The 122,427-nt window shown below is 57.0% G+C and overlaps 9 protein-coding genes across 20 annotated transcripts; 6 read left to right on the forward strand and 3 right to left on the reverse strand.

Moving 5' to 3' along the window:
• Positions 1-380: 380 nt before the first annotated feature.
• LSM7 (LSM7 homolog, U6 small nuclear RNA and mRNA degradation associated) lies at positions 381-2,445 on the reverse strand. 2 transcript variants are annotated; one of them, XM_020794167.3, is made up of 4 exons: positions 2,284-2,445; positions 1,687-1,777; positions 1,392-1,463; positions 381-1,123 (listed from the first exon to the last, which is right to left on the reverse strand). In XM_020794167.3, the coding sequence occupies exons 1-4, from the start codon at positions 2,305-2,307 to the stop codon at positions 981-983; spliced, it is 330 nt and encodes a 109-aa protein (XP_020649826.1). In that variant the 5' UTR covers positions 2,308-2,445; the 3' UTR covers positions 381-980. The 2 variants fall into 2 exon arrangements, with proteins under 2 accessions (XP_020649826.1, XP_072834318.1); XM_072978217.2 differs by lacking the exon at positions 1,392-1,463.
• Positions 2,446-2,519: 74 nt separating this feature from the next.
• On the forward strand, positions 2,520-11,308 carry SPPL2B (signal peptide peptidase like 2B). Of its 2 annotated transcripts, none has more exons than XM_020794163.3 (15): positions 2,520-2,745; positions 3,421-3,540; positions 3,668-3,850; positions 4,230-4,319; positions 4,907-5,046; positions 5,316-5,458; positions 5,595-5,691; positions 6,157-6,273; positions 6,434-6,515; positions 7,090-7,164; positions 7,544-7,606; positions 7,892-7,991; positions 8,128-8,205; positions 8,513-8,673; positions 9,114-11,308. In XM_020794163.3, the coding sequence occupies exons 1-15, from the start codon at positions 2,653-2,655 to the stop codon at positions 9,468-9,470; spliced, it is 1,899 nt and encodes a 632-aa protein (XP_020649822.3). In that variant the 5' UTR covers positions 2,520-2,652; the 3' UTR covers positions 9,471-11,308. The 2 variants fall into 2 exon arrangements, with proteins under 2 accessions (XP_020649822.3, XP_020649823.2); XM_020794164.3 differs by having other exon boundaries at positions 8,513-8,716; positions 9,114-9,250.
• An 898-nt stretch (positions 11,309-12,206) lies between these two features.
• TMPRSS9 (transmembrane serine protease 9) lies at positions 12,207-21,103 on the forward strand. Of its 4 annotated transcripts, none has more exons than XM_078378893.1 (20): positions 12,207-12,456; positions 12,563-12,692; positions 13,915-14,082; positions 14,322-14,449; positions 14,593-14,660; positions 14,768-14,934; positions 15,240-15,275; positions 15,525-15,638; positions 15,837-16,008; positions 16,168-16,347; positions 16,864-17,000; positions 17,128-17,416; positions 17,525-18,132; positions 18,231-18,367; positions 18,531-18,891; positions 19,262-19,378; positions 19,581-19,752; positions 19,952-20,217; positions 20,474-20,610; positions 20,767-21,103. In XM_078378893.1, the coding sequence occupies exons 3-20, from the start codon at positions 13,932-13,934 to the stop codon at positions 20,926-20,928; spliced, it is 3,402 nt and encodes a 1,133-aa protein (XP_078235019.1). In that variant the 5' UTR covers positions 12,207-12,456; positions 12,563-12,692; positions 13,915-13,931; the 3' UTR covers positions 20,929-21,103. The 4 variants fall into 4 exon arrangements, with proteins under 4 accessions (XP_078235019.1, XP_078235020.1, XP_072834312.2 ...); XM_078378894.1 differs by having other exon boundaries at positions 12,209-12,692; positions 16,168-16,445; positions 17,525-17,696; positions 17,858-18,132; XM_072978211.2 differs by having other exon boundaries at positions 12,209-12,692; positions 16,168-16,445; positions 17,525-17,696; positions 17,861-18,132.
• A 223-nt stretch (positions 21,104-21,326) lies between these two features.
• On the reverse strand, positions 21,327-22,859 carry TIMM13 (translocase of inner mitochondrial membrane 13). The gene is made up of 3 exons (XM_020794211.3): positions 22,688-22,859; positions 21,750-21,818; positions 21,327-21,575 (listed from the first exon to the last, which is right to left on the reverse strand). Exons 1-3 carry the CDS (start codon positions 22,799-22,801, stop codon positions 21,477-21,479), a joined length of 282 nt encoding a protein of 93 aa, XP_020649870.1. The 5' UTR covers positions 22,802-22,859; the 3' UTR covers positions 21,327-21,476.
• A 2,284-nt stretch (positions 22,860-25,143) lies between these two features.
• Positions 25,144-42,041, forward strand: LINGO3 (leucine rich repeat and Ig domain containing 3). 3 transcript variants are annotated; one of them, XM_072978219.2, is made up of 2 exons: positions 25,144-25,216; positions 40,124-42,041. In XM_072978219.2, exon 2 carries the CDS (start codon positions 40,158-40,160, stop codon positions 41,988-41,990), a length of 1,833 nt encoding a protein of 610 aa, XP_072834320.2. In that variant the 5' UTR covers positions 25,144-25,216; positions 40,124-40,157; the 3' UTR covers positions 41,991-42,041. The 3 variants fall into 3 exon arrangements, with proteins under 3 accessions (XP_072834320.2, XP_020649888.3, XP_078235022.1); XM_020794229.3 differs by lacking the exon at positions 25,144-25,216 and adding an exon at positions 32,864-33,443; XM_078378896.1 differs by lacking the exon at positions 25,144-25,216 and adding an exon at positions 33,527-38,720.
• Positions 42,042-46,652: 4,611 nt separating this feature from the next.
• On the forward strand, positions 46,653-56,160 carry LMNB2 (lamin B2). The gene is made up of 12 exons (XM_020794188.3): positions 46,653-47,022; positions 48,504-48,640; positions 49,164-49,320; positions 49,946-50,071; positions 50,393-50,563; positions 50,750-50,875; positions 51,082-51,302; positions 51,459-51,756; positions 51,925-52,032; positions 52,454-52,573; positions 53,041-53,163; positions 53,407-56,160. Exons 1-12 carry the CDS (start codon positions 46,792-46,794, stop codon positions 53,446-53,448), a joined length of 1,860 nt encoding a protein of 619 aa, XP_020649847.3. The 5' UTR covers positions 46,653-46,791; the 3' UTR covers positions 53,449-56,160.
• Positions 56,161-56,610: 450 nt separating this feature from the next.
• Positions 56,611-64,316, forward strand: LOC110079224 (inactive serine/threonine-protein kinase PLK5). Of its 3 annotated transcripts, none has more exons than XR_012080633.2 (15): positions 56,611-56,898; positions 58,054-58,161; positions 58,531-58,647; positions 59,049-59,178; positions 60,109-60,196; positions 60,336-60,431; positions 60,583-60,781; positions 60,904-61,042; positions 61,307-61,386; positions 61,666-61,786; positions 62,182-62,262; positions 62,499-62,661; positions 62,952-63,050; positions 63,296-63,406; positions 63,624-63,760. XR_012080633.2 is itself a non-coding variant. In XM_072978218.2 (15 exons), exons 1-15 carry the CDS (start codon positions 56,782-56,784, stop codon positions 63,807-63,809), a joined length of 1,866 nt encoding a protein of 621 aa, XP_072834319.2. In that variant the 5' UTR covers positions 56,612-56,781; the 3' UTR covers positions 63,810-64,316. The 3 variants fall into 3 exon arrangements, 2 of the variants coding, with proteins under 2 accessions (XP_072834319.2, XP_078235021.1); XM_072978218.2 differs by having other exon boundaries at positions 56,612-56,898; positions 62,921-63,050; positions 63,624-64,316; XM_078378895.1 differs by lacking the exon at positions 63,624-63,760 and having other exon boundaries at positions 56,612-56,898; positions 62,941-63,050; positions 63,296-63,404.
• Positions 64,317-67,458: 3,142 nt separating this feature from the next.
• THOP1 (thimet oligopeptidase 1) lies at positions 67,459-74,572 on the reverse strand. Of its 2 annotated transcripts, none has more exons than XM_078378897.1 (13): positions 74,335-74,572; positions 73,278-73,481; positions 72,574-72,722; positions 72,249-72,356; positions 71,699-71,801; positions 71,205-71,365; positions 70,943-71,078; positions 70,300-70,666; positions 69,855-70,056; positions 69,419-69,605; positions 69,093-69,221; positions 68,568-68,704; positions 67,459-68,263 (listed from the first exon to the last, which is right to left on the reverse strand). In XM_078378897.1, exons 1-13 carry the CDS (start codon positions 74,555-74,557, stop codon positions 68,105-68,107), a joined length of 2,265 nt encoding a protein of 754 aa, XP_078235023.1. In that variant the 5' UTR covers positions 74,558-74,572; the 3' UTR covers positions 67,459-68,104. The 2 variants fall into 2 exon arrangements, with proteins under 2 accessions (XP_078235023.1, XP_078235024.1); XM_078378898.1 differs by lacking the exon at positions 74,335-74,572 and adding an exon at positions 73,992-74,257.
• Positions 74,573-74,818: 246 nt separating this feature from the next.
• SGTA (small glutamine rich tetratricopeptide repeat co-chaperone alpha) lies at positions 74,819-82,997 on the forward strand. Of its 2 annotated transcripts, none has more exons than XM_078378899.1 (12): positions 74,819-74,969; positions 75,909-76,098; positions 76,624-76,727; positions 78,203-78,287; positions 78,508-78,607; positions 78,892-78,996; positions 79,288-79,426; positions 79,757-79,819; positions 80,433-80,470; positions 80,577-80,684; positions 81,457-81,583; positions 82,006-82,997. In XM_078378899.1, the coding sequence occupies exons 2-11, from the start codon at positions 75,999-76,001 to the stop codon at positions 81,569-81,571; spliced, it is 957 nt and encodes a 318-aa protein (XP_078235025.1). In that variant the 5' UTR covers positions 74,819-74,969; positions 75,909-75,998; the 3' UTR covers positions 81,572-81,583; positions 82,006-82,997. The 2 variants fall into 2 exon arrangements, with proteins under 2 accessions (XP_078235025.1, XP_072841178.2); XM_072985077.2 differs by having other exon boundaries at positions 74,820-74,969; positions 80,577-80,666.
• The last annotated feature ends 39,430 nt before the right edge of the window (positions 82,998-122,427 follow it).

A 122,427-nucleotide genomic window follows, 5' to 3' on the forward strand; every position in this document is an offset into this window, starting at 1 on the left:
GTGACATTCTTCCAGTTTTGGGCACTGGGTGGTGACGCTGGCCAGGGGTCTGGGAACAGGAGGATAAAATGGCAGGAGGACCAAACTTGGAGAGCCACCTGGTCGAGGGCACAGACAGCGGTAAATCATGTACGATTTTACAAGACAAGCAAAGAGGTCGGCCTCTTGAATGAAGAGGCTTTGAAGCAAAATAGCAGCAGGTGGAGGTGACCTTCGCCTGTGCTACTGGATGCCAGACTTTTCCTCTGAATGAACAAAGGATTTTTAAAAATCAGGACTCACAATATATATGGGGTGCTTATAACTAGCACTATGTTGATGCAAATCCAAAGTGCCAACTGACCAGTTCATTTTACAGCTCAAATTATGACAGCCAGTGCTTGTTTTGGACAACTTTTATTATGCAGTGGGCTCTCTGGGTGAGAGAATGTTACCACTTTGAGCTAAGAATTCTGTATAACCCTCATCAACACGCCCAGCGCTTTGAGCAGTGGTGTAAAAAATAAAAATAAAAAATAAAGAGGCTGCAGGTCCAGCTTCTGCCCACCCCGGCTTCGAAGACAGAATATGTACTGGGCAAAAACAGAAAAGAAAACTGAAACCTTGGAGAGATAACAGAACTGTATAAAAAACCACACATTTTTTATCCAGTAGGGGAAAAAAAGACCAATAATCGTCACAAGTCTCTTACTTTGGTGCATCTCATCATAATGCTTCCCATTATTTCACTGGCTCCAAACTCTGATCAGAAGCGAGAGGGATTAATAACAGCGAGAGGTAACTTTCAGAAAAAAAGGTTCAGGACCCCTCTCAATTGCAAACTGCCCTCTTTCAATGGCTGCCAGACTACAAAGGAAATAACCTAAATTGAACGCAGCCTTTCCTTGTTATGAAACAAACATTAAAAAAAATCCCCTGCAGAATGGGGGTTCCTTTCCAGTCCTCTGTAGTTTTCAACAGTAGCCCATTAAAAAATAATGCTAGCCATCTTGCTGCTGTACAAAAGGGTTTGGTATCGCTTCCATTCCATCCTGGGGGCAGATCAGAACTACGGAGGTGCCTCTGCAGACCACTAGTCCCAGCTGGCGGGTATCTTCTGTGAGCTTGTACTGGTCATCTGGATCTAAAGCAAACAAACAAAAAAGCACACACATACAGAGATTAGTCTGCTGACTTGCGGTGTAATTCAGGCCAGCTTCTGGTGACAGAAAGAAACCAAAGGCCAACCGATACACACACACACACCCCATCCTCCTGTCAGCCTCTGATTGTTTTAAACCATCAACATCTGAAAGAGATGCAAGAGACATTCCTGAACAAGGCAAATGCCTGCCATGGTGGCCGGAGCAAGCGGGCCAACGGGGAATCTCTGCTCTGTACCTCAGACTCACCTCTCATGTACTCAATGGTGCCGTCCAGTACCAGATTCAGAAGAGGGTCAAATCCTTTCAAAACACCGCTGGCTGTTTTTTTTTGGGGGGGGAAAAAACACCAGGAAATATATTAAGAAGTTTCCGGGAGCAGGTCGAGGCCAAATAACAATAATAACAATAATAATAAGGGGGCAAGGAGGAGATGGAGAGGGGAAGGGAGACCCAAATCCAAGGGAAGGGAAAGGGGGAGGAGAGAGATGGAGCAGAAGCCAAGGGAAGGCAGGAGGGAAAAAAGAGGGGGGGGGGCTCTTGCCTTCGCGTCCACCCTGGAACTTGACGCGGATGGTCTTGTCGATATACTTGGAGAGATCCAAGATGCTCTCCTTCTTCTTCTTCTCTTTCTCCTGCAAGGCAAGCAGGGAAAGGCTTGAAAACCGGGCGGGGAAAGGGAGGGAAGGAGGGCCCTGTTGTGAAGGCAGCGGCTCAGGCTCCGGGGCGGAGACCTCTCCCCCCCCACGCCGGCCCCCCTCCCTCTGCGGCCCTTCGGCTCCGACCCCCACCAACACATCCCCAGCCCTCTCCACCATCTGGGCATTCTCCCTACTCACCCTTCTGGCTTTTTTGGGGGGGGGCTTCGCTCCTCTGGAGCCCTGGACGGTTTCCCGCCCTCCCCCCAATACACTCTCGAGATCAAGGCGGGGGCGCCCTGCCCTGCTCCTCCCCCGCAGCCACCACCACCTTCCCCCAGGCAGCCCCCCCTTCCTTTCTCTTCCCCAGGAAACCCCTCGAGGCGGAGGCCAGCAGGGGAAACCACCGGCCTCCTGGCCAGATATCTGCCGGGCCGGGCCTCCGCCTCCTCTTCCCCCCCTCCCGTCGTCCCCACCCTTCGGCGGCCCCTCGTTTGACTCACCGCCATCTTGCTCTCCACAGGCATCCTGCCCTCGGCCCCCTCGCCCTCTCACTGTCACTCGCCCGCGATTTCCGCGGTGCCCTTCCGGCCGCTTCTCCCAATCAGGACAGAATGTTTGCCCTCCGGCCCCGCCCCTTCCTCGGAGACGCCGTCGCAGCCCCTGTGGCTCTCTAGGCTCTTTGCTCTCTGTGTCCTGGCCGAGAAAGAGGAGGAAAGGCCTGGCGGGAACGGAGGCTTCCGGGTCGTGTTGCCTGGTAACCAACCTTCACTTCCGTTCTGGACCGGAAGTAGGCCTGCTCTTCCCCCCTCTTTCTTTCCCCGCCTGTCCCTGTTCCCGGCTTCCCCTCCGGAGGAGGACAATAGGCGGCGATGGCGGGCGCTCCGGCTCCTTCCTCCGGGCGGCGGGTCTTGCCGGGTTTGCGGGCGCTCGTCCTCCTCCTCCTCCTGCCATGGGTCTCTCAGGTGAGGAAGACCCGGGGGTGGCGATGGGCTACTGTCCTCCTTCGGGTCCGCAGTGGGGGGGGCGAGGAGGAGGGGCTTTCTCGCTTTCTTCGCTCCCCCCCCCGCTGACCCTCAGACGTCCCGGGAGGGAAGGAAGGGCGGCCTCGCCTTGAGCCCCCCCGTCCTCCCCCCACTCTTCTTCCCCCTCGAGTGGGTCCAGCCAGTCCCGGGGGGGAGGCCTGTGTTCGCGGGGGGCCCCCGAGGGAGACACGCCGTCCCCCCAGCCCCCCTCTTCCTCCTGCTTGCCCCCCTCCCCGAGTCCTTTGGGGGGGCCGGCGACGAAGACCCTTCCAGGCCCCTCTACAAAGCAGGGTGGATGGGTTAATTTATTTTTTGCTGGGTGTGTGGCTTCGGGGGGGCATCCCCAGCAGCCCCCCCTCTGCCCCTCCTTCCAGGCGTGTCGCTGTCCTGAGGGCTTTGGGAGAAGAGGGGGAGGAGGGCGACCTGACCTGGAGGCTGCAGGGGGGGGGAGAGAGAAAGGAGGAGGAAGCAATCTCTCACCCCCCCAACTGTGTTCCTCTGTGCTGCCTCCTCTGTGTGTGTGTGTGTGTGTGTGTGTGTGTGTGTGTGTGTGTGTGTGTGTGTGTGTGTGTGTGTGTGTGTGTGTGTGTGCGTGCGCATGTGCAACGTGTCCAGGTGTCCGGCGAGTACGGGATAGCTCGCGTGTTCTCCGAGAAAGGGAGGGCCCCAGGGAAGGACTACTGCATCCTTTTCAACTCCCAGTGGGCTCACCTGCCCCACGACCTGGGCAAAGCGGTGAGTGGTGGGTGCCAAGGAGGCTCCCTGGGGGGGCACAATCTCCCTCCGCTCCTCCCTCCCTCCCTCTGGCTGCTGGGCTTCCTCTGTCTTTAATCTCCTACCTCCCTCCCCCCTCCTCCTCCAGTCTCTCTTGCAGCTGCAGGACCAAACCGTGTCCGTCTTGTGCACGCCCTCTGACGTGCCGGACGGGGGCTTCGGCAACAGCATCCCCATGGTCATGCGAGGGAACTGCACGTTCTACGAGAAAGTCCGCCTGGCCCAGATCAATGGCGCTCGGGGGCTGCTGATTGTCAGCCGGGAGAAGCTGGTGAGTCTCTAGCAGGGCCGTGGGTGCCTGTGTGGATGGGTCTCGATCTCTAAACTAAGGGGTGGGGGTGGGTGGGAGGCTCTCCCATGCAGCCCTTTCTGCCTGTTCTTTCCTTTCCGCAGGAAAAAAAAGATTTTCCTTTTGGCAGTATGATAGTGACAAAGTGACCCTTGGGACGGACTTGCATGTTCTCTGACCAGCTCCCCCTCAAAGGGGGAAGGCTGTCTGTCTCTGGCGTTCTTGCTAGAGGTGCCTCTAAAGCAGCGGGAAAGAGAGGGGAGCTTGTCACTTAGACTGCCAGGTTTTGGGTTTGGGCAGGTGATCACGCCACGTGTGCCTGGAAAATGGGATCATCCTCCTCTGTTTGTTTCCTGGGCAGGTTCCCCCAGCTGGTAACCGGAGCCAGTATGAGGAGATCGACATTCCCGTGGCTCTCCTGAGCTACTCGGACATGCTGGACATTGGCAGGGTGAGCCCCATGGCTTATGCCTGGTTTGTGTGCTGGAGGGTCCCGGGTTCCATCAGAACGCAGAAGGCGGCCGGCTTTTGCGGCCATGGAGCGTCAGGGTGGCCGCTCAGATGCCATGTACGGTCCGGCGAGCCGGTCCGGGCTACGCCAGGCAGCGATCGGTCTTTGTTCAAAGCGGTTTCGACTCTCTCTGTTATTCAGAGCCCTGCTTTTTAAGAAAATAAAAACTGCCTGGTTCAGCAGCAAATCTTCCTTTAGATAAGAAACAATCAATGTTTTATAGCACAAGCGATTAACTCTTTGTTCCTTGGTGGGTTGGAATGGGGTGTGCTTGTGATTCAGAAACACCAATGGTGGTTTGTGCCCTGGGATTGTCTTTTTTTTTTTTGCGAAGGGATGGCATCCATTCTGAGGGCCGGGTGCAGGTGCTTCCCGTGGTGGAGTGAGCCTCTGGATCAGCACTGGAGCCATTCTCGTTGCCCAGAAGTTCTGTAGTGTTGTGGCATTTTGGGGAGATGCGCTTAACCCTTTCTTTTCCGTCCTTCCTTCCCCGCCATTGCTTTTCTGCACTCCCACTGTCTCTCCAGAGCTTTGGCCCATCTGTCAAAGTGGCGCTGTACGCCCCTAATGAGCCGGTCTTGGACTACAACATGGTGATCATCTTTCTGATGGCCGTGGGCACGGTGGCCCTGGGGGGCTACTGGGCTGGTAGCAGAGATGTGAAAAAGTAAGCGGGGTCCCCAGGGTGGCTGGCAACTGGGGTGGGGTGGGCGTCGGGGGCCGGAGGCTGAGTGACTAGAGAAGGAGACGGTCTCTTTACACAGCCGCTTCTCAGAGTCCAGCCGTCTGCCTGGCTCTGCTCCGGATGGGTTTCTAGCTGCGTCCTCCCTGGAGCAAGAGTGCAGGACCGGCGGGGGGGGGCAGTTCCTTGGTGTGCTAGAGGTCCTGGCTTCAGTCAGAGTGCCGGAGAATGCCAGAGGCCTTTCTCCCTTTCAGGCGATACATGAAGCACAAGCGGGATGACGGAGGGGAGAAGCATGAGGACGAGACGGTCGACGTCACCCCCATCATGATCTGCGTCTTCGTGGTCATGTGTTGTTCGATGCTCGTCCTCCTCTATTACTTCTACGATCAGCTTGGTATGGGTCGCCGGGTGGCCTCCTGCAAAAAAGGGACCCCCTTTCATTCTTTTGGGGTCCAGAGGGCTCAAGAATTCATCTTTCACCTCCTACTGACCTGTTCTGTTCTTTTCTCCTTTCTCTCCCCCCCCCCAAGTGTACGCCATCATTGGTATCTTTTGCTTGGCGGCCTCCATCGGCCTCTACAGCTGCCTCTCCCCCTTTGTCCGGAGGCTCCCCATTGGCAAATGCAGGTAGGGAGGCGCATGGAGGGTGGCCCTTGTTTATTCAGCATGTGCCTCAAAAGGGCTGGAGGGCACAGGACTTGCAAAATGGGCAAGAACCAGAAGGAAAAGGTTGACCGAGTGAGCTCAGGTGGCTGGCAGGTGGCTGTAGGGGTCCCAGTCCCCCACCCTCTGTCCTCAGCCAGGCTTGGGAGGGTCCCAGCCGGGCCAAATCTTGGGCTCTCCAATCCCCACCGGTTCTGCCTCTAGTGGGTAGGGCTCAGTTCTCCTGTGGCCGCCGAGCTTTCCCACCTTTTGTACCAGAGAAGCTTCTGCCTGCAGAACAGAGGCTGCACCTGCTGAATGCCAGCCCTCCTGCTCGGGTAGCTTGGGCTGGCAGGGAAGGGGGTGGTGCTGATCAAGGCTGCCCCCCCCACTAATTACCTCTCCCCCCCCTTCCGTGTTCCTGGTTCCCTTGTCTTTGTTGCCTTTCAGGGTCCCAGATAACAACCTGCCCTACTTCCATAAGCGCCCCCAGGTCCGGATGCTGCTCCTGGCAGTCTTCTGCGTGGCTGTCAGCCTGGTCTGGGGGGTTTTCCGGAATGAGGACCAGTAAGTCAGGTGTTCTGTCTTCCCTTCCTCTCTCCAGTCCTGTGTTGCAGGGCGAAGCCGGTGGAGCTGACTGGGAGAGAAGGTGTGGGTGGATGGGTCGAGGGGGTCTGGCATTGCCCTGCTCTCCCCTTTACACCCGCTTGCTCTTCCCCCCCCCCAGGTGGGCTTGGATCCTCCAGGATGCCCTGGGCATCGCCTTCTGCCTTTACATGCTGAAAACCATCCGCCTGCCCACTTTCAAGGTAGGAGCCATATTGGTGGAGGGGCAGGTGGAGGCTGGCGCTGGCCAGGCCAGCTGAGCTCTTCGGTGGGGGCCGCAAAGAGGGAGGGGCTCCACCCAAAGGGCTGCTGAGAAAGGGGATTGTGTGTGTGTGTGTGTGTGTGTGTCTGGCCTCTTGGAAGACACCCTCGCAGAGCCTTGGCGCCTGCTTTGTCGCTCTCCTCTCTCCCTCTCCGCAGCCCTGTGAGGTGGGGCTGAGGGGGAAGTCCGTGACAGGTCAGCAGGAGAGCTCTTGGGGGCACAAGGACTCCCGAGGATGGGCGGGCGGCCATCCTGGCTTGGAGGCAGAAGAGCCTGCTGGTCCTTCTCTGGGCCTCGGCTTCCCACCGGTCATCTGTCAGAAGCCGGTCCTTTCTCTCCTGGAGGGAGAGTCTCGGCGGGGGAAGGGGGGAGGGAGGCCAAGGCAGGCCGAGGGCCTCCCTCGGTTGAGGAGAGAGGCAGCGCCAAGGTTCCCTGGACCGCCGCATAGCGGGGTGCCCCAATGGTCTCCTCTCCTCGCGTGCCCCAGTCCCTCCCTTCTGTCTCCCCTCCTGTAGGGCTGCACGTTGCTCCTCCTCGTCCTCTTCGTCTACGACGTCTTCTTCGTTTTCGTGACCCCGTACCTGACCAAGGTGGGTGTGGAAGGCCGCCTGGGCCCCTGTGCGGAGCAGGGGTGCCGTTGGAGTGGGGTGGGCTTCTGTCCCTTTCTCACAGAGTTGTGGGAGTGTGTGGGGGTCAACCAGGAGGCACGGCGCGCTCCCTGACACGCCCCCGGGAGATGGGCCAGGGCAGGGCGGACCTTTCCGGGCCAGCAGCCCCCCCAGCAAGTGAACCGCCCAACGTCTCCTGTCAGAGGGAGGGAGATGTGGGCACACCTGCTCCCTGGCTCCAGGAGATGGAGGGGGCCAGGGCATCGGAAGAGAAGTGGCTGGAAGGGAATCGGCGGAATAAACGAGCCTTACCGCCCCTCCTCGTGCCCTCATCCTTTGGCTCGTCTGTCTTTTCTCTTAGACGGGGGAGAGTATCATGGTGGAGGTGGCAGCTGGGCCCACCGACTCCGCCACGCATGAAAAGGTGGGTAGGAGCCCTTGGGGAGACCCGCCGGGGCCAGATCTTGCCAGCGGAGAGCAGCTCTGGGGCCAGGCTGGAAGCTGGGGGAAGAGGAGGAGGAGGGCAGGCGGGTGGGTGGGCAGGAAAGGATCAGGGGCCCTGGTCCGAGAGGGGCGGGAATCCAGACCAGGAAGTTTTCCTCTTGTGAGCGGAACTAGTGGCCACCCTCCTCCATCCGAGCCGCTCCAGGGTCCTACCCTCCTCCTTTTCCCCCGGTGAGGACATGAGCTTCCTTGTTCCTTTCCCCAGCTGCCGATGGTGCTGAAGGTCCCCCGGCTGAACTTCTCGCCCCTGGCGCTCTGCGACCGGCCGTTCTCGCTCTTGGGCTTCGGGGACATCCTGGTGCCAGGTGGGGCGCCTCCTGCTTTCCTCCCTTTCTCTGGCGGTGGCGGCAGCAGCCCCAGACTGACTTCAGGCTGGAGGGACCACCCTGGGGCCGATGTCTTCTTCCGCTGCCCTCAGCTGACCTCTCCCTCTCCCCACAGGCCTCCTGGTTGCTTATTGCCACCGGTTCGACATCCAGGTCCAGTCTTCCCGGGTGTACTTTGTCACCTGCACGATCGGTACGTTCTCTCAGTCTGTGGGGGGAGCCGGATCCTGCCCACATAGAGCCCCCCCACCCTCAGCCGTCTGTGGCCCTTTTGCTTCCCCCCAGTGGAGGTCCCTGGGCCGCTCTGGCCTCTTCTCCCCCGCCACGGCTGCTTCCCAGGCCAGCATCTGCTCCAGACCTGGGAGGAAGGTCGGTGCCTTGTCTGCAGAGTGGGAGGGAGGCCTGACCCCCTCCGAGACCTCCTGCCAAGCCCCACACTGCTGGCCCTCCTGCTCTCCCCTCACTGGCTCTTGTGCTCTCCCTTCTGCTCCCCCCTGCAGCTTACGGCCTCGGCCTCCTGGTGACCTTTGTGGCCCTGGCCCTGATGCAGAAGGGCCAGCCGGCCCTGCTCTACCTCGTCCCCTGCACGCTGCTGGCCAGCTTCGTGGTGGCCCTCTGGCGCAAGGAGCTGGCCATGTTCTGGACCGGCAGTGGCTTTGCGGTGAATACCAGTTTGCTCTGAGTCTCCTCCAGAAAGGTCTCAGGTTAGACAAGGCCCCTAACTGGACTCCCAGTTGAGATTTCCGCTCGTGACGGCCTTCTCCCAAAGAGCCGAGGGAGCCTTGGCACCCTTCTTTCCTCCTCTTTTTCTCGAGGGCTTCCTCTTTGGTCGTAGGAAACACTGTGCTTCTCTCTTTCTCCGAACAGCGGCTTTGGGCTTGTGGGACAGCAAAGGAAAGGAGTCTCTTGTAGGCGGGGGGGGGGCTGCCTCAAGGGCAGAAGCCCCAGAGGGTGGCCCTGGGGAGGAGGAGGGGGGTGAGCCTGGAGGGGGCTGCCAGGTGGAGGCCGGGGGGGGAGGTGGGGGATGTGAGTGAGTGGCTGCTGCTCTCCCCCTCTTCCTGCTCCTTTTCTTCCTGACTGGGCTTTTTCTCCTCTGTGCAGAAAGACCTGCCTCACCCTCCTCTCGTCATTTCCCCTGTCAGCTGCCCGGCCCCTCCAAAAGAAGCCGATTCCTTGGCTTCCCGGGCAGGCGCCAAGAACCCTGCTGTGGCCCCACCGTCCCCCACCGAGGAGCCGCCTGAGGCCCTGCTCGATGCTGGGGAGCGTCCGGTCCCCTTCTCGGAGACGCTGGAGGAGGAAGAGGAGGACCCAGAGGAGGACGTGGCTGACCCCCACGAGCCGCCCTCGGGCCCCGAGGGTCCCTCCAGGCCGCCTACGGAAGAGCCGGCCCCTCCGGAGGACGTGGAGGCAGCCGGAAGGAAGAGCCCTCCGGCCGTGGCCCCCAGCCTGACGGACTAAGAGCCCCCCCGCCCCCTCCGACCCTTCTTCGCCTCCATCCCTTCCCCACCTCAGCTCCCTTCCTGCCCCTTTCTCTCCCCATCAGAGGAATGAAGGACTCATTGGCTCGCCACTGCGTTCCACCCCCCCCCGAGGGCCGTGCCCGCCATGTCCCCCTTTGCCGCATTCTGGACCCTCCGAGATCTTGGCATTTCACATCGCCCCCCCCCCCGTCTCCGACTATGGTGCTTTCATTAGGGTCCCGGTAGGAATGAAGGCCGGCTGTTGCTCGCCGGCCCCCTAAAGGGACGCTTCGGACTTCCTGCTTGCGCCCCCCCCTGTCCGATGCTGGGGGATGTTGTTTTATTTTGAAACAGCAAAATTTTGTTTTGGACGGTGGGGGTCCCGCATTTTCCACTTGTGTGGGCTGCAATCTTGCTTTAGACTGGCCTAGCCTAGGGCTGTGCTGCTCTGGGAGGGGCCTCCCACTGCCTGCAGGGGACCCCGCGTTTCAGGAACCAGGACTGGCCCCCGCCTGCCTGCCTTCCGACGGTCCGGTCGCTTTCCCCTTCGGTCTCCTGTCTGGGGAGGAGCCCACCTTGAGGAGGGAGCCGGCCCTCCCTTCGCCAACAGTTTCCCCTGGGCTTTGCATCTTGAAGGGGGTCTGGTTGCGTAGGATGCCGGGTCTGTGCAGAGCAACCCCAGGACTGGCCGGTGGGTTGTCACCGCAAACGGCCTCCTTGTGCCCCGGTTCTGCGGGCGGAGGGATGGCAGGAGTTCCGTGCCTCCTCGGCCTGCCGGAGTGCTCACCCTGGCAGAGATGGCGGAGGGAGAAGGGAGGTCCCCTCTGACTGTGGGGTCTCTCCCCCCCTCCTACCGCCTGCTGGTCCCTAGGACTCCCTCCTAACCAGCTTCTCTCCTTCCCTCCTGCTGTGAGGGTCTCCCTTGGAAATAGCTCCCACCCGTTCCCTTGGGGGTGTCAGCTGCTCGCCCAGCTGACTAGGGACCCTTCCTGACGTGTGGGGCCCAGGCCCTACACTTTGTGGGTCAGGCTGAGCCCTTTGGCTGGGATGTGGAGCAGGAGGGGGAGCTCGGACTCCCCCCAGAGGCAGCGGGCCGGGGGGGACCCTCTTCCAGATGCCGCCCGTCCCCTCCATGCCCTCTGTCGCTGAGGCTGGGGCCCTGCCAGTTATGGAGCACAACCTTCCCCATTGCAGCCCTAGGAAGTGTATGAACCCCCTGGGTGCCAGAGAGGGACTGGCCAAAAGCTGAGGTCTTCTTAAAAGGGGAGGGGGGGAGGGCTCCCCTCAGGGGGTGGGGCTGGACAGGGGGTTCTAAATCTCATTTGGGTCTCCCAAGCCTGCTACGGCGCAGTAGACCTTTTGCGGATTTCTGCGTTGTCTCTTCCATGACCATGTTGTTGCGTGTCTGCATTTTTTCCCCGGACTGTCAGATCTTGTTCTGCCATTTTTCTGTTGTTCAAACGTTGACCAGCTTCTGCCGAGTCGCCGGTGATCCACCCGAGGGTCTGTGACCCACCGAAGGCCCCCACCCGGCCCCCTTGGTTTTGTCCCCAGGACCGTCAACCCCTGAGGCCAGCCAGGTTTTGTGTGTCTGTCTGTGTGCAAGAGAGACAGAGAGAGAGAGAAAAGAAAAAAGACTCTTCTCGGTTTGGCCCAGCTTCTTGGCGGAAGGTAGGGGGAGCCAGTGCTCGCTCAGGCAGAAGGACGGATGCTTGTTTTAGATACTGCAGGAGTATGCCTTAATTTAAGCCATTTTATAAATAATGTACATGGAACATTTATTTTACAAAAGCAAATGAATCAATAAAACTTGACAAAACGCAAAAGTCGTTCAGACGCCAGGCTCCTGAGTGGTGTTTGAGTCTCCTCTGTTCTGGCTTTTGAGTCTCTGGTTTGGGCGAGGCTCTCCTGGGGAGGGGTCCCCTGCTTCAACAGGAGGGGCGCTGCTGGAGGTTAGCGGCGGTTCGGCGGTGAAGGAGAGAACCGGAACGCCCACGCGGTGCCCGCCAGGGTGGGCAGGAGGGGGTGCGATTGGGGTTGCCCCCAAATCTTTTGTCAGGAGACCCGCTACAGGGTCTCATCCCCTCCTGCGCTCTCCGTCCTTATGGCTGCAACCATGCCGCGGTGTGCCTGGGACCGGGCACTGGGGGGGGGCTTTCCATGGTCGAGCGTCTGTGGGGAGTCTCCCCAGGGATGCTGAGTGCCCCCACCTGAACTGGGCGGTGGTGGTGGGGGAACCTACGTGCCCGGCTTGGCCTGGGCATCCTCAGTACAGGCTGTGCTACTTGGCCGCAGTGGGAGAGTCAAGCCTTGGCACGGAGGCGCACCCCCCCCTTTTGTCCGAAGGGGTTCTTGGGTTACCTGCTTGCTTTTGAAAAGGATGTGAAAAGGGGTGGGTGATTAGCGGGCAAGGTGCGGGGGGGGGGACCTGGTACAGAAGTGGCAGAAAAGGAGAGCAGAGGGGGAACCAGAAAGACCAGTTTAGCCAAAGAGTTTTTTTGTAAAAGGCAACCAGGGGTGGGGGTGGCAGTGGGAGGGTGGGTGGAGTGCATACAAAATTGTGAGCCTGGTGGGTCAGGCCGGTCACCCCACCCCACCCACCCTGTTTGGGCCAGCGTTGCTGGCTACTGGAGGCACACACTCAGAGGGGGAGCTTTGGACCCTCAGGGCCAGTGGGGGGGGTATCGATCCAGACCCCCTTCTGCACTTCTTTGCTTTCCACCAACCCAGGGGGAGGTGGGTGGGGTGCCTGGGCAGGGAGTCCCTCCCTCCCTCTCCATCCATCTCAGCCTCTTGGGATGAGGGCTCAGCAACACGAAGGCATTGCCCGCGCCCCCCAAGGTGGGGCGGCTGACGGGTGGGCCGGGCATGGGGTTGGGTGGAAAGCGGTGGCCATTTCTGCCGCTTTGGCTTCCTGCAGGAGGCGAAGGCGAAGGAGGTTCCCCGGCGGGGCCAGCGGCTTCCCTGTCCCAACCGAGGAGGAGGTGGGGGGCCCTGCCGCGGCCCCTGGACTTTGCTTCAGCTTTCTTTCAGCGGTGCGGGATTCCCTCCGCTGGTCTTGAGGTTGACAGGGCTTTTCTCTCTTTGCAGAGCTCCTGAGGCTAACCCTGGGGTTCTCCGGCTTGGGAGGCAAAGGGCCACACGCCGGCTGGCCGGTCCAGGGGCCCACCACTCCCCGATCCACCTCGGGCTGGCGTTGCTGCACGGGAGCCTCAGAAAGGTCAGGCGAGAGTCGAGGGGCAACTGAGCTTCCTTGGGGGCCGAGGACTGGGCACCCGGGCTTCTACGGGTCCCCCTCCGGGGGGCGGCTGAGGCCTGTGGGAGATGGTCTCTGGGGTGCCCTCTGAGTGGCTTGTGGCCCATCTCACCGTTCGCCCCCGTGGCTCACCAGGGGCCTCCGGGGTTTCTACGCTTTCTCCGGCGACCTCTTTCGGGGGCCTCGGCTGCGTGAGAAAGGGAGCTTGCCCGACAGGGAATGGTGGCGGGCCTGGCGGCTGGGGTGTCGGGGAAGCCTGTGCCCGGCGGGGGCTTCGTCCCCTCTTCCTCCTGTCCCGGCCAGTTCAAAGGCTCTGGGTGGGAACCTCCCTCTGAGCTGGGACTGGCAGGAATCGGAGGCCCAGCGGACGACAATGGGCGCCTGTGTTCGGCCCGCCTGAGGGGTGGCGCTGGGCGAGACAGGGCTGCTCTGTCTTCCAGCTTGGCCGCTGTGGGCGCCGGGCCCCTCTCCGCCCCTCCTCTGCATATGTGCTCGCTCACACCCACCCACACACCCCTTGCTCAGGCCCAGTGAGAACTGGCAGGCTTTCCCCCTTGAAGTCGTTGGGGCTCCTTTTCCTTTTCACCCCCAAAGCCCACTTTTTCAGCCTCTCCCCAAGAGTTCTCCCTCCCCCCTCTCTCTGGGGTGCCTTCTACCTGCACGGCCTGCCGGATGTTTGGGGGTGCAGCTCCTGGGCTCTGGGGCCAAGAGCCACAGCAGCTCAAGGGGGGGCGTTTGGGGGGCCTTGTGAGTCCCTATCTCTCTCTTCCCTTCACCAGCCCTTCAGCTCCCTTTGCCGTGACCCCTAGGCCCCACACAACGCACCCCCTCCAGAGAAAGGCACTGCCCAGGTGGCTCCTGTGCGGGCAGGGGCATCTCAGGGAAGGTGGAGGCATTGGGGGGGGGATCTGTGGAAGGAGCAGCCCGGGGGAGCCCGGCAGGGAAGGAGGGGGGTCCTGGACCAGCAACGGGGCCCCATGGAACCTGCCCCCCCGAGCCCAGGAAGGAATGCTGGGGAGGGGGACAAAGGTGTATGTAGGTGTCGGGGAGGGGAGAGGGGCCACTGCAGGGCTCCCTCGGGGGTGGCCCCGAGACCGGTCTCAGGGCCACCCCAGGAAATGGGTGCCCCAAACAGGGACTCGCGCCTCCCTCTCTCACCAGAGATGCCGCCTTCTCCCCCTTCTAGATTGCTGTGGGGCTGCCATGGGGCCCTCGGCCATCTCGGCCAAGCCGGCGCTGGAGCGCGAAGCACCAGCGCTACCCCCTGCGAAAGGCCGCCCCCTGTGCGTTCGGAAGACCGTGGCCGCCCTCCTGGCGAGCGCTCTCCTGGCGGGAGGTGGCGGGGTCCTTGTGGGTGAGTCCCTCGCCTGCTTGGAGCGTGGATCTGGGCCGGGAGCCCTTTCGGGGCTGCTTCCTCCACATGGGGCTGGAAGGGCCAAATCCCCAGGGGCAAGAGCGGAAGGCGGCCTGTCAGAGGCCCAGTCTCGCCCGCCACGGGACCCCCCGCCCGTCCTCGGGTGTCCCCTTGGGGGTGTCCTTCCGCCGCCCCCCCGGAGTTCGGAACTCGTTCCCTCTCCTCCTCCTCTTCCCCAGCCTTCCTGGCGCAGCGTGAATTTGTCGTGGAGCACGTGGCCGAGTTGTGGGGGATTCCTTACGAGAGCAGCCTGGAGCACCCGGGCTCGGACTACTCCCGCATGCTCACCCCGGTTCTGGAGGGACTGGTGAGTCCGGAGCTGGCGGGCAGGGAGGCCACGGGAGGCTCTTCCTTGTGGCCCTCTGGCAGGAGGTTGGGCAGGAGGGGGCACCCTTTGCCCCATGGCAGGCAGGATGCCCCCCCATGCACTGGCTCTCCTCCGCCTTGCAGTTCCGAAGCAGCTTCCAGAATTCCTCCCTGGAGGGCCGCTGCGCCCGCTGCTCCGTCCTGCAGTACAGGTGAGGCTCCCCCCGCCTTCCCTGATCCTCCGAGGTTGCGCATGGGGGGGGTGACAGTTGGCCGCCAAAGGGCCCGACAGAGACCCCTTTGCCCCCCTTGTTGGCAGGAGGGGCAACGCCAGCGTCCTCGTCCGCCTCCGCCTCTGGTTCTCCACGGAGCCGCCCAGCCCTGCCCAGGAGGAAGAGGCGCTGAGCCGGGGGCTGGCGGCCGCCCTCGGAGGGCAGGGGATTGCCTTGGCCACCTACGGCACCCTCTCGTCGGTATCCCTCGCAGGTAGGGCCCCGGGGGGGGGGCTCTCTTTCGGCCCTGCCTCCAGGTTGGCCAGGGCCGTGTGCGCCCCACGGGAGGGTGTGGGCTAAGATGTCCCTCCCCCCCAAGAGCATCTCATGGTGGCCGAGAGTGGGCTTGAATCAAGACCCCTTTCCATGTCTCAGTCCAGCAAGGGAGCTCCACGCCCCACCCAGAGGCTGGTGCCCATGCAGGCAGGCCCTCGGGCCGTGGGAGAGCGTGGCCCGGTCAGGGTCTTCCCTGGGGGGCAGCTCAGCCTTTCCCTGCCTCACCTTCTCTCCCGCTTGCAGGCAGCTTCTCTCCCTCTGGGATGGCTCGGAAATCAGGTAAGCGGCGCACCTTGGCTGGCTGGTGAATCCGTCTCCGCCCAGGGACCCCAAGGGCGACAGTGGCCTCTTCATGTGGGCCTGCTGGGCAGGGGTTCCGGCCCCTCCGCTGGTTGCCCAGAGCAAAAAAGCCACAGAGGAGGAGGATGTGGGGCTAGTGTCTCCCCTGCCCCCAGGGTGGGGGTAGGTGGGGACGAGACGGAGGGATGTGGGACAGACCTTGCCCCCCCGCCTGTGCTCTGCTTGCAGGCCGGTGTCCTGGGAGCGCCTTTCCCTGTCGGAGCGGCCAGTGTGTGGTGGTGCAGAACGCAGAGTGCAACGACCGCCGGGACTGCGCTGACGGGTCTGACGAGGCCGAGTGTGGTGGGTTCCCTGCGTGGGGGGGGGGGAAGGGGGAGGGTGGCTGCTTGTCGGGTGGGGGGGAGGGCTGTGGGTTTCTTTCCTTCCTTCCTTCCAAGATTAGCTCCTGCCTTTGTTCTTTCATTTCTTCATAATTTCATTTGTTTCCTCCTTCCTTCCATCTATATATTCCTCCTCACCTCCTTCCCGGCTTTCTTGCAGACTGTGGCGCCCGCCCGGCCCTGCAGGCCTCCAGCCGGATCGTGGGCGGCTCCCAGGCCTCCCGGGGGGAGTTCCCCTGGCAGGTCAGCCTGCAGGAAAACCACGAGCACTTCTGCGGGGCCACCATCCTGTCCGCCCGCTGGCTGGTTTCGGCCGCTCACTGCTTCAATGAGTAAGGCCATGACGCCCTCCTTGCTCCGCCAGGGGTTGACTAGAGGGTGGGGGGGCAGGGGCTGAACTTTGGGGTCAGTGGGAAACACCGCCTGATCCAAGAGGAGCGCCGTGCACGGTGGCTTCTGGCCGTGTGAGCCGTCTTCGTCCTGCCTTGCAGGTTCCAGGATCCCGGGAGCTGGACGGCCCACGCAGGAAGTGTCTGGCTGAGCGGGGGTGGCGAGGGCGTCGGGGCGAAGGCCGGCGTGGCCCGCATCCTACGGCACCCCTCCTATGACACAGACACGGCCGACTATGACATCGCCCTGCTGGAGCTGGCGGAGCCCTTGGCCTTCTCCAAGTATGTCCAGCCTGTCTGCCTGCCGGCCGCCAGCCACGCCTTCCCCGTGGGCAGGAAGTGCCTCATCTCGGGCTGGGGATACCTGAAGGAGGACTTCTGTAAGCAGCCGCTTTGCCTAGGGCAAGCTGGAGGGCCGCCAGGCGGGCGGACTGTCCATGCTGTCCTGTTCCACTGCTAATGTTGGTTTTGAAACCAGGGTGGTGGGGGTGGTGATGGTGAGGCAGGCTGGCCTCTGAAGCAAGAGCAGAGGAGGGGGCTCTGCGTTTCCATACTGAGCTGTAGAAAAGTCTTGTGTCTTCCCAGTCTGGCCTTGGCACATGAGACTCCCCCCCCCGCCCGTGTCAGCTCTACCCTGGGGGTGCCTGCCTGGCGCTGGGAGCAGGACAGGCTGGAGACTTGCCTCGGGCGGGAGGTGGGTGGGGGGCTGTTGATGCCCTCTCTCTCTCTCCTCTGCCCTCTATCTCTCTCCTCTGCCCCCGTCCCCATCCCCTCCCTCTCCCTCTCCCTCTCCCTCAGTGATAAAACCGGAGCTGCTGCAGAAGGCAACGGTGGAGCTGCTGGACCAGGCACTTTGCACCACCCTCTACAAGAACGCCCTGACCGCCCGGATGGTGTGCGCCGGCTACCTGGAGGGCAAGGTGGACTCCTGCCAGGTACGGGCTGTGGGACATCCGGGCCCTGCTGGGTGCCTCGGCAGGAGGGCGAAGCTGGGGCCCCTGGGGGGCCCCTCCTGCCAGGTGGGCTTCTGCCCCTTCCCTGACCGGCTCTCCTCCTCCTTAGGGGGACTCCGGGGGCCCACTGGTCTGCGAGGAGACCTCCGGCCGTTTCTTCCTGGCCGGCATCACCAGCTGGGGGATTGGCTGCGCGGAGGCCCGGCGCCCAGGCGTCTACACACGAGTCACCAAGCTCAGGGACTGGATCCTGCACACCATGGCCGCCCCCCCTGCCCAGCCTGGCCTCAGCCGCCCAACACTGTCCTGGCCCGTGGCCTCCACCACCGTGGTTGGTGGCAAGCTCCGCCCCACTGTGGCCACGGACCGGCCGGCAGCCACAATGGCCTGGCCTCAAGGTAGGCCCCCCTCCCTGGGCTGGGGGATGGCGGGGGCTCCTGTGCCCTGCCATGGGGGGCCGGCAGGCGCTCACTTGGATGTGGGGGTCGCTGTGTTCCCTCCTGCAGAGTGTGGCCGGAGGCCAGGCTTCGCCAAGCCGAACAAGATCGTGGGGGGCGTGGACGCCTCCCGGGGGGAGATCCCCTGGCAGGTCAGCCTCCAGGAGGGTCTGCAGCACTTCTGCGGGGCCACCATCATCGGCGAGCGGTGGCTGCTCTCCACTGCCCACTGCTTCAACCAGTACGTAGGCCGGCTGGGCACAGGTGGGGGGGCCTGGCGGTGGAATCGGCCTTCCGCGCCCCCCGGGGAACCTCCTTCCCCCCTCCTTCCTGTCCGCCGTGGTTCCCACCAATCGTGGACGGGTGTCTTCTCTCTCTCTCTCTCTTGTGCCCCCCCGCAAGCAGCACCAAGGCCGAGCGCCTGGTGGCCTTTGCGGGCATCACCTCCCTGGCGGCCGCCGAGACCTCCTCGGTCAAGGCGAGCGTCAAGCGGGTGGTGGCGCACCCGGCCTATGACCCGGCCCGGCTGGACTTCGACGTGGCCCTGCTGGAGCTCAGCCGCCCGCTGACTTTCGGGAAGTACGTCCAGCCCCTCTGCCTCCCGCTGGCCGTCCACAAGTTCCCTGCGGGCCAGAAGTGTCTCATCTCTGGCTGGGGCAGCGTCCGGGAGGGCAACGGTAAGGGAGGCGCCAGGAGAGCCGAACCGCCCCCTCCCGCTGGGAGTGGGTTGAAGGAGGCTGCTGACCGCCATTCCCCGTTCCCTTCCGGCCCCCAGCTTCCAAGCCAGAGAACCTGCAGCGGGCCTCGGTCGGGATCCTCGACCAGAAGACCTGCAACGCCTTGTACAACTTCTCCCTCACCGAGCGGATGCTCTGCGCCGGCTTCCTGGAGGGCCAGGTCGACTCCTGCCAGGTAAGGGCGCCCGGGGTGACCCTGGGGAGGGGGGGGAGTAAGTTTGGAGGCAGGGAGGCTGTGCGGCACCACCCACTCGTCTTGTCCCTTTGGTCCCTGGCACCAGCTGAGGGCACCAATCGGCCCAGGGAGCCCAGCCTCCTCCCCTCTGCCTCTCTTCCAGGGCGACTCGGGTGGACCCCTGGCGTGCGAGGAGACCCCGGGGGTCTTCTACCTGGCCGGGCTGGTCAGCTGGGGCCTGGGCTGTGCTCAGGCCAAGAGGCCCGGGGTCTATACCCGGATCACCAAGCTGAAGGGCTGGATCGTGGACGCCATGGCCTCCCTGCGCCCGGGCACCGTCCCCGGGAGCCTGGTCGGAGCCCTGCCTGCCTCCTCCAGCATCCCGGCCACCTCCTCTGCGCCCGCCTTCAGCCAGCCCTCAGCCAGCCAGGGGATGACGCGGCCTCTGCTGAGCACCAGCCTCCGGGCCGGCGCCAGCCTCTCCCGGATGACCGCCAGCTTCTCCCGAGCTCCTCCGCTTCCAGGTAGCAAAGGCGTCCGTCAGCCTGTGCCGTGGGGAGGGGGCTCCGTGACGGAGAGGGAACCCCCCTCTCATCCTTCAGTCCTCCTGTCCTGGGGGGGGGAGTCTTTCTTGGGTCTGGGGGTCTGGCTTCTGGCACCCTCGACGGGTCAGGCTTTAAGGGGGCCGTAAGATCTGTCCTGGGGCTTTCCTGACACTGTCGGGAACGGTTTCCCTTTGGGGCGATTCTGATACCTGCCGTTCCGAGGGGTGGATGGGTGGGGTCTCTATGCAGTCAACCCCCCCCGTCCCACTTGTGGGGCCCAAAGCACGAGGGAGCGAGGGGATCTCAGGCCTCTGACCCCCTCCTCGGCGACCCACCCCTCCTTCCCCAGGTGTTCCCTGCAGCCCCTCCACCTTCAAATGCTCCAGCAAAGTCTGCATCGGGAAGGTGAACCCAGAGTGCGATGGCATCCCAGACTGCAGCAACGGCAAGGATGAGGCCGACTGCGGTAAGTGCGCCCCCCCCCCACCAATGCCTGGTGAGGTCGGCCAAGCCGGGCCTGCCTTGGGGACCTGCCGTTGCCTCTGGCCCCTGCCGATGCGGGGGGCAAGGAAGGATGAGGGGAGTATTCCCCCACCACTCTCAAGGTGCAAGCCGGAGAGGAGCAAGCCCCCCCCCACTCCCTTCATGTCCTCCCTTCCTCCCCACAGACTGCGGCCTGACCCTGGCCACGGCTTTCAGCAAGATTGTGGGGGGCAGTGGGGCAGCCCGCGGAGAGTGGCCGTGGCAGGTGAGCCTGTGGCTGCGTCGGAAGGAGCACAAGTGCGGCGCCGTCGTGATCGCCGAGCGCTGGCTCCTGTCGGCCGCCCACTGCTTCGACCGGTGAGTTGCCCCCCCTGTGGTGGGGAGAGTCGTCCGCCCGATGGGCGCTAGCCTGGGGATGCCCCTCCTTGGCTCCCTCCCCTTCTCCTCCAGGCTCGGGGCATTGGGCCAAGAGGGGGTGGAGGTTTTGCCATGCGAAGGCCAGGCCCTGCCCAACTGGCCGGCGGAAGCCTTGCCTTGCCCCCTCTCCTCCCCACAGATACAGCAACCCCAAGCTGTGGGTGGCTGTTCTTGGGACACCCTCCCTGAGCGGCCTGGATGGGCAGGTGGAGACGGTGGCTCGGATCCTCCGGCACCCCTTCTACAACGCCTACACGCTGGACTACGACATGGCCCTTCTGGAGCTGGCCTCCCCACTCCGCTACTCGCGGGCTGTCAAGCCCATCTGCCTCCCTGACGGCACCCACCGCTTTCCGGCGGGGTCCCCGTGCTTCATCACCGGCTGGGGATCTACCAAGGAAGGAGGTGAGGGGGGGCGGCGGCGGCCGGGGGCTCCCTTCCTTGGGAGCGCCTGCACCCTGCCCCACAGGCGGCTTGGCCGCCTTGTGGTTCTCCGCACGTGGCCATGGCACGCTCTCTTTGTCGGCGTCTTGCGTTTTATCGCAGTGGGGTCTCTGCACATCCCGCAAGTCTTAAGTCTTGCCAGGCAAGGGCCGCCGGCGGAGGCTGGCCGGGGGGGGGGCGGGGCGGCTCTTCTTTCACCCGTGCCTTCCCCCTTCAGGACCGACGTCCAAACACTTGCAAAAGGCAGCTGTGAAGCTGCTGGCGGAGGCCGACTGCCGGCGCTTCTACCCTGTCCAGATCAGCAGCCGGATGCTCTGTGCCGGCTTCCCGCAAGGCGCCGTCGACAGCTGCTCCGTGAGTCCCACGTCCTCCCCTTCACCGGAGACCCTCTGGAACCCCTCCACTCCCCCAGATCCGAGCCATCCCCCGCTCCCCCCTGGTGTGTCCTTGGGGTGGGGCTGCCTAGGGGGTGCCCTCCAAGGCTCCCGCTGCCTTTTTTCCCCTCTGCAGGGCGACGCCGGCGGCCCGCTGGCCTGCCGAGAGCCCTCTGGGCGCTGGTTCCTGGCCGGCATCACCAGCTGGGGCTACGGCTGCGCCCGCCCTTTCTTCCCGGGAGTCTACGCCAAAGTGACGGCCGTGCGGGGCTGGATCGGGCAGAACCTCAAAGAGTGATGCCTCTCGGGAAGAAAAGAGAGGCCACCGAGAAAGGGGAGAGTGCCTTGTCCCCCCACCCCGGATAGGCCCTCGACAGCCTGAACGTAGCCCGTAGCCCGGGAGGTGCTGACAGCGCCCCCGCTCTGGGCCAACGTAGACCTTTTTCTCTGAATAAAGAGGCCTTCCTGTGAAACGTGGCTCGGTGCAATTTTGCAAAAACTGGAGGGCAAGAAATCACCTCCTGATCCTTTAGAACGTGGCTGATCCGGACCTCCCTCTCCCCCTTGACTGATCCGGGTGTGGAGAGGCCATAGGCCTCCCCCCCCCTAGCAGAACGGCTGCCCAGCCCCACTGTCCCCCCTCCCGGCTGTCCTCCGGCTTCAGTGGCGCCACAGCGAAGAGAGAGGAAACGGAGGTGGTGGGGCGGCCCGTGCTCACTTTAATGTCTGCCCCACAGGCGGTGTCCCAGCTGGAGAAACCCGTCTCCCCCCCCCTCCCGAGTGGCCACGACCCACCCTGCCCTACGTGAGTCCGTGCAGCATGGGAAGGGCCCCGTCAGGCCGCCGTCACATGTTGGCTCGCTCCCGCTGCAGCCGGGAGTTGTAGGCCCTCGAGACGGTGTTCCAGGCGTCCATGTAGCGGTCCATGCACATGGCGATGCACTTCTGCGCAAGGGGAAGGAAGGAAGAACAAGAAGGGAAGGAAGGGAGAAGGGCAGTGATGATGGACAGACAGGCCAGGGTCGATCCGGGTTGGGGACCAGCGGAAGCCTCTCACTAGGCCTGCTGGTCCCTGCAAGAGCCCCACCCCACCCGGTTTCCCCACACAGAGAGGCTCACCTGCTCGGAGTTATCCAGGGAGCTCCCAGGTTTCCCGATGCACTTCCGGAAGCACTTGTCCGTCATCCTCTGGAAAGGGAGAGAGGCGGGTCAGGCCGGGAGCTCCCTCTCTGTCATGGTGGGGGATGGGAAGAGATGCCCCAAGAAGCTGCTGGATCCCCCCCAAGACACATTCACCACGAGGGAGGGGACTGTGGCCTCGAGGGGGTGAGCCCGAGGGAGGGGCCCGAGGACCAAGGCGTGGATGTGGGCCTGTATGGGTGAGCACCCTCCTCCCCTTGGAGGAGACCCCCCCCCCGGCGCTCTTCCTCCGGCTTTAGGGAAGGGACCCAGAAAAGAGGGGAGGGAAGGAGAGCAATTCCCTCCCTCCCTCCCTCCCGTGTGACCTTCAAAGGGCTGCTGGATCTGCCCCCCAAGGAGGGAGGTTTCGGGGAGGGGATGGGGGGGGCAAAGCCAGGCAGCCCCTCTCCCGCCCTCCCTCTGGGTTGGCCCCTGCCTGGACATGATGATGGGGGCTGACCCCCTGGGGAGGGCGGTGTATCTCTCCGGAGACCCTGCAAGCCCCACCCCACCGCCACGGGGCCGAAAGGTTTCGGGTGTGTGTGTGAGAGAGCGAGGGGGACACACAAACACACACAGTGCGCAGGCGTCCTGGGGGCCACTCGTGGGGCCCTCCCCTCTCGAGGGGCCCTTGTGTGTGTGTGTGTGTGTCTCCCTTGCGAAGGGGGCGCCCCTTCCCATCACCCCCCCGACCCCATGGGGAGGCGGCCAGCCGTGGGGAGAGGAAGGCGTTCTCGAGCAGAGGGGGAAGGAGCGGTAGACTGCCTCTGGATGGGAAGGCTCCACCGCCGCCTCTCCTCTCCGGGGCACGTGGGAGTCCAGAGGTCGGCGGAGGCCGAGGAAGGAGATAGACTGCCCCTGCGCGGGGAGGCTCTCACCTGCAGGAGCTCCTGGGCGTTGGCCACAGCGATCTGGACCTTGACTTGCTCCATCAGCGCCCCCGGGTCCAGGCGGGCCCCGGAGCCGAACTCGCCGCTCCCGCCGGACGCCATCTCCGCCGCCGCTCCCACGGGAAGGACTCCAAGCCCCGGCAGGCTTCGCGCGAACTCCCGCCGGAAGCCCCGCCCTTCCGGCCCTTAGAGGAAAGGCCGGCCGCCAGGCCGGGCAACGAGCGGGTGCGCCACAAGTCCGGCACCCATGCAGCCCCACTAAGCGCACCTCGCTTTCCCGGCTCGCCCCCCTCTCGCCAGGAAGGGGGGCTCGCCAGGAAAGGGGGCTCGCCCCCCTCTCGCTGGGGGGGCAAAGAGAGAGAGAGAGAGAGAGAGAGAGAGACAACGGATGGGGCGGCAGCCCCTCCCCAGCGCCCAAGCCCTCCCCTTTGTCTGCCCCGCAGCAAGCTTTCAGGGCTCCGAAAAGAACCCTGACGTCGCGCCTGCGCGCCAAAGAACCGTCCTCCCTTTCCCCTGGGGTGACCGTCCCTGGTCTTCTTGCTCCACCTGGTGGCCGAACGTCCGCACTGCAGTCCGAAGGCCTCTGTCTTCCAGGCTCCGCCCCCCTGCCCCCCATGGGGCCCTAAGGCAGCTATATTTTATATGCTGCGAACCCCCTCGGCGCCCAGCTGACCCAACGGAGAAGGTTGAGGCCACCCTGCGGCGGCGGCGCCCCCTAGTGGCTTAAATTGTGTGCTGAAGAAGCCTCCTGCGTGTCCCTCTGGCGGCCCATTTGGGTAGAGCCCTGCTTCTCTGCCATCTAGTGGCCACCTTTGAGAACGACACACCGCTGGCTCAAGGGAAAGGCCTAAGAAACCGGTACTCAGGGGCCACTCTGGTGGCACATCAGGCAACCCCTCCGTGTTTGCTCTTGTGCCATTGCACCCCGTGAGTACCCTTTAGTGGCCACATCCAGGCCACTGAATGGAGTCTATCAAAAGGCTGCACTCCCAGAGCTGACTGTCCCTCTAGTGGCTGCCTTGGTGTAGTGCACTTCCAACAACACCCTCTGGTAGGTACATCAGAAAACAGCCCCCTTGAAAAACTGCCCCCTGGTGAGTAAATCAGAGAACTGTACTGCAAAACAGGCCTCACGGGTGGCTACCGCTGGGAATTGACTAACTCTGGATGACTTCTGGTGGATAAATTGGAAAACTGCACATGAAACAGTGCCTCCTGGTGGTGGGTGACATGTGCATCTCTACTCTTTGGTGGGCAAATGAGGAGAGGGCACTACGAAGCAGCGCCACCTGGTGGCTGCACTGGCACGGTGTACCCCACGGCACCCTCTAGTGGCCAAACTGTATTCCTGCCTTGAGTGGGGTGGTGGTGGTTTGGACTTGATGTCCTTGTAAGGCCCCTTCGAACTTGGCTTTTATAGGATTTCTATGAAATCATAGACGTGCATGGCTTCCCACCCCAATCTGTTGAAAGGCCTAAGCCCAGAGGCCTGAGGTGCCCCCCAATGGATAAATCGTGGAACTACACCATGGAACTTCATCCGTGGGTGGCGCTGTCCTTCGCTCTTCGGTGGCCACGCCGTCGTGAAACTTCTCGGGGGCTCTTGGGGGGGATCGATCCCAGGATCGTGCCAGGGTGCCACGTGGGGCTCGGGGTGCCCCCCCCAGGCCATGGGCGCTCAGTCTTCCCTCCTGCTCAGCTGATGGGGCTCCTTCCTCCGCTGGAGCCGGGTGGGTGGGTCTGGATCTCCCCCTTTACTTCCCGTGCCCCAATCCTGCCTACTGCGCCAGGCGGGTTCAGGCCAGCGCCGGACAGGGCAAGAAGGGGGGGGGAGTCCTGCTCGACATTCACACACCCCCAAAATCAGGACTGGGAGGGGCAGGAGAGAAAACACCCCAGCTCTTTCTGGGGTGGGGTGCGTTGGGGGGATGTTCCAGGGAACGCTCCAGTCCTGAGGCGGCTCTGGGGGCTCCTCAAGGCTGGCCCTGTCCCGCCCCACCAGTGCCCTTCCCCGGGGGGGGGCTGAGGGGGCAGCTGTGGGGCATCCCAAGAATGGGAGGGGGCGAGCCCTGGGGGACACAGACCTGGGGGGGGCTTCCCTTGCGGGGGAGGGCGGAGGCCGGCTTCCCCGAGGGGGGCTCCCTCCCTCCCTCTCTCGGCTGGGGGGGGGCTCAGAAACCCCTGCCAGGTTGAGGGCGGGCGGGGTGTCCCGGGGGCCTCGGGCAGCAGGAAGCTCCTCGGTCCATTGGGGGGGGCTGCTTGGGGATGATGGGCTCTGCAGTCCTGGCCCCTCTACAGCGCCGGGCGCCCCCTCGGGCTTTTCCCCCGGCGCTGGGGGTGGGGTGGGTCGGACGCGCGCTCCCGCCTCGCCCTCGCTCCGCCTCTGCGCGTCCCCTGAGGCGGCGGCCGCGCTGAGGAAGAGGAGGGAGGGAGGAAGGCGGGTAGGAGGAGGAGGAGGAGGAGGAGGAGGAGGATGGCAGCGGCGGGGGAGGCGGCGGCGGCGGGCAGCCGGCCCAGGTGAGTGGGGGGGGAAGGAGGGAGTGGGGGAGCTTGGGGGGGGGAAGGAGGGAGTGGGGGAGCTTTTCCGCGCCCCCCCGCCATTCGCCAGGACCGGGCCCCCGAGGAGCGCCCCTTCCCTCCCTCTCTCCGAAGGGCGGGGGAGGCACCGGGTGGGGTGCGGTTTGGGGGTGGGACACCCCCCTCGCGCCCCTCTGTTTTGGGGTCAGCCACAGGAGCCCCGACTGGAGTGGGGGGAGGTGGGGGGTCAATCCTCTGAGAGGGGGGCTGGGGGGGAAGAGGGTGGGGGGCGGTCCAGATTCTCCAGTCAGTGCCCCCCCTCTGCGGGCCCGGACCCTGGGTGCAAGGGCTGCGCCCCCCCCGCGTGATGGAGGGGCCCAGAAGAGAGGGGGGGCGGCGGGGATCCTGCTCAATCTGGAGGGGGGGTGCGCGGGGATTGGTGCAGCCCCGAGAACGGAGCGCCTTGCGCGGGAGGGGGGGAGAGGAATTGGGAGGGGCCTGCCCCATCTGGACGGGGGTGCAAAGGAGCCCCAGGGAAGTTGGGGTGCAAGGACCTTGGAGGTTGCCCCCCAGCTGCTTTGCCTTCTCAAAGGGTCTAGGCTTCATTGCCCCCCCAACCCCAGCGGCCTCTCCCCCAGCCCCTTCTCCATCCTGCCCCAAATCTCCTCTCTTTGCTCCTCAGAGCAGCGGAGTGCAGAAGGCGCTGGGTGTGTGTGTGTGTGCTGGTCCGCCCCCGCCCCCAATTCCTGGGTCCCGCTCCTGACTCATCCCCGCCTGCAGGGCTTGACTCTGCATGTGGAAGAGCTCCCCCCCCCATCTGCACATGGGGTGGGAATCAAAGTGGCTGGGTTTTGGCAGCTCATCCACCCCCACCAGCACCCCATCTGCCCCTTTCCAAATTAGGGGGCGGGGGGAGGTGGACTGTCTCAAAAGGGTCCATGCGCACCATCGCCTCTGCACCCTCCCTCCCTGAGAAGAAAAGGCCCCTCTTTTTCTGCCGGCGACTTCCATGGGGGGGTCTTGCTCTGTTTTTTTGGGGGGGGCTCTTGGGGGCTCTTACTTGGCCCACGAAACCTGTGGTTCTGGGCCAATGATTTCAGCGGCCCAACCTGGTCTGGAGAGGAAGAGGAGGAGGAAGAGGAGGAGAACGCTGGCCAGGGGGATGATGGATTGGGTCCTTGCACCTCGGTCTCCCTCCCCCGGATGCTTTCCAGGTTCTCCTGGCACGCAAGGCTCGGCCGGCCGCTTTTAGCCTCCCTCCCGAAGGAGGAGGCCACGCTTTTGGCTTTTGGCCCCGTTGGCCCAGCCCTGGCACCTGGCGGTGGGCGATCGGAGCTGGCTTGGGCACCCTTTCCCTCTCCGGGAAAGATTCCTGGATCGTGGCTCGGCCGCTTCTCTTCTGACGATGGAAAGGGGGGGGGGCTCAGGCCCCCCGGAGGCTTCCGTGCCTTCGAAATGTGCTCCCAGGCAGAGGAAGGTGTGTGTGGGGGGATGCCACTCCGTGCAGAGGGCCCGCACCCGTGGCCGAGGCTGATTTTCAAATTCCTACCCTTGTGGCCGTCCATGGCCTTTGGCTTCAGCCTGCAGGCCAGGGTGGGGAGGGGGTCCCTGGCCCCCTTCCTTTCCGAGGCCGGCCTGCATCCTGCTTGTGGGATGGGGAGCAAGAAAGATTGAGGTTGGGGTGCACGTGGCTGAGCGGGCCCGTTGGGGGTCCCCCCCTCAAGGGGGCCGGGAGAGAGGCTCTTGGGTGACTGGCAGTGTGAATCCCCCTCCCTCCCTCTTCCCTCCTTATCTCGCCCCCCCAGTGTAGTCTTATTTCCAGTTGTGGTGGTGATTGGGGGGGGGGGGAAAGAGGAATGTCGTCGCATGAGAGCGCCCCCGGCTGGACCGGTCTGGGGCCTGCCAGGCCAGGGGGGAGCCACAGCCGCCGCCTGTCCAGTTTGATTTTTCCTGGGATCCCCGCAGGCGGAAGTGGAAGGGGAGCCCTGGGGGTGGGGGTGGCGGCAGGCGGTGTTGCAGCCCTCCCTTCAGAAACCCCCTTTTTATGGCCCCTCTGCCTCTAAGGGGGCTCCCTTGAGACCTCCCTCCCCCCAGGTACCTATCTCTCCCTCTCTGTCTCATGGATGCTGGGAGGCGGCCAGGGACCCTCTCCAGCCCCAAGGGCTTCTCCCCCCCCCCGCCGCCTTTCCTCCTGTCCTGTCCCTGGGCATCCTTTTGATTTTCTCCGGAGGGTCCCCACTCCGGTCGTCCTCTGACCGACTGGCTGCGAGGGAGGAAGCCCAGAAAGGGCTGGAGTCCCCGGCTGTGGGGTCAGCCGCTTGGTGGCTGTTGGGGAATCCGGTCGGCGGGGGGGGGGCTTTTGTAGAGCCCAGAGCAGGAATGGCAGGGGACGATGGGGATGGGTGTGTATGTGTGTGTGTGTGTGTGTGTGAGAGAGAGAGAGAAGGCTGAGAAGGTCTGTGTTCTCCCAGCAGCCAGAGGGAGGAATGAGCAAGACCCATCTGCTTGGGTGGGTGGGGGGACCACGTGGCTGCCTGAGGACCACCCCGGCCTTTGGGCCATCTGGACCTTCCCTCTTGCTCCCCCCAACCAAACTGTCCTGTCCCCTTCCCGCCCCTGCCCCAGCACAGAGGAAGAAGGTTGTGGGTGGAGAGATGGGGCAGGTGGTGGGGTCCCTCCAGAAGGGATGCTCTCCAGTGAAAAGGCGGAGGAGGAAAGGAGCCGTGGGGCCAAAAGAGAGGGCGCTTTTTCAGGCCCCTGGGCGGGGGAGGGAGGCCTTCCATGGCCTGCAAGTGGCCCTTGGGCAGGCAAGGAGACCCCAGGTGGCGGGGGGGGGGACTCTCCCCTCACTGGGGGGGGGGCGGCCGGCCCTGGGGTGGCATTTCCCCCTTCCCTGAAGCCCAGTGAGATCAGAAGGGGGCTTTCTCCTGCGGAGCTGTGGGTTGTGTTAGGCAATCTGGACCAACCAATTAAAAGGCATGCAATTAAACACTAATTACGGCCAGTCGCCTCGAGGAGGGAGGGGCTGATCCTGGGTTGGAAGCCCAGTCTCCTACATCTCGTGGAGTGGGGTGGGGTGGGGTGGGAGGGAGAGTGGAACTGGCCCTTTGGCAGGCCAGGCCCAAAGGTGCCGGGAAATGTGCAAGCTTTCGAAGCCACTGCTCTCTTCCTCGGACCTTCAGTTGGAGGAGGAGGTGTGAGACCACTTCCTTGTGCGCTCCTGGGTGCCTTCAGGAGCAGCAGAAAACTTGCTCCCCCTCCGGCGGGACAGGACCAGCACTGCGATGCCGGGCTCTCTCGGATCCCAGCGGAGCCCATCCATGCGCCGGGATGGGTGCGTAGGTGGGGGGAGAGTCAGAGCAGCTCAGTCCCCATCCGAGGCTGCCGGAGACCTCTGGGGAGGGCTTCCCCTCTTCTCTGAGCTCGCTTTCCTGCCACACGCCTTCCCCCCCCCCGCCCCTCCACGGCATCCCCTGTGTTTGTTTTCTGGGGTTGTCTGGCTGCCTCCTCAGCTGTGCTTTTCTCCCCGTCTTGCCGTGTTCCGGGTGCTCGCTGGCGTTTTCTTTGCCTCTAATTGCATCTAAAAGTGCGTGTTTGTTGATGTGTTTCCATCGCGCGCCATCTGGACCAAACTTCCGCGCATCCAAATGAGGATGAGTTATAAATGGGCCTTCGGAAAGAACAAACGTCTTTTTATACAAACGAGAGGCAGGCTCGTCAAGCGCAGCGGGCGTGCCGGGCGCAGGTTGGGTGCTGGACGATGGGTCACCTGGAGTCGGGTCTTCCCCCTCCCCCGTGCAAATTGCTGGGGGGGCCTTCCTTCCACCCCTGGCTGTCTCACCCTGGCTGTGCCGTACCGGGTTTGTGGGGGTTAGGATCCAATGGGAAACGGGGTCAGCCAGGCTGACTTACCTTCAGCTCCCGGGAAAGAAAAATGGATTTTTAAGTCCACCTTAAAAGAGTAGAAATTGCCCAGGGAAGCCGCATGCCTCTCCTTCTGGAGGCCAGCCTCTGGTCAAGCTCTTGCTTGGCCCGCGGCAGGAGGGGAGGCCTCTTCCTTCGGTTTGCTTTCTGCAGGAATTCCCTCCAGGCGGGAAAGGCCAAAGAGCTGCACGGAGTGCTCGGAGGGCTCCCGCCAGGCACAGAGCCACAGCCTTCCGTGCGGGGCCGCTGTGCTCTTCCTCCACTTTGAGAGTGGTGGTGGGGTTGGCCCCACCAGGTGGGCTAGCGGTCAGGACAGGAAGCCCGGCTGTTTCTCCACAGCCAGGTGCTTTCCACAGGCGTCCGGCCTGCCTGCCCGTCGCCCACACCTCAAGGTGTTCTCCTTCAGAAGCGCCATGCTCCTCCGAGGGCCGTGGTGCGGATTGATGCCACCAGCCGCGGGGGCTCGGCCTTCCTTCCGTCCTTCCGTCTGTCCTTCCCGGCAGCAGCTGGGCAGAGAATCAAGGACCAAAGCCCAGATTTCCTCCTTTCCTTGCCAGGGTGAAGGAAAGGATGGAGCTCCATGGACCAAAGAAGGACCCCCCCTCCTCAACTGGGATCCCCCTGACGTGGGGGACACCGGGATGCTCCGTGGCCAAGGCCTGAAGGCTTTGGGAGGGAAGGCCTGGGTGCTCGGCGCTCAGCGCAAGACGGCCCATGGGACTGGGGGTGGGACCAGCAGCCCCCTCCTGTGCTGGCATGGCAGGCGAGGTCCTCTGTGGCACAGATCTCTGGCAGAGAGGGAGGAGGCACCACCAGCTGTTTCCCCCGCTCCCGATGTGCATTCCCTTGAACACGCCGGCCTCGCCTGCCCTCCCTCCTGCCCTCCCCTCCCCAGACAACGAGGCCCATTCATGTGCTTTGGCTCAGCCTGGAAAGCTCACCCGGTGGTGGCCTCTTCATTCACGTTTCCCAGCGGGAAATTCCGCGCGATAAGTCTTCCAGCTGGAACATCTGGCCAACACCCTCCCTCCCCCCGCAGAGCTCAAGGGGGTGATTCAAGGGCACGGCCATTCCCCTCCCAGGGACAGAAAAATGCCCGGCAGGCTGTGCCCTGTGGCTTGCCCGCTTCCCACCCGTGGAGTGACGAAATGGGGGGCAAAAGTGGCCGTTTCCAGGTTTCTGGAGAGACGCACGTCGCCTGTCCTGTCCGATCCTGCCACCACGGCCGAACTTCGTAGCCCACTCGGTCGCAACGGGACGGGCGTGGGAGGCCACCCACGGAGCCTCATGAGGCGAGTGGGGCACATTAAAGGGCTTTTATCCCATGGAAACTCAAATCCTGGAAGGAAAACAAGGTGCTCCTTGGCCCACCGAGATGGAAACCCTCGGCCGGTCTGCGCTGACCGTCCACCCCTTTCCCCCCAGCCATTCGTGGGGCGCGTGGCTTGTGTCGCTTTTGCCCGGGAGCTTCCGTGGCCACCTGCCAGGGCGACCCCCCCTGCTGCTCATAGACTCCCCCTTCTCCGACCCCTGGAAAATGCCTGCCTTTTTCCCCCTTCCCAAACTCCTCTGGGTCCTCTCTCTCTCTCTCTCTCTCCCTCTCCCCCCTTCCCGGTTGCCACCCCCTCCCTGTCCTTACCTGTGGGAAGAAGACAGCACGTAAAACCACGGGCATCCCATGCCCACTCATTCGGGTTGCTAGGCAACTGTCGGGGGGGGGCTCCGTCCCCGCTTGCTTTGGGCTGCTTGCCGCCACGATAATTTAATTCCATTTTATTTTATTTCTCCAAAGGGGGAAAAAGAGGACGGTGATGTGGGGAAGTGGGGAGGGGGGGCGGCATCTCTGCTCAGGCCCTTCCTCTCCCCAGGAGCTTCACCCGGAACGTTTCTGCTGGCAGAGCAGCCTCGGCCGCCCTGCAGCGATGGCCCTCTGGCCAGGCGCAGAGGGACGCTCTCTTGCTTCGGCCGAGTTATCTGGGACCAGGGGCTTTGGGGTGGGGTGGGGTCGGGTGGGAAGGGACGGGCGGGTTGCTCGGAGGCCCCGCGTTTAAACCCCAGCAGCACAAGAGAGAGCCCCTCCCTCCCCGCCACCCGCTTTCTCTTCTGCGTGGCCTTATTCTAACTGTGGGGGCTCCGGAGGCACCAGCCGGGAAGTTCTGGGTTCCTGGGGATTCCCAGGAAAGGGTCTCTTTTCCGGCTCCGCTTTATTTCCCACCATCTGGGAATGGAAGCTCAGCTGAATAGTTGAAGCCAGTTTGAAGCTGGGCTTCCAGTGAAAAGGAGGGGGGTGGGGGGCTTGGCAGCATTGGGGTAATGAGGTTATCAGCAACCCCCCTGGCGCGGATGTGCCACGTGCATGCCAGCTATTTGGAGTAGCCGGGCCCCTGGGGGACTCCTCTCATTAGCAGGAAGGGGCCTGGAGCGCTATTTTGGGAGGGAAGGAGGGAGGGACGCCGGAGGGGCGGGCGGGCGGGTGTGTGTGTGTGCCCCACTTACTGCCTCAGCTCCTGGGTCTCCTGGCCTGCCCGGCACCTGCCCCGTGACCTTAGTCTGGGAAGCAAAGGCCAGCGGGGCCTCGCGGAGGGTCCCAGCGGGGGCCCACCCTCCTCCGAGCGGTCCCTTGGCCGTGAGTTCAGCTCCGGTGGGGTCCTTTCCATGCAATTTGGGTTCTGGTTTTCGCTCCCCCCCCTTTGCTCCTGGGTCTGGAAAAGGCACCCCTCCCCTGAGAAACCTCTGCCCAATTCTCTCTTGTCCGGGCAAACCTCCCCCCTGGTTTCTCTCCAGCCCGAAAGAGGCCTGGGGCTTGGGAGCCACTGGACTCCGTTCCGTTTATTGCTTTCCCAAGGAAAGGGTTGAGGAAAGGCTCCCGCCGAGACCTCGGTGCCCGTCCGTGGATGGAGCAGGAGGAATTACCGGGGGGGGGGGGGCTCGCTTCGAGAGTGGGCGCTCTGCTCCCTGCTCCCTCCAACTCAAGGACAGGCGGGCGGGCAGTGGGAAGGCAGATTTGGGGGGGGGCGGGGGATTGTGGAACAGCAGACTCCCCCCTCCTCAGCTCCACGCACCCATTATCCCCAGCGCTTCCTCTGCCCCTCCAGGGGAGGAAGGCCTTCCTTCCCAGGTGTCTCCATCACCCTGTGGAGTGTCACGAGGGCACCCCCCTCGCCACCTGCCATCCTGCCCTGGCGTTGGCTTCCTTGGGCCGCCTGCATTATGGATGAGGCGCCGTGACAAAGAACGTGGCTCCAGTTTCAGCCGGGCGTTGGTGGCAGGGGTAGTGGGGAGGAGGAGGAGGAGGAGGGAACTGGGATGAGGGTGGACGGGGGGCCCTGTCTCTCCTGCCGCACTGCCCAAAGGGGGTCCTCCGGCTGCCCCTTGGCGGGCTCCTGGCATGGGTCTCCCCCAGGGCCCTCGGCCAGTGTGGGGGCGTGAATCCCATCCCTGCAGGCCTGGAGTGAGGTTTGGGCCCCAAATGGTGCTGGTGATAAGAACGGCCCTCTCCCTTGGCATGAGTCGGGGGGGGGGAGCTGCAAGGATCTGGGCCGCTGTGGGGCCGCTTCCCACAGCCCTGCCCCGATTCCCCCTTCCTGTGTCGCCACCTTGGGGCAGATGGACAGCCGATGGGTGTGCCCAAGGCCCCCTTTGGCCAAGGAGGGTCAGGGGGGTCAGGCTCCGCCTTTAGGCCAGCAAGTGGCTGGAGGTCCTCAGGGGGATCATTCCTGATGGGGACCCCTGCCCCCCCAGGGCTCACGGAGGGACAGCTGAGCCTCCTTTGGCCGTGACTCTGGCCCAAGGTGCTCCTCTGGGGCCAGACGGGGCCGCCACCGCGGCTGGGCGCAGGTTCCGATGCCTCCGGCTCCCGCTCGGCACGTGTCTCTCCCGCTCGGGACTGGCAGAGACGGAGGAAGGAGGCCGGCTGGGAAGGAACGTGTCGGTGTGCGGATGCTGGGAGCTCTCGGCAGAAAGAACAAGACAGGTTGGGGGGATTGGGGTCCGGGGGCCGCAGGGCTTCTCCTCCTTCCCCACCGCTGCCTTCTGGAGTGGCTCTGCTCTGCCCTGCTCTCCCCCCCCCAACCCTCCGCCCTTCCCTCTTCCTCCTCCTCCTCCTCCTCCTCCTCTTCGGTGCACGCTTTAATCTGCCAGAACCAGGAGCGATGCTGAGCTGACAGCCGCCGTCTGGGGCCGTGCACGGTGGTGGCAGTGGGGCGGCGTGGGAGGGGAGGACCGCAGCCGAGGCTCGCGTTCATGCAGGCGGCCTGGGACCTCCCGTCGGGAAAAGGAGCCCCCACCCCAGAGGGCTGTGCCGGTGAGTGGACGGAGCTGCTCTCTTTCACCTTTTTGGGCTGCACAGCTGCGTGATGGACGCGGGGGGGGGAGAAGAGGGGACGCCCAGCAGCCCCAGGGAGTGTGTGTGTGTGTGGGGGGGGTTTGAGGGTGGAAAGGGAATGACAGGAGAGTGGGAGGCACCAGGTTTGCATGCGGGGGAGGGGAGACTCTTGTCTTGGGAACGAGGGACGGTGGCAAGGGAGCCCCCACCCCCATCCTGATCTCTGGATCTCCCGCCACAGCCCTCGGGAAGAAGCCGGAGCGCATGGTCTCCTGCTTTCTTCTTCCTGGTCTCCCCCTGGGAGGGAGGGAGGGGGCTGAGGGGCTTCTTGGGGGCAGCCCCCAGTGCGGTCGGGAGCCTCACCCCTCCCACCAACCAGTGGTGCCCCTCGCACTGCCCCTTCTCCCACCTTGAGCATCCTTCTTCCCCAGAAAGGGAGGGGGGGTACCTTGTTCTCTGGGGCACGTTTCCACCTGCCCCCCCAGGCCTGGTGGGGGCCAGGAGGAAGGCTGCTCTCTCCCTCGTCGGAGTGGCTCTCCCCCCCTCCTGCCCCATACCTTGGGGAGGGGTCAGACTCCAACCAACCCCCCCATCCTTCAGAGACCATCCCCTGCTACCCACCCTCCACCCAGTCAGGTCAAGCCCCACTGACCAGCTGCCCTCTCGGGTCATGACCCACTGGCTCTCCCTCCCTCCCTCCAGCTGGCCTCCTCCTCCTCCTCCTCCTCCTCCTGGCCTCTGCCCACCCACAGCCCGGGACAGGCCTGGGGGGGGCAGTGCTTTCCTCCCTGGGGGCCAGGAACCCCTTTGGGCTGCCCCCCAGCTGTGTGGTCCCCATGGCCCTCTTTGTGGCCCTTCCCTTCCTTCTCTCCCAGGTGGGCCAGCAGCCTCGTTTGGCCCTTCCTTTCTGTTTCTGCCCCACACACATACACAAAGGGAGGGGGAAGGCTTCCTCCCTCTTGTGACCGATGCCCTCTTAACCTTGGCCTGCACAGGGACACACACACACACACACACACACACAAATCTAAGACTATCACAAGTGGCGGCCGTGGCCCTCGGAGCTCCCCCTCCGGCTTGTCGTTTCCCGTGTGGGGGCTCAGCCCTACCGAGGCTGCCTTGAGCTTGCCGGGGGAAAGCCAGGATCGGGGCCCTTCAGGATGAGTGACATAGGGAGCTTTCCCCAGGCACCCATCCTCCCAGCAGCCCTGCGGGGCAGGCTGGGTTCAGAGGCGCCCGTCCAAAGCTCCCCTTTCGGCCTCACTGCCTGTCCTGGCCCGGAGAGAGAGCTTGGCATCGAGCTGTCCCCACCGTCCTCCAGGGCTGGCCGGCCTCCCTCAGCCAGGGTGAGGGCCGCTGGACTGCAGGTGGATGGATCTCGGCCCCTTCCCTGGCCGGCCCCAGGGGCGGCAGCGGCTGGCACGCTGTCCCCATCTATTTTGGTTTTTAATCCGTTGGGGCTTTGCAAGACATGCCTGCCACCCCACACTGCTGCCGCCTGGGTGTCCGGATCCTCCCTCACCCCCCCCCCACAGCCCGACAGGCTGGCCCGCTAATTAAATTCCCTCAAGCCTCGTTTGAGCGGGCTGGTAATGCGAGCCGAGGCCTCTTCTCTCCCAAAGACAAGTCAGGGGTAGGGGGCACACATACCATCGTCCAGGAACCCTGGTCTAGGGAGGTATTTCTGGGTCAGGCGGCGGGCAGGACAGACGGCTGGAAGCGACGGCTGGAGAGAAGGCACGGGGTTTGGGGGCAGGGGTGGAATTGGTGAAGGGCCCCTGAAATAGCACCAGCCCGGGATGGGGAGGGTGACCGGCTGGCGGGCTGTTTGGGGTGTGTCTGGGCCTGCCGCGGAGGGATCCAGGCCCTTCTCTGTCCCCTTTCCACGATGGCCGCTTCCTTGGCTCCCAAGAACGTTCGGCAGCTGGAGGGGGGGTTTCATGGGAAGGCTCGGTTTGCAAGCCTCTTGGACATCAGCTGGCAAAAGGGTGAGAGGGTGGGGGGGTGCAGGTCTGTCACTTTGGGGTGGAGGGCTGGGGCACAGTCTGCAACCCGGGGCCGGCCTAGACTCCTGCATGCGGTTCTGTACGCTCCCGTGGAGGGCAGAGACCCCCGGCCACAGAGGCCGAGGAGGGTGCGAGGGGTGGGTGGGAGGTGGGCCTCCGAATGGTGCAGGTTGGCTGGCTGGCTGGCTGGCTGGGCGGAAGGAACAAGGGCGTTCTTTGTTGGAATGAGAAGACATCCAGAGGGATGGCCGGCTGCCTCTCTCCAGAGGGCTTTGGGCTCAGGAGGGGCAGCTGTGGGTCCCGTTCTCCCCCCCCCAAAAAAAAACCCTGAACAGCCCAGCATGGTACAGGGGCCAGGCTAGGGACCCCCCCCCCAACCCTCTCTTGTCTTCCTCCCGGGCCTTCCCACTCTGGAGAGGAGCAGCCGGCTCGTGTGGCTCGGAGGGGAGGGAGGACAGGCGTGAGACCCGTCCGCCCAAGATGCTAAAGAGGGCCGGGGAAAGGGGTCTGGAGGGCCTAATCAGCCTCCCTGCATGTGCGTGTGTGCGTGGGAGAGGGAGAGAGAGGGAAAGAGGCTGTGACAGTGAGAAGCCTCTGGATAATCAACAGATGTTGGGGGGGACTGATGGGTTTGCAGGCTTGGAAGCCCCCTCTTCCGGAGCAGAAGGCCATGGAGAGACCGATGGCTTGGGGGTGGGGTCTGGACACATGGAGCGCAAGCGAGGCTTGGAAGGAAGGAATGAAAGAAGGAACTGAGGATGAGCAGAAGGAAGGATGGAACTAAGTAAGTTGATGGATGGATGGATAAAAGGAAGGAAGGAAGGAAGGAAGGAAGGAAGGAAGGAAGGAAGGAAGGAAGGAAGGAAGGAAGGAAGGAAGGAAGGAAGGAAGGAAGGAAGGAAGGAAGGAAGGAAGGAAGGAAGGAAGGAAGGAAGGAGCTGATGATGAATGGATGGATGGAAGGAAGGAAGTTGATGGATGGAAGGAAGTTGATGGATGGATGGAAGGAAAGAAGGAAGTAAGGAGCTGATGATGAATGGATGAAAGGAAAGAAGGATGGAAGTTGATGGATGGATGGATGGATCGATGGATGGATCGATGGATGGATGGATGGAAGGAAGGAAGGAAGGAAGGAAAGAAGGAAAGAAGGAAAGAAGGAAAGAAGGAGCTGATGATGGATGGATGAAAGGAAAGAAGAATGGATGTTGATGGATGGATGGATGGATGGATGGATGGATGGATGGATGGATCGATGGATGGATGGATGGAAGGAAGGAAGGAAGGAAGGAAAGAAGGAAAGAAGGAAAGAAGGAAAGAAGGAGCTGATGATGGATGGATGAAAGGAAAGAAGGATGGATGTTGATGGATGGATGGATGGATCGATGGATGGATCGATGGATGGATGGATGGAAGGAAGGAAGGAAGGAAAGAAGGAAAGAAGGAAAGAAGGAAAGAAGGAGCTGATGATGGATGGATGAAAGGAAAGAAGGATGGATGTTGATGGATGGATGGATGGATGGATGGATCGATGGATGGATGGATGGAAGGAAGGAAGGAAGGAAGGAAGGAAAGAAGGAAAGAAGGAAAGAAGGAAAGAAGGAGCTGATGATGGATGGATGAAAGGAAAGAAGGATGGATGTTGATGGATGGATGGATGGATGGATGGATGGATGGATGGATGGATGGATCGATGGATGGATGGATGGAAGGAAGGAAGGAAGGAAGGAAAGAAGGAAAGAAGGAAAGAAGGAAAGAAGGAGCTGATGATGGATGGATGAAAGGAAAGAAGGATGGATGTTGATGGATGGATGGATGGATGGATGGAAGGAAGGAAAGAAAGAAGGAGCTGATGATGAATGGATGAAAGGAAAGAAGGACGGAAGTTGATGGATGGATGGATGGAAGGAAGGAACGAAGGAAGGAAAGAAGGAAAGACGGAAGTTGATGGATGGAAGGAAGGAAGGAAAGAGCTGATGATGAATGGATGAAAGGAAGGAAGGAAGGATGGAAGTTGATGGAAGGAAGGAAGGAGCTGATGATGAATGGATGAAAGGAAAGAAGTTGATGGATGGATAGATGGAAGGAGCTGATGAATGGATGAAAGGAACGAAGGAAGGACGGAAGTTGATGGAAGAAAAGAGCTGGTGATGAATGGATGAAAGGAAGAAAGGAAGGGCGGAAGGACAGAAGGAGCTGCTTTCTCTCTCTGGCTCCCCAGCGGCTTAGGGCTCCCCAGTGGTTGTTCCTGCTCCCGGCCTCCCGTCTCTGAAGGCAGGGTCTCTCCTGAGAGGAGCCCCCTTCCCATGAGCCCTGCTAGGAGACCCTGCAAGGCAGGAGGGAAGCGCCACAGGTCGAGATGTTGCTCAGACGTCCCCGGGAGACCCTGGACGCTTCCCAGGAGGCCACCCAGTTCTGTCTGGAAGCCCCATCAAGCTTCTCCCCCCCCGGTCTCTGGTCCCCGGTTCCTCCTTCCCTTTTCCTGGTCCGGCATCCAAGGAGCAATGCAAGGACGCTGCTGCATGCTCCCGGGGGGGGTGTCGATCCCAATCCCCGAGGGTGACCGTTCTTCAGGGATGACAGGCTCGAAAGGCCGTCCCAGAACCGCAAGGACGAGAGAGAAGCTGCCCGGGAACCGGGGGTGGTGGTGGCTGCAGGGCGCTGAGAAAAGTGGGTGCCAAGCAGGGGGCGTGGGTGGGCCGCCCCGGCTGCCTCAAGCAAGAGACACTCTCTTGCCTTCAGTCGGGCAGAAGAAAACAAGGGTCACTCCTGGGAATCCTTTGCCTGATGCCCCCCCTTCGGGCCGCCTCTTTCCCTCCTTCCCCCCCCCCCGCAAATCGCTGGAGCCCTCCAGGGGTCTTGGGGGCAGTTACAAGTCCCATCGTCCACCCGCCACGGCCTGCCACACGGATCGGCAGTCCGGCCTCTTTCGGACATTTGGGGCTGCGGCTGGCAGGGGTCTTGGGATCGGGGGGGTGTCCCCATCTGGGGGAAGGTCCCTGGCCCTTGCCCCCTCCTGGCGCAGAGGCTGGGGGTGCTGTGAGAGGCAGCAGAAGGCAGGGTGGAAAGGGATTAAGTGGAAGGGGGTGGGAGGCCTGCCTCTGCGCCGTGGCGGGTGACTCAACGACCGCCAAAGAAACCAGCCTGGCGTCGTCTGTGTTGTTATTCTCCGGCAGGGATTTCTCTGGCTTCCCCGAGCGGCTTCTCACAGCCGAGAGAGCAGCCGGCCTTTGGCAGTTCTTAATACGTTTCGGTGGGTTTGCTTAACACTCATGCACGCACGCACACACACACACACACACACACAGGGAGGAGGAGAGTAAGAATTCTGGAAAATCTCTCTTTTTTTCTGGTGCAGTCCACGGCGCCTGGTGTGCCTCCGAGGAGCCCTCCAGCTGCCTGTCTCGGCCTGTTTGCCACGCTTTCCGGCACCATCGGGGAAATCCAAGTGGGCAGCTGGTCTCCTTCCCCTGCATGTGCCGGACTTTTGGAGGGAGGGAGCAGAGGGCGGTGGGGCTTGGCGCCCCCAGGTCCCTGGCAGAGGCAGCTGGGAGACTGTGGCCTCTCAAACAGCCCATGCCAGCCGGTGGGGCTGGCCAGGCGCAGCCCACGGGCACTTTTGCAAGCATTCAGGCTGACCTTCCTTCCTTCCCTCCTTTTCTCAAAATGAAATTTCAAAGATAACCGCAGCTGGCAAGGGACGAAGAAACGGTGGCGGAAAGGGCATCCGCATGACGTCCACCTAAAGGAGATCGTTTCGGTGGCTGGCATCTTGCCCTCGGTCTGCTGGGGTTGACAGAGATGGTCCACGTACTCCCGTGCCCACAGCCGGCGATGTCAGGCAGCTGCAAGTTGCCCACCCTCTCTTGCCAGAGGCCACTGTGAGCCGGCACCATGAAAGACGTCTTCCCCAGTCGGCACTGGGAAGGGTGGGTGGGGTTGGAATGGTAAACCGTGGCACCTGCCACGACTCTGCCCCACGGAGCCTCAGCGGGGCTACCCTTGCTTCGTCCCTGGCTCCCCCCGCCCGCACCTCACCCCCCTCCACTGAATGCAAAGCTCTGGGGGTTGTTATATAATAATATAGGAAGAGGTTGGGGGGGGGAGAGAGGGAGAACCACAGGAAGGGAAATGGAGTTGATGCAGAACCGGTGGCTGTCTCTCTCTCTGCTTCTCCCCCTCCCTCCTCCTCCTCCTCCTCCAAAGAGGGGGAAATGAGCCCAAAGTATTTTTAGCCTCCTCGAAAGGGTGGGGGTTGGTAGGGGGGGGAGAAGAGCGAGAGGGCTTTGCATTATTTCTCAAGGGCGGTCAGTTCTTAATCCATAATCTACAAAGAATGGGGGATTTGGCCACCGCAAGATCTCGCTCGCCCTCCACACACATACACACATGTGAAATCTGCCTGGGAAATGTTGTGAACTGGGGAGACTGGCACCGAGGGGGGGGAGTAGAATCCTGTCTGCTATCAGGAACCCCCCCCAAAGGCAGCCTGGGGTCCCTAAGAGGTGGGGAGGCATAGGTGGATGGCATCCAAGGAAGCTCCCCAGTTATATCTCGTTCCTCTTCCTCCTCCTCCTCTTCCTCCCTCTTGCTCTCAAGCCCTGGAAGAGTTTGAAGCCACTTTCTCTCTCTCTCTCTCTCTCCACCACCACCCAGGCGCATGGGAAGATGGTAGGGCTTCCGTAGGACCATGCGGCACACGATGACCGGTGGATGTCTCCTCGCCCTGGTCTTCCACTGCGCTCTCTTCCTGAGTGCGGCTGCCCCGGCTACGGCCTGCCCGGCCCGCTGCGAGTGTGCGCCGCCTCTCCGGTCGGTCCTCTGCCACCGCAAGCGCCTCACCGCCATCCCCGAGGGCATCCCGACCGAGACCCGGATCCTGGAGCTAAACCGGAACCGCCTCCGCTGCCTCAACGCGGGGGACCTGGCCCCGTTCCCACAGCTGGAGGAGCTGGATGTCAGCGAGAACCTCCTCACCCACATAGAGCCGGGTGCCTTCAGCCACCTCGGGAGCCTCCGGGTGTTGCGGCTGCGCGGCAACCAGCTCAAGCTCCTTCCGCCGGGCATCTTTGACAAGCTCTCGAACCTCACGCTCCTGGACCTGAGCGAGAACAAGATCGTGGTCCTCCTGGACTACACGTTCCAGGACCTGAGGAGCCTGACACAGCTGGAGGTCGGGGACAACGACTTGGTCTACATCGCCCGGAAGGCCTTCTCCGGCCTGGTCAGCCTCCCACAGCTGACCCTCGAGAGGTGTAACCTGACGGACCTCTCGGCCGAGTCACTGTCCCGCCTCCGGGGCCTCGAGGTGCTCCAGCTGAGGCACCTTGGTGTGGCCTCGGTGGCGGACCAGAACTTCAAGCGGCTCTCCCGCCTCCGGAGGCTGGAGATCGACCACTGGCCCTTCCTGGAGGAGATCCCGGCCGACGGCTTCCAGGGGCTGAACCTCACCTCCCTCTCGGTCACCTACGCCAACCTCTCCGGGGTGCCGAGCGCGGCCTTGAGGACCCTGGGCCACCTCGTCTACCTGAACCTCTCCTACAACCCCATCAGCACTGTGCCCCGGGGTGCCTTCCGGGACCTCCTCCGCCTCCGGGAGCTCCACCTGGTGGGGGCCCTGCTGGTCTCGGTGGAGCCCCAGGCCTTCTACGGCCTGAGGCAGGTCCGCCTCCTCAACCTCTCCGACAACTTCTTGCCCACTTTGGAGGAAGGGGCCTTCCACTCGGTCAACACCCTGGAGACCCTCCGGGTGGACCAGAACCCCTTGGTCTGCGACTGCCGGCTCCTCTGGATCGTCCAGCGGAGGAAGACCCTCGACTTTGACGGACAGCCGCCCATGTGCTCCTCGCCGCCCGAGATCCAGGGGGACGCCCTGCGCGCCTTCCCGGACTCCGTCCTATTTGAGTACTTCACCTGCCAGAAGCCCACCATCCGCGACCGGAGGCTACAGCACGTCACGGCCTACGAAGGCCAGGCCGTCTCCTTCCTGTGCCGGGCGGAAGGGGAGCCGGTGCCCTCCATCAGCTGGGTCTCTCCTCAGCACCGGATGATCTCCAGCCGGAGCCACGGGCGGGTGGCCGTCCTGCCCAGCGGGACCCTGGAGATCCGCTACGCCCAGGCCCAGGACAGCGGGACGTACATCTGCATTGCCAGCAACGCGGGGGGCAATGACACCTACTTCGCCACCCTGACGGTCCGAGGGCCCTCCTCGGCTGACGGCAGCCTCTCCTACGCCAACCGGACCTTGTACCTCGGCGAGTTCAACGACACGGCCCACAACGACACCCGGGTGGTCCTCCGGTTCACCTTGGACCTGAAGACCATCTTGGTCTCCACTGCCATGGGGTGCATCATGTTCCTTGGGGTGGTCCTTTTCTGCTTCCTCCTCCTCTTCGTCTGGAGCCGAGGGCGGGGGCAGCACAAGAACCACTTCTCGGTGGAGTACTCCTTCCGCAAGGTGGACGGCCCCGCCACGGCCGCCGGCCAGGGGGGCGCCCGGAAGTTCAACATGAAGATGATCTGAGCCTCACCCCTTGCGGGTGGGAGGGGAGAGGAGGCCGGCAGATGGTGGGTGGTGGGTGGGTGGGAGTAGCACCTGGTGTGCAGGAGGGAGGGGCAGGAGGAGGCAGGGCCAAGGGTTGGCAGTCTCACAGACACGGCTGGAAGCCTTAGGTGGCAGCGTGGCCTCTTCAGGACAGGAATCCTGGCACCCGCAGCTCCTGCCTGGCTGTGGTGAAGAAGGCCAGGGCCTTCTTCCTCCTCCTCCTCCTCCATTCCCCTGTTGGAGTGGCTCTTATCTAGCCCGGGGGGGGTGCACCCCAGTCTTCCACGGGGGGAATGGGTTTCGTGTGGGGGGGTACAACCGCATTTGGGATTGCACACCAATGTCGCCCTTCCCACACTTATGGGGGGGAGACCAAGGCAGGTGCCCCCAACAGCAGGCGGTCATTGGCCCACCAGTGCCCTCCGCTTCAGACAGCGGCCCTCCCTCTCTGTCTGGAGCGGCCTGTGTGTGTGTGTGTGTCTTTGTGTGTCTGTGGAGACTGCAGCCACAGACCCTCTGAGCTCCGCTGTCACTGTGCTTCCAACCTCTCTCCCCCCCGCGCATGGGACAACCTCCCCCCCCCCCGTGATGCCTCCTGGTCTGGAGGAGGCGCGCATGCATGCACACCATGTGTGATTTTGGACTGTGTCCCCCTCCCTGTCGCTGTTTTGGTTTGTCCGGATCAACTATGCATTTCTCCAAACCCACCCCCCTCGGCGAGCGTTCCCGGACAAAAGCCCCTCCCTTTTTTAAGGTGATCCTTTTTGCAAACACGGGGGACGGGAGGAGGGAGAGAGTTTTCCAGTTTTTAAACCATTTTCTATGCACGCAGGATGGGCTTCTTTGGAGTCCAAACCACTGGGGGCGCCTCGTGCCGGGGCTCGCCGACCCCCCATCGCAGCTGGGCTGGGAGAGGCTGGGCCTTGCTGGGCCCTGAGTGGCATTTTTAATTGGGGAGGGGGGAGGAAGGACAAGTGTTCTCGGTGCCTGGAGAGCCCCCCCCTGCACAGCAATAACCCACTTTTATTCCACGTTGCCAGCTGGATTCAGACACGCATGCACGCGTTCTCACACCCGTGGCAGCACAGAGGACTCAGCTCACTGCCCCCCCTTGGCCTTGTGTCATCCCCCCCTTGCAAAAGGAAAAAAAAGAAGCTGTCGTCCCTGGGGTCTCCGCGTAGCCTCCCCCCCAAATCTTCGGAGATTTGGGGTCTCAGCTGTCCCTCCCCCCCCCAAATCTTCCACAGGTCTGGCTTGCAAGAAGAAGGGCAAAGCCGGGCTCCCAATTCCAGGCAGAATCACAACCTTGGGGTGGGGTGGGGGGGCTGAGGCCTGTGGGGCTCCGTGGCCCACCTCCCCATCTCAGGCAGCGGCATCCAGAGGGCAGCTTCCCTGCCCCCTCCCCCCTGGCCTTGAGGGGAGCCAAAGAGCAGAGCGCCCCCCTCCGTGTTCCCATAGGGTGGGAGGGGGCAGAGAGAGAGAGAGCATGTGGGTCCCCCGGGACTCCCCCTGGGTGACGGCTTGGCTTGCTGCCGGGTTCACCCCCCCCCCCCCCCGCTTGTGGTCTCAGGCTCTCCTCCTTCCCGGCTGCATTTGCCCCCCAGGAGCCGTGCAGCCAAGAGGCCTTCGCCAGCCTGGAGCTGGGAGGAAAAGGAAGCCCACCTGGGAAGCCAGCCTTCCTCTCTGCACAGCTGAGACATGATGCGGAAGAAGGGGAGCAGAAAGGGGAGAAGCGGGCTCTCTGTGTGTGTTTGTGTGTGTGTTTTGCACACACTTCCAGACATAAGCTGGAAGACGATGCCTGTGGATGCTAAATGTATTCTTTGTGCCACGTGAGGTTGCAGCCGACATATTTCCTGGCATCTGTTTCGGGCTCCACTGAAAACACCAACTGGCAGGCGCAGGCAGGGGGTGGGTGCGTGGGGAAGAGGATCTTCTTGACAAGAGGAAATTATGATTTTCAGGAGAGAGAGAGAGAGAGAGAGAGAGAGAGAGAGAGAGAGAGAGAGAGGAAGGAGGTCAGCGGAGGGAGGCGGAAAAGGGGGGGGAGGCAGCCCGCTGGACTGGCTTCAGTGTGTTTTCCCCTCTGGAGAAAGGTGTGGGTCCTGAACCGTGCCAGCTGGCTCTCGCTCGCTCGCTCTTGCAAGATGCAAAGTCCCCCCCCCGGCTTCTGGTGCACCCCCTGACCCACACGGGGCAGAGGTCTGCTGGCAAAGGGCCGAGGGGTGCCATAGCCAAAACCAGCTTCTCCAGCCAGCTGGGAACCGCAAGGACTTTCCTCCAAGAAGGGAGCTGGCGGGACCCTGGCAGGCGGGCAGGCTCAGCCTTGACCGTGGCTTCTGAGGCCAGCCTGTGACTGGAGAGGAAGGCCATGCAGGACGCATTGGCCCTGGCCAGTGCCTGGAGGCACACGGACCCACACTGGCCTTCGTACCCTCGGGGGAGTCGTGCTAGGCAGAAAGGCAGATGCGGCTGGGGAATCCGAAAGCAGGGACCGGTAACACAGCCCTGTGTTGTCAGACGTACACTCCCCCAAATGCATCGCTGTTCCCCCAAAGGGCAGGGAGAAAGTCGGGTCAGGACCAGGCAGAGAAGGGCCGTTTTGCCTGGGGCAGCTTGTGAAGGTGGCAAGGGCGGCTAAGAGGGGCAGGAAATGTCAAAGGCCCCCCTGCCCCCTCCCTCCCAGCTGCCCCTTCCCCAGAACCCTGGCCCCTCCTGAGCCAAGCCAGGAAGAAGGCACCCGGTGGGCATACAGAGGGAGGGAAGGGGGGCCCTCGCAGGGAGGGGACTGCTGGATCGCTTCCACTCAAACGAAGAGAGAACAGAGCCGGAGGGGGACAACGACATGTGGTGTGAGTGTCGGGGGGGGGGGAGCAATGAGGAGAGGATGTAGAGAATCTGAACAGCCAAGACTGTAAAAGCCCCTCCTTTTTTTCTCCCTGTGGAACACTGTGTTTATAGAGCAAACAAGACTTTTTATATGTATCGATGCATGAATTAACCAGGAAAACATTGCATATACATCGATATAATGGGCATATCTACGTCTCCTGTGTGGTTTTTCCTGGTACGTATTTGGGCCCCAGCTTTGGCTTGGCCTGGAAGATGAGAGGGGATGGGGCTCGGCCCCCTCCCCTCAAGCAGAGCCTTCTCGCCTCCAGCCTGATGTTCGGGGCAAGAGGCGGCTGGCTTGGATGCCGCGGAGCATTATTCTGTACCCCACGGCCCAGCATCTCCACAGGGAGTCAGGTCCCCCTGGGCTGGCAGCCCTCCGCCCCACGGCTCCTACTGCCTCAATATGTGGCCTGGTGCTACCTCTGCAAGAAGGGGGTGCAGGGAAGGAAGGAAGGAAGGAGCTGAGGATGGGTGGAATGAAAGGAGGAGGTGATGATGGGTGAGAGGAAGGAAGGAGCTGAGGATGGCGAAGAAAACCTGATGGGAAAGGTAGCCCAGCGGCAGCCGAGGCCAGAAAATGGTGCCCAAGCAGCACAACTGAAAAGGGAAGTAAGGATGGAGCCAAGACCTGACCCAGCGGTGGATCCTTCTTGCGGAACAGTCCTTGCATGGTGTCTCCTGAACACAGAAGCCAAGAAACCTGCAGGCCTCTCTCCCTCCTGTCAGCTGTATCCACCCTTTCCATGGCCCCTCCAGTCCCCAGTGATGGGTGGACGAGCTGCTGGCAGAGACCCCCAGGCTCTCAAGAAGCCTCTTCCACCTCCATTTGGGGTTTTTCCCTCTGAACCCCAAGGAGGCTCAATCAATCAAAGAACCTGAAAGGGGGTGCCCTTGGCAGGGGCCCCTCCTGCCCACGGGAGCCTGGACGGCCTCCTCCCCGGGATCAGGAGGAAGGGATGTTTTGGGTTCAAGTCCTCCCTGACCCAGCAATCACAAACGACGCGCGGGGTGGGGGTGAGAAGAGATGCCCCCAGCAAGGTCCCTGCTGCCTGAGGCAGGCGAGACGGGGCAGCTCCCATCATCCGCGAAGCCCCAGCCTGCCTAAGGAGGGCTGGAACCCAAGGCGGGGAGGGGGCGTGCCCGAGAGAATTCAAAAGCCGCCCGGGCTCCTGATTGGCTGCCGCCGCCGACAGACATGCCGGAAGCGTAGTCTTTCCGTCGCTTTTCCTCCGGGGAAGGGGGACTCGGAGGAAGGGGCCTCCCAGAAATGTAACTTTTCCAAGCCGTTCTCCTCCTCCTGCTCGGCGCTGGCCTCAGGGGGGCCACGGTCGAGGCTTCTGGCCTGCGGCGGAAGGGATCCAGCCGGCCCGTCTGCAGAAACTCAGAGGCCCCCTGGGCGGAAGGGAGCCCCCCACACTTATATAAGCAGCCTGGAGCCAGCCCGCGGGACTGCCCGAGACTGGGCCAGGCCTCTTTGGGGGGGGCCCTCGGGAGCCCCTCCCTTTGGGTCTCTCTGTGCATGTCTGGTGGAGATGTTTCACACGTGGAAGCTTTGAACCGTCTGAGCCTGGGCGGCGGAGCCCCTGGGGCGACAAAATGGCGGCTGGCGGCCGCGAGGAGGACTCCAGCCCCCAGGATGCCCCGAGCGGCGTTCCGCCCTCCTCTCCCACCGCCGATTGGCGCCCTTTGGAGGCGGGGGGGGGCTAGGAAAGGGGGGGAAAGAGAGAAATAAAAAACTCGGTTTCCCGTGGTGCCCCGCGCACGGGGTGTCCGTTGGCGCGCTCGGCCGCCATTTTGTCGCCTGGCCGCCGCCGCTTCCCGCGCGCCCGCCCGGATTGAATGAGGAGGAACAGCCGCCGTTTCTAAAACCTCCGCCGGCGCTGCCATGGCCTCCTCCTCCTCGGGCCTTCCTCCGGGCACCCCTCGCCCGGGGCCTTCGTCCTCCCCGGGGACGCCGCTGTCTCCGGCGAGGATTTCGCGGCTGCAGGAGAAGGAGGAGCTGCGGCAGCTGAACGACCGGCTGGCCGTCTACATCGAGCGGGTCCGGGCGCTGGAGCTGGAGAACGACCGGCTGCTGCTCCGTGTCTCCGAGAAGGAGGAGGTCGTCACCCGGGAGGTGGGACTGGGGGGGAAGGCGCCCCCTCCAACCCCTCCCCCTGCAGAAGGGGATCTCCCTGCGGAGGGACTACCTCTCCCATCAGCCCCCCCGCCCGTTGGCCCTTGGAGATTGGGGGGGACGTCTTTGTGGCTTCGGGCCCCCCTCCCTCCTCTTCCTAGCCGGGAGGGAGGGACCGGGAGCTCTTTTGGAAAGAGGGGAGGGGAGTTGCTGGGCAACCCCCCCAGTCCTGCCAGTCCCTCCACTCCCTCCTCCCCCCCCAGCCCCACTGACGGGGGTCGAGGTCCCCAAGCAGAAGAAGCCCAAGCCGGGCCTCTCCGTCCCCGGAGATTGCGGCGGGGGGGGGTAGGTGGGTGGAAATCTGCCATGGCCCTCTGAGTCCGGGTGGGTGTGGGGAGTTGGCATTCGGTGCCCCCACGTGTGTGCCCTTCTTTTCCTGCCTTGCCATTTTTTTCTTTCATTTCTCTTTGTTTTGCTTTTTTTCTTGCTTGCTTTCCTTTCTTTTTCTTTCTTCCTCTCATTCTTTCTTTCCTGAGATCCTCCCTCTGCTGGATCTCAGCCACCATTCGGAGGGTGGGTGGGATGGAGGTGCTGGCTTTGGCCCCATTGGCCTCAGGGACAGGAGGGCACCAGCCGCTCTCTGGGCAAAGGCCTGCCGGTCCTTCTCCCTTTGGGGCTCCCGGGAGCAGAGAGTGTGAGACGGGCGGTGGGAAAGGCCCAGCAGGTGCCCAACGAGGCCAATCCCCCCCCCAAAAGCCAAAACTACACACAGACACTAGCAGACAGAGAGCAGGCAGGCTCCAGGAGCATGGGCTCCAGGGTCTGACTGCTCTGGTGCCAGCCACGCGCATTCGGCAGCTGCCTGGCACAGCCTTAAGCAGGACACACACACACCCCCGCCACTGTCTTGCCTGCTTTGAATGACTGTCCCATTTCACGCTAGCCCAGTGTGCGGTTCAGATGTGAATGTTGCTTTCTTTAAAGGGTAGGTCCATCACCTCCCTTATTTTGGGGTGTGCCAGTCGGGAGGACTGGGCTGGGGTCCCACTCAGAAGGGGCTCCTCCATGTCCCGGCCCTCGGTGGGCGAGGCTGCCTCTTTTTTACGTGGCAGGTCGAGGAGGGCCTGGGGACACGAGACAGCCCCCCACCTGTCTCACATCCTTCAGGTTTGTGGTGGAAGGACCTCTGTGCCCATTTGGCCCTCGCCAGCCAAGGGTAGGGCTGTGAACCCTGGCCCTGCCCTTTGGAACTTTGGCAACCCCGGCTGTGATCTTTGCTGGCCCTTTTTGAGCCTCTTTGAACGCCTTCAGGGTCACTGCTGTTGTCTTCTAACACCTTTAGTGGCGGAGTTGCTGTGGCCATCAAGGCGATCGGTGCTTTTGTGTGTGTGTGTGTGGGGGGGGGGGGGGGTGTAGGCAGAGCCTGAAGCGGCCCGGCCCTGGCTTGGGGGCTTCAGCGCTCCCTTTGCTTTTCCCTGCAGGTGACGGGCATCAAGGCCCTGTACGAGTCTGAGCTGGCAGATGCCCGGCGGGTCCTGGACGAGACCGCCCGGGAGCGGGCAAAGCTTCAGATTGAAATCGGGAAGCTGCGGGCCGAGCTGGATGAGCTGAGCAAGAGGTAGGAGGAAGGGCGCCTTCCCGGACGATCGAGGGGGGTCCGAGGGACTGCGTTTGTTGGGTTGGGGTCCCCTCAGTGAAAGTGGGCCAGGAAGGCAGAGCAGGAAGGACCCATGGGGGCGAGAAGCACCTGCCCCCTCGTGTGGTCTGCAGAGGGTGGTGGGTGGTGGTGGTGATGGTGGGGCTCTGATCCAGGGAGCTGGCTGGGTAGCCCAGCTCTGCACATTTTTAGCATTCCATGGCCGTCTTGGGAGGAGGGAAGCCGTCCGCCAGATCTTTTGCTCTTTGCCTGGCACAGAGTGGTGCTGAGGCCCAGCTCGGTTCTGGTGCCTGAGACGGGAGGTTGGTTTTATTTAGGGAGAGGCCAGCTGGGGAGCCTTTGGGGAGGAAAAGTCAGGGGAAATTGCCCAGGGAATTGCACCCGGGCCACGCTGGCTATGGAGGCCTGGGGAGGGGGGGAGCAGAATCGCCTCCACTCCGAAGGGCTGAACTGCCCACAGCGACCTCTCTTCTCGCCCCTCCAGCTACCAGAAGAAGGATGGGGAGTGGTCCACCTCGCAGGGCCGCATCAAGGAGCTGGAGGTTCTCTTCCACCGGAGCGAAGCTGAACTCACCACCACCTTGACTGAGAAGCGCAACCTGGAGGCCGAGGTGGCCGACCTGCGAGCGGAACTGGCCAAGGTTGGTGGCTGGGAGAGCCACGCTCTCGGGGGGGGGGGGCAAGGGGTGGATCAAGCAAGCAGAGAGGCTGAGAAGGGAGCAGAGCAGCCAGCCGCAGGCCTGGGCTGTGTGAGGCAGGCTTTCTCTCCTCTGACAGGGTGGTGGTGGTGGTGTGTGCAAGATAGTTGAGGCCTCGTTCTTGGTTTCTGTGGCAAGAGGGAAAGTGTCCCCTCCTCCTCCCCTCCCATGTCTGGCGTTGCGGCTGTGGCTGGGACAAGGACTTAAAGCCACCTTACCCAGCTACCTTTCCTCCCTGGATGGTGGGGACACTTCCTTAAAAGTGCAGAACAGGGTTGAATCGGGCCACAAGGCAAATGGACGTGTGCCTACCCTGAGGAGAGTCTCTGGATCAGTTTGAAGATTGCAGGATCTCCTGGGAGAGGGATCCAGTCCCTTCCGTGAGCAGCCACCCTCCCTCTGCTGAGCTGTTCACCAAGCTGGACAGAGGTTGAGCTGCTGGTGCTTCTCTCTTAGGGAGTGGCGGGGGGGGCTGGCTCCAGGGGAAGAGCCTTTGGGGTGGCTGCTCCCCACTCCCACTGCTGCCTTCCCTCTGCCCTCCCTCTGACCCTTGACCCTCCCCCCCTAGTCAGAAGAGGCCCACGCGGTGGCCAAGAAGCAGTTGGAGAAGGAGACCCTCCTGCGTGTGGACCTTGAGAATCGCTGCCAGAGCCTGCAGGAGGAGCTGGACTTCCGCAAGACCATCTTTGAGGAGGTGGGCTGAAGGAGGGGGCTTACTCAGCCTGCAACAGGGGGTATGGGTGTGGTGGGTGGGGCAGTGAGCCTGAAGTTTCTGTGGGCAAGTAGGGAGGAAAGGCTGAACAAGAGGGGTCTGTGGCCCTCGGGGTGGACGGAGGGAGGGGTGCGTTCGTGCTTGTCTTTGCTGTGGGCTTTGAGCTCTGCGTTTGCTGGAGAGGAGGGTCTCTGTTGGGGGAGTGGAGGCTCGGGGGTTCTCCGTCACTTAAGTTGTGAGATTCCCTCTGTGTGTGTGTGTGTGTGTGTGTGTGTGTGTGTGTGTGTGGCTTGGCCCCCTCAGGAAGTGCGGGAGACCCGGAAGTGGCAGGAGCGCCAGCTGGTGGAGGTGGACAGCAGCCGCCAGCAGGAGTACGAGTCTAAGATCGCCCAAGCCCTGGAGGACCTCCGGAGCCAGTATGAGGGGCAGATCCAGCTTTACCGGCAGGAGCTGGAGGACAGCTACCAGGCCAAGGTGAGCCAGGAGGGGGAGAGGGGGGCGATTGAGAAAACCACTCCCCATATCGATGGCTTTGCAGCTCTGGCTGTTGTTGAGCTAGGACCGGTGTGCAGGGAGAGGCCGCCTCTTCCAAGGGCCGGGCTTCTTCTCCTTCGGAGCCTGGCCCAAGCATGACCAGCCCCCTTTGGTTCTCTTTCCTAGCTGGAGAATGCCAAGCTCTGTTCCGATCAGAATGACAAAGCGGCCAGCGCTGCGCGGGAGGAGCTGAAGGAGGCCCGCGTGCGGATTGAGTCCCTCTCCTACCAGCTCTCGGGCCTGCAGAGGCAGGTGAGTCCAAGAACCCCCTACCTGGGGCTCCAGTTTGAGCAGCGGTGGTGGGAGTCTCCCAGTAGGAAGGGCCTCCACGGTCTTTCCTCCAGCCCGTCTTTCATTGGGACAGGTGCCCCCGGAGGAGCCCTGCACCTTCGGTCCCAAGGGCCCTTTGGCTGTCTCAACGCCTTTCTCAGTCCCCGCTTAGCGCTTTCTCTCTCTAGGCAAGCGCAGCTGAGGAGCGGATCCGGGAGCTGGAGGAGCTGATGGCCGGCGAGCGTGAGAAGTTCCGAAAGATGCTGGATGCCAAAGAGCGGGAGATGACCGAGATGCGGGACCAGATGCAGCAGCAGTTGATGGAGTACCAGGAGCTGCTGGACGTCAAGCTGGCCCTCGACATGGAGATCGGTGCCTACCGGAAGCTGCTGGAAGGGGAGGAGGAGAGGTCAGTGCGCCCTGGGGGTGGCCAGACGAAGCAGGCTTTGATCACGGGTGGGCCTGGGACATACCCACTCCTGGCCCTCCTGGAGTGGCCACGGCTCTCCCGGCCCTGGGCGGGGTGGCCCATCTTCACTTCCTTGCTTCCCCCCCCCTCCTGCAGGCTGAAGCTTTCCCCGAGCCCCCCGTCACGCATCACGGTCTCGCGGGCCACCTCCTCCAGCAGCGCTTCGGCTGCGCGCTCGTCCCGGGGGAAGCGGAAGCGGGTGGAAGCCGAGGAGCTCTCAGGCAGCTTCTCCAGTGGGATCGGGACTGGGAGTAGCAGTGCCACCAGCAGCACTGGCACCGGCACCAGCACCCGCTTCCAGGTGACGCAGCAGGCCTCGGCCAAAGGCAGCATCAGCATCGAGGAGATTGACCTGGAGGGGAAGTACGTGCAGCTGAAGAACTGCTCCGACAAGGTAGGGGGACGGGAGTGTGTGTGTGTGTGTGTGTGTGCATGAGGGGGGAAGAAGAGAGAGAGAAGGTAAGCATTCAGTCCCCAGGGCCAGACAGAGAGGAAGGATCCTGGTCCCCCTGCAGTGCTCTTGACAAGCCTCCCTCTGCGTTGTCTTCTCCTCTCTGGGCAGGATCAGTCCCTTGGGAACTGGAGGCTAAAGAGGAAGATCGGGGACGGGGAGGAGATTGCCTACAAATTTACCCCGAAATATGTTCTGCGGGCCAACCAGACGGTCACTGTGAGTTTGGCTTCTTGCTTTTTGGGGAGGGCTTTCTCCAGGGTGGGGGGATGTCTGCCTCCATTCATTCTGGAGGGCCCCTGGGGGGGGGGAGCAGCGGTGGGGAGGTGATGGCCTGCCAGCTCCTTGCTTCTGCATCCACAGCGCTCTGGCTGCTGTACCATCTTGAACCCAGATCCGTCGGGCCTCCCCATTGTGCTGCTTGGTCCTCCTTCCACTTGGGCACGTTGGGTGGGATGACGCCAGGCTGATCCGGAGGGTGGCAGGATGGGGGTTATGTGTCTGCCCAGGGCTGGGCTGTGGATGGGGGAGAGGGTTCCAGGATCTGGGTCCAAGGCAGGATCCTGTGGCCTTGGCCACTCCAACGACCTGACCGCCTGCCCTCCTCTTCCTCCTCTTTCTTGGCCACATGGCTTGTTAGATCTGGGCTGCCGACGCTGGCGTGGCGCACAGTCCGCCCTCGGTCCTGGTGTGGAAGAACCAGAGCAGCTGGGGCACCGGAGCCCACATCCGCACGTACCTGGTGAACTCAGAGGGCGAGGTGCGTCCTTTTCGGGGTGGAGTTTCTGCCCAACGTGACACCCTTCGAGGGTGCATTTTCCATTGGGGCTTGTCAGTCTGCGGGGGGGGGGCGCTCGCCATGCTGAATGTGGGAGGGAACGGGCAGGAGCCAAGGGGCCAGGGGGGTGGTGGTGTCAGTGTTTTTGGGGATTGGTCAGGGAGGGACCGGCTCCTCCCCTCCTGGCCACTGGGAGACTCTCCCTGCCAGTGCCGTTCCAAGGAGCTTCCCGTGGCCAGTCTCGGATGCCAAAGGCGCCTTTTCCCTTCACCTCCCCTCATTCCTCCCCCCCCCCGTCCCCGGAGGAGCCTGGCAGTCCTGGCTAGTCACCCTCAGGGAGGCGTGGAAGGGGGCTGCCCCTTGCAAAGGCTGCCAGCCGGTTGCCTTGAGGGAGGGGAGCCTTGCTCACAAGCGTCCTCCCCCTTCCTCCCTCTTTCCCTTCCTTCTAGGAAGTGGCTGTGCGGACCCTAACCCAGGTGGCCACCACCGCTGCAGCCTCTTCTAGTGTGCTGCAGGAGAACGAGGAGGAAGAGGAGGCTGAGCTTGGGGAGGAAGATCTCTTTCACCAGCAGGTGAGACGAAGGAAGAGGGCTCAAAGGGGGCGTGTGTATGCTCAGTGCTGGCCAGGAGGAGGAGGAGGAGGAGGCGGCGGCGAGGGGGCTTTTTTCTGGGCAGGATTCTTCCCTCAAAGCAGTGGGTAGGTGGGTGGCGAGCAAGCAGCAGTACTACTGCCAAGACACATTTGCAGAACTTACTTTGCATGAAAGCCCCTGGCTCCCTTCCTGACAGCCCCTCCCTCCTCTTTCTTCCCTTAGGGGGATCCCAGGACCACCTCCCGAGGATGTGCGGTCATGTGAGAAGGAAGGAAGGAAGGAAGGAAGGAAGAAGGAGCCTCCCAGGGCAAATAGTCCTCCTTCTGCTTTTTTTCTCCGGCTGATCCTGTTTTGTGTTGCCGGTTGGCACGGAAAACTTATTTTTTCACACCTGTGGGCTTTTTAAAATTGCTTTTTTAACATTTTGTTTTTAAAAGTTTTAGTGCTGTTGATTCCTTGGCACAGGGTCTTAAAGGGGAACTGAATCAGCCTGACCTGAGCAGCCGGCCTTCCTTGGAGGGGCTTTTGCGCCTGGCTCTGCCCCTGCCCTGGCGCCCCTCCTGCCGATCCCTCGGGGAGGAGCGTGTCTGCTCTTGGCCTGGCAGAGATGGAGTACTGATGCCCTTTGGGGGCTTCTTGGACTCTGGATCCCTAAAAAGCAGAGATGGCTGAAAAACCCCACTTGAGATCTATTGGAAGCCAGTGGATTTCTGGAAAGGTCTCCTTCTCTCTTTGGGGTTTTTTGCAGCAGGTGGGGGAGCCTCAGCCGCCTTGCAGTTCCCAGCGCCGTCCTCTGCATGAGCATTTGGAAGCCAAGGAAGCCTTGGCTCCCCCAAGCAGGTGACCTGCTGGAAGCGTCCAGAAAGATGTTTGGGATCCCACTTGTCTGTGATTCAGAATCTCATTGGCCATTCCTTGTTCTGGACTTGATTGCCAAAGTGTATTACAGGGGCCATAACCCCCCCCCCCTTGCGCCTGGCTGAAGCCCTCCTTATGACCGTGAGGTCCAGCTCCCGGCTGAATTCCAGCCCCCGTCACCCCTGTGGAAGGCGTTTGTGGTCTTAAGCTTTCTCCCCGGCACCCCCTCCCACACACGACGTCTTAAGCTGGGCGAAGAGGTCCCTCGGTGAAGCCTCTCTGCCAGTTTGCCTTCCCGGGAGCCGGCTGGTGGCTTGCATGTGCCCGAGGATGTGGGCCTCGGCCGAAGAACTCCACTGCCCCAGCGGAGCCCTGGGGGGCCGGCGGCTGGCGCAGAGCGTTTTCTCCCTCCGCCGTTTGGCCCATGGCAGCTTGAAGGAAGGCGCCCCCCCTCCCGCTGTGTTTCACTGCCCTGGTTGAATGAACTTGGAAGTGTTTTAGGTGTTGTAGAAGCTTCCGTCTTTGGAGGGCACCCGCCTGGGGGGAGAGAAGCCCCATAAAACCCGGACGGGGGAGGCAGATTCCTTGATCAGGCAGAGTAGCTCTCCCCCACACTGGTCTGCCCACTGTGTTTCTGGCTGGCCCATGGAGACCCATGAGGCCGATGTAGGGCAAGGAAGGCCCCGCTTGCATTTCTCGGGCCTGATACAAAAGCCGCTCTGGGGGGGCCACGGGCAAGGGTGGGGGGAGGTTTGGTCCCGTGGCTGCTTCTGAGCTGAAGCTGTGATTTTTCCAGACAGGCCAGTCTTCTTCCTGTGAAGGTGACCAAGCTGTGAATGTGCACACGTGCTACTGGGTCCAGCTGGCAGCGGGGGAGGTCTGGACTGAGCTGTTCTCCCCATAACACCCCCTGCCCTGCTCCCACCTTATTCACTCCGGGGGGGGGCGGAGAGGACTTCTGCAAAATCTGAGCCAGCCCCTCCCAAGGGAAGGGAAGGGGCCACGGGACAAGGGGTGGGGTGAGGACTGTCCTCCCATTTCTCCTCCTGGGCGCTGGATCTTTGTGTGCACCTGGCCAGGACAGGGGCTGAACTTTTGCCCGTCTGGGCCTCTTCCTTCTCTGAAAATGTGACTGCTTTCTCTCCTCCCCCCCCCCAAGTCTTTTATTTTTAAAACAAGTGGCTGAAGGTTGTCTTTGGAGAGAAAGAACACTGGGAAGGCCCGTAGCTATGCACACGTGCTCTCCCTCCCTCTCTGTCTTTCTCTCTTTATTTCTCTCTCTCTCTCTCTCAAGCAGGACCCTCTGCTTTCCTTTGGCTTCGTCACACATGGATCCTGACCAAGGAAAGGAGTGGCAGGTGTCCTCCTGCTCCTGGGGGAGGAGGTTGTTTTTTTTTGGGGGGGGGAGTAGTTCTTGGTTTTCCCTCCTTTCCCTTCCCCCCCACCTCCAGAGGCCCGTGGCCCATCAAGCAGCAGACACTGGGACCCGCTGGGTTTTAACTGGGAGATCTGGTTGGGCTCAGCCCCCGAGACCCAGAACTACTACATAATACTTTGGAAACACATCTAGCTTTATACTTTAAAGAAACGACCTTGTGGTTTTATAATCTTTTAAGCCCATTTGCTTAACGATGATTTATCAGATGTTGGTGCAGCCTTGAAACAGGGAAGTCCAGCCAGTGGGCAGTTGGGCGAAGGGGCCCCGGTCACCCCCCTTGTGGAAGGCTGTCCAAAGTTGGCAGGCCCTCAAAAAGTTGGCAAGCAGCTCAAGGAGGTTTGCTTTCCTACAAGCCCCTCTCCTTACTACAACTCTATTTTTGTAGCAGGTGGTTGTATCTTTGTTCCTTTTGGGCACATGTCATTTTTTTTTCCAAACAAGACACAAGCTGCCAGTCCAACAAGAAAGAGTGACGGGTCTTGTCCAGGCTCCCCTGGCCCACCCGAAAGGGGGCCGTGGTGGGGCATCTCCCTGGTCCCGACTTCCCTGTTTCGAAGCTGCCTTTGCTTTATTACTGTGGAAATGCATGCCAAATGTCTTTTTTCAATGATTTGTAATATATCCATTTTTTGGGACTGGAAACTTTTGTACGACCCTCCAATAAACATTTTGCATTTTTATCCAGGCTGGTGTATTGCTCATCTGTAGATTAGCTTCCCTCCAACCCTAGCCTCCCCCCCCCCCCCGGGTGGCAGCAGGTGGTGAGGCTGTGTGGACCCTGTAGTCCCGCCGCTCCCACCTTTGGGCCTCCAACTAGAACACCCCCGGCTCTGCTCGGTCCCTTTGCTGGGCATCCGAAGGCAGCCAGCCCGGCCAAGGGCACCTCCATAAGGGTTCTTGAATCAGGTGCCTCTCGGGCGCTTTCCTGGACGGGAAGAGCCCAGCTGTCTCCTGTGTGCCGAAGCCTCTTCTTCCTCCTGGTGGGTTTATTTTGTTTAATTTATGCACTGGCCGCTCTTGACACCCGCTCGGGGGCGGGGGGGGGAGGGGAAGCCCTGTGGGGGGATTGCTCTCTCTCTCTCTTTCCCCTCCCTCTGCCCTATAAAAAGGCCCCGCCAGGGCGCCCCCTTGGCCAGACACTCGCCAGCCCTCCGTGCAGCTGCAGCCGTCTCTGCCTCCGTGGCTGCTGAACGGGACGGGGAGGAGAGGGGTGTCCTGGAGGGTCCCCAAGATCTCCACCCCACCCCACCCCCTGGTCTTAGTGGGTCTGCAAAGGGGGAAGAGGCGAGTGGGGGGGTGCCATGGGGAGGGGGAAGCCGGCCTGGAGCAGGAGAGGGGACGGGGAGGCGCTGAGGAGATTCTTCCTCGAAGACCCGGCCACGGGGACCCTCTACAAGTGGGAACAGCTGCTGGGCAAGGTGAGCCCTCGCCAGCCTTCCCCCTCCATGTGCGTGTGTGTGTGTGTGTGCACCAAGCTGCGCGTGTACCGTGGGTGCAACTGCTTTGTGGCTCAAGCCCCCCTCCCCAGCTTCTACCGCTTCCCTGCCCGCCCCCCACTCTTGGTTCCCCTTCGGCTCCTTCCTTGTTGCGGGGTCCCTTCCGAGAGGCATCCTGGCGCTCCCAAGGATGCCTGGGGTAGGGGGGAGGAGCAGAGAGGATGATGGCTGGAACAGAAATTTTCTTCATGGAGGGTCGGGGCCAGAGGGACCCAAGCCTGCATGTGTGTATGTGGGGGGGGAGGTCTGAGGAGGGAGACCTGGGGGGGTGACTCCTTCCATGGGGTGGGAGTGGGGGAAACTGTCACCAGGTGAAGACGTGGCTCAAGGTTACCCCTTCCCTCCCCCCGAAGGGGCTCGGGGCAGAAACCCAAGCCCCCATCCCTCCCCCCTGCCCTTTTTTGCTGGCTTTTTGTAGGGGTGGGTGCATGGGGCGGCCTCATGCAGGGTGTGTGTGTCGTCTTAAAAAAAACCCCAAAGGTACTGCAGCTGCCACCCCTCCCTTGTCCCCCTGCCCCAAGGCCAGGGCCCATGGAGGATCCGGTTTTCCTGCATGGTACCAGACACCGTTAGGAGATTGCCAGCAGGTTTGGGCCTCTGAACCCATGGCCGGAAGGTGCAGAGCCCACCAGGAGAGGTCTCTGTCCCTGAGGAGGTTTCAGTCAGAGGTAGAGGGCTCAGGAGGAGGAGGAGAGAAGCCAGCTTTTGAACCCCACAGCATTCTTCATCAGCCTGAACAAAGAGCTCTGGCACCTCCTGTACTCTTTCATCCATCGACCGAAGCCATCGCTGGGGCTGGTTCTCCCCGATGAAAGTGGGAGGGGGCAGCCTTGGGCCTCCCCCAATGCCTCCTCTCTGCCCCTCTGTCTTCCAAAGGACCCAGGAGTCCGGCACCCCTTTTTTCCTGCCCCGGAAAACTGGGCACCCGGGTCTCTTGCCTCCTGGGCACCCCTCGCTCTCTCAGCCCTGGGGAGAAAGGGGTTGTTGAAGCAGGCCATGAGAGGGGGAGGGGGGGCCCTGGCCTCCCTCACCCCAGAAGCCCCCCCGTCCCCTTTTTTTTTGGTTGCCTCCTTGCAGGGTGCCTTCGGAAGGTGCTACAAGCTCACCGACACCTCCACCAACAAAGTCTATGCTGTGAAGGTCATCCCGCAGTCCTGGGGCTCCAGGCCAGACCGCCGAGGACAAGTGAGCCAGATCGGAGCGGGGCTGAGGGGGGTGGGTGGGCAGGCTGTGGGGCCAGAGGGTGTCCTGCAAAAGGGGAGGGGTTCCCTCCTCCCTGGAGACTCCAACACCCCCAACACCCCCCTCCCATCTTTGGTCCTTTCACTGCAGGCCTGTAGCGATGGGAGCTTCTCCGAGGAGCAGAGGATGGTCCTTCCTCTTCCCACCCCACAGCTTTTGTGGGGCTCTCGTTGGCTCTGGAAACCCCCCCCCCAGGCACCCCTTGGCCTCTCCTCTTGCTTCTCGCCCCCCCCAAGAGTGCCAGGGGGCACCTGTGGGAGACCTCGCTCTTCTGTTTCCTCTCCCCCATGCTCCGCTCTCCTTCACACGCAGGTGGAGCACGAGGCCGAAATGCACCGCCAGCTCAAACACCGCCACATCGTGGGCTTTCACCGGCATTTTGCTGACAAGGAGAACACCTACTTGGTCCTGGAGTATTGCAGCCGGAAGGTAGGAGGGCGGCGAGACCTCCAGGCTTGGCCCAGAAGCGGGTGAATCCCGATTTGCGCCAAATTATTTCTTTTTGCTCAAGGAATGAGGCAAACACAGGGAGGCCCCGGTTTCCTCCCTTCCCCAGGAATTCTTCTGGCCTTGGAGGAAAGGGGCTGACTTCGGGTGTTTTCCCCCGCTGTGGGGAAAAGGCAGACCATTCAACAGGTGTAGTACCCCCTGCCAAAGCGTGATGTAGGCAGACATTCAGCCACCATGGTCTCCTTTGTCTTCTTATGTTCTGGACTCCCAGGCTTTGCGATGCCAGGGTGGGGACCGCCCTTTCTGGGGGCCCCCCAGGCAATGGCTAAGCCTCCCTGCCGTCTTCCTCTCTGCTTTGCTCTCCCCCCCCCCCATCCCAGTCCTTGGCCCACATCTTGAAAGCCCGGAAGAGTCTGACGGAACCCGAGGTCCGGTTCTACCTGAAGCAGGTCCTTGCCGGCTTGCAGTACCTTCACCGCCAGGGCATCATCCACCGGGACCTCAAGCTGAGTAAGTGGCCGAGGGTCCCAGGGAAGAGGGGGTGGGGGGCAGGATTGAGGAGGCAGGCTGGCAGACGTGGGGACCCAGAGGGGGGCAGTGCCCAGGGGGACGAGGGGAAATGGAGGGGGCATCTCTCCCACCGGGCAGTCGGCTGTCCGGCCATGGCAACCCACCAGCCGGCACCGGGTTGAACTTGCTGCCGAAAACAGAAAGGAGGGAGAAAGCCCTTCTTCCCGAGGGGGTTTGGGCAGCCAGGGAACACCCCTGTAAACCTCTGCCTGAACAAAGGACCAGGTGTGTGTGTATGTGGGGCAGCTCTGACGGCCGGGAGGGCTCCTGCAGCCGTCCAGGTCACCTGTCTCCTGTCTGCGCCTTTGGCCGGCCCCAGAGGCAAGCAGGTGTGTGTGTGGGGGGAGGAGGACAGGCTGGCCGGCTGGCCCTCTAGAGCTACCCACTGCTCCCCCCCACGGCTCAGCCTCGGTCCTGGGACCTGCAGGGGCCAAGGCGGCCTTCGGGGGGGGAAGTTAAAAATACACCCCTGCCGCCTGTCTCAGGGCAGAGTAAATGCCTGCAGGGTGACCTCACGCCTCTATTCTGGGGCCTCCAGCCAGCAGCTTGGGTTGAGAGCAACGGCCTCCAGCCGGCTGGGATCATGCAGCCTGTGTTGTTGTTGTTGTTGTTGTTGTTGTGGCTTGGTGTGATGGCGTGGCCCCAGGGGTCCTCTTCTCAGCTGGACGAAGACAGGAGGCCCAGGGTTCTGGTGGGGGAAAACGTGGCAGCAGCCCGAGGGCCTGCTGTGTTTCCAGCAGGACGAAGGGCTGCTTAGGGTGTGGGAGGGGGCCACGGGCCACCCACCTGCCCCCCTAAAGACACCCCCAACACTTCCCTAACCATGGCTTTTCTCTCTCTCTGACCTCAAACCCCCCCCCCCCATTCCAGGCAACTTCTTTGTCACCAAGAACATGCAGGTGAAGATCGGGGACCTGGGTCTGGCCATTTGGGCCGAGCAGGCCGGCCGGAGGCAAGGGTGAGCCTTTTGGGGAGCGCAGTGGGGCAATGGAAGGCCGCTTTTGCCCTCCCAGAGTGGGAAGAGATGCTCTTGCCAAGCCTTTCTCCTTGGAGGGGGGCGGGCTGGTGTGACGGCGTTGGTTCTCCCTTCTCCCCAGAGTGGTCTGTGGGACCCCCAACTACCTGGCCCCCGAGGTCATCGCCAAGAAGGGCCACTCCTTCCAGTCGGACATCTGGGCCCTGGGGTGCATCATGTGAGTGAGAAGACGAGCCGGACGCTCCCTCCGGATCAGGAAGAAGGCACAGCCTCAGGGCAGGGGGGTAGTGGGGTTTTTTTGGGGGGGGGGGAGGGGAACTGAGCCTCACCTTCCTCTTCCTCCTCCTCCTCCTCCCCCCCCCCACCAGGTACACGGCCCTGACCGGCTACTCCCCCTTTGAAATCACCCACCAGCCAGAGATGTACCGGTGCATCCAGGAGGGGCGCTACCCTGTCCCCAGCCACCTCTCCCCGAATGCCCGGGACCTGATTGGGAAGCTGCTGGCCCCCGACCCGGCCGCCCGGCCCAGCCTGGAGGAGATCCTCCGCCACCCCTTTTTCACCCAGGTAGGGGCTCCTTTCTTCTGCCCATGGGTTTTGTGGGGTTGGGGAGGCAAAGGGAAGGGGGAAAGAAGGGGGAGCCCACTTCTCCAAATGGCTTTCTTGCCCCCCTCGCCCCCACTTTGCAGGGCTTCACTCCAGCCCGGCTCTCCTCCCGAGCGTGCCACTCAACCCCCTTCTTCGTCCTGCCAAATCGGCTGCGGAAATTCTTCCAGAAAGCCACCCGGGTACTTTTCGGAGGGGGTTCCTGCTGGGAGTCGCGGACAGGTGAGTAGCGCCAGGAGGATGATCCTTCCCTGGACAAGGCAGCAGCAGCAGAGAGCGGGGGGGAGAGAGAGAGCTGAGACAGAGAAGGATTCACAGAGGCACACATACCCCCCCCAAGGGCGCATCTCCCAGTGGCTCTTTGCCTTCTCCACGTGCTCAGAGGACACCTTGCTTCTCCATCATTCCTTAAGCCCTGGCGGGGAGGGGGAAATGAGCCCCCAAAGGCCAAGCCTGAAGGCTCTGACACCTTCTCTCTCCGGCCAGCGAGCCCTATGCCCCAAGAAGCAGAGGACGTCCGGGCCCCGGCAGTGCCTCGGGGTCCACCCACGGAGACCCCGAGCTTGGTAAGGAGAGGCTCCGGGCGTTGGGGTGCCTTCTGGAGGAACCCTTTGGCCGAGATCCGGCCGGCTTCCCTGACACTTCCGTGCCAGAGAATCGGAGTGGCAGGGGAAGAGGTGGTCCCTGACTCCCCCGGGCTTTCCCCTCTGCCTGGGGGGGAGCTCAGTCACCTGCTCCCCTATCTTCCCTCGTGCCCTGGGGGCATGACAGCAGCCCGCCCTGCTCTCTAGGGCTCACGGAGGGGGGCGGCTGCCTTCTTTCTTTCTCCCTCTTCCTCCTTGAAGGAAGCCGGAAAGGGAGAGGAAGAGGAGGCCACAGAAGAGGAGGAAGAGGAGGATCCGAGCAGCGTCCCCCTCCGCCTGCTCATGAGGGGGTCCCTGAAGGACGGCCGACCTGGAGCAGGGGGTGAGCGTTGGGTTGCCCCCCTGGAGTCCAGGGGCTGGGCTGGGGCATCATGAGCAGAGAGGCCACGGGGTGTCTGTGTGTGTGTGTGGGGGGGCTGCAATGGAGGGCAACTTCTGTAAAAGGCAAAGGAGGAGGACCAGTGGGCCAAAGGTGGCCGGGATGGGCCACCGGGCCCACCAGGAGCGAGGCAGAGCCAGGCTGATCCACGCCCATCCGCGGTGACCCAGGAGACTGAAAATGGCTGACTGACCAACTGGGGGCACCCCCTCCATCCAGCTGGCCTGGCCCTTCTCCTGCCTCTTGGGGGGAAGGTGTTGGACCGAGGGGCTGGGGCTGTGGGGTGGAAGCTGCCGGCCCTGCCACCGGGGACCCACGCCCTCCCCCTTCCTTTCCAGGGGACACCGACTGGAGCCCCGGCGGCTTGATGGAGACCCTGGACCACACTCTGCGGACGTGCCTCCGGACAATCCCTCTGGGTGAGGAGGTGGGGGGCGGGCGGGCAGGGGGTCGATCTCCACCCCCAAACCCTCTTTGGAGGCGAGGGTGGGGTCTGACCTCCGGGGACTGGGGGGGAGCTTGTCTTCCTTTGCTGAGCCAGACCGGTGGAGGGTTGGGGGCCCCTCCGGGCAGGCTTGGGGGGGGGTCTCCGGGCGGGCTGAGCCTTTCCTCCCTCCCTCTTTCTCCCCCCTCCAAAATAACCTCCCCTCGGCAGCCAACCGGAACCCTGAGCACCAGCGGTGGCCCCACCCGGTCCGGATGGTGACCAAGTGGGTGGATTATTCCAACAAGTACGGCTTCGGCTACCTGCTGTCCGATGGGTCGACGGGGGTGCTTCTGGCTGATGGGACCCACCTGGTTCTCTGCCCCTACCACCAGTAAGTGCCTGCCCTCCCTCCCACCTCCTCCCCCACCCCTCACAGAGGGTCTGGAAGGAGGAGAGGCTCACCCAAACCCTGGCCCCCCAATCCGTAGACTTCCCTTAAGAGGCTGGTGGTTGGGTGGGCCTGGGGAATGGGCTGCCCGGCATCCCTTGGGAGGGACGGCCGAGCCCCACTACCGAGAAGGCCCTGCGGGTGTGACACGGCCCTGGGGTCATTCCATGGGTGTCTCATCCCCCCCCAACCCAATCTCCAGGCGCGTCACTTACTGTGCAGAGGCCCCCCAGGTGGCCTCCTTCCCGCAGCGGGAGGTGCCGGCGTCCCTCAGCATCAAGATGGGCATCCTTGAGTTCTTCACACAGTACATGCAGCGGCGGCTGCTGGAGGTGAGAGGCGGCCTCGGTGGAGAAGGAGGGAGCGGGTGGGTGGCCGCGTGGGTGGCCCTTTTTTGGGGGCTGGGGGCAAGCGAGCAAGGGCACCTGGCAGTGCCCAAGGAAGGCAGGGGAGGAGGGTTTGAAGTTGGCCCTCGAAGCTGGCCCTCTGGTGACCCTCTGGCTGCACCTCTCTGGGGGTGGGGAGAGTCTTTCCCCCCCCCCAGCTTGGACTCCAGGTCCTTCTCCTTCCCCGGCAGGGGGGCCTCCAGCCGACCAGCCCCGGGAGCTCTGGGGAGGAACTGACTCTCCGGCACTTCGCCAAATCTGACGAGGCTCTCCTGATGGTCTTTAGCGATGGAAGCCTGCAGGTAAAAGGGTCGGCTGCAGCTTGGCCTCAATATCCTGGGCAGGGGTGGGGGTCTGCTCTTCTCCCGCCCCTCCCGAAACCCCCCAGTCCCCTCCCTTCCTCTCCAGATCAAACCTTAAGGGTGGTCCCGTTTCCAGGCCGGGAGTGGGGGGTGCAGGGGGTGGCTAGCATTGACACCCCCCCATCCCTTGCCTTCCCCCCCCTCTGCCCGTTTCCAGGTCAACTTCTACCACGACCGCACCAAAGTCGCCCTCAGCCGCTGGGGCGGAGAGACTCTCCTGACGTTTGTGGACGGCCAGTGCCAGAGTGCCACCTTCCCCCTGGATGCCCTGGCGCGGGAAGGGTGGGCGCCCCCCCTGCGGGATCGGATGGTCTACACTCTGCACATGCTCCACTGCCTGTAGAGACACTCTTCCCCTCCCTACAAGAAGACGCCCTCCACCACCCTAGAGGATGCTGGGCAGACCCGATCCTGCTTGTGCTCTGAGCGGCTGAAAGAGACGGTGCTGAACCCGGGAGGTTTGGGGCTTGAGAGTGGCTGTGTGTGTGTGTGTGTGTGTGCACGCGTGTGTGTAGGAGAGGGAGGGGAAAGGAAGGCGGCAGGTAGGCAGGTGAAGGAGGGGTGGGAACGGCTGGATCGTCCCCACCTGATCTTTTCTGGCTACCAAGAAGGAGGTGCGGAAGACCCGACACAGGGCAAAGGGAGGAAAAGGCAGGCAGGTTGTCGGAAGGGGGAGGCAGGTGGAGGGTGTGGGCTGGCACTGGTGCAAAAGGTGTGCAAGGCAGATGTTCCAGAAAGTAGTGAGAAAAGGCAGAAGAAAGGTGAAGCGGGCGGTGGGGGAGACAGACCAGAATCCTTGCAAGGAGAGGTCCGGCCAGAGGGGGTCCCTGGGTGCTGGGCTCAGGGGGGCTTGGGGTGTGAAGGCTGAGGAGGGTGGTTGAGGAGGGTGGGGGGAAAACAGATGGGTCTTTTTGTGTGGGGGGGGACCAAGGTGGGGGGAGGAGGAGGAAGGAAGTGTAAGACAAACTTTGTTTCGTGGCTGGGGGTGGGGGGATGGGACGCGAAAGGCCGCTGTGCTGAGGCCGGCCCTTCTTATGGGCACAGCAGGTTCTCTGGCTCCCGGGGGGGCACCAGGGGGTGAGGCGGGTGGGAAGAGCCAGGCTGGGTGAGGGGGTGGCATGGAAGGGGTGCGGGAGGGGCACAGGGGAGGCTCTCCCCTCCCCATCCCTGTTTGCATTAAAGCCACGTGGATGAATCGCACTCTGGCGCTCGGAGAGTTTCTTTCGTCTGAATCGGCCGCAGTTTCGCTCTTTGGCCCTGCCCGACCCTGGAATCCGGGCCCCTGGAGACCCCTCAGGCCAAGTGGCTCCAGCCCCTCCGCCCCACCTTACCCTCAGCCTCATAAGGATGGGGGGGGGCTGGGAAGTGTCCTTTGCCTGCTCCGAGGGGCCCCCTGCCAACCCTTGGCCTTCTGGCCCCAGCAGGGTGGTGGGCCTGGCGCTAGAGAGCCCCGAGCAGGTGCTGGCCCCGTCCCCCACCAGGATGGTGCCACGTACCTTTCTCCGGAAGGCCGGCCAAGCCAAGGTCGCGTGACCCCCCCCCCCCTCTGGAGATTAGCTGCCAAGGTCTCAGGGGCAAACATGTCGCCACCTTTCAGGAAAACATGGCAGTGGAATGCGGTGCGTTCCTGGCATGGTCTGCTTATCAGGGAGATGGCAGTTCGCCAGCCCCCGCCCCCCCCCCCTCGGTTACAGCCTCCCTGGTCTCACCTCGGCCCATCTCCTCCTTTCGCCCTTTGGCCCTGCCACCCCCTTGCCCTCTCAGCCCCTCACTTTGGGGGGGGGGCAGAAGAAGACCAGACCTGGCAGCCCTGCCCCCACCCCCACCCACTGGTGAGCACAGTCAGGTTTCTGTCCCTCATGGTCCCATCAACATTCTTAGTCTGGAGCAGAACGGGTTCAGTGGGGCCCACGTGAGGGAGAGCGTCTGCTGAATGCAGAAGCTGGCCTTTTAGAGAATCTGTGATAGGTCCATAAGTCGGTCGGTCGGTCGGAAGAAGGAAGGCAGGCTAATGATGGGAGGAAGGGATGAAGAAGCTAAGGAAGGAAGGAAGGGTTTGAAAAGGGAGATGCCTGGGGTGGCTGGTTGAGCCGCTCACTCTCAGAGGGAGGGACGCATGCACACATGGGGGCTGTCCGTGGGCCCAGGCTGTCCTTCAGCCAAAGGTGGTCCAGTGCAGGCCAATTCCCTGCCATGCTGACCACTGTCCTAGGTCAAGAGGTAGGTGCCACAACCCAATTTTTAATCTGTGAGACAGACCGTTTCCCTCCCCTGCCCCCCCAGCTCCCATTCAAAGGGGTTTTGCCCCTGCCTTTTGGGGATGCCTCATCAGAAGGAGGAACAATCATCTGGGGATCTTCCCTACATCCAGGAGCAAGAAAATGCACCCACCGGGAAGCGATGGGGCTCGCTGTGCAGAAGTGCTTGTGTTCCGCTGTACTGTATATTTGAGCACAAGGGGTTTGGGGGCTGGGAAATGGCCCTCGTGGGGCGGTTGGGGGTGTCAGCTTGTGGAGAGAGAGAGAGAACGGGTGTGTGTGTGTGTGTGTGTTTCCAGGCCCCTCTGGCTCTGATCTTGGCTCTCTCCCGGATCCTTCTTGGGAGAGCGTCAGGTTGCCCTCCTAGTTCAGCGCAGCTGCTCTGGCGCAGGGCAGGGTGGCCAGGGAGGGAGGGAGAGCCCACCGTCCCAGCTGCAGGGGGGGAGCTAATTTAGGGGCTGCCATTTAAATCAGAGCATAGACAAGGAGGGGAGAAAGCTAAGCCCAGATGCCGGCTGTCTGGGAAAGGAGCAAAAGGGAATGGCCAGTTCTAGGCAACCGGGGAACTCGGATGGTGTCGCACGGCAGCTCCCATCATCCCCAGTCGGCCTCCCAACCGACAGGGATGGCTCAGAGCTGCAGCCGGATGTGTGTGTGTGGGGGGGAAATCTGGTGGCCAAAGCACCCTCCTCCGTGCAACCAGGCCCCCTCGACCCCTGCCCAGCAGGAGAACCACCTGTACACGCACACCCCCAGTGGGGTCCCAAACAATGCCTCCCAGCCCCCCCCTTTGCTGGTAAGCGACGATGGGAACTGTAGTCAGCCAAATGATGGGAGAGCCGGGTGATGGGGCCAACAGGCAGGCCGCTGGTTTCCTGCCCATGTGCACATGGTGGCATGTGGGTTCCAGTCATTTGGGGAGGGGGCTTGCTTCTTGGCCCCCTCCCCGCCATCCCAGAGAGCGGAGTCAGCCTGAAGCCCTGCAGCGAATCTCTAATAAGGTCCCCTCCTGTTTTGGACAGCTCTCGCTCGTTCCCCTCCCAGCCTCCACCCACCTGCCAGCCCAGGGACGCTTATAGCAAAACCAGGTGGGGGTCTTGCCAGGGGGGCAGCACCCCACAGGAGCTGGGATGCCTTTGCCAGGACTGGTGGGGAGAACCAGGGGCCCAAAATACGGTGGCACACCTGGAAAGAAAGGCGAGAGCAGAGAGACCCGGGAGGCTTAAGGCGTTGGCTTGGAAAGCACGACAAGGACCCAAAGCACACCAGGGTGTGAGGGGGGGGGTTGCCAGGGAATCTGGTCCCCCCCATGTGACCAATTTAGCCCCTGCCCCAGTGCCCATAAAAGGACCCATGGTCTGCCCCACTGGGAAAGTTTGCAGCCTCTGCTCTGGCTTTCCTCATCAAACGACGCGAGGGTTGGGTTCATTCTTCCTAAAATTAACCCCACGAGTTCCCCCCCCGATTGGACTGGGCGCATGTGTGTGTGTATGTGTGTGTGTGCGTGTGCGTGCAGGCAGCACCAATCACAGGACGAAAGGCGAACCCTGGTTGGTGCTTCGAGGGCAGGAGCTGCAATAACCAGCTCCCCACCCTTCTCCCAGGTAGGGCCCTGCATGGCCAAAGGGGGGGGGGAAGCTCATGGCAGAAGGCTTATTTTGGGGGTGCCGCCCTCAATCCCCCAACGCCGTGCTCACTCCTCCGTGGGGGCCAAGAGAGCACAGAACGCAGAGGGAAGGTTTCAAACTTTATTAGCTGTGCATCTCTCGCTGGGAGGAGGAAGAGTCAAGACCCTCAGAGAAAAAAGGGCGGATGGGTGGGCGCAGCCGGCAGACCCGACTGGACAAATTTTCCGCCTGGTTGAGGGATCCCCTGAGGAAGGCCAGAGGCTGCTCCTGGCTCGTATGGACTTTGGGGAACCAGGAATATAGGCTTGGCCCTGGGGGCCCCTCCCACTGCATCGTTTTCTGCTGAGCTCTGGGTCAAAAAGCGGCCGGCTTCTTCCTGGCTGAGCAGAGCAAGGGGAGGACGGGAGTTTCCTGGCCCACCTGGTGGACACTTCCCCATTTCCGGACCCCGCTTCCAGTTGCTTTTGGGAAACGATGGCAGCTCACAAGGGGTCCTGGTTCAAAATTAGCCCAACGGAGACACGTTCTCCGCTGGCAGGAAGATACTTGGGATGGGGCAAGTCCTTGGTTTCAGAACGTGACTGCAACTCCCATGATCCACCAGAGCTCAGACCCTCCTAACCGGGTCTGCCTCCCTGCTCGCCCTTAGACAAGCAGGCCAACCAACCCTCCTCCTCCCTCCCTGGGACGTATGAACCATGACGATAAGGTGCACGGAGGATCGGGGCCCTTCCCCCCCACCAAGGGACTGCTCAGCAAGCTGAGGAGAGGGAACTGGGCTCCACCGCCAGCCCCTTGCTGGCCAGGAAGGCCTCCTGCTTCGGGTCTCGCCCCAGGAACTGGCGTAGCATCTCGGAGGCGTCCAGGGAGCCCCCTGGGCGGAGGATGCAGTTCCGGTAGTCCGCCCCCACCTGGAAAGAGCGGAGAGAGAAGCCCCATGGGGAGGGTGTCAAGAGAGGCACCAGTGCTGATTCTGGCTGGGGCTGTCCCCAGCCTTCACCCCCTGCGACTCCCGTGTGTGTGTGTGTGTGTGTGTGTGTGTGTGTGTGTGTGTGTGTGTGTGTGTGTGTGTGTGTGTGTGTGTGTGTGTGTGTGTGTGTGTGTGTGTGTGTGTGTGTGTGTGTGTGTGTGTGTGTCTCTCTCCCATTCAAGACTGGCCTGAAAGGTGGCACTGGGGAGAAGGAGGAGGAGGAAGAGTAGGGGGAGTCCCCTCACCTTCGGGCTCATGATTCCTTCCTGCTTGAACCGGGTGTAAAACATGTCCATGGAATAGACTTCGCTCCAGAGGTAGCCGTAATACTGGGCGTCGTAGCCGCCCGCCAAGTGGCCGAAAGTAGCCGGCATGTTCGTACCTGCCAACGATTCACACACAGGAAAGGTTGCGCAGGGGCCGGGACGGAGAGGCTGCCGAGAAAACGTCCAGCAGGGCCGGCCTTTCTCCACCCACGGCTGCCCTTGGTTAAGACGGTTTGGAAGTCTCCGCTGGCAGGAGGCGACCAGCGGGCATCACCTCATGCCCTAATCCTGGCACCACGACATGAAACAGATCGATGACGAGGCCTGGTGGCCCCTGGACTGCATAGCCCTAAAGCCGTGGCCCTCGGGGGGCTCCTGGACTACAGCCCCCGTCACCACGGGCCACGCTGGTGCAGGGAGAGGCGTGATCTGGCAACTCTCCCCCCACCGGCAACCCTTGGTCCATCCAGGGGGTGTCGTCTGGGGACCCCCTCTGCCACTTGCCTGGGGTGGCCGGAACACCCAAGACCTGGTCGCAGAGCCTGCTGTACTCCTCCGCAGGGTCGGCCTTTGTCTCCGTGTGCAAAGCCTGGTCCACCTTCGCCAGGACGATCTGCCGCAGGTTGAAGAGGCCTGGAGAGCGAAGGACAGAAGGGGTGGCACCCGTCTGGGGTGTGTGTGTGGCTTTTCAGCCCTCCCAGAGATGCCAAGGCGCAAAGCTGGACCCCCCCCCGCCCCTGCTGTCCACCCCCCCTTGAAAGAAACGTCCCGCCGGCTGGTGTGCCATGGGTGCAAAATCCTTGCCCTCCCTGCAGGAGAAGCCCCCCCACCTGTGTTGGCCTGGCGGGACTGGATGAGCTGCTCCAGGAGCGCGTCCGGGATGGGGCTGCCCGTCTTGTGGTGCCGGGACATCCGCCGGAGGGGCTCCTTCTCCCACACCCAGTTCTCCAGCATCTGCGAAGGGGCTTCTACGAAGTCCCGCTCCACGTGGGTCCCGCTGAACATGGCAAAGTCAGCCTGCGGTTTTTTGGGGGGGGGAAATGAGAGAGGCGGCAGCAGCAAGGGGCCGGAACCCCCCCAGGACCCCTCCCTGCCCCCCCCCCCTCAGTCTCCCGAAATCCTAACGGGTAAACCCTGGAGGTTTAAACCCTCGGGAGCCCTTCCCTGCTCTTCTACTGTGACAGTCTGAGCGTCCACAGCCTCGGTGCCCCCCAGGACCGCATTCCCCCACCACGCCCTGCCCGGGGGGGTGCCCTCTGCCCGCACCTGGGAGCACAGCTGGTGCATAACGTGTCCGAACTCATGGAAGTACGTCTCCACCTCATCATGCTGCAGCAGGGAAGGGGCGTCCGCCGTCGGCTTGGTGAAGTTGGCCACCATGGCTGCCACCGAGATCTGGCGGCTGCCGTCGGCCAGCAGGCAGCCCGGCTGGAGGCCAAAGCAAGCGGCGTGCCCGTACTTCCCCTCTCTGGTCCGAAGAGAGAACAGAGAAAGGGGGGGGGGGCAAGTCCGTCCCCTCAGACACGGCCGGCAGAGTTGTGCAAGGCCCAGTGGACCGGACTCTGGCCCCTCTCGGATCGGGGGGGTGGGTGGGGAGCCCCTCAGGAACCAGCCACCTGCTGGGGACCAGCCGCCATACCAAGGGAGACGACCCCCAGCCTCTCCCCCATTCCTGGCCCCAACCCCCCACTTTCCCGGCGGCCCAGCTCACCGCGGGTAGAGGTCCAGGTAGAACTTGCCGAGGGTCTCCCCCGAGGTGAGGTCCTTGACGGCGTAGAGCCGGACGTCCGGGTGCCAGGTCTGGACGTTCTCCTCCAGCTGGAAGGAGAGGCCCAACAGCTCCTGGTAGATCTGGAGCAGCCCGGCCGTCACCACCTGCATGGGGAAGTACTCCTTAAGGAGGTTGTGGTCCACCCGGTACTGGGTCTCTTCCACCTGGTTCATGTAGTAGCGCATGTCCCAGGCGTTGATGCGCCCGTCAAAGGGGAGGGACCGCTTCTCGCACTCGGCCCGCTTCAGCTCCAGGAGGGTCGCCCGCTCTTTCTCCCCCAGGGGGCGCAGCTTGCCGGCCAGCTCATCTGCAACGGGGTGGGGTAGGATGGGGGTCCGGGGCAAAGGAAAACAGAGGCCGGTGAGAGTTTGGAGAAGCTGGAGGTCCAAAGCATCCGGCCCCAGCCGCTGGGGAGGGGCCTTCCAGAGGCACTGAGGCCTCGAATGGAAGAGCGTGCCCGCAGGACAAAATCAGACCAGGAGAGCCTGCCGCCAGAGGCTCTCTTGGAAGCCAGCGGTTCGGCCAATCCGACCCAGCCCAGCCCCGCTGTCTTCGGAGCGCCTCTGCGCCGAGGGCTTTTTACCCAGGAAAGCGGCCACCGTCTTGCTGTTGCCGGCCATGTTCATCTCCAGCACAAAGTCTGCATGGGTTTCGAACCCAAGGAGGCCTGACTTTCGGGCCCTCAGGTCAACCAGCTCCTTCAGGATCCGGCAGTTCTCCTGGAAGGGGCAAAAAACACAGGGGGGGCGGGCGGGTAGGGTCACCTGCTGGACAGGGGACGGCAAAAAACCACCACACACGGAGGAAAAGAGACGGGTCCTTGGGGGGCGAGGGAGCCCACGCACCTCCTGGCACCGGGAATTGAACTTGGCCTCCATCTGCCTCCGAGTTTCGGGCACGTGGCATTTCTTCATCAGGGGGAAATAGTGGGGGTACTTCAGGGTGACCTTCAGCTTCCCTGCCTCAGTTTTCTCCAGGGAGTTGATGAAGTCCTCCGGCAGCCCGCCTGGATGGATGGAAGGAAGGATGGAACGATGGATGGATGGGTGCAAGGATGGATGGAAAGAAGGAAGGCAAGAGAAAGAAGGAAGGATGGATGGAAGGATGAATGGATGAAAGGCAAGAGAAGGAAGGATGGAAGGAAGGAAGGAAGGAAAATTCTTTTCCACCCCATGGCATTGCCCCCAGGGTGGCGTCCATGCTCTCCACCCTCCCTCCCTCCTTCCCCTCCTCCCTGGGGTTTTGGAGGAAGGGCCAAAGCTTCTACGTAGGAAGCCGCCTCCTGTGGCCCGCATATAGGGTGGTGGTGGGGGGTTGGATTCTCCCGCCGTGACCTCACCCAGCTCCTCCTCAGTGAACAGCAAGAACGTTGTGTCTTCGTTCAGGTTCTTGTTGAAGTCTATGCAAAGTAAGCTCATCTTCTTCTTGATGGCTTTGATTTTCTTTAGGGAAGAGAGAAATAATTTTGTAAAGAAGGGGCGAGAGAAGCCGAAGGACACAAAGATTTCTCCCCCTGGGCCGGGGCAACACTCTTAAACATTCAAGGAAACCCCCATTTCGAGGGGGGGGAAGATGGTTATCTTTACAGGAATCAGGAAAACCCCATAAGGCTGTTAAGAGGCATTGCCCTCAGAAAAGACCCACCCTGCTGGCAAGAATGCACTAGAACTGGTTTCTTCGTAGGGGTAGGCAGAGCGGCGTTTCTGGATTTTCGGCTTTGCCTCCCCAGCCGGCTGCGGCCCTGCTTGTAAGGAGCAGGAGAGCGAACTTACTTCCCAACACCTGCAGTGGAGGGTTTACTTTGAGGCCGGCAAAACCTGAAAAGTGCTTTAGCTTTTGCTGACAGGTCACCGTCCTGGCGTTTAAACGGGGTGTGTTTCCTTTCTCACCTCCTGAGTCGCTTCGGGCAGATGGAGGCCACTCCTGCGGCCCAATTTGATCAGCCTCTCCAGGTACCTCCTGGCCTCCGGCTTCATTGGCGTGTCTGCCACCTTTTCCTGCAAAAATGGTAGTGTGTGTGTGGGGGGGAAGGAGTCAGACATTTCCTGGCTCCCTCCCCAGTGCCTTCCTGCCTCCTCCTGCTGCCACATTTTGCGATGCTGAGCCGGCCAAGGGAGGAGAAAGAAGGTTCTTGTGCCCTCCACAACCCTTCCAAGCCGCCTTCTGATGGGCACGTGGCCTCCGGCACCCTTCTCTGCTCCTCTTCCCCCCCACCTGGAGCCAGATGATGCGTTGGTAGACGTCCCTCCTCATGCTCATCTCCACATCGAACTCCGAGAGCCGCTTGTCAGCCTCGGTGCTGGCCAAACGGACCTCCTTGGAGGGCGAGATGTGCTGTGGGAAGTCCAGCATGTTCCGCTGAACTGAAAGACAGCAAAGACCCCGGGCAGCGGGTTCAAATCCTGCACCAGGAAACCCTTGCCACTGGCCCACCCACCTCTCAGCACGGCTGATGCTCCTCCCCACCCTCCCAGGATGCGCCTGGCTGTACCTTTCCCCATCTTCTATTTAAAAAAAAATTCCCGTCATTTTTGAAGGTCTGGGAATTTGTCTCTGTTGGCTTCTGCCAAAGTACTTTCTAACATTTGCAAATTTTCTAAATGTCAAAATCTTTGCGGCTTGTGGGTTTTGTGGGCAGGCCTTTCACAGGTAGACGTTATTTCTCACCCAGAAAAGTGAACCTGGAAGCACCACGGCATTTCAGGGACCATGGGAAAGGATGCCGGGCCAGCTGAGCATGGAGATCTTTTGTAAATCTAATGGCTCTTAACGCCTTCTCTCCCCTACGAATCCTGTTGTGGATATTCACACAGAATGGTTTTACACCCGGGGCTGGCAGGGCTCCGCTCCCTTGTACCCCGTGGCCGGATTGTGGTCTGTAGCCCCTCTCCGTCTGCCCGTGTGCCCCCCCGTCTGACCTGTGTAGTCGACCTCGACGGCGGCCAGGGCCTTGAGGACACTTTCGAAGGAGACCTCCGGCTGCTCCAGGGCCCCCACCGCGTCGTAGACCTCCTTGGTACGGGCCATCAGCTCACTGGCCGCACTCTCGATCTGGGGCGCCGTCAGGTCCCACCGGAGGCGATTGGGGGCCCGTGGGGGTCCCTGGCCCTCCAGGGCACTCTCTGCCGGGGGGGGGGGGAGAAAGAGAAGCGGGAAAGAGGTTGGCAAGGGGGCAGGCACTCCCCAGAGAGGCACCGGGAGGGGGGGAGGAACACTCCCAGGTGTGTGTGTGTCTCCTGAAAAAGGCTCCCCCCCAGCCAAGCCAGTTCCTCCTTGCTGGTCCCCCCCCCCCGTGACCCTTCCTGAGTAGAGGGACTCCCCCCCCCCCGGGACTCCCAGTGCCAGGGGCTGGCGTGTGTGTGTACGTATGTGTGTGTGCGCGCGGGGGGGGGGGTCTTCCCAGCCCCACCCTGAGGATGCCAGGCGGACGCCCCCCTTCGGGGTTCGGGGTTCCTCCGCCCCAGTCACCGATCCCATCATCCCCCCTCCGTCGCCCTCCCCGGTGTGCCTGGCCAGGCCAGGCCAGACGTGGGTTCGCCCGGTGCAGCTCTCCTTCCCCTGGAGTCTCTCCGACCGGGGAGGATGGGAGTGGGAGTGAGGGAGGGGAGCGGAGGGGAGGGGAAGGGACCCACCGGTCGGGGGAGCCATGGCGGCTGCCTTTGGGCCCTGCCCTGCCCGGCGCTCCGGCTCCCTTGGGCTGGAAGAGGCGGCTCCGGCTTCTCCCGCGGAGCCTCTCACGTGGAGGGAGGGAGAGCAGGGGATCATGGGACAAGCCGGGCGGGAAGGAGGGAGGGAGAGAGAGAGAAAGGGAAGACCTCCCCACTCCCCTCCCTCCTCTTCCCCCCTCCCCGGAGGGTGTCTCCTTCCTCACCCCCCCTCCAACTTTGGATGGGCTTTGCTCTGGCTGGGGACTACAAGCCCCAGCATCCCCTGCCCAGCTCTGGCGGGGCTCTCTGTGGGGCCCCTGGTCCAAACCTTCTCCCGCCCCCGCGAAGTCCTCGTCTCTGTGTGTGTGTTTGTGTGTGTTGTGTCCCTCCCCCGCTTTGCTTTGGAAGAGCCGGACGTGTCGGGGGAAAACCTTACAGCCCGCATCCCCGGGGAGGGGCGGGGCGGGACTTGCTCCAAAGAGGGTCGGGAACGCCCTTCGCCCAGCGGATGACGCAAGGGAGGGCACGGCAGGGATGCCCTTCGCCACCATCGGGTAGCCGAGGGAATAGGGTTTCCCGGGGGTGGGGGTGAGCCCGGAAATCTGTCTGCAACAGGTTTTCTCTATTTCTTAACTCTATGGGCACGGGAGAATGGTTGAACCCGCTTGCGCTCTCTGCGCACGCGTTCTTTTGTGACGGGAGGTGAGCCTATGCCCTCCTGCGCGTGCGCAACTTGGAATTGACTTGGCCGTCCATTACTGGCGGACCTACGTCTTTTGCGCAGACGCGGTAACCCGTCCGCCTGCAGGAGGGTGTGTGTGTGTATGTGTGTGTGGGGGCTCTTTCCTGACGCCTGCGCAGAAGAACCTGGGCGGGGCAAACAGGACAAGGGGGCATTAACCGCACATGCGCATTCGAGGGGCCGATCTGGCTTCCGTGTGGTGGGGGGCGACTTGAGGGCCGGTGAGTGGGGAGGGGGGGAAGCGGGGTGGGGGGAAGCGGGGGTCACCTTCTGAGGGGGGGGCTCTGCGCCTGCTGAGCCCCCTCGCCGTGGGTGGGGGGAGGGGGTTCTTGTGTGGTCCAGTGGGGTTGACCTGTTGGGCTTCTGCCTGCCTTCCCAGGAAAGAAAGGAAGGAAGAAGGGGCGCCTCTGGGTTGACCTGTTGGGCGCCTGCCTTCGCCCCCCTCCTTGCAGGGGAAACTAGGGCGGGGCGGCCCCAGGGCTCTACCGGTGGAGCCTTTGCCTGCCTGCCTCTCTCTCTCTCCCCCCCCCCCGACACCCCCACCCCTCTAAGGAACAAAACGGGCGGCCTTTTGACGGGGTGGGGGGAGGGCTAAGGGGTGGGGATGAGGCAGCCCCACCTGGAGCTGCTTCTGTTGGATTTCCGCCTCTTCTTTCCTCTGCTCGGTGGGAGAGGAGGCAGCAATTGTTTCCCTTCCCCTTTGGTCTTTCCAGGGCCCTCCGGGTTACTCTGACGTTCGGTCTCCTCCTTTCCCTCCACTCCCTTTTTCTGTTGGATTTCTGCCTGTTCAGGAGCTACATCTTCTCTCAAATGTCTCTTTCTCAAGGGCTGGCCCAAGGCTTAGCCTTGGTCAAGCCCAACCCACCTGCAGTTCCTGGGTCAGGAAAACAGCAGCAGCTGCTTTTTGTATCCCACCCCTTGCTGCCCCCTTCCTGAGCCCCACTTTTTCTTTTCTTTTCTTTTTAAAGAAAAAGAATCCCAACCCTAACATAAAATGTATTAACATAACTTAATACATAAAATGTATTAACATAACTTAAAGAACAACACTAACGTAAAATGTATACTTACAGTACTACGAAAATTTTTCCTCCTGTGGGCAATATTGGGCAATATTTGAATATTATATCCAATAATTTCTCTAATTTCATTTTTTTAAGGAGCCAGAGGAAGAAGGAGCAGCCGCTGCCACCACCGCTGCCACACCACCGCCACCACCAGCATCAAGGGGCGGCCCCTGGAGCCACAGCATGGCAGAGCAGAAGCGGCTGGCCTTCTCCATCGTCCAGTTCCTCCAGGACCAGCTGCAGAACGGGGGCCTCTCCCTGGACGCCCAGGAGAGCCTGGAAGGTGTGCACCCCACTCCACTGGGTGACGGGTGGTGAGGCTGCTGGCATGTGTGTGTGTGTGTGTTTGAGGCTGTGGTGGAGATAGCTTGGCTTCCGCCCTCTTGCCCACTGCCTGACAATCAGTTTTAGACCTTTTTAGTTAAAAGGACTTCAAGGGTATCCGTTAGGGTCACTTTCCCCCCTTTTCTCAAAATTTAAGCCATTTTAAAAACTTGTCACCAAAAAAATTGTCACCAAAAAAGCCACGAAGCAGCTCCAGACACGGAGATGGTTTGTGGGTTCAGAGCATCTTCTCTGAATTAAAAAACACAGTGGAAGAGAGGCGAAAACAGGCGGTTCGGATCAAGGAACTGAAAGGAACTTTAATATTTCTGCCGTTGGGTTTGAGAGCTGGGTGTGGGTGTGTGTTTTGTGGGGGCGAGGCCCCTGGCCACTCTTCCTGCGAGCGGATAAGGCCCAGCGGCCGAGGTGGTTGGGGGCCCTTCGGGGAAGAAAGGGCTCTGACCCCTCGCTGCTTCTCTCGCAGTTGCCATCCAGTGCCTTGAGACAGCCTTTGGGGTCTCCCTGGAGGACCAGAGCCTGGCCATCTCCCAGACGCTGCCGGAAATTTTCGAAGCCGCTGCTGCCAAGGTGGGTGCTTGCTTGCGGGGTGGGATGCCTGAGAAGTTCCTCCTTCCCTGCCTTCCTCCATCCAGGGGCCCTGAGCAGGGTCTGCAGTGGGGAGGGGATACCTTGCCCCGAAGTCCCCGGTTTGCCTGGGCCCAGATGTGGTTAAGCAGGACATGAAACTTCCGGGTGGGGAAGACCAAAAGGGGATGGTGAGGAGCTCCAGAAGGATCTCTCCAAACTGGGAGAATGGGCGGCAAAATGGCAAATGGGTTTCGGTATAAGAAAATGTAAACAAATGCACATTGGCTCAAAAAATCAAAAGTTTATTTATTAGCTCATGGGTTCTGATGTAACGCATCGGGAAAGAGATCTTGGTGTGCTGGTGGACAGCTTGATGAAAGGGTCAACCCAGTATGCGGCGGCTGTGAAGAATGTTAGTTCTCATTAAAAAGGGGATTGAAAATAAAATAGTCAACCTTATAATGCCATTGTACAAAACACGGGTAAGGCTGCACCTGGAGTATTGCGTACAGTTTTGGTCGCCGCACCTCAAAAAAGACAGAGTGGAACTGGAAAAGGTGCAGAAGAGAGCGACTCAAATGAGGACTGGGTTTGGGGTACCTCCCTGATGAGGAAAGGTTAGAGTTTTTGGGACTCTTTAGTCTGGAGAAAAGGTGCCTGAGGGGAGACATACACAGGGGCTGGATCAAGTGGCTGGAGGGAAGCTCTTTTCCCGCTCATGCAAGACCAGAACCAGGGGACCTCCACTCCAATGGAGTGTTGGGAGAAAGAGAACAGATGGAAGAAAACATTTCTTGACCCAGCGTGTTGTTAGTGTGTGGAACTCCTTGCCAAAGGATGTGGTGATAGCCTCTGGCCTCGATGCCTTGAAAATGGGATGGGACAGATTCCTGGAGGAAAACTCCATTGCAGGTGACGAGCCATGACTGGGAGGTGTCCTCTCTGGATGTCAAAGGAAGGGAAGAGCGCGTGCAAAGGCCAGAGGCAGGGGAAGAGGGATATCAGGAGATGGGGATTTCGTGTCTCGTGTGGTCCCAGATGCATCTGGTGGGGCCACCATGAGAGGTACAGGAAGCTGGACTAAATGGGGCCTTTGTTCTGATCCAGAAGAGCCCTTCTGAGGTTCTTAAGTGGTGTGTTTTTTGTTTTGTTTTGTTTGGTCAGGTGGTGGGGAAATAACTCTTCGGCAACATGCTCTCCTGGGGAAAGCACTGGTGCTGGAGGCACTTGGGATAAGGGAAAGAGTTAGAGACCTTTCTTGGGGGGGGGGGAACAGACCCCCAGCCAGCATCCATCTTTGAGGCCTTAAAGCTCAGTTCCTTGTGGTTCCTCCCTGCGGTCCCGGGAACGGCAGCCGACAGAGGGACCTTTCCTGGAATACACAGGGAAGCTCTGATCGCGCCGCCTGGTGCCAAACATTGGCTTTCTCCCTCCCTCCCTCCTCAATGGCTTGCCGCGGTGTCTTCTCCTGCCAGGAGCCTCAGCCCACGGTGCCCACCCCTGACCCAGCCACCCCCTCCGAGGAGGACACCGCAGAAGCAGAAAGGCTGAAGGCCGAAGGTAGTAGGGGTTCTGGGGTTCTGGCGGCTGGGTGGGGGCTGCTGCGGATCAGGAGGGGAGGCTAGGGGAGGGGGTCTCCCGTCAAGCAGGCCTCCAGGAAGAGCAGCTCATGGTGGGAGGGCCTCGGGGAGGAGGGGGAGCACCCAACAACTTGTCCCCAGCAGTCGAAAAATCCCCTTTCTGGGCATGAAAGAGGCTGGAACTGGTTCTTCTCCAACAGGAAATGAACAGATGAAAGCAGAGAACTATGACAGTGCCGTCTCGTACTATGGGAAAGCCATTGAACTCAACCCGTCCAATGCAGTCTACTATTGCAACAGGTCAGGCTCTGCAGGGCTTCCTTCCGCCCAGACACCCAGGGCCGCTGTCGCTGGGGCTCTCTGCCCATCCTCCAAACCCTGGAGAGGGGAGGAGAAAGCGTTTCCCACATCCTTCCTGGCCTGAGCCGAAATAAGCCGGTGCCTCGTTTTCCTGTCCCGTAAAATCCTGCCTCCATGAGTTTCAGGAGTAAAATGTCCCATGGCTTCTCTAGGGGCTTGATCTTGGGAATGTTGAGGAGCGGTTGTGGGGCTCAGCTTCCTTGGCCCGCTTTGTCTTCCTCCAGGGCCGCCGCCTACAGCAAGCTTGGTAACTACGCTGGGGCCGTCCGGGACTGTGAAAGAGCCATCGGCATCGACCCCAAATACAGCAAAGCCTACGGGAGGATGGGGTGAGTGGCCCAGCCCAGAGATTTGGCCCTTGGGTGGTCGGTTCCCACCTGGATGATGCCCTCATCCACCTCCTGATCCCCCTGCTGGGGGTTTGGTCCTCCATACGCTTCCGAGGGTCAGTCTGGGACCTCCCCCCCCGTCCTGTCCTTTGCCCAGTTGCTTCTCCCAGATGAAGGAGGGAGATTGTTTTCGAGGGAGAAGACCCCTGCCAACCCTAGATGGAGGCAGCCTCTCTTCCCCGGCCAGCCCTCCACTCACCCTCCCGCCTGGTCTCTTTGGCCTCTCTGCAGCTTAGCCCTCTCCAGCCTGAACAAGCTCTCAGAGGCCGTGGTCTACTACCGGAAAGCTCTGGACCTCGACCCGGACAACGAGACGTACAAGTCAAACCTGAAAGTCACCGAGCAGAAAATGAAGGAGGCTCCAAGCCCGGTGGGTTCGGGAATGGGGCTGGGAGCGGGGAACGGAAAGTGGCTGGAAGGCAGTGCTGGAACTTGGGGGGTGGGACACGAGGCTGACGGGCTCCATGGTGGCAGGGGTGGCAGCATGGAAGTGGAAGAGCAAGGACATGGAGGGGGGGAGAGAGGAGGGGCAGAGAGGAGGGCAGAGGGCTAAGAGGCCGGCAGGCGGGCGGGCATATGAACCCCACAACCTTCCTTTGGCCCCCACGATTCTTCTCGTAGCCAGCAAGGGAGGGGGGAAATGTCCCTGTGGATCAGTTGAGCATGAGGCTCCTTTTCACACTTCTCTTCTCTTACCCAGACGGGAAGCCCAGGGGGCTTTGACCTGGCTAGCCTCCTCAACAACCCGGGATTTATGAGCATGGTGAGCAAAGGCTACGCTGGGGGTGGGTGGGTGGGTTTGGGGCTGGGAGTGGTGAGAAAGGGGGAACAGGCCAGGAAGGTTCCTCCTTGTTTTCTGACCGAGCCTCAGCAGCGCAGCCCAGTCGGGCCAAACCTGGCTTGGCCTGCTGGCGGGGCCCGGATCCAGCCTTCAGACGGGAGAAGGCGCAGTGGGGCGGGGCCCCGAGAGAGGAGAGCGGTGTTTCTGCCATCAAGGGGAACGAGTGCCCCTTGGATGAAGGGGCAGTGGACCCAATGCAGGCCAGTGGGGGTGGGGCTGTTCCAGAGGCATCAATAAGGTGTTATTTTGGCCTCTCTCTCTGCTCTGTTAAAATTAGCCTGCTGACCTTTAGTCCTCCAGCGTAAACAAGGTGGGAGGAAAGTCTGCTGTCGAGCAGCCCTTTAAAAAGCCTTTCAGACATTCTGATACCGATCGGACGTGGGGCTTCTAGGCGGTGGTGGAGGGGACTAGAAATAGCTGTAAAATCGCCACGCGAAGTCTGTTCTTTTGAATTTGCTGGCTGAGATTCCTCTCTCCCCTCCCCCTGCCCCTGCCCCTCCCCCTGCCCCTCCCCCTGCCCTTCCTAATTAACCAGGCCTCGAACCTGATGAACAACCCTCAAGTGCAGCAGCTGTAAGTACTGGCTTGGCTTTTGGGTTTTCTCTTTCTTTCTCCTTTCTTATCATTTCCCCCACCACCACCCGGTCCTCACAAAGGCTCTCCCCCTCCTCTTCTGCAGGATGTCGGGGATGATCTCGGGGGGCCAGAGTCCGATAGCGACGCCGGGAGCCAGCCCTTCCCCGAACGACCTCGCCAGCCTTATTCAAGCGTGTGTAAAAGGAACCAGGCGAGGTGGAGGGGTGGTGGTGACAGGCACTTGCACACCCTCACACCCCTCCCCGTGAGACCTCAGGGAAACCTCCCCTGCCTGGAACAGGAAAGGGAGCCCCTCCACCTGAGGCTGGCTCTTCCCCTTCCTTGCTTGCTTCATCTGCTCTTCCGAGTCGCGTAGAAGCCCTTTGCTGGTGCTGTTCGGAGCTCTCTGACCCCAATCCCCAGCCCCCTCGGTCCAGCAGCACCCGATTCGGTTGGGCTGTTACTGGGAAAGGCAAAGGCTTGCCAAGAGGGAGGGCCCGAGGGGGGGAGGGTGGCACCCTTCACACAGGTAGGGGTGTGTGATCCAAAGTGTTTGTCCAGGGGTCCTGATGCAGGACGGAGAGAATTGCTGAGGGGTGGCATTCGGACCAGAAGAGCCAGGGACAAATTCATGCATGACACATACCCCCGCCCCCCTGGTCAGAATACAGATACGAGGCCTCTCTTCCTCCACCCTGCTACCCTTTCCAGCTTGACTTTCGGCTTCTTTCATTCCACTTCTTCCTTGCCGGCAGCCGAGTTTGAAGCACCGATCCTGTCCTGCGATGGAAACGGCAGTCCCATGTGCCCAGAGGGTGGAGAGGGAAGGAGGCGGGTGTTCCTGCCTGTAGCAGCGTGTCTTGACTGCGTTGAAGCGCAAGCATCCTCCCACCTTAGCCAGAAAGACAAAACAAAAACCATAAATCTCTCGCTCGGTTTTGTTTCCTTGTTCTCTTCATCTTGCTCTTCTGTGTCTCTCACAGAGGCCAACAGTTTGCTCAGCAAATGCAGCAGCAGAACCCAGAGCTGATAGAGCAGTTGCGGAGCCAAATCCGGAGCAGGGCCCCCAGCGCCAGCAACGAAGAGCAGCAGGAGTGAGGGAACCGACAGGTGAGGCCCCCAGCCGCTGAATCGGTCCCGCTGGCCGTCCTCCTTTGGAGGCCACTTAGAACGGAGGTGGAAGGAGAGAGAGGCCTGCTGGCCAGGGGACACTCCCAACCTGGCAGGACACGATCCGAGGGGAGGGAAGAAGCCCACGGAATATTGGTGGTGGTGGCGGGTGCAAGAGAGAGGGGATGAGGGTGGTGCGGGGCAGATTTGGGTTGTGGGAAGGGAAGGCGGCAGGAAAAAAAGAGTGAAGCCTTCCGGGGGACCGAGGGCAGAGCGAGCAAGAGGGTTGGCATGCCGAGCGGGAAGGGTCCCGCTTGTATGACCCTGGCAGTCACACCGGCAGTCTTGACCTGGTCTCGCGACCAGCATCACCAGAGTTTTAATCTTGAGTAAGTGCGTCTGCCTTTCCGTCTCCCCATTAGGGTCGTTCTTTGCTGGGGAGACGATCCTTCGCTGCAGGAGAAAAGGAAGGAGGAAGGAAAGAAGGAAAGGCGGGGGAGCCCAGCTTGTGTCTCGCCGTTCTCCAGCTGGGAAGGAAAAACCCAAGAGGGACAGATGGGGGAGGAGGGAGGGAGGGAGGGAGGGAGGGAGGAAGGGCGTGGGGATGAGCCCCACTTGTCCAACCTGCATGTTAGAGACTGTTCCGCGTCATTCCCCCCCCCCCCCAAAATACATAACCCCAGCCCATGCTCTACTCTCTCTGCTGCCTGGCAAGCTGTTCAGCACCAACCAGCATTGACCCGATGGCCTGCCAAGGATTGGGGCCCCTTACCAGAGATGAACTGGGTCCCCCCCTTCCGCCGCCCTGGAGGAAACGCAACACTCATTTCTCAGAAGAATGTTCCACGACGAATCCAGAGAACATCCCACCCATGAGAGGAGAGAGCTGCGGCTTCCGAAAAGACATGTTATTTTTGCCCTCTCCCCTACCCCACCTTTCCTCGCCCTGCAGGGCCTTCTCCCTCGCCGTCTGGAGAAGAGTTCGCTGTTCGTTTGTGGCTTTTGTACCCTTTGCTGACTCTGGATCCCACGAGCAGGGATCCGAGGGTTGAAGGACATTTCCCCTGAGTTATTTCTTTGGTCGCGCTGCTGAGGCTGCCGGGCGCGTGTCACGGAGCAGCAGAGAGCAGACCCTGATTGAAGGATTTTGCTTTATTTTGGAGTGATCATGTATGTAGGCGGGAGGGGAAGTTGACCCTAGAATAGGACAAAAATGTTTTTTTTGGGGGGGTATGTTTGCAAATTGGACTCTTCTGCCCCCTCTCAACTAGGAACTGTCTTTCTTTCTCTCTCCTTTTTTAAGCCCTTGGCAAGCATGACTTGACAGTTGCGCTCTGTGTAAGCTCGTTGGGTGGACGGTGTGGTGGGACTTGACTGCCGGTCATCTTGGTTTTTTAAAGTGTTTCTAATTTGAGCTTTGGGTTTCTTTGCTTCCTGGGGAACTGGGGCCACCACGCGTGATGCCGATGCTTGAGGAGACCCACCGGGGGTGTGTGTGTGACATGCTTGAGTTGCCTTCACTAGAAGGGAAAGATGGGCCGGGCAAATGACACTTCCACGGTGGGGGTTCTCTGGGTGGGGGGCGAGGAAGAGGGCCAGGAAGTGCGTTGGCCACCTTTTCTGCGACAACTGTTTGGGCCCCCTTTCTGCTCTCCATTTGGGCCCCACTGGATCCCCCCTCCTTTCTCTGCCCTTCAGAAAGCAGAGCATGGAAAGGGCCCTGTGTGTGTGTGTGTGTGTGTGTGTGTGTGTGAGAGAGAGAGAGAGAGAGAGAAAGAGAGAGAGAAAGAGAGGGAGAGCGCTCTTTGTGTTTTTCAGGGGGATGGGATGGGGACAGAAGCATACCAGGCAGCCCCTCTCCGATCCAGGGTCACCCAGTTTTGGTCCTGGCCGAGGGGAGAGCCTAAGGAGATCCATCTCCTGGCCTGTGGCAACCTTACAGAGTAGGAAACCAGCCCTGTTCCAGTCTCCCCCCTACAAGCTCAAGGCCAACCCTCTCCCGGGCCGTCCTTTTTCTACTGGCTTGGCTCCCGTTCTCCCCCAAGTTGCCATCTTTTCTGGCGTGCACCTGCTTGGCGGCCACAGCAGGGTCCCTTGGGGGCAGCCCCAGGACCAGGACGGGCAGAGTACTTTCCAAGGGCCCATGATGTTCCCATAGGTCCCCGGGCTCTTCCCCCCCCACACACCTGGGTCGACTTGCGGCGTTATCTGCAGGAGCTGAGTCAACGGTCGGCCTCCTAGCATCCTACAGGCTGGCCAGTTTTGGCTGATAAAAGCATTGACTTCACGGGATGAAATGTTGGCTGTCGCTGCTCAGTGGAGAAGCCAAAGGGAGACGAAACCCCTGAAGGAGGCCCGGGGAGCGTCTCTGCCTCACTGTGGGGCTGGGTGTCCATGCGGGTAACTGAGGCATCGGTATGTGGTGGGGAAAAGGTGGGCATCTTAAGGTAAGTGGCACAAGGGCTGGAGGAAGAAGAAGGCTCTTAGGAAAGGTCCCTCCTGGGTCCATGGGGTTGCCACAACAAATCGGTGGCTGTGAGACCCACAAAGGGACCAGAGGCCCTCTGAAGGAAGACCCTCAAGGTTGGTTGGCATTTGGGGGGGGGTTGCATGGTAGGCAGGGTGGTGGGACTCCTTATGACTCGTGCAACCTCCGGATCTCATTTGGTGGCACTAATATACGAGGCCTTGCATTTACAGCATGTGAGAAATACAGTAATAGTTTAGCACAAATCTATTGGCTTGCTTTGCTTTGCGTCTGGGTCGGATAGGGAAGGGAGACCAAGGTGGACCTGCAGGGATGGGCATGAGCCCGGCTGAAAGCAGCGAGACCTCATGGAGGTGCAGAATACAACCCTTATAGTTCAGGGCCGGGAAGACAGCAGGGAGACCAGCGCCCTCTGGCCTCCTCGTCTTCCTCCTCTCTGGACTCGACTGCTAGCCGTGGAGGGGCACCCTAACCCCTGCCACCCTCCATGTCGGCACTGGGGAGGCTGAGCTGCCTGGCCCACTGCCAGCAGAACGTCCCAAGAGGGGGCTTCATGGTGGCATCTTCCCTTGAAGCCTGGGAGGGCTGGTCCCCCAGCGCCCTGCCTTGCCAGGACCGGTCCGGCTGTGGCCACAGAGCCCTCTGGGGGCCCCAACCTTCAGGGAGCCAGCCTCATTTGGACGCTACACCCTCCAGGGCCGAGAAAGGGGCCTGGCTAGCGGGGCAGGGTGTGGGTGTGGGTTGCCACCCCCATTCACCTTCAGCCCCAGGATGGGGTTTGTAGTCACAAGGAGTCATTCAGGACCAGAGTCCAACCTGAGTTAAGAACAGCGGTCCTGCGTACTGTTATGTAAGGAGGGAGAACTGGCTACAGAGAATCCAGTGTCTTTCAAGGAAGCAAAACCCAACGTTTCCTAGTGGTAAGCAGCTCCGCGCATGGGCACCTGTGTCACAAAAGGGTGACCACTGGATCTTTTGTATCCCAAAAAGAACAATACAGTATTGTGGCAACCCCAGACCTACTGGAGTATCCCACCCTGTAGTTATGCCGCCACCAACCATTCCCTATTTATTTATTTATTTATTTAATTTATTTTATTTCTATCCCGCCTATCTGATCATATTAGACCACTCTAGGCGGCTATAAGGAGTCACACAGACCAGGAATGGATTTTACTAAACAAAAGAACAAGGTTTATTGAAACAACAAACAGGGTAAATAAAAGGATCAGGTAAATAGGAAACTGGAACGTGGCATAACCCCAATCACACACATACAACAGCTTGGTTCCCACGGAACACTTTAAGGTAACGCACAGACCCTGAACCTATCAGTTCTGGCTACCTAAATAGAAACCTGAACCTATCAGGTATGTACTAACTGACAAACAGTTGTACCCAGTCTGACACACAGACTCCAACTCCTCTTCTCCACACCAGCTCCAAATATATATACAGTACAGCTCCTCCCCCCTGATGTCCCGCCTTCCACTCCCCATAGGATGGAACTTTCCCTCCAAACCCATGACAGACAGGTAGCATCAGTGCTGTATGTGACACCTCCCCTCTTTATAAGTTGTTTTGCGGGGGAAAAGCTAAAGTGCTTTTCTCCAAAAAAACAACCAGGATCACAACACAAAACAGTTATACATTATAATACAATACCATACTTACTCACTCTAGGTCAAACATCTCAATTATGCATTTAAACGTTAATATTTGCAATACATTAAGTTACCTTTATTAATACAAACCAAGCCTGTTCACTAAACAGGTACATTTAACTTTTGGTCACCAAAATATACATAGTCCATGGTTTCTTCGCCGTCTTCATTCGTCGGGTCTTCTTGACAAGGCGTCAGCAACACAGTTCATTGACCCTCTGACCACCTTCACTTCGAAGTCAAAATCTTGCAAGTTTAAAGCCCACCTCATAAGTTTACTATTATGGGTTTTCATTGTCTTTAACCACTGCAGTGGTGAGTGGTCAGTGCACAGAACAAAATGTCTTCCCCAGATGTAAGGTTTGGCCTTCTGAATCGCGTATACTATGGCCAGGCACTCCTTTTCCATGGTTGCCAAATGTCTCTCACCTTTCTGGAGTTTCCTACTCAGGTAGGACACTGGATGCTGGTCACCATTTTCATCTTCCTGGCAAAGAACTGCTCCTACCCCGCTGTTAGACGCATCGGTGTAGATGATGAACTCCCGGTCGAAGTCGGGAGCACGCAGCACTGGATAATGGATGAGCGCCTGCTTCAACCTCTGGAACGCCTCCTCACAGTCGCTGGTCCACGGGATGCGGTCATCAGTCTTCTTCCGCGTCAGATCGGTCAGCGGAGTCGCCATCTCGCTAAACCTCGGGATGAACTTTCTGTAGTAGCCCACCAACCCAAGAAATGATTTGACTTTTTTCTTGGTGTTGGGTCTGGGCCAATCACGAGCGGCTTCTATCTTGGCCTCTAGGGGTTTGATCACTCCCTTCACTATCCCCGGCTTATTTGAAAAAACCTTATGATGTTTAGTGAGCAGCACTTTTAGTTCTTGCTGCTGGTCTTGGGTGAGTGCAGGACTGATTTTCACCTCATCTGGGTTGTATTTCACTTCCCCTCTACCCTCCCAGAAAGGTAATTCAGCTTCCTCACTCTCAGCTGCTTTTATGGCAAATAAAACCCTCTGTTCCCCTCTGTAGTAGGGTTTCAGGGCATTCACATGTACCACCCTTCGTGTTTGGTATTCCTCCTGTTCTATAAGGTAGTTCAGATCCGACATCTTGGAAATGACCCTGTATGGTCCTGCCCATTTGAGCTGCAGTTTGTTCTCTTTGCAGGGCCTAAGCCAAAGCACTTCCTCCCCTGGGTTAAAGTGCCTCTCCCTGGCTTTCTGGTCATACCAGGTTTTCTGTCTGACCTTCTGAGCTTGCAGGTTTTCTGCTGCTAGCTCTAGGTTTCTCTTCAGGTCATTCATTAAAGTGTCTATGTACGTCACAACATCTTGTGGGTCATCCTGGGTGATCTGCTCCCAATTTTGTTTGATTAAATCAAGTGGACCTTTTACTTTTCTCCCAAACAAAAGTTCAAACGGACTGAACCCGGTACTGGCTTGTGGCACTGATCGATAAGCAAACAAAAGGGATTGCAGCTTCTGGTCCCAATTGTTTGGATTCTCTGCCAAGTAAGCCCTAATCATGCGCATCAGAGTCCCATTGAACTTCTCCGTTAACCCATTACTTTCGGGGTGATAGGCAGTGGTTTCCTTGTGTTTAATTCCACAGATTTGCCATAACCGTTTCATGAGCTTTGATGTAAACGATGTGCCCAAATCTGTGATTATTTCTGAGGCAAATCCCATCCTGGACATATACCCCACCAAGGCATCTGCCACTGTGTTAGTTTCGATGTTAGTCAAGGGAATGGCTTCGGGGTACCTCGTGGCATGGTCCACAATGGTGAGAATGAACCGGTTCCCCCTCTTTGTGGCCTTGGGCAAAGGTCCCACAATATCCACTCCTATACATTTGAACGGGGTGTCAATTACAGGCAAAGGGCACAACTTCGCTTTGGTCCTGTCACGGTTATTCCCCTGCCTCTGACACACATCACATTGTTTACAGAACTCCTTGATCTGCTTCCCTATTTCAGGCCAGTAAAAATTTTGTGTGATTCTCTGCTGTGTTTTGTTCACCCCTAAGTGCGCAGCAAACATGTCAGAGTGCCCCCTTTGTAAGATCATGGGGCGATACTTTTCAGGTACAACTAGCTGACTTCTGATCCCATCTCCCCCTTTTGAGATATTCATCAGGGTCTCTCTATATAAAATTCCCTTTTTCTCACGAAATCTCGCTGGGGTTTCAGGTGTTAGCTGGGTGTCTGTCACCTTTTCAAAACACTTTCGGAGAGTGGCGTCTGCCTTTTGCTCTTGGCCAAATTTGCTGTCCGTGGCTAAGGTTTCTACCACGGCTTCGGGACTACCCTCACCTGCTTCAACCTCGGGCTCTTCAGTACCCCCCTGAACTGTCCCCGTGGTAGCTTGTGAGCGTGTAATCACTAGCACCCGTTTCACATGTTCAGCCAGGTCATTTCCCACGAGCACGGCTGCTGGCAGAGTCGATGAAATCGCTAGCCGCCAAACTCCCCTCCAGCCTTGAAAGCTCACAGGTACCTCAGCTACTGGCAGTGAGATCACCTGCCCCTCAATCCCTGCCACCTTCAAGCTCTCATTTGGGATTATATACTCCCTAGGAATAATGTCTGGATGGCACAGGGTCACCTGGGAACAAGTATCCCTTAGCCCCCTATACTGATGGTCAAGTATTCCTACGTCCACCCCTGCGGTCTCAAACAATTGCGAATCTGTCCTCACTAGTAAGCAGCGCTTGACCTCCACAAGAGGACCATTTTCCTCAGCCTGATCAGCAGATGTAACAGGTCCAGAGTGAGTCGCCATGGCAACAGGCTCCCTCAGTGGCAAAGAGCTTTGCTCTGTCTGGACACAGAACACAGCTTTTGGCTTGGTTCCACTCGAATCATGAGGCAAATTTCCCTTTAGCTGCTTTAATTTCTCACACTCTGAGATTAGATGGCCCTTTCCTTGACAGAAATAACATTTTCTGCTGTACTTGGAGTCTTTCTCATCTGGTTTTGGTTTTCCCTCCAAAATCTGAGGTCTTGGTGGTTTCATGTCTGAGGGCTTCCCTTCAACATGGGCCCCTCCCCCTTGCTGGTTTTTCCCTGGTCCCTGAGAGTACCTGCTGTAGGCTTCTTTGGGCTTACCCACAGATTTCCCCTCAGCACCTAAGGGCTTCCTTATTTGGGAAATAAAATCTGCGATCTCTGCCGCTTCTGCCACCGATTTAGGTTTCCTCTCCCTCACATGGAACTTTAGTTCCCCATGCAGGACTGAATAAAACTGTTCCAGCGCTATCAGGTCTTTGAGCTGCTGGAAGGTCTCTGTCCCCTCCTGAGACAGCCATTTCTCTAGCAACCTCACCAGTTGAGCCCCCACTTGGGTAAAAGTCTGCTCTGGTTTTTTTGTGAGTGACCTGAATCTTTGCCTCAGCTGTTCCGCATTTATCCCATGTCGGGCAAACACCAGTTTTTTAAACTCAGCGAAGTCCTTCAGCAGTTCTACTGGCATCTCTGCATAGACTTCTGCCAGGCTGCCACTGATTAAAGATCGCATAATGGTCATCTTCTCAGTTTCCCTTACTGAGAAGTCCACAAACGCTCTTTCCACGAGGGAAAAGAACACCTCAGGGCAATCTCCCTTGTGGTACACAGGGAATTTCTTCAAGTCAGTTTTAGACAATTGGCCCACCTCAGAATCTCTATTGTTATTATTGTTCTGATTCATCAGTTCCAATTTTCTTAACTCAAACGCCATTTTCTCTCTCTCCAATTCCATTTCAAATTGTCTTTGTTTCTCCCTTTCCCTTTCCTGTTTCTCTTCCCTTTCCATCTCAAATTTTCTCTGTTTCTCCCTTTCCTTTTCCTCCATCTCCCTCACCCTCAGTTCATGCTGTTGGGCTAGGAGCATTCTTCTGAGTTCTGAGGTCAGTTCTCCCGTGCTCTCATCCTGCACTGAGCCAAATTCCTCTTCAGAACCTTGGTCTCCCTGTGGTTCTCTCACTTCCCCCATTTCTGCCATCTGGCTTCGAGTCAAGGGCATAATCCCCCCCCCGAACAGGCTGCCTTCAAAAGTCAAGCCTCAAAATAAAACGACGACTTTTTTCCTTTTGCCTCAGGAACAGCCTTCTATAGACTGCTGCTGTTCCTTCAGCACCAACTTGCAACTGTTGCCAGGCAGAATCCACCCCCTCTGCTAGGCCTCTCAGCAGACAGGCTAGATCACTGTTACCTCACGCAGCTTTGCCTCAGCCCTTTCCCGCCAAAACAGGTTGCCTCAGAGCTCCCTAATCTAGTCCCCCCAATCCGAGTGTGCACGTTCTTCCACTAGCCTACCTCCCCGTGAGGTAAGCCTAGAAGATTACCTACGCGCCCTCAGATTGTCCCTGACTAGACCCCCCTTGCTCTGGGCACACTTGCCAAGGCTTTGCTGGACCACTGGACAACTGGACCAGTCGTATCCCACACGCTGGACACCAATCAATGTGGCAACCCCAGACCTACTGGAGTATCCCACCCTGTAGTTATGCTGCCACCAACCATTCCCTATAAGGAGTCACACAGACCAGGAATGGATTTTACTAAACAAAAGAACAAGGTTTATTGAAACAACAAACAGGGTAAATAAAAGGATCAGGTAAATAGGAAACTGGAACGTGGCATAACCCCAATCACACACATACAACAGCTTGGTTCCCACGGAACACTTTAAGGTAACGCCACAGACCTTGAACCTATCAGTTCTGGCTACCTAAATAGAAACCTGAACCTATCAGGTATGTACTAACTGACAAACAGTTGTACCCAGTCTGACACACAGACTCCAACTCCTCTTCTCCACACAAGCTCCAAATATATATACAGTACAGCTCCTCCCCCCTGATGTCCCGCCTTCCACTCCCCATAGGATGGAACTTTCCCTCCAAACCCATGACAGACAGGTACCATCCGTGCTGTATGTGACAAGTATTAAACAGCCAAGAACCTCACAAGGCACATTAATAAATGCAAAACAAATATACCTTATTGGCTATTGATTACAATTCTAAATTAAAGGGGTTTCATGCATTCAGCACATTCACACTGCATAAATACTCACCAAAGAGAAAAGAATTCTTTATTTGCATTGTCCAAGTTCCAAAGAAAGTAGTTAGTTTCAAAAGCCTTTTGGTCTCATGAGACAAATTATGGTTGCCCATACCCCTCTTTTTATATTCCTTTTAGGCAGTTTGCTAGCTGAGCATGCACATTACATGTTTCTTTGTTTCCCCCTAGATATATGGTCCTTATCACTTATTGTGAAGCACGGAATGCTTAATGTGTATTCCGTCACTTAGTGGACAGGTGTGGCATCTGCTTGCTCAGGAGGATCCTCATACCAGGGTCTTCTTAACTCCTGAGTTTGCTCCACTCTCTCAATTAGCAGATGTTTTTTGTCAACTTACTGAAAGCATAGTTCAAAACATTCAGTTCAAGAGTTGAATTTCTCACAACGAGGGCTTCTAGCTAGAAATACAAAGTCCCATAGTTCCCCTGGTTCTATTGGTCTCCCTCTTTGTGTCCTAAGTCTCTAGTTCTTCACCTGATCCAGGTCAAACATGCACACACCTTACACCTGCTTGGCTGGAATGTGAGAAATTCTCACCAAGGAGCATCTATTCCTCAGGGACGAATCGATGGTTGCCAAACTGGTTCTTCTTTTTTTAATGGTATAAAAACTTGAACCCTGTTGATCTTGGGGGTCCCCCACCCTGTCTTATCTGAATAAACCTGTTGCCCTTTCCTCCAAGAAACTGTCCGCTTATTATTACTATTGCTTGGGGCTCAGCTTTATAGAATTAGCTGAGACACCGAGCTCTGGGAGTAACAGGTTCTGGTTGGGCCATTCAATTTTGAGGGCCTCACAGTCTCCTGGATAGCGGACAAGGAAACGCCGAAGCCAACCCGTGCCTGCCAACGGTAAGAGGTTGAGTCGACCGACCGCCGGCACTGACGCCTTTGACGTCGTTTGGTCCCCACCTCAACTTCTGTGGAACCGGGCTGAGCAGATTGGGGATGGGACTCCCCTGAATGGAAATGGCTCTGCCAGCTGGGTGACCCTTGGGAACCATCCTTGGCTTCTGGAAAAACCTGCAGGTCTGGAGAGCTGCACATCTCTTTTCAGTCTGTGGCCGACAATGTGTGGTTCTTGGAAACTCCCAGGGGAATTTGCCTTTGGCCACCGTTGGAGATGCACCAGTTCCGTTCTGAGGCTCGTTGCCTATGATGGATGCTTACGGAAAGCCAGGCACTTCAGCAGCCCTCTGGTCTAACCCAGTCTCTCAGTGTGTGAGTTTCAGTGAGTGAGTTCAGGGCTGCCTGGAGTTGCCCCATTCTGGTCAGTGGCTGGTTTTAATCAGTGCCCCAAGAGAAGACATTCCCTTCCGATGGGCGATGGCCAGTCTCAGAGTAGGGATCCCGGGAGCGGAGGGCCTTCAACTCCGCTAGAGTGTGTTCTGAAATTTAGGAGCAAGGTAGAAAAAGGAAAACCATGGTGGAATACTATAGAGAGATCTGGCCACCACATCGGCCCCTGGGTTTCGAACAATGGGATGCGAATGGCACCGGGACCAGAAAAAAGGATCAGCACCTTTATATCCAACAGTTCCTCAAAGTCCGAATAACCCTTTTACTGCCTGGGAGCCAACGCTCCCCCACTGCCAGCAACAGCCCCAGCTTTCCCGCTGGTAACTCAGACCCTTATTAGTAGACAAGCAGGAGAAGGGGGGGGGAGCACCGGCACAGACTCTGACTGTGACCAGCCCTGGAGTCCTTTGGATCTCTTGAGTTTTAAAGAGAAGGCTGGAAAGTTTTTGGAGAATCCCTGGGAAGTGATCCAATAAGTCACTGTCCTCTTCCAGACCCACCGCCCTACGTGGCCGGATGTGAAGATCCTAACGCCCATCCTGCTTACTGAAGTGGAGCTTCAAATGGTTATTTGACAGGCTACCAAGTTAGCACAGGAAGCACCTGCTAAGTATCCAAACCTACCAACAGCTGCTGAAGCTCTCCCTGGGGACGAAAATCCCCTTTGCAAAAATTTCAGCCTGCTGCAGGTCATGCAGACCACAGTTGTCCGGGCCCCTAACCTGTCAAAGGTTGATGAAAACTGACAGGGATATAAGGAGTCACCCTCTAAGTTCTGACAAAGGCTAAGAGCAGGCAGTGTTGGTAATTCCACAGGTGTCAGTGCGTCAATCCGACAGGTGGGACCTAGTCACTCACCTAGCTGATGAACAGGATGAGGTTAAAGGACCTTTAATAAAACACAATAACAATACCCAAACAAAATTGAAACTAAGTGCTCCTCCCCCACACCGGGACCAATGGAGAACTAGACGTTTTCCTTTCTTTCAAGGATTCCCATTCTCCTTCCAAAATTGTAATGTTTCTTGCCATGCTGCATTTCCCTTCCCCTTTATTAATACATAATCAATAAAATCTCTCCAAATTTCTGCAAAAGTATGCCTTTTAAGCACTGCTTTCTTTACTTTAATATTGCATGTTAATTTGTCATTAATAGCTATATTCCATACCTCTGTATAAGGTAAAGGTTCCCCTTGACATTGAGTCCAGTCGTATCCGACTCTAGCGCATGGTGCGCATCCCCATCTCCAAGCTGTAGACCCAGCGTTTGTCCGAAGACAGTTTCCGTGGTCACGCGGCCAGCACAACTAGACACGGAATGCCGTGACCTTCCCACCGTGGTGGTACCTATTTATCAACTCGCATTTTTACATGCTTTCAAATGGCTAGGTTGGCAGGAGCTGGGACAAGGAACGGGAGCCACGATTCGATCTTACGACAGCTGGTCTTCTGACTTTGCAGCCCAGAGGCTTCTGTGGTTTAACCCGCAGTGCCACCACGTCCCTATTTATTTTCCAATACTTGGCTATAATTAATCTAGGACCTTTAATACATGACTGTGTAACAGTGCTTGATGGACAGATGAAGGTAGACTTGAAGGATGAACCTCTGCAGAAGGCAGAGGTGGAATGGTTTGCAGATGGCTCAAGCTGTGTAGAAGACGGGGTGGGCTGTAGTGAATCAGACTGGCTCAGTGATAAGGTTGGGAGCACTGCTGCCAAGCTGCTCAGCTCAGCCTGCAGAGCTGGAAGCAAGTCTCCAAGCTCTGCAGGCAGCAAAAGTCACTTTGTGCACAGACAGTAAATATCTGTAAGGAATCTTTCATGTGCATGCACGTCTCCGGAAAGAACAGGGACTTCTGACTGCAAAAGGTTCTCCAATAAAGCATGGGCTGGTCATTGCGCAACTCTTAGATGCTGTATGCCTGCCAAAAGAACTTGCACTGATTCCCTCTCGGGGACATCAGGATAGTAGAGACCCAATGGCTGAAGGCAACCACATTGGCTACCAAGGCGGCCGCATGGACGTTCCAGCCCTGCAGAGTAAGCCGAATGACTCTTGATCTCAAAATTCTCTCGGGTCCAAAGTACAGTCCGGAAGAAGCAGCAGGCTGCCCAGGATCATGCTTTTCAGACTGGTCCTGATGGGTGGAATCAGCATCCAACGGACGGCACCACATACGTCCTGTTGAAGCTTGTGTGACCCCTCCTGGCCCATCTTCATTTTCAGTTCCACCTAGCAGAAAAGTCCTTGATACACCCCTGGAAAGAGGACTTCACCACGCTGGTTCCTGTCAGATCTGTGGCCGCACAAATGGCTCATTCTGGCATTACCTGTCACTGCAACGAGGCCACCCATGGACACTGACTCCCAGAAATCTGAAAACACCTTGCTAACCCTTCTTTGTTTCCCGGCCAATACTAGCAAGTTGACTTTTCTGAGTGGCCCCAACACTCAGGCTGTTGCTATTTACCATATATTTTTCTGTGTATAAAATGACACTTTCCCCTTAAATAATTAGACAATAAAATTGAGGGTCATTTTATACATGGAAGGCAGCCACTTTCCCTGCCTTTTGCGAAGCCACGGGGCTTAGCAAAAAGGAAGGGGAGGCTCCCATGGAAGGGCTTCAGGATCAAAGGGGTGCGAGCGTGCTGCCCTTTCACGGCTGCTTTATCCACTTTCTAAGCCCTGCGGGGATCAAATTTTCTAATTTGGGGTTTAGAAAAAAAAGAGGTTCATCTTATATATTGGGTGGTCTTATAAACGGAAAAAATATGATATTTGTTTTTGCCTCTAAATTCTCAGGCTGGGCTGAGACTTTCCCAGCCAGGACTTGTAAAGCCAGAGAGGTGGCCAAAGCCCTCCTTCAAGACATCAGGCCTCACTGGAGCCTGCCACGAGGACCAGACAGTGACAGGGGTCCCCATTTTGTGTCCAAAGTGTTGCAGCACCTACCTAGGGTCATCTCTGGACAACTCATGGCAGTTCCATACCCCATATTGTCCCCAGGCCAATGGCAGGGTTGAGAGAATGAATGGGTGCCTTAAGGTGCTTCTTGCAAAAATCATCCAAGAGACTAGCCTTCAATGGCCACAGGCTCTTCCATGAGCCCTCACTGTACTACACATGACTCCCAGAGGAGAACTGAAACGATCGACCTTTGAGTGTGTATTTGACTGCCCTGGCCCTTGGTTTCTGGTCCAGGCACCCAGTTGTGTACGGAGAGGCGTTGTTTTCTCAATATGTGCAGCCTCTGTCTCATTTCTTGTCTTCTTCCCCTTCTGCAGCCCTGCAGGAACATCCGTTCCACCTTCAGGGTCCAGCCCATAACTAGGAACCTGGCGACTGGGTGGTGTGAAACAGTGGGAGCAGCTGAGAGCCAAACAACTGTCGGAACTCCCTGCTGGAGCGCTCCCGGGCAAATCCTGCTGACCCCTGACCCAGCCATCAAGGTTTCTGGAGTAAAATCATGGATGCACCTCACCAGAGTGAAGAAGGTTGAACTTCACAAGGAGTGGACCGTGAACCTTGATCCTGTTCAGGACCTTAGACTTTTGTTCAAAAGATCGTGATACCATGGGCTATTTGTATGGTTCTCCTTCTTGCCATTGCTCTCTCTCTCTCTCTCTCTCTTGGTGTCTTCTCTTTTCTCTGCCAGTTTCCCTGCTTTGGGATCCGTGGCTCCTCCCCATTCATTACCCTTTGTTATCCCAGTGCAGGCCGGCTGGGAAACTAACTAGTTTCGTCAATTGATGAATGATACCTCTCAGGTTGTTAATGTTAATTGGCTGTTGGGTGTGCAGCCATGGGACATCTAGTGGCATATGGGGCTGACCCACCATACCCACAGGGGCCCTAACACTGAGAGGCTGGAGCCACACCTGGGTTCAATGGGCAGGCAGTCGATATGTAACCTGTCTTTTTGATTCCCCCCCCAAGTATGCCTTTGTCAGGTCTACTGAGTGACCATTAGTGACAATTTGTGTGCACTAGTAGCCCAAGGTCACCCGTGACCTTGCCCAGTGGGGATGGTTGACTGATCGGCTCCTCAGATGGGGATGGGTAGGGTCACTGTGGGTCGTCTTCCTGGCCCTGAGCGTTGCTATGTTGCTCTCGCCAAATGTGCCCCTCTTTGCCTACCCAGCATGGGCCACACTTTATGGAATGTTGACACAATAACACAACATCCCTGTGGCGATCAGCCTGCTTTGGGTCATGTCATACAGGGGTCGTCAACCCCTGGTCTGTGGCTTATGCCAGTCTGTAAGCTTGCTGGAACCGGGCTGTGGATACGGATCTCTGCCCTCCCCGCATGCAGACACAGTGGGTGTGTCATGCTTGCATGGGGGACATTTCGTGCCCGTGTGGGGTGTGTCACGCTCGTGCGGGGGGCATGTCACACCCACAGGGGGAGGTGTCACGCTCACACAAGCTTGCCCCCCCCCCCGGCATGGAGCTCGCTCCCCCCAGCTGGCCCCAAAAAGGCTGGGAACCACTGATGTAGTAGGTTATTTGCATATACCAATGAGAGCTGTTGGGAGGCGGAGCCAGAGAAACCAGAAGGGAGGGGTGAGTCAGAGAAGAGCAGGGAGGGTCAGTTAGTCAGGAAGACAGTTAGAGGAAGATCGTGAGAGTCTGACATGAGGCGTCAGAGTCAGAGATGAGAGTCTGAAGTAGAAGTTTGTCTTTGAGAGTTAGAGAGCGTGGCAGACACACACACACACACACACACACACACCAAAAAACAAACTGGGAGCCTCCAGTCTCCATGGCAGGGCAGCCTCTCCCAGCTTCACGAATGGGCTGGCTTTGTGGTTCAGGACAAACCCAAGCAAGGAGACCCTGACCAGCCTCTCAGAGACCTCACACTCCCTTCTTCTAAGCATGACTTGCTGCCTCCCCCCCATGATGGTCTCTTTACTTTGGCCATGAATGAGAGAGTCCAATTTCCTGTTCTCCTTGATGACCTCTGGAAACCTCCTCATTAATCCCTCTTGCAGTGGCCCTTAACAAATCAGGATGGCTAACATCGGCCACTCAGTTTTCGAGGCCGTCTCCCTCACCTGCAGCAGAGACTAATGCAAAGAGAATCAATACCGGCCTGGTCTCAATTCTCCTTGTGGGTCATCCCCTCATTTAATGCAGTGCAAGTGGTACGCCCTAACAAGAAGGAGCTGCATCTCAGATCATGCCAGGAAAAGCTTTGTGGAAGAAACAAATAGTGATCCTAAGATCAAGGGACTCTGGCTCACTTCTTCCCAGCTCTGCAGTCATCAGGCAAAGCAGCCCATCATCTGTACTTCTCATGTGAACCAACACAGCAGTAAAACATGGGCTGTCTATTTTTCTTTCTCTATACAAAGCACCTCTGGGAGGGGAGAATAAAGGTTGTCACCCCCCCAAAAACAGAAGACAAATCATTGTATTGCAGCTCCTTCCCCAGCAACTATTCAGAGGGTCATATTTCTTGCCTTCCCTTTCGATTGGCTTTGAATTGGAAGGAAGGAGCTGCTCCCCCTCTATCTGCACTTCTTTCCCAGAGCAGGAGCACAAGAACCCCTTTCAGGTCAAAGACGTGGACATCTTGGTTGAATTAAAGTGTACCAAACAGCATCAAGATTGCACGATTCACCTTTCTACTTCCACACACTCAAGGAAGAAAACCAAAAGTCTGAAGAAGGAACGGTTTCCACGTCACTCCCTCCTTCCCTCAACCTACCTTTCTTAAATTTCAGATCCATAATCAAAGTGATTAAACCAATTGGCCAGATGGCCAAAATTGGCCAAAATGAAATGAAAGAAATAGATCAATATCTCCTGAAAAGGCAAACAATTTTTCCCCAGTAGGCTCTCCTTACTGGACACAGTCAAGTGTTGGGGCAAATGGTGTGTGTGGAGGGGAAGCTTGTTTTCCTATTGTGACATGACCTGATGACCCAAGCTGACCAAGGAGGCTGCTGGCCTGGGGGGGCTGCTTTTATGGTAATAAACAGATCATTATCTCTTTTGTTTCCTGCCTGTTTTTGTAACCACACACCTGGGGCTCTGGAGGGAAGTGAGAGGGGCTTCTGTCTCCCAGGGAACCAGACTAGGGGGGGCCAAGTCAGGCTCAATCACTCCAGGGATCTCCTCTCAGCACAGCCTGCCCGGCCCTTTCCTGACTTATTTGTTCATCTTTGTTGCAAGGTGAGCAGCCTTCCGGCTCGGTACTTCCTAGTCTCAGAGTACAGAATATCCAAAGTCTTAACAGTAGTTTTGCAAAATACACAATGATTCCCAACTGATTCCATTACTTCCCATCTGCCATCCATTCCTCCTTTTCCTTACTTTCTTTCCACTAACGCATATGGGACTCAGGTCATCTCTGGTGACATAAACTAGTTGAAACTAATTTAAAATCCCGTGTTGCCGGAGATGAGTAATTTTTGTGTGTGTGACTTGAAAGTGAACGAAAAGAGGAATAGATGGGTGATTTGGGAGTTCACCATTCATGCTGGTTGCAATACTTCCCCAGATAGCTTGGCGAGGTCTCATCTGGCCACGGGGACGCATGCTCTAGTTACATCCTAGCTGGATTACTATTTATTTAATTATTTTATTTAACTTATATGCCGCCCACACTACCCGAAAGTCTACTTGGGGTTGCCTCTGGAAAGTTTCCGAAAACTTCAGTGGGTCTAAGTGCTGATTCTAATCTATAAAGCTATCAATGGCTTCAGTCCAAGCTATCTTAAGGACCATGTCTGCCTTGGTGGAACACATGGCAACAAGAGGAACTCAGGTGGAAAGTCCCCATGTTCTACTTGAGTTCATCATTTCAAAAGAAACAAAAGCAAAGTTTGGGTGGATGTCTGTGATGTTTACCAATGTAGCCCCTGCTTGTTTCACCCCACAAGGGGCTCACGTGAGGCTCCCAACACGTCCTTTCCCTCGCTGCCACCAGTTGATCTCTTTACCAACTATATTTCCTATGAAAGACTGAGGTCCATTAAGGACTTAACTTTGAAATAAAAACAGGTTTATTGGTTACACGTTATTTCAGGAATAGTTCTCAGGCACATTCCTGAAATTACACAAAGATTCAGTATTTTCCTTTAACCCCTTCTATCTTAACTAGATGGGCAGGAGAGATATCTAATAAATAAATTAGTTAGTTCATGGAAAAGATGAATTCCCTATTGATATCTGAATGAACAAGGCATCATCCTAAAGAAGATATTCCTTGTGAACAAGTTTTCATACTTGCTCCTTCGTACAAATGGGGCCCAGGAGGCCTTTGCTGCTCTCGGGAGGGTGGGGGGAAGGGTTCTTGTCTTTTTATAAATTCCCCAAAGAGAAGCGAAGCCTCCTATCCAAGCAGTCTACCTGTTCTCTGGGAAGCTTTGTTCTTCTTCTCAGAGCTTGCATAACTTGCAGACGGTGAAAGCCCTCTCTAGGGCAAGGGGAATTTATAAAAGGGAAAAGCAGTCGATTTGGAGGGAGGCTAAACCACAGGCAGGGTTTCTGACACACACACACACACCGAGGTGCCAACTGCTCCCTTCAGCCCCCTCTTTCTCTTCCTCCAGATGGGTGAGGACCTCTGCCAGGTCTGCCATGGCTTTCTGGGGGGAGGGATGTCAGGGGAAGCCGCCGTTTCCCCCGGAGGTCGGACGTCTGCTGGCTGCCCTGACGGTTCCTTCTTCCTCCCAACAGGGGACATAAGAGCGAAACTTTTGGGCAGGGACCCGAAGGTCTTCATCCTGGCCTTCCTTGCCCTCTTTGAAGGAGGAGGCTTGTCAGCCCCCTTGTGAGGGGGGCGGGAGAACCCAGCCGGGGCCCTCACCGCTCGGGACAGGACTGTCTTCTCCAGGGAAAGCCTTTGGTGGCCGAATTAATCCAGTACGACAGTGAGACGTAGCCTTCTACGGCACAGGGTTTTCTCAAAAGCAGAAAACCATTCATTTAAAATATATTTACCCCACCTTTCTTCTTAAAAGGACTCAATGATGCTGATGGCCATGTCCGGGGTCTGTTATAGCAGACAAAACACAACTATCCACACAACCCGTTTGTATTTGGCCACTGGGGTTGTTCCACCCACCCACCCACCCACCAATCAAACAATGCAATAAATTGGCCCCCAAAATTAGCTTTCATGGTCTTTTTTGATAAACCCTGATGCCAAGAAGCGGAAGTAAAATACCCTGTCAGGAAGTTTCCCTCTTTTTATAAGGAACAGAGAATTCTTAATGGACATGTCCTCCTTTTGCCGGACGTCTGGCAACCCTAGATAAACCTCACGTGCATGGCTTTCTTTTGTCTTTCACCACACAGATTGTGGCCTTATATCGTATGGCTGGCAGGAAGAACAGATCTAATAGCATGGGCGTATTGGTACATTGCCGGGAAGAAATGCTTTGCCTGGAATTGATCTGAGCGACAAGAGAGTCTTTCAGGTTGAGAGAGGAAAGGGTGGGAAAGTAACTAGGCGAAAGAAACTTACCATAACAAGGTTCACACTGTTCTTGAAAAAGAGAGGTGGTTCCAGAGGACCAAAATCCATCAGAATCTGTGCTTTCCTGAAAGCATCTGACAAAAAGAAAAAAAGAAAAAAAAAGAGTACCGGGGGCTCAACAAGCACCACCTTCACAGAGGATAACTTCCAATTGACCATGGACCATGCTGGGTGAGACTTATGGGATCTGTACTCCAAAATATCCAGGGACTACGAAGTTGCCTAGCATGCATCTGGCGAGATATCACTGCTGGTCAGTATAGAAGAGCTATGGGCAAACTGTAGTGCTGCAGATAGTGATGGACAGTGTGAAGGTTCACTATGTACTGGGGCAGTCGTGGGAAATAAAAGGCCAGTTCTATTTAAAAGTTCAAACTTGTCTTCATTTATTGTAACAGGAACATCAACGGTAACGTTTAACGGTACAGTCTCAATATTCTCTTGAGGCTGTGATTTTAACGAAGTCCAAACATTTCCAACAAAAGGGTTAGTGTTGTCCACAACCTGAGGTCCAGATAAAACCTTCTCTGGGCCTGGGACATCCACCTCTTCATTTTCAAACTCTAATAACGGGAGGGTTTCTTCACTCCAACCCCAAACGGGGAAATCCTCTCCCGGACTGGCCAGCCAAGGTCCGGGTAGACCCCCATCTTCTGCAGCTCTGCGAGATGCCATGCTCGTTTCTCTTCTAACTCTCTCGCCACGGCTTCCTGTTCCTCCTTCAGTCGCCGCCGCTACTCCTTTGCCTCCGTTTCTCCCCAATAAGACGGGCGGGGATGTTGGCCTTGACGCCTCCTGCGCTCAGCCTCCTCATGTGGGACTCTCACCTCCTCCCACCTTCCCGTCCATGGGTCTTGTACCCATATCCACTCCCAACCCCCCCCCCGAACCTCTCCTCCTTTCCCTTTTATATCGGTGGCTGCTGCCTCAATCTCCTCCCTCCTCTTTCCCGCCAAATCTTTCCTGGTTTTTTTCTCCATGGTGAACTCTTCCACCGCCTGCACCAAGTCACTGGTATCTACCCCTTTGTCCTCCCCTTCCTTTCCTTCAGGTATCCCTTCCAACTCCATGGTATCCACCTGTTTGTTTTCACGTCTAGGCGGGGAGGGAGGAGGGGAAGTCTGAGTGGTCTGAACTCACGACAGGAGCCACGGCACTCCTACATACGCCTCCTGGCTGGGGGCCTCACAGACAGGAGATCCCATGATCCCTCACCATCAACTGTACTGCCTGGGACCAATGGAGACTGCAGTCCAGTTAAGTCAGCCCTGCTACAAAGATGACAGTGCAACCTGAGCACTGGCCATGCTGGCTAAATTATATGGGCCTTGTAGTCCAAAACTTTGGAATCTACTAGATCACTTAGGAAGCGATGCCATAGGATAGTGGTTCCCAACCTTTGGCCTCCAGATGTTCTTGGACTACATCTCCCAGAAGTCTTCACCACCACCTCTGGTGGCCAGGATTTCTGGGAGTTGAAGTCCAAGAACCTCTGGAGGCCCAAGGTTGGGGATCACTGCCCTAGAGGATCCTGGTTGAAGATGTGCCTTTAGCGGTGGAGACAGCTACCCATGAGGTCATGACGGGCCGAGAGTCCATTCTAAGCTTTAGATTGAATTTTAAAGGAATTACCCAAGGTCCTGTACCCGATGCTGGAGGACGGTTCAGCACCTTGCAGGACTTTGATAACGTCTGGACTAAAACCTGCAGCTCATTCACCATCCCACCGGCACTGGAGTTATCAGCCAGCATTGATCTTTAGAAATTCCAGCCTGAACCCTGATGAGCCCAGTATTCTTGACCTATTTATGACCATCTCTCCTATGGCAGCTTGATTAAAAACCCAACTTGCCTCACATTCTTCTGAATCAGTGGGAAACCTTGCTTTGGAACCAAAGCACGGGGGTTTCCAGCAAACACTTCAGGAGATCGGTGAATTGGATTCCGTTCTGCTCTCGTCTTTAAGGTTGTCCTGTTGCATTGACCACTCTATAAAAGTCTCAGGAGAGCCCCTCTTTCGGTCACTTTCATCGCTGTAGTTTCCGAAGAGGTAGCCGCTTTAGTCTGTCCAAGGCTTTCTTTGCTGCAAGATTTGTTTTGCTGCTTTGGATTTTGCCCAATGCTTTTTCAGTCAGGGGCCCTCCAAATATATTGGATCATAAGATCCCTCATCCCCCTCTGGGAGCAAGTATTAGGGGCCAATCACTCTCCAAGTCCCAAGCTGATCTGTCTCATAGGGGTCGTGGGAATATAAAATGGGGACGAGGAGGTACCCGTGCACTGCCTTCAGGTTGCTAGTGGAAAACTCAGGTCCAATGCAACTTTAAAGAAAAAGCAGTCTTTGGCTTATCTATTACACTTTTTATTTGCTAATTATTGCAGGGCTTTTAGGCCAGCCACATCAAAACTTGCAATGTCACACGTTGCGGGAGGCCTGGGTATGATCTCGGCAACAGAAGCTCTCCTGACCACTGTAGTTTTTGGCCTGATCTTCCTGATCCTCAGATCCTGCTGGGATCAAAACTTGCAGGGCCTGATAAGGATCCCAGGACCGGCAGGCTGTCCCATCATTGGCAACATACTGGAGGTGAGCAAGAATCCCCACCTGAGTTTGACCCGGATGAGCCGTAAGCAAAGTATTTATTTATTTATTTATTTATTTATTTATTTATTTGATTTATTTGATTTATTTATTTATTTATTTATTTATTTATTTATTTATTTATTTATTTATTTATTTATTTGATTTATACCCCTCCTATCTGGACCAATGGACCACTCTAGGCGGCTTCCAATGTACCCTCTAATCTTCTAAAGTACCCTCTAATCTTCAGCCATGCTGGGTGGGGCTCTACCTCTCGCATATGTGACTTCAGCCCTGCTCACCTGCGCACCTCTGGGCTCCCCCCTGGTTTCCGTCACAACTGGAACGAAACACAATCACTGGGCATAGGAAGAAAGAGAGGCAGAGGGAAGGCAGAGTTATGTGCATGTGTGCACCCAGCTTAGAGGGAACCTTGGCCCTAAGAATGGCAACATGATGAAGATACACATCGGTACGACCCTCGTGTTGGGCTGGAAACCATCTGGCGGGCTTGGGTGAGGCAAGGAGGAGACTTCATGGAACAGCCAGATTTATACAGCTTCTGATTCCTATGTAATGGCCAAAAGATAAGTTTCCCAAAATATAGGCCTCCCAAGAGGCCAAATACTTGATTAGGAAGTTGCAAGAGTTGATGCTTAAGAAGAGACTTGGGCCATATCATTACATTGTGGTCTCTGTAGCTAACGTTGTATGTGCCATGTGCTTTGACAAATGATACTGCCACGATGACCAGGAACCCCATCACATTGCCAATAAAGCTGTAAGGTTTGCAAAAGTAGTAGATTCTGGAAACACGGCAGCTTTCCTCCCCCTTCTGCAGTATCTTCCAAGGGACTGTGTGAAATTTCTAAAAGAATTCAGTGATCCTTTTAATGTGTTCCTACAAAACATTGTCAAAGAGCATCAGGAGGGTTTCAGTAAGGTAAGGAACAGGTTTTGGAATGTAGGATACAGCGAGCTTTGAACTGGAAGAAGCCTTCTGTTATAGGGACATTTGGGTTAAAATCCCAGCTATGAAGCTCCCTGGGTCAATTTCAGTCATTAACATTTGTTCATCTTGAGCTGCCTCACCAATTTGTGGCGATGCCCAGGAGAGGAAGGGACAATCACGTGCATCATCTTGAATGCCCTGGAGAAAAAGTGGACACAGGTTAGGGTTTTGTCTTGGTCTGATGTGAATCAGTTTTAAAGATGGGCACAAAACAATCCACCCACTAAAAGAAAACCCCAACAAACTGGGCTGGTTTGAGGTTTGTTTCCCCAGCCAGTTGGAGGATCCCATTTGGTGGTTTGTTTTCTTCAGCAAAAGGGGAGGCCTGCTCGCCGCCTTCCCGCGGCCCCCGTCGCCTCCGCCTGCCTGCTCCGGCCACCTCTCTCACCACCACTGGTGCTATCTTTGGAGGCAGCAGGCCTGAGTTCCCTGCCAGTAGCCAGGGGCTGCCTCTGCCCAGGTGCCCACCTTTCAGCTGGGTCATGAATGCCTACTTAGAAGCAGCCACTAGCTCTGGGAAGCCAGGCCAGGGCTTCTGAGCATGCGCCCAGCCGATAGGCGAGTCCAGGCACAGCAGGGACAGTCCCCTGGCTCCCTAGGGAGCCTCTGAAATGCACCCACAGCCGTGGCAGAAGAGATGTAGGCAGAAGGGACAGAAGAGGGTGGCTCCCCCCCCTTGTAAAGTGCAAACCAGAAAAAGACGCAGCAAACCGTTTCATGTCTCCCGGGGGTTTGTGGTGGTTTATGGTTCATGGTTTGCCACGAACCCCCAGAACCATAACGAACCACTATTTTTCCTGATTTGTGTCCATCTCTGATCTGTTTGTATGAAGCCCAACCTGTAGCAGAAATGCCCCGATAGGATCTTGCAGCAAAGATCCTTGGATTTGCCTCCAAAGCACAGGCTGAATGAATAAGAGCAAGCCTTTTCTGCCCGCCTGAAAAGAATCTCTGGTGCCGTCTGTCGGAAATAGGGTGGAATTGCTCCCTCTTCGGGATCTATCATATTTTTCAAGTCCATCTCTCAAAAACTAAAAGCAGGATAGTAATTTGGGCTTCGCAGTGGAACTTCATGGGTGGCTTGTAAATTGATTTGGGGTGGAATTGAATCAGATGGGAAGGACACAGATTACTCAGAGTCAATGGAGATGTATTGTAAACAAGCAAATAAAGGGCATGGGCCTTGAGCGAGGGTCTCAGCAGGACCTGGACTTCAGATCCTGAAGAAACACCGGCCGTCAACAACAGACAATGCTGGGCTAGCTGGACAGTTGCCTCCCTCTTTGTGAGAGCCAGCATGAGGAAGGTTAGCAGAGCAAGGAGTACCAAGTGGCGGATCAATGATCTTGTGAATTCGGTCTCCAAAGACGGGAACATTTAGCAGAGCGCCTTCTCCTCTCTGGAAAAAAAATGACAGTGCTTGTTTTCCCGAGACAGCAAGAAAGCTAGTGTTGATTAGAGAAACATATGGAGATAGCAGTGTTCTTGTTCAACCAAACACGAAAGCAGGAATGCAAGAGAGTCCGCTAAATAAGAGCTGTTCAGCTTATGTGAACGGGATCGAGATTCAAAGACATCACAGATTCCCCAACTGTCCAAGAAGTTGGGGAAGTTTAGCAGACGGTCCTATGCTAAGCTTCAGCTCTCATCGGAACATGTAGTAAATAACATTTTGGGAGCTGGTAAGGCTCTCCTGCAAGGGCGCCAGCAGAAATAAAAGAGGAGGGATTCAAATGGGAAAGAGCGCATACATAAGATGCTAACAAATAGGAACATGTTCAGAGGAGGGCAACAAGGAGGATCAGGGGGCTGGAAACCAAGCCTTATAAGGAAAGGCGGAAAGAATTGTTTAGCCTGGAGAAAAGAAGACGGAGTGGTGATAGGATAGCACTTTTCAAATGTTTGAAAGGATGTCATACAGAGGAGGGACAGGATCTGTTCTCAATCATCCCAGAATGCAGGACACAAAACAATGGGCTCAAATTAAAGGAAGACAGATATCGGTTGAATATCAGGAAAAACATCCTAACCGTCGGAGCAGTACAACAGTGGAACCAGTGACCTCGGGAGTTGGTGAGTGCTCCAACACTGGAGGTATTCAAGAAAAACATAGATCATCACCTGGTGGATATGCTATGACTATATTCCTGCACTGAGCAGGAGGTTGAACTTGATGGCCTTGTAGGCCCCTTCCAGCCTCCCTTTTCTATGATTCTAAGAGCTCAGCTGGATCAGGCCTAAAGAATGGTCAAGAACTGGTTTTTCTTCAGGTTTTTAGACTAATGCTCCGAACATGCTCTGTCATATGTGATGCTGGGTGAGGTTGCTAGGAGTTGTAATCTGAGGCACCTGGAAGGGACCAAAGGACTGGTGGCTTTCTGCTCTGGACCTTGGGTTGCTTGTTGGAAGCCTCCCTAGGACAGGAGAACAATATGTTCTTTCTTGTTCCTGCTCCCAATAAGTCGTATTCAGTGGTTGGCTTCTACTAAACGTAGAGGATCAACTTATTCAATTGAGGCTGACACTTGCTAATCAATCGATATCTCATGAATTTCAATCACCCTCTGTGGAAGCTGATAAATCTTAACATTTGTATCATTACATAGGACATTTGGTCTCTAAAACTGTTTTTAAACTGCTAAACAAGTGTTTTTTTGAGAATGTTTGGCTCTGCTTTTCATGAACTTTAAGTTTATTTTTAAATGTTTTTCATCTGTTTGCAATCATTTTAGTGATTCAAATCATTTTGGGAACCCTGGTGGACCTAAAGGCAGTAAACAAATGGTACAAACAAGCAGGCAGACAGACAGACAGACAAAAAGAGAATGAAAGTCAGTGACCTTCCATAGCTTCCAACAGTGACTTTTTGCGAGTACAACTCCACAAGCTCCTCTTGTTCTGTCTGAGGAATTTAAGTGTTGTTGTCATCTAAAAATCACTTTTTAAGATTCAGAATGGCCCTTTGAATTGGTATTAAGCACAAGAGGTAGATTTTTTAAATATATACATATAAACAATCCTACCTATAAATTATATATAATTTCTTTGCTTGTTTGCCTGCTTAGCTGTTCTCCTTCCCTTTCAGGAAACCATGGTATCTAACAGCCTCCCTATAACCCTTTAAAACCAGAATGTTTTAAGACACATCACATGACTTCACAATGATTTTCATGTCCGTTTTGCATCTTTGGGTCTGGGCAGGTTTCGACAGAGGACTCCGGCTTTGTCACAGTATCTCACATATAGCTTATCCAGAAATCCAGAAGAAGATCCAGGAAGAGATAGGTAAAGCTCCGTTCATAGAAGGGCCAGCCCTACCATTTGGCAGACTGAGCTTGGTGCCTCCATGGCAAATGTTTGGAGGTGGTACCAAGATTTTGGAGGACCTGTGTACTGAGCCGCCTGCCCTTAACTCCCTACACAGGCTGGTTTCCTTGGGAGCAGCAGAAGATCCTGTCCTATCATCTATTGAAGTAGAATTCAGAAATGTTGCCTTTGGGGGTCTACAACTCCCAGTGACCATGCTAGTTAGGGAGACTCTGGAGGTTGTAATCCGATGAAGGAATTATTGCAAGCTCTGCATTAAGATTTCCCACCCACAGTTAGGGAGGTCAAGCTCTCAGTCCTTCTATATGCAGATATTGAAACAGTCTCCACAACATTAGTTGGTATGCAAAGACTCTAGACCAATTTGAGCCAATTCTGTGCAAGAGAACACCTGACCATCCATTACACCAAAACTAAAGTTTTCATTTTTGGAAAGAAGAGGAAACTCCATACATGGAAGCTTGAGGGCAAACCCATCAAGCAGTTATGCAATTTTAGATATCGTGGCCTTTGTTTCAATGCCCAACTTTCATGGAAATACCATCCGAAAGCAATTCATCTGAAAACATCTCAGTCCTCTCAGTCTCTTTTGCGGTTTACCACAACCCATGGTGGGAGGTTGGTGGCTCCTGCAGTTGAGGTGTTTGCCAAGAAAATAGTCCTCCAAATATGGAGCAGAGCTATGGGGATATACAAAGACTCACATTGAATAAGTGATCCAAAATACTTTTATACGATCTCGTCTAACTGTCCCTTACAACACACCCTCTGCATATCTAAGGGTTGAAGTAGGACTGATTCCAATTGAAACACATTCTCACATGTATTGGCTGAAATTGGCCAGTATGAATGATTCTCGCCTTCCTAGGAAGTGCTATGCAGAACAGCTTCAGAATCCATCTCGAAAATCCTGGGTGAATTTAGTTAGACCCATTTTGCAGAACTATGGGATTGACACAGACTCCCTTCCTCCCTTTGTTTCAAATGGAGCTAAGTGTTAAAGAAAAAAAAAACTGTCTTCACTCTAAGAGGCAGGATCTCCGGGCCATCTCTGAAATGTCCTATTCCTGTTGGTTCCCCTTGTGTAAAACATCATTCTGTTTGAAGGACTATTTTGTTACCATATTTTTCGCTCCATAAGACGCGCTTCCCCCCAAAAAAGTGGGATGAAAAGTGTGTGTGTCTTATGGAGCGAACACACTTCTGCAAAGGACTCCCTCTGATGTTGGGGGAAAGCCCTTGGAGACCTCCTGGGGGTCCGATCATGGCAGGGGGGACCCCCAGGAGGTCTCCGAAGGCTTGGAAGAAGGCCTTGGAGACCTCCTGGGGGTCCCCCGCCACCGTGAAGGCAAAAAGCCAGGGGGAAAGGGTGGGAAATTAGAATCTTCTGACCATTTCCCCTGCCTTTTTGCCTTCAATGTACCATATTTTTCACTCCATAGTTAGCTGCGTGTTATCATGAGGTGCGTCTTACGGAGAAAAAAATACGGTAATTTAACCTCAGCCCCTCCAAGAAAAGCGTTCACAGCTCTGCGCTTTCAGTATATGCCAACAGCTATACTGGTATTAGTAGGAAGATATGAAAATGTTCCTTTTGATCAAAGACTTTGTATATGTGGTTCAGGAGAAGCTGAAGATGTTTTGTTAAGATGTCCTTTATAGGATCACCCCAGGAGCAAATTCCTTGCAGGTAGACTTAGAGCTTTGTGTGACAGCCCTCCGCTCTCCTCTGGCTCAACTCTGCACACTGCTTGTGGGCAAGGATATAATTACTACTCGTCAAGTAGCAAAATTTGCCCCAGCAGCAAAGAAGATTCGTGCCAAACATCAAATCTTTCTTTTTAAGCGAAACTGTGATATGACCGTGCCACATATGTTTGATGCTGTCATTGATATATTGTGATGACCTACGTATGGTTTAAAGCAATCAACCAATAAAGTAAAGCATTAAGATTCAATGGACAGAATTGGCCGGTCCATGCACCTTCCTCTTCATTCACATTAGAAGCCACCCAGCATTGCTTCTGGAGTTGAAGGATAAACCAGGTGGGGGCAGTCATTGCCCAGGGAAGGTCTGAATGTGCTCACACTGGTCATCATCCCATTCTTCAAAGGGAGGGGGGCACACTTTCTATTAAAATTGACTTTTTCAATAGAAAGATATTCCTGCTAGATGGCAGCAAAAGCCAGAGAGAATGTGGCTAAAATAGTCTCTAATTGTACCCGTTCTTGTTAAATTTTTTCGCTTTTTTAAAAATATGAAATACACATTAAATAGAACCATATCAACAATAGTAGCTTACATGATTCGATTTCCATTCAGAAATGTTAAAATAAAAAGGCAAACTATTTGAGGAGAGCGCTGTTCCATTGGTAATGGCTTATATTTTAAAAGTACTGTACTCTTAAATATCTGAGTGCCAAGCAAATAAAACTCTTCCATGCGAAGAGAAATGGCAGCTCTGGCAAATCCTGGACTCCTTCAAAGCTTGCTTTTCTGGAGGTCGTGTGGAAGAGAGGAGTGGTCCTCTGGGAGCCGGCAACAAATTTCTCAAAACAAAGCAAACTCCTAGGCCCCCCATGGTGGAGGGGAGGAAAGGGTGACATTCAGTGGAGAGTCTCCTGGTGAAATCACTAAAAGTAAAGTGGGCCGTTGCAGGCAGTGGAAGTCTTGGAACCATCAATAATAACCCCTTTATACCCATCGAACCAGGACTGGCTCAACCATTGGACAGAATGAGGTAGCTGCCTCAGGCAGCAAACTGAAAACATTGTGAAGAGAGCAAATTCCTTACGGAGTGGAACGGATTGGTGAAGATTCCCTGGCTTGGCAAGGGAAAGGACTAGATGACCTTTGGTCTCCCTTCCATACTCGAGATATATTTGCAAATTACAGTGGTACCTTGACTTACAAACGTCCCAGCTTACGAACATTTTGAGTTATGAACAGCTCCGTTTGCAAAAGTTTGCTTTGACTTGCAAATGGAGCTTTGACTTACGAACCAAAAAAATGCAGGGAACGTAGGAAATTTGAACTTTCAGTTAACGGTTGGCCAGCAAAGAGGCTGCTTGTCTGCTACCTTGCTCGCCCCAGCGGTTAGAGAGTGTGGATATGGAGAGAAACTTCAGACTGCCTACTGGCTGGTACTGCCTGGTACCATACTGTACGGACTGTATTTTTTTGGGCTTTTTATTTTTTATTTTTGGATTTTTGACTTTCTTTTTTAAAACAGAGAGACTGCCTGTTCTGGGTGAGTACACTGTATTTACTGTACAGGGGTTTTGCAGCTTGGGCTAGGTGGCTAGGTGTGGGGGGGTTATGTTTCTGTGCTGGTTGTTGGTTTTAAAACCAGAAAACTCTTTGCAAAGGTCTGTCTGGCTGTTGGCCTCTAAAATGCATTTTAGTCTTTTGGTTGCTTGGTTTAAAATGTGTTGCTGTACAATGTGTGGGTACAAAATGTGTGGGTTTAGCATGTGTGGGTTTAAAATGTGTTATAGACTCCAAACTCCCCCCCATTGTCTTATCTCTCTGTCTTCTCTTTTTGTGCTTAAAAGCACAAAACTTTGTCTGAGGGGTCTGTGTGCCCCAGTGATGACCTTCTCTCTTTCTTTCCTCATTTCCCCATTGTTCCCTCCCTCCTTTCCTGCCCTTTTAAAAACCGAAATTCATCTTAGGTTAAAGGAAGAAAAATTCTCCCCCTAGAGGTAGAGGATGGAATAACCGGCTTTGCATTAGTTCCTATGGGAACTAATTCGACTTACAAACTGTTCCTCGACACACAAAAAATAGCTGGAATGGATTAATTTGGTTTTAATGCATTCCTGTGGGAAATGCTGCTTTGTCTTATGAACATTTTGACTTACAAACATCTTCTGGGACGGATTACGTTTGTAAGTCAAGGCACCCCTGTACCTCAGTTCTCCTTTCCCCATATCTGCAGCCTCTTGGTGGCCTCTTAAAATGAAATATGTTCATCATCTGTTTGCAGCAGAATGAGAAACACCTAATGTTGACACTTGAATGGCTTCTACATCACAAAGGGCCTCTGTGTCATGATCAACCTAGGGCGGGGTACAGTACGTATCTCCAGACCCTTGGAGTGCCATGGATTTTCCATCCAGGTCTTTATAGACTAAAGCTCTGAGAACTGAACAGATCTGAGGAGCTTTTGCAAGCTGTTGTTCCAGCTCCCCAAATCAACGGTGTGGACGTTTGTGCAAGGGGAGGGGGCCAGAGAGAGATTTGGACAGTTTATACATGGGAAACCTCCATCTCATCCTTCACCATTGGCCATGCTGTCTAGGGGCTGATGAGAGTTGGAGTCTAACAGCATCGAGAGTTACCGTCCCTGCTGTGATGCAGATCAACACAGTTTATCTCATCTTAAGTCTGAACAGAAATTATATCTTGGGCAGTGAAGTTGAGTTTGGTCTGCTGGTTATTATGACTATGACTCTCATTAGGGTTCGTGGAGAAATCAAGAAAAGGTTGGACGGCTGTGGAAACATTACAAATGCAAATAAAAACAATAAATAACGGTATCATCTAATTATGGTTATCATATTTAAATGTTTTTGTCAAATGCTTTCATTACAAGGCACAAATAATTTGAATTAATTTATATGCAACCTTTTCAACAACTATTTGTATATCCAAAACCCACTGGAAAAAGTGGTATTTTATTTTCTGAGTAAAAAAAAAAAAATTCAAAGTAGACATGTCTGGAGCAACACAAAGGCATGGTGTTGTTTTAAACATGTGCTCCCTGGCTTTCTAGGACTCTTGGGAATGAGTCTCCCTCCTTTAATCCAGACTCTTTCCTTCCCGTTGATAAGAAAGGTATTGACAGGGTCCAGAGCTGTTGACTGCTTAGAAAGTGTTCGTTTGCAGAGCTTGGGAAGACTTAATTCTGTGGACTTCAAATCACATCATCCTTTCCCTGCCTTGGCCAGCATGCCTGGTGACTGCTGGTTATGAAATCTTAGGCGTGATGGTCCAAAAAGCAAGTTTTTCAACTTCTGGTTTCCATCTGGATTCAAATGCCAGTCTTGATGCTCATTGCCTGACTTTGGGTTAGGGCTGGCCTCAGACATTTTGCAGCCTGAGATAAACAACAAGATGGCATCATTAGACTGGTTTCTAAACCTCGTTTTGTCACCAATGATGGGCTGGTATCAGTTAGCACACCTGAAGCAGCTGTGGGGACCAGAAAATGTTGTATGAGTGGCCTGAATGATGGGGAAGGAGAGAGGGGGATAAATAGCCTGAGTGTGTTTCACACTACTGCCTTTTCTAGATCTATGTGCAGATGGGTGGTCATAGTTCCTTCCTTTCTTCTTGTCTCTGAGGTCACTTCCTGTTTCTTCTTGCACCTCCCTTTTTAGCTCAAGTAGAAGACCTGCAGGCATGGAAACCAGTTTTAAGGGTTTCTATAAGAAAGACAAATATCTTTTCCTTCAGTACTGCCTACGGACTGGTTGCTTGGAGAGAACCATGCTGTTTCCGGGGTCTTCTCTTAGGGCACACTCTTTAACATAGTCCTTAATTTTCTCTTAGCAAACATGACCGCTATCTGAGTGAGGTCTCTGGCTGTAGAGCCAGAGGTTGGGAGTTCAGTTCCTCACTGCGCCTCTTGAGAAAGGCCAGCCTGGGTTGCCTTGAGGAAGCTGGACAGTCCCTGGCAACCCCAGAAGAAGAAGGGAACGGGAAACCACTTCTGCGTACTGGAGCCCTGGAATGGTCGTCATAAGTCAGAATAGACTTGATGGCGCATTGTTATTTAAAACCTATTTAAGAATTGCAGCCATGATAATACCAATTATTTCGGGATGTTTCCTTCTAAAGCTCCACCCTGTCCACTATCTCAGTCTGATGCTCGTCCTCTGACCCAGACTATCCATGCAGCAGAAAGAGATGGAAGATCTGTGAGATCGTAGAACAGGCTATAGCTCTGAGAACTGCGGGTGAGAATACCGTTTCAAATGCTTCCCCACCAGGGAGGGACGGAGGGAGGGAGGGAGAGAATATCGGCACCAGAAGTACTGCAGAGATCCAGCCCGAATCGTCTGGCCCACTTACTGGTCACTGTGCAGTGCATGCAACAATCATCATCCATATTGTCACGCCAACCACAGAAGCAGTCTGGCTGGCACTTCCCCAGATCCCCAAGCAGCCGACCACTCAACAGCTGAGTAGGGAGACTCCTCATCCCGCATCCTCGCTAGAATGGTCAGCTGCGTGGGGACGCGGGCAAGTGCTGGCTGCTTCTACGATTGGTGTGATGATGCAGACGATGGCCCCGTGCACACTGCAGGGTGACCAGTGAGTAGACCAGCCGGTTCAGGGTGGGGAGGGGCTGGATCTCCACAGCACCTGTGGTGCCGATATTTGTACAGTATTCATATCCCCTGGGGTATGAATACGAATAGCCCAACTCTAATCTGGATCAAGAATGTGGTGGAAGATCAAAGGTTGAAGCCTCCCAATCTTCCTGCCAAGGTCCTTCATGATAATTGGCCTCACAGTGTTCACTAGATTTTTTAAAAAACCATTTGCCCAACCATTAATTGCAACTGTTAATTGGCTATGAAACAGCCAATTTCTTCTGCCTCTAACCTTTCGGAGGGCAGAAACACCATACCATCATCGGCAAAATCTCATTCCCGCTCATGTTTTCCTGTGCTGCTGTGAAGATCATCTATACCGATGATCACAAGCCCACACTTTCACCCACATCAAAGTGTGCCTGCAGCCTGAAACCAGGCCTTTGGGTTTTCAGCAGCTGCTTTCATTGGATACAAACATATTACTTTCTTTCCCTCTTCCTTTTGGAAGCAGATCAGACCAACGTCTTTCACGGCCGACTTCGCTGCGATCACTGCAAGTTTCCCTTTGTTAGCTTTTGATCAAGAAAGACACACAGAGGTGGTAGCTGGTCCATGCTCAACACCCAGTCTTGCAGGCTTCTCATTCTCAAAAATATAATCCCGGAATTTCACATCCACAGATCCGTTCTAACACGACATATAATCCCTTTAAACCAATGAGCAGGGTTTGGAGACCTCCTTCCAAAGAACTTCCGAATGGTCTATGCCAGTGGCTCCCAATCTTGGATAACCCAGGTGTTCCTGGACTGCGATTCCCAGAAGCCTTCACCCCCACATGTGCTGACTGGGGTTTTGGAGAACGGCAGTCCAAGAACACCTGGGTTACCTGAGGCTGGGAACCACCGATCCAGTGTTTGGCAGTGAAACAGCCTCTAAAGCTGACTGGCTTTCCTTTGCTGGAGTTTTTCTAGCAGAGGCTTGGTGAATTGGGACATTATAATGGATGTTTGTATTTGGCAGGGATTTTGGTTTGAATCCCCTTTGATGCCCTGTCCAACTCTGGGATTCTGTGAGCACCCTGAGTTCATCAGTTCGGCTTTGTACCACAGCCCTCTGAAATGACACAGCACTGTAACCAACCCACAGAAAAGAGACATAATAATTAAGGATGCTGGTCCAGTAGATACCTGATGGCCTGAGATACCATTCACACCAGGCAGATCCCCTATCTGGGATGTATGGTCAAGGAATTGTAGGTCTAAAATAGGATTCAGACGTATTTTTCACTCCATTTAAACGGAGAATAAGAACACCAGCAGATCCCTGTTGAATCAGATCAAAGGCTTAACTCCCTTAAGCCTAACTCCCCTAGTTTCCACAGCAGCCAACCAGATACGAATGGGAAGTCCAGGAGCATGGTAGCATCTACTTATACACTCTGGTATCTGGTCTTAAGAACGATGCTGTTCCTGCTACCAAAGGTCATAGCCATGGTGGTCAGTAGCTCTGGAGTACCTTTCCTACCAGCATGGACAGTCAACACGCTGCTGCATCTTATGGTGACATGTTCCAGAGTGGAACTCTGTGCTGTCTGAGGAAGCCTATAAAAGCTGTTGGTGGCTCAACAGAAGGGTGGGATCTCACCTGCAGCAAAGGCAGAGGCAGCCGGAGAAGCAGAGCCAACCCCAGAAGATTTCTCAGGGCCCACATCTTTCTAACGTGGATGTGGGTGGGAGGTCACCGTGGCCGTGGTGGAAAGCAAAAGAGTGAAACTGAAAAATATGAGACATTTTTGCTAAAAGCTCTCATTGCTGGTGGCTAAGCCCGAAAAGAGACCTTTTAACTTTATAGAAGAAGGAGACATCCCATACAGGTTGAGATTGATTGATTGATACATAATATTTTTACTGTGTCTTTTTCCTAAAACAGGACAGAGGTTGGCTTGCATCATTAAAAATGTGACATTAAAACCTAAAAGCAGTACATGATTCAAATATTAAAGAATAATTAATAACATCGTATTTAACGTATTAGGTAAAAGCATTAAAAGAACCAGATTTAGAAATAACAAAATACAAACCGTCCTGTTTAATGTCTTCTCTAGACAGTCACTTACTAAAGACAAGCCTGCCTGAAGAGAAAGGTCTTCACCTGCTTGCAGAGGGACAGCAAAGATGGGAACCAGTTTGGCATCCAGTGGGAGGGAGTTCCAGAGTCCGGGAGCAGCCACAGAGAAGGCCCTCTCCTGTGTCCCCACCATAAGCGTCTATGAGGGTGGTGGGGTGAGAGAAAAGCCTCCCCTGATGATCTTAACACCCAGGCAGCCTGATAAAGAGAGAGACACTCCTTGAGACAGCTTGGACCCAAACTATTTAGGGCTTTATAGGTTAAGACCAGCACTTTGAATTGAGCCTGGAAAAACATATAATTTTTATGTCTGTGTTGGAGGGGTGAATCTATATAGTGAGTGCAGGAATTGCAGGGATATTTTTACGGATATTTTCAATCTATCCTTGTTGCAGTGTTCTGTCCCCACTTGCCTGAGGACATCTATTATAGTGCCAGTCCCCAAGCAGTCAGCTGTGGTATCTCCCAATGATTATAGACCAGTAGCTTTAACATCTGTTATTATGAAATGTTTTGAGAGATTGGTGCTGGATTACATTAAGGCTAGTCTTCCACCTTCTTTGGATCCATGGCAATTTGCATACAGGAGAAATAGATCTACTGATGATGCTGTGTCCATCGTACTCCATACTGTATTGAGCCACTTAGAACAACAGGGAACTTATGCGAGGCTGTTGTTTGTGGATTATAGCTCTGCTTTTAACACCATTCTACCAAATAGGTTGTTTTTAAAAATGATCAACCTGGGATTACCTCAGGAGATCTGCATGTGGATAAAGGATTTTCTGACAGATAGGCCACAGTCAGTAAGGATGGGATCCCACCATTCTTCTACCCTGGTACTAAGTACAGGAGCTCCCCAGGGCTGCGTGATGAGTCCCTTCCTCTATTCCCTGTACACACATGATTGCACCCCACTATATAACACCAATGCAATTATTAAATTTGCGGATGATACGACAGTGGTGGGACTCATAAATAAGAACAATGAGTCTGCTTATAGAAAGGAAGTACAAAGATTGATACTATGGTGTAAAGAAAATCATCTCACACTTAACATCAAAAAAGCTAAAGAACTCATAATTGATTTTAGGAGGAAGAGAAATGTACATTTACCACTGTACATAAACGGTGAGGAAGTGGAGAGAGTTGGTAGTTTTAAATTTCTGGGTACTTACATCTCAGAGGACCTCTCATGGACTATAAATGCCAACATGCTAATAAAGAAGGCACAGAAGAGGCTGTATTTCCTGAGAATGCTCGGGAAGTTAAATTTATCACAGCATTTACTTCTGTCCTACTACCGTAGCACCATTGAGAGTGTCCTAACTTATGGCATTCTGGCATGGTTTGGGAGTAGCTCTGTAGCGGACAAAAAAGCTCTACAGAGAACCATTAAAATTGCCCAGAATATCATCGGGCTCCAGCTACCAACCCTGGACGACATCTTCACATCCCGCTGTCTGAGGAAGTCACACAGCATCCTGAGAGACTCTTCCCATCCTGCTTATAACTTTTTTGAACTGTTACCGTCTGGCAGAAGATATAGAACAATTAAGACTCGGACCACACGTTTTCTAAATAGTTTTTATCCTAGAGCTATAATTGCAATTAATAATGAGCTGAAAGACCACCAGTAGTGAATAATTAGTTGGACTGTGTTACTTGGCCTGAGGTGTACATGTTTGTATTTTTAGTGGGGGACTTCTAGTGGGTGGGGAGTGTTTGGGGAATGTTATGTGTGTGCATGTGTCTGGTCTCTGGGTGTCTGTGAATTTCGTTGTATGGTATACTGTGTATATACTTACAATGACAATAAATTATATTATTATTATTATTATTATTCACCCTTCCAACACAAACATATAGAAATTCTACCTAAACCAAGCTGGCAAGGGCCTGAGTAGTACAGCTAGCAATAGCAGCTGAGCCTCTTAAAACTCTCCTACTTTTTCTGAGATTCAAACCTCTTACTCACAGCCCTGCTCTATACTAGTCTCACCCCTTTGGGCAGAACCAATATTCTGTAGGAGTTACTCTATGCTGCAGCCCAAAAACATCTGCTGACCCTTGGCTTAAATTTAAATATTGGTGGGTAACTTGTGACCTTCCTTAGGTGACTGGACTGCAACTCTTCTTATGGTTCATGTTGGCAGTGTGTGCATTAATTTTATTAAGAATATTTTAATGCTGCTGCTTATGTGATACTCCCTCCAACTTTCAAAGTCGTTAATACTACTACTACTAGGTAAAGATAAAGGTTCCCCTTAAAATTGTTGTCCAGTCGTGTCTGACTCGAGGGCGCGGTGCTCATCCCCATTTCCAAGCCGTAGAGCCAGCATTTGTCTGAAGACAGTTTCCGTTGTCACGTGGCCAACGCGACTAGACATGGAACACTGTGACCTTCCCATCAAGGTGGTACCTATTTATCTACTCACATTTTTAGATGCTTTTGAACAGCTGGGTTGGCAGGAGCTGGGACATTTTAATTTGTGCCTATGTGGATTTTGGGTGGCAGGGGCACCATCGGTTTTCCTTTTTTATATATAGAAAAGGATTATATATTGAATTCTTTCTTAGAAGGTTTATCAGTTCATCAGGATCTTTGGTGTTATAACCACTTACCTTGCTTTCTCTATTTGACTAATGAAGGAGCCATCAGAGCAGCAGAAGACCAGCTGGTACAGAGTGGGCGCACCTGAACATGGAGGAGCATTCATGTGTCAGGAGCATTACCCTTGCATTACCCTGCAAAAGAGCTGGTAGTCTCCCCCTTTTCTCACTTTAAAAAAAATTATCAATCAGCCGTAGTTTTTAGCAACTGTAATGGCACCAGGTGGCACCTCCTAGACATTTGATTTATCGATGTATCACTTTTTTGGTGGTGGTGGTGGGGAAATAAAAAACTTTAAGAACAGTGTGCTTCTGAAACAGAAAGAAAATGAGTCAATTTCATCCGTGGATTATATATTTAATTTGATTTTTTTTTTTGCCCCAATGTGCATTCCTTTACATTTTCTTACATCGAAATCCATTTGCCATTTTGCCGCCCATTCTGCCAGTTTGGAGAGATCCTTCTGGAGCTCCTCACCATCCCTTCTGGGCTTCACCACCCAGAAGCTTGGAGAAGGTCTTTGCCCTGAACTCTGTGGAATCTAGGAGATTCTGTGGATTCTAGAGCAGAAGAAGGAAATATTTCCAAGTTCTGAAGGGGGGGGGTGATCCTTGTGAGGGCCAAATGAAAAGCTCCTCTTCAACAAGGGTAGTTCTTTAAAAACAAAACACAACTATTTGCTATGAATTTGAAACAATTCTGGTTGCTTGTTCCTCTAACTGGGTGTGTGTGTAAAAATACATTTTTAAAAATCCAGAAATTCCTGCATGATGTTAGAAGATCCCAACCAAGATACTAATGGACAAGTATACTGTAAAGTAGCCTTTAGGATGGTGGCTGAAGTGTATGTTTTTTTTCTGTGTGTGTGTGTGTGTGTGTGTGTGAGAGAGAGAGAGAGAGAGAGGAGGGGGGAAGGAGTGCAGATGAGACTAAAATTCCTGTGTACCAATTATGCAAATGTGTGCGATCAGTGGTTCGGTGTAGATTTGTGGTGCAAAACGCTGGAGTCCCAAATAGATCCATCAGAAATTGGCAGCTTAGGTGTGCATGTGTTGGGGAAGGGGCCTACATGGTGGACACAGAGAATGTCATTTTCATGCAGAAGGTCCCAAGTTTAATCCCTGACAATTCCACCTAAAAAAAAAAAAGATCAAGGGGAAAAATATCTGAGTTGCCTGATAAACCACAGTGCTTCTGCTATTCAGTATGTGCTGTAAGGTTTGAATCTGTCATTCATAAACTACTGGCTTTATTAGACAGTCTATGAAAAGTCTGTGGAACCGTTAAACATGTTCATACTTAATCCAAGCACTTGATTACTCTTGTTTCTATTGAGGAAGATCCAGGCCATTTTGATCAGGGCTAAATGATGATCATCTCCATCATGATCATCATCTTGGAACTACAGAGTTGGAAGGGACCTTACAGACTTAATGGAGGAGACTACCAATCCAGGAAAGCTGAGATCTTCGTAGTATGGCACCAGTCTAGTCTACTAAAATAATTACCTCTCCAGAAATGCTTCTTAGTGGCTTAGCCTAGAATCTGTGGTTTTTATAATATTGTGTTGTTTTTACGGTGACACTAAAGATTAGAAATGAGTGAAAGGGTGAGATCAGACAGAGAAATAGTTCCTATTTTCAATTTTGCTTGTGGCATGGTTCAAAATGTGACCTGTTTTCCAGTGATCAGAAGATGTACAGGATACTGGGAAATGGCCTGATCCTGCTCTTTTACTCAAGCCAGCCCCTTTTGGTCCAGCAGCAGTGGCTCCTCTTATCTGGATCTGGGATGGAGCGATCCCTACATACATGGAGGGGCTACTTTAACGGAGATGGCTCCCAGGGAAGGGACCCTTCCAGGGTGATCATTGTCTGGTTGCACTCCCAGTGAGTTCTATATGTGCTTTGTTTTGGAGCACAGAAGTATATTAAGTGGTCTGCTGAGACTCCAAAGGATTTTCACACCATCTGCTGAGAGCCATTGGCTGAGAGGCTACTAGGTAAAGACGGACAGATGGGTTGAGGTCATATTAAGGAGGTTCTTCTGTTTGCTGTGTATGGGGGGAAATGATCCAGAGTTCTAAGGTGGACCTCTGCTTTAGCCTTGATGCCTTCACCTGTTTTCTGGTATATGTTAGCAAGATAGATTTTGTGTAGGCTTTAGAAGCACAGCCCAAGTCTAAAGTGAGAACTATCTAAAATTACAAAATAATGACCCTACTATGTGGTAGTAAGAGGCCCAGCCTCACAAGATGAACTTGCCATCTCTGCCAGATATGAAACATCCATTTCTGGACACTTTTTGGGTGGCTGGGTGGGCACCATCCATGAAGGATGTATGCGTAGAGCCTGAGGAAGTGGATTCTATTCACGAAAGCTTGCTAGTTGTTGTTTTATTTTTAGAGGTCCAATAAAAGGTATTACCTACTCTTGCATTTACTCAATAACTGTGTCTATTGTTGTCCAGGAATGGAAGCTGTATTATGCACTAAATATGGCAACCATTTGTGACTCAGAATTTGAAAACAAGCAAAAACATGCAATGGTTCCATTGGGGGGGGGACTTCAATGTTTACCAATAGAGGAAGAGGCCTAGATTGGTCCAGTAGCCTATCTAGTATAGTTCTCCCTTCCCATGGTGGCTAGCTGGATGACTATGGAATGTCAGCTTGTGGAGAATATGGGTGCCATAACATCTTCTTGCTTGTGCTTCTTAGCAGCTGGTATGTAGACATGTACTGCCCCCAGAGTTGGAGTACTATAATATGCAAGAAAGGCTGGGATCAATTTTGCTTATCACACCTGGTCCTTACACCTCTGGGGCATTTTGTGATCAAGGACTTGAAGCAGACGTGAGAAATCTTAAGCACTGAGGCCAGATCTAGCCCTCCTGTTGTCCCAGTCTGCCCCAGCAGTGATTATCTAGGTCATTACAGCTAGGCATGGGATTTTTGGAATTACTGGACATGCTGCCAGACTACCTGTATATGCAGGTGGAATGCACCCATACAGATGGAACTTACTTGTCTTGGGCAACCCTACAGTATCTTACTCTCTCTTCTGCTGAAGACAGTATAAATGATGAACTGGTCAAGGTTCATGTCAATTTCACAGACTTGGCCTAGGCATTTAAGATCAATTTTTGGACTCTTGTCTATATTTTTAAATGTGCTGTCCATGAAGTGCTGGAGCTTGGCCTAATGAACTGGAATCTTCTCCATGAAAGCTTGCAATTTGTTTGATTTTGGTCTAATAAAAGGTATCACCAACTCTTATACTGTATTCTAAAATGTTTAAAAAATGTTTAAAATGCTTGGAATCATTAGTGCACCTAATAAAACCTTCGTTAACTTTATTTGGCTTTGTTCTGAGTCTTTTTGAATTTTTTGTGAATTTATTTTCCCCCACTGAAATAGGCTTCAATGCATTTCAATGGGTTTCGCTTAACGTTTTTTCCTATGGGGATTTTCGCTTAATGATGGTAATCCGTTCCAATTGGAACAGATTATCCGGTTTTCAATGCATCTCTATGGGAAATGGTGTTTCGCTTAACAATGTTTTCACATAGCGATTTTTTTTTTGGAACCAATTAAAATCGTTAAGCGAGGCACCACTGTATTTGCGCAATCTTAAGGACCACAAAGCTCACTGGATAGCTCAGTGGTTTAGGCATCCAGCAGAGCCAGATTCCCCACTGTGTTCCTCCTGGGAGAAGAGCCAGCCTGTTTTGGGCAAGCTGCACAGACTCAGGACACCCCCAGAAGGGAATAGTCAACCCTTCCTGAGTACTCCATGTCTAGAAAACCTTGGAAAGAGTCAGAATTGACATGATA

This window comes from Pogona vitticeps, chromosome 7, assembly GCF_051106095.1.
Source record: "Pogona vitticeps strain Pit_001003342236 chromosome 7, PviZW2.1, whole genome shotgun sequence".
Classification (NCBI taxonomy): Eukaryota; Metazoa; Chordata; class Lepidosauria; order Squamata; family Agamidae; genus Pogona; species Pogona vitticeps.

Coding starts and splice junctions, on each gene's coding strand:
- LSM7 (XM_020794167.3), bottom strand. CDS start 2,307: ATGCCTGTGGAGAGCAAGATGGCG. Junction 1,778..2,283: donor CTGTGGAGAGCAAGATGGCG/GTGAGTCAAACG, acceptor CTTGCCTTGCAG/GAGAAAGAGAAGAAGAAGAA. Junction 1,464..1,686: donor GTTCCAGGGTGGACGCGAAG/GCAAGAGCCCCC, acceptor AAAAAAAAACAG/CCAGCGGTGTTTTGAAAGGA.
- SPPL2B (XM_020794163.3), top strand. CDS start 2,653: ATGGCGGGCGCTCCGGCTCCTTCCTCCGGGCGGCGGGTCTTGCCGGGT. Junction 2,746..3,420: donor TCCTGCCATGGGTCTCTCAG/GTGAGGAAGACC, acceptor CAACGTGTCCAG/GTGTCCGGCGAGTACGGGAT. Junction 7,992..8,127: donor CGGGGACATCCTGGTGCCAG/GTGGGGCGCCTC, acceptor CTCTCCCCACAG/GCCTCCTGGTTGCTTATTGC.
- TMPRSS9 (XM_078378893.1), top strand. CDS start 13,932: ATGGGGCCCTCGGCCATCTCGGCCAAGCCGGCGCTGGAGCGCGAAGCA. Junction 15,639..15,836: donor GTCTGACGAGGCCGAGTGTG/GTGGGTTCCCTG, acceptor GCTTTCTTGCAG/ACTGTGGCGCCCGCCCGGCC. Junction 18,133..18,230: donor CAGCGTCCGGGAGGGCAACG/GTAAGGGAGGCG, acceptor TCCGGCCCCCAG/CTTCCAAGCCAGAGAACCTG.
- TIMM13 (XM_020794211.3), bottom strand. CDS start 22,801: ATGGCGTCCGGCGGGAGCGGCGAGTTCGGCTCCGGGGCCCGCCTGGAC. Junction 21,819..22,687: donor ACGCCCAGGAGCTCCTGCAG/GTGAGAGCCTCC, acceptor CTCCCTTTCCAG/AGGATGACGGACAAGTGCTT. Junction 21,576..21,749: donor CCCTGGATAACTCCGAGCAG/GTGAGCCTCTCT, acceptor CCCCTTGCGCAG/AAGTGCATCGCCATGTGCAT.
- LINGO3 (XM_072978219.2), top strand. CDS start 40,158: ATGCGGCACACGATGACCGGTGGATGTCTCCTCGCCCTGGTCTTCCAC.
- LMNB2 (XM_020794188.3), top strand. CDS start 46,792: ATGGCCTCCTCCTCCTCGGGCCTTCCTCCGGGCACCCCTCGCCCGGGG. Junction 47,023..48,503: donor AGGAGGTCGTCACCCGGGAG/GTGGGACTGGGG, acceptor TTTTCCCTGCAG/GTGACGGGCATCAAGGCCCT. Junction 50,564..50,749: donor AGGACAGCTACCAGGCCAAG/GTGAGCCAGGAG, acceptor TCTCTTTCCTAG/CTGGAGAATGCCAAGCTCTG.
- LOC110079224 (XM_072978218.2), top strand. CDS start 56,782: ATGGGGAGGGGGAAGCCGGCCTGGAGCAGGAGAGGGGACGGGGAGGCG. Junction 60,432..60,582: donor TGGGCCCTGGGGTGCATCAT/GTGAGTGAGAAG, acceptor CCCCCCCACCAG/GTACACGGCCCTGACCGGCT. Junction 61,787..62,181: donor CGGCCGACCTGGAGCAGGGG/GTGAGCGTTGGG, acceptor CTTCCTTTCCAG/GGGACACCGACTGGAGCCCC.
- THOP1 (XM_078378897.1), bottom strand. CDS start 74,557: ATGGTGGCGAAGGGCATCCCTGCCGTGCCCTCCCTTGCGTCATCCGCT. Junction 73,482..74,334: donor CTTCGCGGGGGCGGGAGAAG/GTTTGGACCAGG, acceptor CCCCCCCGGCAG/AGAGTGCCCTGGAGGGCCAG. Junction 71,366..71,698: donor GTTCACTGAGGAGGAGCTGG/GTGAGGTCACGG, acceptor CCATCCATCCAG/GCGGGCTGCCGGAGGACTTC.
- SGTA (XM_078378899.1), top strand. CDS start 75,999: ATGGCAGAGCAGAAGCGGCTGGCCTTCTCCATCGTCCAGTTCCTCCAG. Junction 78,288..78,507: donor AGAAAGGCTGAAGGCCGAAG/GTAGTAGGGGTT, acceptor CTTCTCCAACAG/GAAATGAACAGATGAAAGCA. Junction 78,608..78,891: donor GCAGTCTACTATTGCAACAG/GTCAGGCTCTGC, acceptor GTCTTCCTCCAG/GGCCGCCGCCTACAGCAAGC.